General features: G+C 49.2%; 2 protein-coding genes and 19 non-coding genes across 21 annotated transcripts; 12 read left to right on the top strand and 9 right to left on the bottom strand.

The window, feature by feature from the left end:
* The first annotated feature begins 5,100 nt into the window (after positions 1-5,100).
* Positions 5,101-5,181, top strand: TRNAS-CGA (transfer RNA serine (anticodon CGA)). Its single transcript has one exon. It is a non-coding gene; the product is annotated as a tRNA-Ser (tRNA).
* Positions 5,182-7,046: 1,865 nt separating this feature from the next.
* Positions 7,047-7,119, top strand: TRNAR-ACG (transfer RNA arginine (anticodon ACG)). Its single transcript has one exon. It is a non-coding gene; the product is annotated as a tRNA-Arg (tRNA).
* A 6,135-nt stretch (positions 7,120-13,254) lies between these two features.
* TRNAL-UAA (transfer RNA leucine (anticodon UAA)) lies at positions 13,255-13,337 on the bottom strand. Its single transcript has one exon. It is a non-coding gene; the product is annotated as a tRNA-Leu (tRNA).
* A 5,316-nt stretch (positions 13,338-18,653) lies between these two features.
* On the top strand, positions 18,654-18,726 carry TRNAV-AAC (transfer RNA valine (anticodon AAC)). Its single transcript has one exon. It is a non-coding gene; the product is annotated as a tRNA-Val (tRNA).
* Positions 18,727-26,205: 7,479 nt separating this feature from the next.
* Positions 26,206-34,468, top strand: PRSS16 (serine protease 16). The gene is made up of 12 exons (XM_047103073.1): positions 26,206-26,278; positions 26,354-26,514; positions 27,252-27,351; positions 27,975-28,104; positions 29,351-29,474; positions 29,726-29,803; positions 29,894-29,941; positions 30,491-30,781; positions 31,357-31,498; positions 33,584-33,763; positions 33,841-33,986; positions 34,093-34,468. Exons 1-12 carry the CDS (start codon positions 26,206-26,208, stop codon positions 34,159-34,161), a joined length of 1,542 nt encoding a protein of 513 aa, XP_046959029.1. The 3' UTR covers positions 34,162-34,468.
* Positions 34,469-38,369: 3,901 nt separating this feature from the next.
* On the top strand, positions 38,370-38,443 carry TRNAI-AAU (transfer RNA isoleucine (anticodon AAU)). The gene has a single exon. It is a non-coding gene; the product is annotated as a tRNA-Ile (tRNA).
* Positions 38,444-38,752: 309 nt separating this feature from the next.
* Positions 38,753-38,826, top strand: TRNAI-AAU (transfer RNA isoleucine (anticodon AAU)). The gene has a single exon. It is a non-coding gene; the product is annotated as a tRNA-Ile (tRNA).
* Positions 38,827-43,453: 4,627 nt separating this feature from the next.
* Positions 43,454-43,526, bottom strand: TRNAV-UAC (transfer RNA valine (anticodon UAC)). The gene has a single exon. It is a non-coding gene; the product is annotated as a tRNA-Val (tRNA).
* Positions 43,527-48,587: 5,061 nt separating this feature from the next.
* On the top strand, positions 48,588-48,661 carry TRNAT-AGU (transfer RNA threonine (anticodon AGU)). Its single transcript has one exon. It is a non-coding gene; the product is annotated as a tRNA-Thr (tRNA).
* A 4,846-nt stretch (positions 48,662-53,507) lies between these two features.
* TRNAV-AAC (transfer RNA valine (anticodon AAC)) lies at positions 53,508-53,580 on the top strand. The gene has a single exon. It is a non-coding gene; the product is annotated as a tRNA-Val (tRNA).
* A 729-nt stretch (positions 53,581-54,309) lies between these two features.
* Positions 54,310-54,382, bottom strand: TRNAV-AAC (transfer RNA valine (anticodon AAC)). The gene has a single exon. It is a non-coding gene; the product is annotated as a tRNA-Val (tRNA).
* Positions 54,383-56,112: 1,730 nt separating this feature from the next.
* TRNAI-AAU (transfer RNA isoleucine (anticodon AAU)) lies at positions 56,113-56,186 on the top strand. The gene has a single exon. It is a non-coding gene; the product is annotated as a tRNA-Ile (tRNA).
* A 4,655-nt stretch (positions 56,187-60,841) lies between these two features.
* TRNAV-AAC (transfer RNA valine (anticodon AAC)) lies at positions 60,842-60,914 on the bottom strand. Its single transcript has one exon. It is a non-coding gene; the product is annotated as a tRNA-Val (tRNA).
* A 3,061-nt stretch (positions 60,915-63,975) lies between these two features.
* Positions 63,976-64,049, bottom strand: TRNAI-AAU (transfer RNA isoleucine (anticodon AAU)). The gene has a single exon. It is a non-coding gene; the product is annotated as a tRNA-Ile (tRNA).
* Positions 64,050-65,469: 1,420 nt separating this feature from the next.
* TRNAV-AAC (transfer RNA valine (anticodon AAC)) lies at positions 65,470-65,542 on the top strand. Its single transcript has one exon. It is a non-coding gene; the product is annotated as a tRNA-Val (tRNA).
* Positions 65,543-71,291: 5,749 nt separating this feature from the next.
* TRNAQ-CUG (transfer RNA glutamine (anticodon CUG)) lies at positions 71,292-71,363 on the top strand. The gene has a single exon. It is a non-coding gene; the product is annotated as a tRNA-Gln (tRNA).
* Positions 71,364-74,424: 3,061 nt separating this feature from the next.
* Positions 74,425-74,506, top strand: TRNAS-GCU (transfer RNA serine (anticodon GCU)). The gene has a single exon. It is a non-coding gene; the product is annotated as a tRNA-Ser (tRNA).
* A 2,795-nt stretch (positions 74,507-77,301) lies between these two features.
* Positions 77,302-77,373, bottom strand: TRNAM-CAU (transfer RNA methionine (anticodon CAU)). The gene has a single exon. It is a non-coding gene; the product is annotated as a tRNA-Met (tRNA).
* A 25,959-nt stretch (positions 77,374-103,332) lies between these two features.
* TRNAM-CAU (transfer RNA methionine (anticodon CAU)) lies at positions 103,333-103,404 on the bottom strand. The gene has a single exon. It is a non-coding gene; the product is annotated as a tRNA-Met (tRNA).
* A 4,916-nt stretch (positions 103,405-108,320) lies between these two features.
* On the bottom strand, positions 108,321-108,393 carry TRNAK-UUU (transfer RNA lysine (anticodon UUU)). The gene has a single exon. It is a non-coding gene; the product is annotated as a tRNA-Lys (tRNA).
* A 9,816-nt stretch (positions 108,394-118,209) lies between these two features.
* LOC124528414 (zinc finger protein 883-like) lies at positions 118,210-120,330 on the bottom strand. Its single transcript, XM_047102020.1, has one exon. It carries the CDS (start codon positions 119,995-119,997, stop codon positions 118,243-118,245), a length of 1,755 nt encoding a protein of 584 aa, XP_046957976.1. The 5' UTR covers positions 119,998-120,330; the 3' UTR covers positions 118,210-118,242.
* Between the last annotated feature and the right edge of the window lie 20,436 nt (positions 120,331-140,766).

A 140,766-nucleotide genomic window follows, 5' to 3' on the forward strand; every position in this document is an offset into this window, starting at 1 on the left:
AATTTGGTGATACGTGGGTCTGTGTGTGAGTCAGAGATTTTGCTAAAAATTAGAAATATCGAAGACTTGATTTTTTTTTCCTCTGGAATGAAATAAGCTTAGAAGGGGGAACCATCACATCTCTCAACCATATTTAGGGACGTTGTTCCCCACTTCCAGATTACAATCCCCTAGTAACTGGTAGAAGCTTCCTATCCCAACCTGAAGAAGGTCAGTGTCCTCTTGTCTGAGGTATTTGTAATGGCCTCTCTGAGCTCCTTGTCTTGCTAAGCTCGGCTGATACTCTCCCGGATCTGTCACGACCACCTCTCTCCTTTTCTGAGACCCCAGAGGGTCAAGTACAAAGTGTGACCCATGAGGAGGTGTGGCACACATCAAAATAACTGCATGATTTTCCCAGTTTATATTGACAGGACCCTGGCAGGTTTGAATGGGAATGGCTCTCGAGTGGACAGGATCAAGGTGGCAGGAAAATAAAGCTGCATCACACAAGCTCACCGACACAGTCTTACTTGGCACAGGTATCCAATTCAGTGTTTTAACTCAAGGGCCTGGGAGCAGCTCCAAATTTTCATTAATTAAAACATTATAATTCATACGTGATTAATGTATGGACCCAAAGTTAGGGTGAACCAACAGAATGAAATTGAAACATCAGTATTTCCTCCGAGTATGGAGAGCAAACCCAAGGCCTAAGAAGATTGAAATTCTAGAAGGAATTTGTCATGGGCTTCTCCGGGGGGAACTAACTTTCACCCCGGTTGTGAGAAGTAAGTTCATGAGGAGCGCCTCAGAATCCTTGAGTTGTTCTCGGGTGGCTTTTCCTCAGAGGCCAGAAATGACAGGGGGGCCTTGCTGACCCTGACCTGGAATCCCCACACGTAACAGAGATGACTGGAGCCCAGGGTGATAGGGGCCAAATGTCGGCAATAAACTGCCAAAGACTGGATGGGTGTTGTCACGAACTTGGTGGTGTCTCCTGAAAATCCACATGTTCTAGCCCTAACCCCTTATGTGACTGTGTTTGGAAGCAGGCATTTTAAGGCGGTAAATACGGTTAAGTGAGGTCATAGGGTGGGGTCCTCATCCAACTGGACTGGTGTCCTTGCTTGAAGACAAAGACACACTGGAAATCTCTCTCCAAGTGTGCACAGAGGAAAGGCCATCTACGGGCCTAGAGTTCCCCCCAGAAAGCAGTCCCGCACGCACGTAGACCTTGGACTTGGTTTGTATGAGCTCCCAGACGGGAGCTGGTTTTGAAGGCAGAGAAGTCCAGTGTCCCTTGAGAAACACCCCTGGCACATAGACAAAAATGTACACTCCTGTTCTTCCTCCGAGCCTTTCCTAAAAGGACCTGTGTCCACTTACCAAAGTGACTGTGCGTTAGGGAAGAGGAAGTGGAATTTTGGGGATTGCTAGAAAATGGCTCCGGGCTGGCATTGATTCCTAGAGATACAAAGCATCACGGCTGCCCACCGAGCAAGACAGGGACTCAGTGAAGCCTTGCTTCCCATCTGTCTCGCTGTGGGCATGGTGGGTCCCGAAACCTTCCCTGAACCCATTTCCCTAATTCCAGACGGTAACTTTAATATTACTTCCATGGCTCACGGAGTGAATGCTACGATGGCAGAAAAGGCCAAGTGGAAGCCACTAGAAACTCCTCTAACGATGACAACAGTGAAACAACAGCAGGGGTCACAGAGGTTAGTGCCAACATCGGGGACTAGAAAGCGACAGGGTAGAGACTCCCTCCGTCTCGCTATTCTGTGATTGTATCTGTATCTGTATCTGTATCTGTCGTCGTAGAAGAGAGGTCGCTCGTGCAGGGTGACAGAAGCTACTGTCAGTGTCGTCGAGTGGTTGTTCCCATTGCGCGTGCGATTCCAGACACCATTTCATCCGTGGAGAAATTTAACGCGGGCACCTAGTGTGCAGCTGCGGGCAGGGCTGGTGCTGTGTTCTCTGTGCCTAACCGTCGAACCCGCCGGAAGCAGTGGACTTTCCCCTGGCTCAGCCAGCAGCCACCCCCCCCCCCCGCCGTCTACCCCACCTCAGGGCATATCAACACTCCCATCCCGCGGCCTAAGTTAGGCACGGAGACCTTCACCTACATGACCATGCCCTAAAGTTGAAAGCTGATTCTTGTTTGACACATGGACATTTGAGACAAATGTATATTTTGCAAACTGACCACAAGGCGAACGGGTGTGCCTTTCCAGAACTGGCTCGGTCTTGTGGGTCTCCTTTGTGTCTCCAACCCAGTCGTAGTCCACTCGGGCTGCTGTAACAGAGGCACCATAGACTGGGTGGCTTAAACGACAAGCATGTATCTCTCGAAGTTCTGGAAGCTGGAAAGTCCCAGCTCAAGGCAGGAGCAGATTCTGAATCTGGTGAAGTTTTCTTCCTGGCTTCCTGGCTCATAGAGGACAGTCTTTCTCTGTGTCTACACCTGAAGGAATGGGTGAGCGAACTCTCCAGGGTCTCTTTTATAAGCACCTATTCCCATTCTTGAGGGCCCCACCCTCGTGACCCCATCACCTCCCAAGTCCCCACCCCCAGGTACCATCACCCTATTGGGGATTAGGGTTCAAGGCACCAATTTGGGAGGAACACGCATAGTCCACAGCAATCCCCCGAACACCCACTTCCTTTTCTGACTTCAAATAGGTTTGGTGCAGAGTAAGTTGATGCGAGCCTCCTGGGCACGGTGGCCAGTGACACGAGGGGTCACAGGTCAGACTAGGGTCACCGTCCACTCCTGGCCGCCTCAGTTTTCTTTCCTTTCTCTTGTGAAAAACATCTTTCTTCCTACATCATCCAAAGAAGTGATACTGAACCGTGACACTAAAACTGACGCTGAAACGAGTTACCAAAACATCTTGAGAGGAAGTCACCGTCCCACAGTGGTCTCGGCTGTCAGCTGAGGACCTTCAGAGGCATCAAAGGAGCCATCTTCTAAGATTTCTTTCCTTCTCCCCCTTCTTCCTGAAACTGAGAAAGGAAGTTGACTGAGCAGGACTCTGGCAAACTTTAAAATCAAAGATGCTTTAAAGAAAATTATGATAATTTACCAGTACGTTCTCTTCCAACTGTTTCCCAGTTCAGCAGCGTCTACACCGGCTCAGCTTCTCAGGGCTCTGGGCTGGGGAGTCAGTCCTGGAGGAGAGAGAATGAACGTCTCCTGGGGGATGTTGAGTTGGACAAGAACACGGCAGGTTCCCGGCGACACCGAGAGTCTGAGAAATTTGGAAATTAAACTCCCGGGGAGGAGACAGGAAGGAAGGGGTGAGCAGTGACAGCTTGTGGATGGGTCCTTTTTAACAAACAGCCTCCTTTCTCCGTTTTTTTCTGCAGGGACATCTGAATTCCTTGGCAGAGTAGGACTAGGGGAAAATCAAGATCTAGCTGAGAAAGAACCACAGACATTTCAAAAGACACTTGAATTTGTGGATGGATTCCACCGTGTTCGTCCCAAGACACCTTGAGCCTCCAAAGGGTTCTGCCAAAGGCCCTGAAAATTAAACCAATGAAACTGCCCCGTGGCCAGCCTTGGGTTGGTCCTGGGTCTGTTGCAGAGCTGTGAACTGGTTAAATGGCAAAGCTGGGGACAAAGACTGGAGATTGCCACTACACAGTTCCTCCACTCAGTGCTCTTTGCCACGAGAGGATTTCCCAGTGAAAACCACTCCTGGAAATTACGCTGTAAGGAGAACTACATGCAGGCCCAGACAGAAAATGCTCCTTTCTCTGCAAAAATAAAATACACGCACACGCACACACACACACGCACGCACACGCACCCTACAGATATTTGAAATTGTACTCCCAGACCCAAAGGAAGAAGTTCAAGCTACTTGAACTCTGTGAATTGGGAAAAAATAGTCCAAGGTTGCACCGTGGAGACAGGACTTCTCCACTTCTCCCGGAACACCTAGAGCAAATCAAGACCACTCCCCAGCGGGCCTGGAAAGCAGGGTGTGCACTCCAGGTGTCCGTGCCCCTAGGACACTTTCCAGAGCCCTCTTCCTGTGGCCCCAGCCTCCTCAACCCACTCGGAATGGCGATTGGCTCCCTCTGGTGCTCCTGATGAGGCCTCCCTCAGAGCCCTCGATTGATCGCTGAGTTCCAGAAGGGAAGGCCCACTCACCCTTCCAGAGGAGGCCCCTGGGAAAAACAATTCTGTCCCCCACCTCCTTGTTCGTAGTGTTTTCTTGAGCTTTTCATTTTTTTTAGTAGGTGCGTCAAAGCCTAAAGTGGCCTGTGGGCACCTCCTGCCTCCTGCCCATGAGCCCCTCAAATGACTACTGTCGTCCTGAGTCCACTCATTATCCTTGAGGGATGTGTCGTGTAAAATCTGTGTATGATCGAACACAAATAGATTTCCAATGGTAACACTGGATGCAGATTGCTCTGACCGTCACTTTTATGTTAAAATATGTGTTTGTACATAACGACCCTTCTCGTTTTCTTCGAAATATGCATAGCACTCCACTGTGGAGTTAGGCCATAATTTATCCAAATAAATAATTCTGAATAATTAGGGTTTTCCCCATCTTGTTATTACAATTAATGCCACAGAGAATAAACTGCGGCACAATATGGTCTGTCGTGTGTGCAAGTCTACGGGGTATATTTGTGGAAATGCTGGGCCCGAGGGTATGGGCGTTTGACATGTTGGTAAGATCCTGTCAGATTGCCCTCCGGGCAACAAGGCAGAGTATGTTCCATGGAGAGCACGATTAAATAGGAGGTTGGGCATGAATAATACAGCTCCCTAATTCACTTCCTACCAACTATGAATCCAACCGGGCAATCCATGAAGACTGTAGAAAAAGTCTGAAAATCAAGGATTCTTGCGATGCTGGAAGATCGCCCCCTCTCCAAGAGGTGAGATTTTGCAGCCTGGGGCCTGGCAGGATGGGGGTGAGGTGAAGGCGGCTGGGGGTGCTGAGTGGAGACGCCTGATGCAGGGGCTTGGGCGTGGTTTCCTGTCGCGTCCACTCAAAGGAAATAGGCCAAAGGCGCAGAAGCAACCGGACTGCAGCAGTCAGGGCCTTGCACGAACGTGTGTTTCTTTGTAGGCAGAGGCCCGTGTGCCAGGCTGTGATGGCCGAGTGGTTAAGGCGTTGGACTCGAAATCCAATGGGGTCTCCCGCGCAGGTTCAAATCCTGCTCACAGCGCTCTGCGGTGCTTTTTCTATCCAAGTTCTAGGAGGAAATTCTCACAAAGCACGGTCTTCTTAGCTTCTCATCTTACTCCACAAACTGAGAAGTAGGAGGGGAGCGAACTGAGAAGTAGGAGGGGAGCGGGGAGCGAACTGAGAAGTAGGAGGGGAGCGGGGAGCTTCCTATCCAGAGGGCTGTGTTGGTCCCCCCCACCTTGGCTTAGGCACCACTCGGGTGTTTGGGACCCTTACCTCCTCGTCCTCGTCTGAGCCGCTCAGCCCTGAATCTCTCCCTGGGTGCGGGCACCGCTTCCACGGACCCAGGAAGTGAAGCCTGAGGTTTAGCGCTCAGAAGAGCCACTTGCTTTGTAATGAGATTGGGAAATCCGAAGGCAGACCCCAGGGGCAAAGACAAACAGGAGATTTTGTTTTTAAAACTCTTGAATAAAAGTCCTTGTGCTGACAATAGAGATGTAGGTAACTTCCTTAAAGAGTTCTCAGGTATTTGAAAAAACGGAAGGGGAGGGGAGGGAAGGGGAGGGAAGTGGAGGGAAGGGGCCGGACCTAACGCAGGCCGGTGGGAAACACAAAGCTCTAGGATCAGAAATAGCCATGAGATTTGCAACTACGTGGATGGAACCGGAGGGTATTACGCTAAGTGAAATTAGTCAGTCAGAGAAAGACAAAAATCAGATGACTTCACTCCTATGAGGACTTTAAGAGACAGAACAGATGAAATAAGGGAAGGGAAACAAAAATAATATAAAAACAGGGAGGGGGACTAAACAGAAGAGACTCCTAAATATGGAGAACAAACTGAGGGTTCCGGGAGGGGTTGTGGGAGGGGGGATGGGCTAAATGGGGAAGGGGCACTAAGGCGTCTACTCCTGAAATCACTGTTGCACTAGATGCTAACTAATTTGGATGTGAATTCAAAAAAGAATGTAAAAATAATAAAAAATTTAAAAAAAGAAATGTCCATGAGTGTGTGTCAACTGCTCTCTAAAACATCGTCTAGAAACGAGGAAATCGAAGCAAAGAGAAAGTCACAACTGGGCCAAGGCAATGAACCCAGTGGGCCAGGAGTCTGCATAAAGGCACCCTGAGACCCCGGTGCCCATGCTTCTGGCTCTCAGGGGAGAGCACCACCCTCACTTAGAAATACTTTGGTATTTCCACGTGTCTATTTCGCCTGTATCGAGCCCTTTAATATACCTAGCTGTTTTATGTAATGGTATCCTTTCACTTTATAGCCGTAAACCCAAACGTCGAAGCTTTCTATGTGAATCTGGTTCTGAAAACACTTGCCTTTGTTGAATTCTGGCCGGCCTTTGGCCTAACTGGGGAGGGTGGGTGTTTCTGAATGTCTGTTCTCAGCATAGAGTCTGCAAATATCTCTCCGTCTTGAGTTACAGGTCTTCAGAGAGTGAGGTGGAAACATAGGATTCATCACTCAAATAAGGTATTTTATTCCACTTTTTCTCACGATATCAAAATTTTACATCATATGGCTCGCTATGACTGAGCCACACATAGCATCAGTGTTAAGCACGTAAAGAAAACGAGATGGCTGACGGAGCCATGAACCAGCTGCGTAAACTGACGGAACATGCACAAGTAGAAACAGGCAAGCACATAGATGGAAAAATGCAAACACCAGTCATCCTGTCACATACGTGATGCTTCGAGGCGGAAAACCCTTTCATACACGCAACTATTTTCCGGGGATGTAACTTATACAAGCGAACCACAAAGACCCCATCAGTCAGCTTTGCCGGAGTCCACAGGTCTTGCTTCAACTCACTTCTGCCCGCATCACGAAGCAACTGCCTGCTCGACGATTCCGATGAATGATGGATAATCGACACACGGCGGCCGAGGGGGCCAGTGGCGCAATGGATAACGCGTCTGACTACGGATCAGAAGATTCTAGGTTCGACTCCTGGCTGGCTCGTACCTCCTCTCTTTTTCCCTCCCTCCTTTTGGTAAGAATGTCTTTCTGTGTAAGTTCTTCAAGTGGGTAAGAGAAACAGATTTTTAGTCCTTTGGAAGGCACTTGCTCTGGTCTGGCTCTTGAGCTCACGTGGTGCTGCCACGCCACCCAAGTCTGAATGGATGCTGGAATTGTCTGTCCTCTCAACGTCCCTTTTCACCTGCTTCCTTTTGCTGATACTGAGAGAGCTGATACTGAGGATCTTTGGAAAGACAGCTCGAAGATCAAATAAGGAATATCATTCGACCATAAAAAGGAATGAGGTTCTGATACATGCTACACCCTGGATGAACCTCGAAGACATCATGCTAAGTGGAAAAAAGAAAAAAGAAAAGAAAAGAAAAAGCCAGACACAAAAGGCCCTAGGGTATGATTCCACTTCTGTTTAATGTCAAGAACAGGCACATTCAAAGAGCTAGTAGCTGCCAGGAGCTGGGGAACCGGGTGGAAAGGGACAGAATGTGATTGGGAGTGATGAGTATGTTTTGCAATTAGATCATGGCGATGGTTGCACAAGTCTGCCTATACTAAAAACCACTGAACTGTGCACTTTCATGTGAATTTTGTGGTATGTGAATTATACCTTAATTTTTAAAAACCAAAGAAGTGTCAAAAAATAAAAATTGGCCAGCATTTTCTTCACTAGGTTGTCCCCCACTTGGGCAAGGGCTCTGCCTCTTCGGGCTCTCTCTCTCCTGCACACTTTCTGTCCCTCGGTCCGCGGCCCGGAGGAAAGAGAAGGGACGTCAACCGGAGACATGTGGAACCGAGAAAGACGCGGCCGCGGACGGACGAAACCAGAGCCTCCCGTGGACCCTCAGTTCTGCGTTCTCCGCAAAGGTCCCCCCGCCCCGAACACGCACGAAAGCGACTGAGCCTCCTTGTCCCCGCCGCGCCCCGCGAGGTCACCCACGGCGCGGCCGCCTGGCCGCGGCAGGCTGAGACTGAGGAACTGTTTGCAGTCGCAGAGGGTCCGGGACGGACGAGAAGGGGGCCCGACGAGAGAGAGAGAGGGGAGGGGGTCGGACGAGAGAGAGGGGAGGGGGTCGGGAGCCGAGGGGGCGGCGGCCCTGGGCGGGGTCTCCCCGAACAGGTGCGCCTCCCTGAACACGGGCCCCCGCGCTCGACCCCGCAGCCGGGGCGGGGGGAGAGGCCGAAGCCCGGGCGGGGAAGGCGCAAACAAGCAGCGGGCACCTCGGCTTGCGGATATGCACGGATTTATGTCACAAAAACGCGGTGGCACGGTGTGCGCCGTCACGGGTGCTGGCGCGGAGAATGAACCTGCCACGCGTCCAGACCTCCTTCCATAGGTACACGGGCCGTCGGGCTGGAAGCGCATTACAAGGCGGGAAGGAGGGACGGATGGTCTAAGGGGTTGGGAGCCTCCAGAGTCGGTGCTCCTCAAAGTTTAGCGCGCAGGAAAGGCACGGAAGGGGGAAAACCCGGCTTTCTGCGTCTCGCTCCCCGGATTCCACGCCGGTTCCTGGGGTGCAGCCCGGGACCCGTCAGTGAGAGGTGCGCGCGCGACCGTCCCGCAGACCACACCTGCGGTGGCACCTGCTCTACCCGCTCTGTGCAGCCAACACCGACGGGGGACATCCATCCACCAGAGGTTGGAAAAAAGAAAAATAGAGCTTCTCCACGGAGGTGCAAATCCCCACTTCAGCTTTATTCCGCTGTGCTTTAACCAAGCTAATTAATTTCAGGGGAACCGATCGTTTCTCTCCTCAGTTTTCGTTTTCCTCAAGATTTTGTTCTAAACGTGTACATATCACCACAGGGTAAGGGTTCAGTCTCACGAGACTGTGTCACTTTAGATGTCAAAGGCGAGTTGTGGGCCCCAGGTTACCCACAACTCTGTCCAACTTGGCAACAAATTGGAGGGTCCCATGAGCGCCTCCCCATTATTTGCTAGCACAGTTCACAGAGCTCAGGGAAACACTTACACACGTCTAGCAGGTTATTAAAGGGTCTGATAAAGGATACGGTTGGGCAGGCACCTGTGGTCTGAGAGGATCTCAAGCACGGGAGTGCCTGTCCCTGGGGAGCTGGGGGGAGGTCACCCTCCCAGTACACTGAGGTACAAACTCAAGTGAGTTGAGTGAGTTGAGTTCACCAACCTAGAGCTCTCTGAATCTTACACTTCGGTGATTTTTATGGAGGCTTCATCATGTGGATGTGATTGATCACACACCCCATTTTCAGTCCTTTTCCCTTCTTAAGAGAATTGGGGGCAGGGCTGAGCATTCCCAGCTTCTAATCATGGCTTGGTCTTTCTGGTGACCCTCATCCGGGAGCCACCAGGAGCCCAGCCGGAGGCACCTCAGTAGGACCAAAGACACTCCTATCACCCAGGAAATTACAGGAAGGCCATGTCTCTCTAGCCAAATGATCAGGAAGAGAGCAGCCGAGCAAGACAGACAACTTTCAGACGGGAAAACTCTACTCCAGCAACACACCGCAGGAAACACTGTCCCAATACCCCCGCCCTCCCGTTCACCATCTGAAAGGACCCAGTGGACAGCTCAGACCCCCACCTTTGGCCAGCAAGGAAGGTGGTGTTGGAGAAGGCCAGGTGTAACTTGAGACCTTCACCCTTCCTTAGTAGGCAGTATCTAGGCCCGTTCTCTCCAATTCCTGCCTGACCAGAAGCTCAGAGCATTTGGTGGAGCTCTTAAAGGGGAAATTCATTTTCGGTTGATATGGCTGGGCCAGTTGGTTGGGAAACTCTTCCCCGTCAGCGTCCGTAAGCGGGCTGGGCAGCTTTTCAGAAACAAACCTTCTAGTGTGCTGCAGGATAGGGTAGTCCTGACTAGGAATCGGAGCCAAGATAAGATAGAATTCCATTGGTTGGTACCATGGAATACACCTTTCCAATTTGTTGGTGTCTTCCGGGCAGGTGAGCCTCTGTTTTTCTCAATGAAATTATCCTCCAGATGTCCTGCCACAGTCTGGAGGGGTAGTGCCCCCCCCCCCCGCCATATCTTGAAATTGAGGGAGAGGGTCTGCAGTTCTAAATTCCTTGCAAGTGACATTCAGCCAAATTCTATTCTCACTCTTACTTTCACTGTCTACATATTAATCCCTGCAGCTGCCAATTTTTTAAGTTTAGGAGGTCAGCTTTCACAAGAGAAGTTGTATTTTTATTCAGCTTTTCCCAATTCTGGCTTAAAACAAACCTTTCCTCGAGTATCTCGCCAGTCCTTCTGCCATTTGGTTTTCAAAACTTGGGTGCCACCCTTTACTTTCCTATGATTGTCCTTGTGTGTTTCTGCTGTAAAAAACACCCCCCTTTCTTTCTTTTTTTAGTGGATTTTTGGATAGAGAGACATCAAATGCTCATTTTTACCACGCCATCATTATAAGTAGATCTATCTCTGACTTACTGTGATTTCTTATCATGCTGAATTCGCAAAAGATCAGTACAATAATATCACAGGCAATGAATAGTATGGCGTCATTTATGTTCAGATTAAAATCCTAGAGGACTCGAGCTCTCACTTAACATGAATAGAGCTGGAAAGAGTGTTGCTCCTAACCTAACAACCGAAAATCTAGATCATGTAAAAAAAAAATTATAAGTTTCTGTGAATCCATGAAGAGCTGAGGTCTCAGAGCGACCAGATAGTATGCAATCTAAGGAAAACAGTTGCCTCCAGCAGAGATGGGACATGAGCACTGTCTCACCCAAAAGCAGTGGGATGAAGACGGGGCCTCCAGGCAAGAGGGTCAGAAAAGTCCAGCTAAAATTCATCATTTCGTAGTGAATTGCTGAAACCCAAGTGTTGGCCAGCAGGGGGCTGGGACCCCTGGGACCAGTGTTTGGATGGGCGGAGGTGGGGGGGGGGTTACCCACACTTCACCGAGCACTTTCGGGGGCAGGGCAAGAGCGCAGAGAAAGCCTCTGTCAGTAGTCCGGGCTTTTATTTTGACAACGGCAAAACTCCTAAACACTGACAGAGAAACAGCAAACACTGTTAGAAACTAAAGAAAACATCAAAGAATAAAAATCTCTGCCCCGGGGGAGTGTCAGAAAACCATACTGGGCCCAGAATACTAGAGAATGTCAGCTGCGGGGGGTGGGGCTGGGGGGTGGGGGGCGAGCAGGCTGACTGAGAAAGTCACACCCCAGAGCCCCAGGATCACAGAGCACAAGAAGACTGGGGCTCAAGCCTCCCACACGACCCCCTAGACCAGTGAGCGCTAGTTATCAAGAAACAGAAGTGTAGCGCTGGGGGAAGGCAAGAAACCCAAGGAGAGAAGCCCTCTCTGAAACTTGTACAGAGAAGGCATACAGCTGAGGGTCGAGCAAAAACATTGAAAAAGCAAGAAATTAAGCCTCGCCCCAAACCCAAAGAAGAGCCAAAAGAATCTGAAGCCGGTTGTGCTCTGATGGAAAATATAGCAACGATAAAATACAAACATATCTCAACTCCTGCTTCAATCTCAACCTCACACATTAATAGCCTAGTAGAAGGGACATATCGGTCTCCGGCTTAGATACTACTAACCTCACTGGCTACAGCCCTCACACTGTGTCCAGCAGCTAGTGAAAAATTATGAGACGCTCATAAAAGCGAGAAGAAACCATTCACTGTCAAGAGACAAAGCAGCAAAATGAGATTCAGATATGTCTCACATGATGAAACTGTCAGAAAGGGAATTTCAGGTACCCGTGGTTATTAGGTTAAAGGCTCCAGTGGAAAAATGGACCACGTACATTAGCAGATGAGAAATTTCAGTAGATTGTTGGAAACTAAAAGCCAAATAGATATGCTAAAAAAACTCGTAAAAAGCTACACACAGTAACAGAGATAAAGAATGCCTTTAATGTCTCCCCAGGAGACTCTGGCCTGAGGGGCAGTTGAAGGAAGGTCTGTAGAGTCTACCCAGCCTGAAACACCAAGAAAAAAAGACTGGGAAAAAAAGATCATTAAAGAGTTATTGATTAATGCCAAATAGTCTCATATATTTATTGTTGAAATCCCAGAAGGCAAAGAAAGAGAGGAAAAATAGAAAAAAATATTTGAAGAGATAAAGACTGAGTACTTTCCCAAGATAATGGAATTCATCCAACCCCGGCTCCAAGATCAGAGAACCCTAAGCATTTTATATTGGTTGGGGTGGGAGGGACTCTATTTACCTCATAGTCATACTGCTGAAAACAAACAAAAGAGAGAGCTGAAGGCGGTCAAAGAACGAAATACATATTACATATAGCTGAAAAAGATAAAAATTACAGCAGACTTCTCACCAGAAATTAAGTATGCCAGAGACAAGGGAATGACACTTGAAAGTGATGAGAGACAAAACAAACAAAACCCCAAAAGAACAGAAACTCTTGACCATGAATTCTCTATCACGCAAAAAATATTTTTCAACCATGAAGAAGACATTAAGGTCTGCCCAGACACACAAAATCTGAAGGGCGGATGACCAGCAGACCTGCGCAACAGGAGACGTCGGGAGAAGGAGGAATTCAGGGAGAAGGACTACGAGCCCAGAGACACAAGAAAGAGTGAATATCCAAGGAGGTGGCTACCCCGTGAAGAAGGTACGTATAAGGAATATTTTTTTCCCAATTCGAATCACTCTAAATACGATCGGCTGCATAAAGCAATGGTGCTGATGAGCTGTGGAGTGTACGGGAGAGCCAAGGCGCGGGACGGAGAACACACAACGGAGGAGAGAGGGGCCAGGAGCCCGCTGTTGCAAACTCGGAGCCACTCAAGAAGCAGCATGATGCCATTTGAAAAGTGGACCTGGGTTCATTGCAGCTGGGTGCAGGAAATCCCAGGGAAACCAGTCGAGGTTGTTTTCAAAGGCAAACAGGAAGGCCACAATGAAGATAAAATTGAATCACGTAGAGTGCTCCGAAGTGTCAAAGACAGGAAGAAAGATAAAGGAAAGGAACACCTAGAAAACAGGGTAACGAGACAGTGGATTTTAACACCAACATGTCAGCGATGACGTTACATGTAGCTTATCTGAATCCACTGATTAGAGTTTGTCAAGTTGGATAATAGAAACTCAGACCCAGCTGCAATACTGGACCGACTCCCCAGGAGGGAATTTTTATCTCGCATAAAGTATGCATACCGGGAGTGGGGTTCGAACCCACGCGGGCACACGCCCATTGGATCTTAAGTCCAACGCCTTAACCACTCGGCCATCCCGGTGGCACGTGCAAACTCTGATGTCAAAATTACTGAATTAGAATTAATTAGAATTGCTAATTCCTGGTAAGTTATGAATATACCTGGGAAATCTGTGACCAGGCTTTAACACGCCGAGAGGAAACAATTCCTTATAATGCTTCTTGGGGGTAAAAGAAAACTAATGAAAATGTTTCTTTTCAACAACTGTTACGTAATCACTAATTTGGACCATACATTACGGCGGGTGTTAGGGAAAGACTGAAATATGCCTGATCTCACGGACCTGCATCAAAATGAGAAATATTATGACATAAAAAACACAGGATGCTACAGGAATACTCATCAGATTCAACTCACTTTGTCACCACTTACGCTCAAGAGAAGACCCTTCTTTTAGTGGATTTGGAAAGAAAACCAAAGAGAACAGGAAGTGGAGTGAGAGTTGAGGAGAACGCAGCTGCGTGAACTATGTCTCTAACTCTACAAAGGTGGTATCTGTACTTTTCATTACTCATCAGAGAACACTGTTTTGCCTGCTGAATCTCAGCCCCCATTCCGAGCCCATTGAATCTAACTGTCCGGGTGAGGGTTTCAGGTCTGGAACCAGAGAAGAGTTAATATTGAGACAACCTACCCTTGGAGTAAGTTTAGAAAACCCTACCGCATACATATGGAGTTTGGAGTTTAATACGTGACATTGGTTCTAATACAGGAAGTGTTTTAACCGAGAGTTCCAACTCTCCACTGATGAAGTCTCTTTCCTGAGTACCTACTGTGCGCTAGGCACCGAGCCGGGTGCACGTAATACTAAGTCAGTAAGACACGGTCAGACACTTCAGGGAGTGGGCTGATGAAAAACTCATTGAAGCAGGTTTCAGATGGGGATTTGGGGGCTTGTCTTGAAAGTTTGTGAAGGCTTCCGGAATCAGAGATGAAATTAATCCTGATGTAGGGTCTGGAATAGAATTAATGTGCAAACATCATAAAACACCTATTGAGAGCCACCATAATAAATAAATACTCCTGTGCTATTTTGGTTACCTGGAGAGAGAACTGCAATATGAGAAGATTGTCAGCTGCACCACACAAGCATGAAAGGTCTAAGCACCGCCCTCCTCCGGCTTGAAACCACTGAGGCAGAAAGAGTCCAGCTTTTGCTGGCAATGCACAGAGCTCAACAAGTTCAAAACCATGTCCTGTATTGGCTGGTAAAGCCACGAGAAAGGAATGTGTCACTCATTTCATTGGTCCATCAGCTCAGAGCTCTGTCTCTGGCCTTTTAGATACTCTGTGCTAGCGAGCCAAGAGATGGCCTAGAAGCTTCTTGCCTTTGCCTGTTGAGGGAGATCCAGGCTGGGTCAATGCCAAGTCCATGCTTGGGTCAGAGCTGAACTGGGAAGAGTGAGTGGTGGGTGCAACAAAGGGCATGTCGGAGAAAGGAGTTCCCACACATATGCACACACAAGGGCTTTTATATTTTTCTATTATTGTGATTCTTTTTGTTGCCAATTTTTTAAATTGATGCAAAATTGACATATAACTTTATTTTCAGGTGTAAAATTTAATGGTTAAGTATTGTACATTGCAAAACGATAACCACAATAAGTCTAGGTAACGTCCATCACCATACAGTTACGATTCTCTTTCTCGTGATGAGAACTTTTGAAATGTACTTTCTTAGCAACTTGCAAACATGCAATACAGTATCGTTAACTGGAGTCACCGTGGTGTATCTTATATCCCCATGACTTATTTCTTTTATAACTGGAAATGTGTACTTTTTGCCCCCTTCACCCATTTTGCCCACCCCCCCCCACCCTCCACCTCCTAGCAACTGCCAATCTGTTCTCTGTATCTATGAACTCAAGTTTTTGTTTTTGTTTTTGCCTGTTGGTTTTAAGATTTCGCACATAAGTGAGGTCATGCAGTATTTGTCTTTCTCTGACTTATCTCACTTAGCATAATGCCCTCCAGATCCATTTGTGTTGTCTCAAAGGGCAAGATTTCGTTCCTCCTTTCAGCTGAACGATATTCCTCGTGTATATTTACCACGTTGTCTTCATCCGTTCACACACCGAGGGACACTTAGGCTGTGTCCCCATCCTGCCTATTGTAAACAATACCGCAGTGAACGTGGGATGCATCTATCTTTTCAAGTTAGTGTTTCTGTTTTCTTCTGATGAATACCCAGAAGGGGAATTGCTGGATGTCACGGTAGTTCTGAGGACCCTCCGTGCTGTTTTCCACAGGGGCTGCGCCAATTTACATTCCCACCAACGGTGCATGATGAGAGTTCTCTTTCCTCCACATCCTCACCAACACCTGTTATTTCTTATCTTTTTAATACTAACCATCCTAACAGGTGTGAGGTGATATCTCATTGTTTTTCATTTGTATTTCCCTGATGATGAGTGAGCACGTTCTCATGTGTCTGTTGGCCGTCTGGGTGTCTTCTCTGCAAAAATGTCCCTTCAGATCCTCTGCCCATTTTAAAATGGGATTGTTTGGTGTGTGTGTGTGCGTGTGTGTGTGTGTTTGTTTATTTTTTGCTATTAGTTGTACGAGTCCTTTATAATTTTTTGATACTAACCCCATATCAGATACGTGGTTTGCAAACATTTTCTCCCATTCCATAGGTTGCCTTTTTATTGACTGGTTGATGGTTTCCTTTGCTGTGCGGAAGATTTTGATCTGATGTAGTCCCACTTGTTTATCTTTGCTTTTGTTGCCGCGATTATTGTGATTCTTAACACAGAGTAGAATTGTCTGTAGAGTTTATAAAATACACTTAGCTAGAGAGTGTAAATACCTAAATGTGAGAGGTAAAAATTAATAGAAATGTATGTAGAAAAGTGTCTTTATGACCTGGAGGTCAGGGAGGACTTAAGGAAAAAAAACCGTAAAAGCGCCAACGGTTGGTATGGTTTACTTCATCCAAATCAAATGTTCAAGCGAAGGCCACAATGGGACAGTAAATGGACAGGTGTGACTAAAGTAAAAGATAACGGAGACATTTAAAAATGACAGCTTAGGGGCACCTGGGTGGCACAGTTGGTTAAGCGTCCGACTCTGGATCTCAGCTCAGGTCATGATCTCAGGGTTCCTGAGTTCAAGCCCTGCGTTGGGCTCTGTGCTGATGGCGCGGAGCCTGCTTGGGATTCTGCCGTTCCTTCTCTCTGCCCCTCTCCTGCTTGTACTCTCTCTCTCAGAATACATAAACTTTTAAATTTTTAAAAGTAAAACTGACAGCTTGCTCTATATTATGTAGTAAGAAGTCGTGGAAATCACCAAAATCAGACAGAAAATTCAACATGTGATGGGTTAAAAAAAAAGGAACAGGGTGCTCATCAAAGCCAAGATAAAGAAGAATCTGAAAAGATTAACAAAGATATTAAACAGTTAATATTGCTAGTAATGCATGCAAATGCAAAATAAAATGAGATCTGACCCTGCATATGTTAAGTGTGAAAAATCAGAAAACCGCATGTGTTCTTTACCGCAGGAACGAGGACAGAACAATCCTCGCGTCCTGCTGATGGAAGCTTGTGCTGGTGTAGCTATCCTTTGTGAGCTAAAGTTGGCAGCATCTGTATCTCCGTAGCTTCTACAATTGTCCCCCAAGTCAGTGCCCCTGGTTCTGTGTCCTGAGAGTATCTGCCAGTCGCAGGTGCTCAGGCTTTGTTGAAAATGCGTTTTCGGTGGCTCCTTATGGTAGCCAGAAAGAAATAAGGAAATGGAAAAGTCTGCCAGCTGCAGTCTCCCCTGCAGCCCAGTGGAGCAGACATCCCCTGGATGGGAAAGGCCGTAAAATAATAGCCTGGACTCTCTGTTATGAAATAAAAAAGCAGGACAAGGAATCAGCACTTGGTTTGTTTTGGGGCTTCTTCAGGCAAAGTACAGGTAACAGCCACTACATTAGGACACGAGGTCGTTGCCGAGGACAGGCACAAATGCAAGGAAGAGCAGGAAGCTGACAAAAAAAAAAAATTGGTTACAGCTAACAGGTCCAAGGACGGTCTAATCACAAGCCAAGTGAGGAGGGCATTCTAAGTGTTGAGGAGCCTTAAAAGCAGCTCATCTGGCATGTGTGAAAGGCCCATTCTTTAGAATACACTGGGAGGAAAGTTAGGCTTACAGGTCCGAAATTCCATTCTTGATTTTTACGTGGTCCTGCTTCATCATTCATTAATTCATCCCTCATCCACTCACTCATTCAAGGAACATCAACTGAACCCCTATTAGCAGCCAGGCGTTGTTGAACAGTTCGGAATAGAGCGGCGGGTACAAGAGACAAAACATCCTTTTCCTTGGGGAACTTACATTTCAGTTCTAAGCTGATTGAATATGTCTTTCTTTGATGAAAGCCATAACCATACTTAGGAGAACTTTTTATTAACATTCCTCAGGCTCGGTAAAAACCGCTGGATATGGTTCGCAAAGCTGAGCTAATTATGCATGAGGAAGCTGCCAATGTATGCACGAAACCAGAATAAATCCACAGTGGGAGAAATAGATCTACATATTAGCTCGCTGCTGATTAGTCCACGGATAATTTTCTTCTGCCTCGTGTTTACACTCTCCCAAGCCCATCCAGGCGATGTATTTCTTGTTGTACATCTTTGCACGGACGCTGCCCTGTCTTTTGTTTTCAAACCTGGGTAAAGTGTCTCATTCAGGAGTGTTTAAAGCGGGTGTCTAACAAAGCTCACCGCCAGGATCCCGACAGGCCTCCAGCGCGAAGGAAAAGCGCTCAGGTGGATGTCGTGTCTGATGGCATCTCGGTTCTCCAGGCCCCTCGGCTCCACAGAGCAAGGAGTCCGTGGGGCCGTTTGCCCCTTTGGCAACAGAGACGACGTCTGGTACCTGTCTCTCCTGGGTGGTCGGCGGAAGCGAGGCCACCCTGTCCCGGACCGATGGCTGCGCGGCGATGCCCCGCGGTTCAGACACAGCGCGGGCGTGCTGGCCACGTGGACGCCACCTGTGGCCGGAGACGAGCGTCCTCTCGCCAGGCGGCTCCGGCTCCTACAGGACACTGTTCAGTCGTGGAGAGGTGAAGGTCAGAGCGTCTTACAAGGTCAGAGGCAGGAGCCAACGGCAGATGAGGACACCCCCAGGAGTCGGCCCAGGATTTCCCCGCCAGGTGTCTGCAGAGTAGCTGGGCCCTGGGGTAACACCGGCCTGGCCCCGAATTGTCCAGTGCAGACGGCTGTGGGGTCAAAGAACTGGAAAGTGTGGAGTGGAAAACATTTGCCTCCACCCAGAGTACAGTCTCCAGGGAAGGCTAAATTTAAGGTTAAATTTAACTAATTCAGGAAAGTAAAGCTCCCGAGCCAGCGGGTTTCCGTAATGTAGTGGTTATCACGTTCGCCTAACACGCGAAAGGTCCCCGGTTCGAAACCGGGCGGAAACAGCGGCTTTGCCCCTTTTTTTTTCCCCCCAAGTTCTGTTCCAGAAATCGTCTACCTAAATTTACTCACATTTCCACCCAGTCTCAAATCTTTGTGCTCTCTTTGCAGCCCAGAACTTTTAATTACAAGAATTATATTAGAAACAAGCCCAGAGCTGAGCCTCGCTTCCTCTCCTTGTTCAACCAGACACTGTTGAATCCTCACCACCGGGGTGGGGGAAGATTCTGCGGGGCTGCGGGGGGAGGGGAGGGAGGCTGTCCAGCGCGGCGGGCGTCTGCATCCGCCTGGAGCAGAAACCGGAGGGGACAGGCCTGGGAGGGGAGTGTGGCTCGTCCACGCAAGGGGGGGATCAAGAAGTCCCCTGCAACCGCAGCAGGGCGCCCGGCGGAGAGGACTTCCAGGAGGCGGAGAGGGGGCAGCAAGGAGCGGACAGGTCAAGGGCGGCCTTGTTAGCCCGCTGTTTAAGGACTTCGGCCTTCACTCGGATAAAATAGGAAGGCGCCGGGTTTTAAGCATTGAAATGACTCTACACGACGTAAGTGTTTACAAGGACGCCTCTGCCAGATCTGTGGAGAATATTCTGCATGCAGAAGAGAATGGGAGACTACGGAGCCCCTGTCATCAGGCGGCTCATCAGAGCTAACTGTGGCTTGGACAGCGTGGTGGCTGTGGGGTTGCTGGGAAGTCGTTACGGTCTATACTTTAAAGGTAGAGCGAGAGAAATCCCTGAGGAAATGGATGGGAAGAGTGAGAAAAAAACAGAATCGGCGATGACCCTGAAGTTTTTTGCAGAACTGGAAGGACGGGCTTGCCCTTAACTGAAATGGGGGTGTCGGGAGGGAGCAGCGTGGATAGGGAAAACTTGGGAGTTCTGTTTTACGCATGCTAACTTGTATCTTTTATTGCTTTCAGACGAATTTAGTGATCCTTCACTTACATACAACACCCAGTGCTCATCCCAGCAAGTGCCCTCCTTAATGCCCCTTGCCCGCTTAGCCCACCCCCCACCCACCTCCCCTCCAGCAGCCCTCAGGTTGTTCTCTGTATTTAAAAGTCTCTTATGGTTTGTTTCCCTCTCTGTTTTTCTTATTTGTCCTTCCCTTCCCCTGTGTTCATCTGTTATGTTTCTCAAATTCCGCGTATGAGTGAAATCATATGATACTCATCTTTCCCTGACTTATTTCACTTAGCATAATACACTCTAGTTCCATCCCCATCATCGCAAATGGCAAGATTTCATTCTTTCTGATGGCTGAGCGATACTCCATTGTGTGTGTGTGTGTGTATATATATAAACACAGGAGTACAAAAAAATTTTGACAGTACAAAAAAATTCCTTTCCCTGAGGAGACTGAAGAATTTTCCAGAGTTCGATAATAGCAACAGGTCACAAGTAGATTTTGATTCCATCTTTCTCTTCTCTGTTATTTTCCCTTTTCAGGACAAAGATATATGAAGACTGGTTCTGGAACTATGCTAACATTTAAAATAGTTGAAGGAACCATGAGATGTCCACCTCTGAGTAATTTACTAGCAATCCACTAGCTGGCCACGTCTTCAGTCTCCTTGGATAGGTACCGCTCCACCATCAGCCCGCAATCACAAAAGTGCTACATGGTCTTGGAGGACGGCCATGTTTTGTCACATGTAATGCTGACGCTCAACTTCCAGGTCAGAGCTCTCAAAGGCAGCCAATCCGTGGGCTGGCACGTGACCTGTGAGGAGACCTATAACCTGATCCTCCATAAAAATCTCTGCCCCAAAATGATTCACGTATTTAGATAGGTCACGTATTTAGATGGATTTTTTAGGGGGGAGGAATCAGAACTGGAAAGAGCAAAACTAATGCCACAGACATAATAGATTCAAAGAGAAAATTACATTGATTTACTGAGTCACATTAATCCCTATTTGCCAGCATAGAGGTCAATGAACTACTGCCCTTGAATGACATCAAGATGATTAATCTAGACCCTCAATAGATCTTGCTAAATTAAGAGACCCTTCCAGCTAGAGTACACGTGATCGTACCCTAAAATCCTCTTTAGGTAATTTCCACTTCATCTAGCCCCTAGATATTAAAAGGAGGGAAAGGCGATGGAAGGAGTTAAGGTGAGGTTTTCTCCACCCCCTCTCTTCAAGCCTATGTCCTCTTTTCTTTAAACAAAGAACTTAATCCCTCATTTATTCAATCGATATGTATTGAACGCATATACTGTGTCATACACTATTCGTTACCGGGATAACACCTATGAACAAAATAGAAATCTCTTCCCTTTCTAGCAGCAGGATTACAGAAATTTTTTAAAAGCAAAGTTACATATAAAATGCAATACAATGTGACAATAAATGCTAAGGAAAAAAATTGAGAGAAGGACATTAGGGGTGAATTTTTATTTTCAAATTCTAAATGGACATTTGGGCAGAAAATCTGAAGGAAGAAAATGAATGATCCTTGGGGCTGTCTAGGTAAATTGATTCCGGACAGAGGATAGAGTGCCCACAGGGAGCCTGATATGGAATTTACCTTGTGTATTTAAGGAATACCAAGGAGGCTAGTTCTGCTGGAGTAAAATGAATGCTATTTTAATGTACACAACACTTATCTACTGCCACAAATCTACTGCTTAACAAACTATCCAAATTCAGTAGCCTAAAATAATTAGAATCTATTTATCTCACTAGCCTGTGGTTAACTAATATAGGTCAGGACTGACTAGACTGTTTAAGGTCCCAGCTGGGTTGACTCACATATCTGGTGAACAATAAACAATCAGACAATCTCCACACATCTCATAGTCTCCAGCATGCTAAACCCAGGCAAGTTCTCAAGGCAAAAACAACCAGGAAAAAATACTAAACAAATCCCTCCTGGAACTAAAAAGCAATTATAGCAAGGTTGTAGGATACAAGGTTAATATACGAAAGTCAATCGTTTTCCTACATACTAGCAATGAAAATTTGGAATTTGAAATTAAAAATACAATGTAATTTACATTTACACCCCCAAAATAAAATACTTAGGTACAATTCTAACAAAATGTGTACAAAGTCTATACGTGAAGAAAAGTACAAAAGCGCCTGGGTGGGTCAGTTGGTTACACGTCCAAGTCTTGATTTCAGTTCAGGTCATGATCCCAGGGTTGTGGGATTAAGCTCTGCATCAGGCTCTGTGTCAGGCTCTGTGCTGGGCAGGGAACCTGCTTAAGATTCTGTCTCTCCTTCTCCCTCTACCCCCTGACTTGTTCATATTCTCTCTCTCTCTCTCTCTCTCTCTCTCTCTCTCTTAAGGAAAAAAAAAAAACTATAAAACTTTGATGAAATAAATCAAAGACCTAAATAGATATTCCATGTTCATGGATAGAAAGACTTAACACTGACAAGATGTTAGTTTTTCCCAGCTTGATCTATAGATTCAACACAACCCCAATCAAACCCCCAGCAAATTGTTTTGGGATATTAACAAGTTGATTCTAAAGTTTATACGGAGAAGCGAAAGACCCAGAATTGTCAACACAATATTGAAAGAGAAGGATAAAGTTGGAGGACTGACACATACCTGACTTCAAGAAGTATGATAAAATCACAATAATCAAGACATCGTGTTATTGGCAAAAGAACAGATAAATGGGTAAGAATAAACAGAATAAAGCATACAGAAACAGACCCACACAAATTTAATCTGTTGATCCTTGACAAAGGAGCAAAAACAATACAATGGATAAAAGACAGCCTTTTCAACAAATAGTGCCGGAACAATTACATGTCCACATGCAAAAAAGAAAAAGAAAGAATCATAGACTTGAGTGTAAAACACAAAACTATAAAACTCCTAGAAGATAACATAGGAGAAAAAAATAAGCATATGAAAGATGGTCAACATTACATGTCGTCATGGAAATGCAAATAAAAACAACAATGCGACACCACCACGCACCTGTTGGGATGGCCAAAATCCAAAACACGGACGGCACCAAATGCTGGGGAGGGTGTGGGGCAACAGGAACTCTCACAACGTTGCTGGTGGGAATGCAACCACTTTGGAAGACAGTTTGGCAGTTTCTGGCAAAATTAAACATCCTCTTACCAACCAAACAATCCAGCAACCACATTCCTTGGTATTTACCCAAATCAGTTGAAAATGTACGCCTACACAAAAACCTGCACACAGATGTGGGTAGCAGCTTTATGCATAATTGCCAACCTTTGGAAACAAGATGTTCTCCAGGAGGTGAGTAGATAAGTAAACCATGGTATAGCCACACGATGGAATATTATACAGCACTGAAAAGAGATGAGCTATTGAGCAATGAAAAGATATATAGGAACCTTAAACGCATATTGCTAAATGAAAGAAGCCAGTCTGGAAAGGCCACACACTATATGATTCAACTCTGCGATATTTGCAAAAGGCAAAACTATAGAGACAGTAAAAAGATCGGAGGTTGTCAGGATTAGGAGGGATGGAGGGAGGAACAGGCAGAGCACAGAGGATTTTTAGGGCAGTGAAGCTATTCGGTATGATACTATAATGGTAGACATACATCACATATCTGCCAAAAGCTACAGAACGCCCAACAAGAGGGAGTCCAAATGCAAACTATGGACCTGGGATGATAATAATGTGTCACTGTAGGTTCAGCAGTTGTAGTAAATGTGCCATTCTGATTTGGGACATTGACAGTGCAGGCGGTTGTGTGTGTGGTGGGGTAGGGGGCATGTGAGAACTTCCCACTCAATTTTGCTGTGAACCTAAAACTGCTCTAAAAAATAAAGACTACTTAAAAGAAAAAAAAAAAAAACAGGAACCAAAACAAGCAAGCAGAAAGAGTAAAGGGCATATTCAAGAGCTTCTTTGTCAAGTTTGCTAACACTGCGTTGGCCAACATCGGCCACAGGGCTCGGCCAAAAGAAAGGGGGAAGGCACGACAAGGGCACACGAAGAACACCATGAATAAAGGGAGGGGAGAAGAGTTGGGGTTATTAATGCAATAAACCCACCACAGTAATGAATTATTTCTAGTTAATTTGATGCAAAAAGGTCAAAATAAAAATCGCCTTTTTTTTTTTAACCTGGTTATGTGCTCCACGTATTCTAGCTTCTCACTCTAACTCCATCACCACCCACGCCACGATCATGACCATCCCTGCCACTTACAGCATTCCTAAGCCCCCCCATGCCTCACGGTGTCCTTAACTCCACCTCTGCTAGTCATCTCGTCACTGTGTCCAAGATGGGTTGAGAGGCTCTGAGAAAAAATCGTTTTTATTATACATTACTTGGATATTAAAATAAACAAACAGATGGGACAGGAAGGAGGGAAGGGAGGGAGGAAGGAAGGAAGAAGAAATTTTGCTATTAGGTCGAAGTAAATGTTGAGAACATAAACTTATCACAAACTTAGGAAAAGACTGATCCGGGGCCCCTGGTGGGGCGGGGGGGGGGGGGGGGGGGCGGTGCTCAGTTAAGCACGTGACTCTCGATTGCCGCTCGGGTCATGATTTCACTGTTTGTGAGTTCGAGCCCCCTATCAGGCTGTGCGCTAACAGTGCCCAGCCTGGTTGGGGTTCTCTTTCTCTCCCTCCCTCTCCGCCCCTCCCCTACTCACGCAGGCACACACACTCATTCTCCCAAAATAAATAAACAAACTTCCAAAAAACACAGACTGATTATTCTGTAGCCAGGCCAGCAGCCACCAACTCAATCTATCAGCGATAACTGTTTTCAAGGCAATGAATCACTGTCAACCCCTGCCTTTGGAAGGTCAGCCAGTCAGACACGGGTTCGCTCCAACAAACAGGCCCCTGAGCGCCACCAACCAGTCTCTCCCAAACAGTCACGCTTCCACAGATCGTGTCCACAGATCCACAGATCCTCGTCCTCGCTTCCCTGAGCCCCTTCCCCCAAAACATCATCCACCCCTCAGCTCTCTCAGGGGCCGGTGCCTTACCAACCCAGCTCCCTCCCCAAATGAGTTTTGGCTCTGTGTTTCAAGAAGTGGGTGGTGGTTTCACCATCCTTTGAGAAAGCCCCTTCATCGAATCTCAAACACCTCAATTTCATTTTTTGCTGCGATTACATTTTTGATTCATTTTCCATTGCTGATATTCTTGCGTGTCGGATGCGGCGGTGTGGCCTTCACAACCATACGGTTTTGTCATAAGCAGTGACTCGGGTAGGCCTCGGTTCCTTTGTACCGTGTGTTAACCAGATTCGGCAAAGTACCGACACACTCTGATGGAAAAGTTTCATCCATTCACTCCACGAATATCTACCGAATGCCTGCTGTATGTTCAAAACTGTTGTTGGTCTTAGAGATCCAGAGAACAAAACAAAGCAAAACAAAACCTGTTTCCATGGAAGGAAATTCTGGTGGAAGCAAACTGGCAGCTTTTTAAAAAGGAAAGTACGCACTGTGTCTAACTTGATTTTTTAACAAGAAATGTCAACTTCAACAGTGTTGAGAGGCAGCGCAGAGAGGCGGGCACAATCAGGTACATGAAGCACAGAAGGGCCACGCAGAAAGGGACAAGGGCATGGGCACTCGGATGGTCACACGTCTCTCCAGCGCCAACCCCTGGCTTTGCGCCCTGGTTCTCTTCACTGAAATTTCCGTCTCAAGGCTTTAAGCCACTTTTTCTCAAGGTGCTGGTTTTTTTCCCCCCACCACCCCCCTTGGAAAGGGGGACAAAGAAGGTAGGTGTCTCTGCTGAGGATTTGGAAGTAAAGTCAACTTTAGTCTCAATTTTATGTTGGAGAGGCTGTTTCCAGCCCAAGAACGGGTGCCTTTCCTGGACCGTTTGGGGATCAAACCCACGACGTCGGGCTGTCGGCGCCACACTCTGCCCGCCGGAGCCAACCAGCCACCTGGCCAGACCTCCTTTTTACTTAAAAGGGTAAAAAGGGCGTTGACGTGCTTGTGTCTCCTTAAAAGTAAAGGAAATCCTTCTTCTTCTCCAAAGGAGGCTTTTTTAAGAGAGGTGAGACTGGGGGGCAGTGATAAGGTGATAAGACAGACGGGGAGACCAGGAAGCAGACAGGGTGAGACCTGGACAGAGAGTCACTCAAGTAGAGAAGACGACAGCGGGTGAGGGACGGAGGAACAAAGAGAGGGCAAGGTGGGGCAGCGGGGCGACCAAGGGGCTGAGGGAGGGGGCAGGGCGAGGTCCCTGCGTGGAGACCCAGAGACCAGAGGCCAGAACGCAGACTAAGGCATAGAGAGGGGGAGGCTGAGGGACGGCTGGAGGGAAAGTCACGGGACAGAGAGGGAAACTGGATACTCAGGCACCACACCCGCAGGCCCCGTGTACAGATGGCGTCCCTGCCCCGCTGTACTGGTTCTCACAGACGCCTGTCCCCGGAGAGGCATCTGGAAAGAAACCCGAGCTCCCACTGAAAGGCCACAACCTCAAAGTCCAGCCCCAGAACACGATAAAGGTCCTGAGTGGGCGGGGGAACAGAGCGCGGAGGAGCGGACAGCATGGCCGGCAGGCCTGGCCCCCCACGGCTGGGCCCTCTGCTCCTGCTCTCCCTCTGGGGGTCCTCGGCTCCGGGTAGGAAGAGGCCGCGGGTCAGGCAGGGGCTCCTGCGGGGGCCCGGCTGACTCCCTCCCCGTCTGTGTCCCACAGCCCCCCTCCTCAGGCGCCTGGCTGAGCACATTGAGCGGTTTCAGGAGGGCTCCGGCCCGGGCCTGGGTTTCGGCCCAAATGCATCGGTCCCCCCAAAACAAGGCTGGCTGGAGCAGCCACTGGACCCCTTCAACACATCCGACCAGCGATCTTTCCTGCAGGTGAGGCCGGGGGGCGGGGGGGCGGCTGACGCTTTCTTCCCCAGCTCTATCTGCCCTCAGTCTCTGTGTCTCTGGGCCCCACGGGCTCATCCTGTGCCCGCTGCCCGTGCCCCTGTGGCCTCCGGTCAGCCCCTCTGGTCCTTAGTGTGCCCTTGATCCCCGGGCCCCCCTTTCCTTCTTCAGCCTCCACTTCCCTTGTCCCTCAGGCGCCGTCTTTGACCCCCTTCTCCCTGTCCTTCGACCGAACAGCAAATCCACCACCAACATGTAGGGCTCAATACGTAGCAGAAACGGGGACCAGCTTTGGAAGCAGACCTACCTCCCGAGAGGAACTGGAAGGGATCTGATGGATGAACCCTTGCCCCATTTTTCACACCTCCTGTGTGCACAGTGTGTGCAGGTCAGCTCCCCCAGGCCCTGCTTCCGAATCGGTCTGCACCCGTCACTTATCCTCGGCTTAGCGTTTCCATATACAGCCAGGGCCCCCGCCGCTGGCCAGTGTCCTGGACCCTGGGGACACAAGGGTAAAAACGTCGATGAACTATCTGCTCCTACAGACCTTGCATTCTAGCTGAAGAGACTAACAGGAGAGAAAGGAACATAACTACACAAGCCGAGTTCACACACTACTAAGTATATAAAGGAAGACCCATAAGGGAGAGAGACCATGGCGAACTGGGAATACAGAACAGGTCAGAACTCTCAATCCTCATCTTCTTCTCCACCCCACCTCTCAGCGGTACTGGGTGAATGACCAACACTGGGCCAGCCGGCATGGACCCGTGTTCCTGCATCTGGGGGGCGAGGGCAGCCTCAGGCCTGGCTCAGTGACGAGAGGTAAGAAGCAAGGCTGGGAAGCTGGCGGGGGCCGGGAAGGGCGCCCCATGTTGTCGTGCGGTGAGGCGGGAGGGCTGTAACCCCCTGAAGAAGTTTTGGGGTGATGGTGAGGTTCGCGGGGTCCGGAACCCACGGCCAGGACAGAATTGTTGAAGACGTCTTTGGTGCAAAAAGGTGACTTTATTGAAGTGCGGGGACAGGACCCGTGGGCGGGGAGAACTGTACCGGGGTCGTGTAGAAGGGCTGGTTGTACGCCATGGACTTGGGGGAGGTGAAGTCAAAAGGGAAGTTTCCAAAGAGACTTTCACAAGCTCAAGACTTACCGGAGGCCCAGCTGTGGTCAAGCTAAGGTTGTTTCTCCCTCTGGCAAAGCATTAACATAAGACAGCAGGGACTTCCCGGACTTCAGGCTATTGATGGGGTTGCCTTTTGCTCCTAAACTGGTGGAGACTCTTATCAGTTCAGCCGTTTGGTTTTTTTCTCCTTTCCTGTTCTGGGGTAGCCTGGAGTGTCCAGGGACTAAGACACAGATCCCACCTTGAGGGTGGGGGTGCCCGGAGGCTGCACTCTGCCCTCAGGTGGCCCCGCGCTCCCTCATCACCCCAACCGGACACTCTTCACAGGGCACCCCGCAGCCCTGGCCCCAGCCTGGGGGGCCCTCGTGATAGGCCTGGAGCACAGATTTTATGGCCTGAGTATACCTGCCGGGGGCCTGGACGTGGCCCAGCTCCGCTTCCTGTCCAGCCGCCACGCGTGAGTGAGGGTGGGGGAGTGTTCGGGGTCATGGCGCCGAGGCCGTCTGTATCCGGGCACCTCTGCCTCTGGGTGGCTCTCCGCCACTGCCCAAGGTCGACCTCCCGGTCTCTGGTCCACGTTTCCTTCGCTCTTTCAGTGTCTTATTCTCTCTCTGTCTCTGGGTCCCTGTCCCTCCCTCTCTTTCTCTCCGGCCACATTTTCATCTCTTCCTGCGTCACTGCAGCTTCCCGGTCCAGACCAGCAGCATCTGGATGACACAGCCTCCCCACTGGTCTTCGGTTTCTGCCCTTGAGCCCGTCAGCGTATTGTACACACGAAGCTACAGTGACTGGTAGAGCATAGACCAGACCACCCTCTCCCAGCTCACATCTCCCAGGGTCTCCCATCTGCCTCACAGTCAAGTCAAAATCTTCACAGGGGCCACGAGGTCCTACTGGCTCTGGGTCCCCGTTACTTCTCTGGCCCCCACTTCCGCACACTCACTGGGCTCCAGCGACGCCCGCGTCCTTGCTGCTCTGAAGGCTTACAGGCACATTGCTGCCTTGAGCCTTTTTCTCTCTGCGGGGAGCGCCCCCCCCCCGTATTTGTATGGCTGTCTCCCTCACCTCCTTCCCTAGACGCTCTTCCCAGACCCCAGTGCGTCCCACCTGCTTTGCCGTCGGCCCCAGGACTTACCTCTCCTGGTCTCCGGCTGTGTCAGTCTCGGCCTTTCTCGGTCTCACTCTCGCCTCTGTCATCTCTATCTCCACCTCTGTCTCTGTGCCTCCCCGCTTCTCTGTCTCCCCACGTTTTCACAAGCTGTACGGGGTTCTAAGTGCCCTAGGAAGGCACTAACTGCAGCCTACTTCGGAAAGTCCGGGAAGACACGGAAACACCTAGAAAAGAGGATGTAGCCACATGGCAACATGTCCCTTTCTGACGGTGTCTCCTCTTCCTCCAGCGCCCCCAGCCCTCCCCGTATCCCCCAGGTTTCTGCCCGCGCTGCCTGGGAGACCCTTCCTCCCCCCTATAGCCCGCAGTGAGGAGGGTGGAGGCTTGGCGGCGGGGGGGGGGGGGTCCTCTGGCCCAGGTGCGCACTTGCTGAGATCAGGCTCACACACACCGGTGACAAGAGCCCTGGCTTCTGGCCAGACCCCCCCCCCGCCCCATTCGGGTCTCTGGACCCCCACCCGTGCAGAGGCGGGGGGTGCATCCTCGGGGATTCCCGGCGAGGAGGGCCCACCGACCTCCCCGCTGCCCCTAGGCTGGCTGACGTGGCCTCCGCCCGCCTCGCACTCGGCCGCCTCTTCAACGTCTCCTCCTCCAGCCCCTGGATCTGCTTTGGAGGCTCCTACGCCGGCTCCCTGGCCGCCTGGGCCCGGCTCAAGGTCCCCGGGACTCTCCGGGCGGGCTGGGGTGGGTCCCGGTCTCAGGCGGCAAGGGCACCCCCGCCCCCCAGGCGCCCCCCACACACTCCTGCCCCCCGCCGAAGGGCTTTCCGCAAGCTGTCGTCTCCAGGGTCCACGTGTAGAGGGGAGGGACTCGCCCCCGACCGCAGTGCAGGCGGTGACACGGGGGCGGCGGGGATGGGGTTCTAGGACCTGGGCCCCCCAGGCTGACGACGGCTGTCCTCCCTCAGTTCCCCCACCTCATCTTCGCCTCCGTCGCCTCCTCTGCTCCGGTGCGGGCCGTGCTGGATTTTTCCGAGTACAACGAGGTGAGGGCGGCGGGCGGCGGGTGCGGGGTGGGGGGGGGGGTCCTTGGTGCAGGGAGTCCCCTGAAACCTCCTCCCGCGCTCCCTCCACAGGTGGTGTCCCGAAGTCTGACGAGCGCGGCCGTCGGCGGCTCCCCGGAGGTAGCACGTGGGGCCAGTCCGCGGGGGTATGGGGACGGGAGAACTTGGAAGGGGGGGCAGAGAAAACCGGGGGAGCTGGCAAGGTGGCCGGGTCTGAGAGAGGACCGAGACCGGGAAGGTGGGCGGATTTGGGGACGTGGGATGGGGCGGGGCCCGGCGGGGTCGACCCTAACAGGAGGGCGAGGCTCTGCGGGGGGCGGGACCAAGGGGTGACGACCCTATCAGAAGGGCGAGACTCAGCGCGGGGCGGGGCCGCCTCATAAATGGGGCGAGGCTCAGCGTGGGGCGGGGCCCGGGGTGACGACCCTATCAGGAGAGCGAGGCTGGGCGCGGGGCGGGGCCTAAGGGGACAACCCTATCAGAGGGGCGAGGCTCCTCCAGGGGCGGGGCCCGGGGAGGTGGTCGGGAGGAGCACGGTCAGGGGGCGGGGCCTCGGGCGGGACCTCTGAGGAAGTGGGGCGCTGGGGGGAAGGACTCGGGGTCCTGGGCCGGTGAAGGCGAGGCCCGGGACCCCGAGTCCTCGCCAATGCGGCCCCTCGCTCCCCGCAGTGCCGGGCGGCGGCGGCCGCAGCCTTCGCGGACGTGGAGCGGCGGCTGCTCGCGGGCGGGGCGGCTCGCGCGGCGCTGCGGGCGGAGCTGGGCGCCTGCGCGCCCCTGGGTCGCGCGGAGGACCGGGCGGAGCTGCTGGGGGCGCTGCAGGCCCTGGTGGGGGGCGCCGCGCAGTACGACGCGCAGGCGGGAGCGCCGCTGAGCGTGCGGCGGCTGTGCGGGCTCCTCCTGCAAGGCGGGGGCAACCGCAGCCGCTCCGCGCCCTACCGCGGGCTCCGGCGGGCAGTGCAGGTGAGCGGCCTGGGAGAGTCCGCCGGCGGGGCGCCTGCTCCGCCGCGTGTCCTGCGGTGGGCGTGACCCCTTCTGACCTTGGTCTCCCGGTCTGTGAAGGGGGGTGACGCCTCAGGGCCGGGGGAGGTGCGGAGAAGCCGGTCAGGGGAAGCGCGCGCTCTGCAGGTGTTAGCGACTACGACCGGTCCCTATTTTGCGCTTCCTGTTCGGTCCACTCCCGGACCTGCAGCGGAGTCTAGCGCACAGCAGGTGCTCCGGTAGCGTTGACGGAAGAAAGAAGCCCTGGGGACATAGCGTCCCTAGAGACCGAGATTCCAGCCTCGGGATCCACGGCTAGAAACGGCTGTTCCAAGAGATGGTCACACGCCCAGGGTCTCACAGTCACCTAGTGCCTTCACCTCTAACCCACAGGGACCCAGGCACCCACTCGCCCTGACCCCCGACTCCCAGGAGAACTCTGTAGCTCTTCTGACCTCTGACCTTTGACTTGTAGGGACCTGTGTATGCTTTCAGGCCCTGGGCCCTGACTCTCAGGGACAGGAGTAATGTGTGTGTGTGTGTGTATTGTCCCCTAGGTCGTCATGCACAGCCTGGGCCAGAGGTGTCTAAGCTTTTCCCGAGCAGAGACAGTGGCACAGCTGAAGGTCACAGAGTCCCAAGTGTCCGGTGTGGGCGGCCGCCAGTGGTTGTACCAGACTTGTACTGAGTTCGGCTTCTGTGAGTGACCCGCCCACCCCTCACCCCTGAAACGTACATTCTGCACTGTGCCCGGACAGGCTGTCTCACACGTGGTCTGGACTTGTTTCCATTTCCATAGGACCCTGGCCACACTGCTGGGCCTGGTTTTACCCATAGGTGTGGGGCTGGAAGGTACATAGCTGTACTAGAGTGTGCCAGAATCCCTCACGCACACAGTCCTCACATGAGTGATATGTGTCCCTGTCCCAGGAGTGGCCCCACTCTCTCCCTAGTCACTGGCCTAGAAACCCTAGCACATTTTACATGCCTCCTTCCCTTTGTCCCATAGCCTGTCAGCCACTGAGTCCTGCCCACTCTTCATCCTGGACAGCCCTCCGGTTCACCCCAACCCCCTTTCTATTCCCAGCTCTGCCACCCTGGTAGAGGCCCCCATCCGCTCCTGCCTGGATCCCTGACCCCACCTCCTCTCTGGTCTCCAGGCCTTCATTTCACCCCTACAATCCACTTTCCTCACCGAGAGAAGCTTTTTCTAAATATGACCTTGTCCTTCCTCCCATGGCTTCTCAGTGACCCTTGGGCAGGGTTGCCACATACAATACAGGACGCCCAGTTACATGTGAATTTGAGAAAACTTTTTTTTTTTTAGTGTGTGTCCCAAATATTGCATGAGACATACTAAAAAAAGTATTTGTTACCTGAAATTCAAATTGAACTGGACATCCTGTAATTTCGTTTGCTAATCTGGGTCCTCTACTCCAGAGTTAAGTTCAAATCCTTTCCCATCTCCTGCAGGCAATGAAGATATGGTTTAAAGCAAAGCGTTCAAATTCCAGCTCTATTTCATAGCTATGTGATCTTGGGCAAATAACCTAAGCTCTCTCTCTGTGCCTTAGTTTCCACGTGTGTATAATGGGAATAACAGTAGTGCCTCTCATAAGGTTGTTTCCAGGATTAAAGGAGGTAATATCTGTAACATGCTAAGAATAACACTGGTAGGGGCGCCTGGGTGGCGCAGTCGGTTAAGCCTCCGACTTCAGCCAGGTCACGATCTCGCGGTCTGTGAGTTCGAGCCCCGCATCGGGCTCTGGGCTGATGGCTCAGAGCCTGGAGCCTGCTTCCGATTCTGTGTCTCCCTCTCTCTCTGCGCCTCCCCCATTCATGCTCTGTCTCTCTCTGTCCCAAAAATAAATAAACGTTGAAAAAAAAATTTAAAAAAAAAAAAAAAGAATAACACTGGTATACAGTGAGTTCTCCCTAAGTAGTAATTATTGTTACTTCTACAAGACTACACATTTCAACCCTCAAATACACCAGTTTTCCTAACACCTCAGGAACTTTGCACATACTGTTCACTTTGCTTGGATTACTCATCTTCCTCTCGTCACACAGTTTACTCATCTTCAAGTCTCAATACAAGATGCCCCCTCCTCAGGAAGCCTTACCTGATTGCTGGAGAGAGGTCCGCCTCCTGGCCTCCCCTACCACCCCCCTCAACTGCTCTGTGTTTTTTCTCATTAGCACTTTGCAATCTCATCCCACAGACCCGGTTGCCCATCTCCCCCTGTGCACTGCGAGCCCTGTGACAACAGAGCCTGGGACCGTCTTGTCTTGCGTTCCCAATACCGGTCACCATGTATGTGAGCATACAATAGGTGCTCCATGCCTGGTGAAGAAAGGAATGACTGAATGTGAGGCTAAGGGAGTTAGATTTAGCCTGGGGGCACTGGGGAGGTAAGGATTTTAAGCAAGGGAGACGTGGTCCAATTTGTGCTTTAAGTTCCTACGCTCCCTTGTCTCTCTGGACCTGTGCGCCTGCTCTCTCCCCTGTTCAGGCTGCTTTTTCTTTTCTGTCTTCCTCACTCCTGAAGGTTTTATCCCTGGCATGGGATAGCCTCTCATGCCAACTGGGATTCCTCCCACCCCAGGTCTTTTTCCCTCCCAGCCATGACCAGTCTGGGCTGTCACTGTGGGTGGGGTCTCTCTGACAGGATTGTGAGCTCACCGGAGGGAGGGTATGGGGCTGCTTGGGTCATCACCAGGGGAGACTCTATGGTGACGATTAAAGGCTGTATGCCCCACGCTTACAGATGTCTCCCCCCACAGATGTCACCTGTGAGGACCCCAGCTGCCCCTTCTCCCGGGTCCCGGCACTGCCCTCCCAGCTAGAGCTCTGCCAGCAGGTGTTCGGGCTCTCCACCTCCTCCGTAGCCCAGGCCGTGACCCAGACCAACTCCTACTACGGCGGCCAGACCCCGGGGGCCACCCAGGTGCTGTTCGTTAATGGTGAGCGTCCCTCGGCACCTGAGCCCCGGGTGGGCACCTAACCCCGGCGTGGCATGCCATCCTTCCTTTCTTTCCAGGGGACACAGACCCCTGGCACGCGCTAAGCGTAACACAAGCCTCGGGACCGTCGGCGTCGGCCCTTCTCATCCCCGGAGCCTCCCACTGCATGGACATGGCCCCCGAGAGGCCGTCAGACTCCCCCAGCCTCCGCCGGGGGCGCCAGGTAAGAGGGCGGCCGCGCTGGGTTAGTCGCATTCGTTTGCGCGTTAATTTGCCTGCCCCTGCCCTCCACTGCCGGAGTCTGACTTCCAGAATTGTCCCCTCCCCAGAGCATCTCCCAGCAGCTGCAGACCTGGCTCGGGCCGGCACAGCGGAGCCAGGCCAGGGGTGGGGACTGAGGGCCCGGACCCTCGCCACTCCCTGCGCGGCCACCTCCTTCCCGGACGTGTCCTCTGGACGGGAGAACGGAGCTTGTTTGGAAAGAGGGGATTGCCAGGAATCGGGCTTCAGCTTCTGATCCGCACACAGACTCGTTGCTGCAGACCTCTCACTCCCGAGAGTGGATGGCAGGATAAGTGGAGGAGTAATCTTGTCGTGCATCTTGGTATCTTCTTTTCTTTTGTAGGGAGCATTTTATTCATTGTTTCGTGGCTATCTCTTTTATTGTGTAAAGTATCTTAACGTAAACCTCTTTGTGTAACATAATTCGGGAACGATCTCCCACTGACTTATTTTTTGTCCTACTCTCAAAAGCACAGCAACCTTGGTAGGTTCTTCGGGTCCCAAAGGGACAGGGAGTCAGCTTCCATCTCGGTCTGTTCGGGCTGCGATAACAGAACCCTGTGGATTGGGTGGCTTATAAACGACAGATATTGATATTTATCTCACGAGGTTCTGGACACTGGGAAGCGTGACATCAGGGCACCGGAAAATCAGGTGTCTGGGGAGACCTCGCTTCCGGGTTCTCACTCAGCCGGCTTCTCTCTGGGGCGGGGGAGGGGCAGAGAGCGGGAGAGAGAAGCCCAAGCAGGCTTCACATCAGCTCGTCAGCTCGGAGCTGGACCCCGGGGCCAACCTCACCACCAGGAGGTCATGACTTGAGCCGAAATCAAGAGTCAGGGCACTTAACTTGACGTTGCCGGCCGGGCGCCCCAAGGAATATCGGTATTTTAAGTCAGATGTCAAATGTGCTGCAGCTCAAATTCTGCTCGGCTCCTGGGCTGGGTGCCCTGCTGAGCGAGCCCCTCCCTCCCCGCTCAGGCCCTGTCCCTGCTTCTCACTGCCCCCTCTTCCTCAGGCTCTTGCTTTCTCCTGGTCTCTGTCTCTGTCTGTCTCCCAGCCGGTCTCCTGTTTCTCTGAATATCCTCATTTCCATCTGTCTGTGGGTCATTCTGTCCCCCCGTTTATTTCTGTGCTGCAGTCTGTGTCTGTGGTGTCCTGTCTCTCAGTCAGTGTCCCTCTTCGCCGCCTCTCTAGGTTGTCTGCCCCGGCTAGCTCCCCAGCGGCCGGTGTCTGCCTTTCCTCCTCCGTCTCTGCCTCAGTTTCCCTCTCGTCAGATTCTCCCTGTCTCTCCTCGCTGCCTTCTCTGTCTCTGAGACCTTTTCGGTTTCTCCCCTGCCATTTAATCTTTGTGCTTCTGTCTCCGGCTCTTAATCTCCTTCCCAGCCCTTCCCTCACCGCCGTTTCCCACAGTTCCACACCTGCAGCTTCCCGCCCTGGGGGTCTAGGGCCCTGGTCCAGCCTTCACGATAGGGGAGCCCCAGGCTCTGGGGGAGGTGCGCCCACCCTCAGGGGTGTCTGCTGAGCCTTGGTTCACTCGGAGCGCGGCCTTGGGAACAGGAAGTAGCGAGTCAGGGAGGCAAGTGCCGCTGGGGGGCTGGGGAGGGCAGGGGGAGACAAGTCGGGATGAGGTTTGGGGTTGGTAAGAGAAGCCACAAGCCCGCAGTCCTGTGAGGAAGTCCCTGCTCGCCTGTCTGGACTCTGAACCCTGAGTCCTGACTGTCCCCGCTGACCCCCCTAACCCCAGCTCCGTTCACCGGGTCCTCCCTGTGGGGACAGCCCCAAGCTGAGGCCTAGCGTGTATGTTTACACGAGCTCCGAGGCCTGACACATGGAGGGTGCTCGGTGCCCGTGGGGGATGAAAGAACCAGGTCTAACGTCAGCGCTTCCCATGCTTTGCCGGATGCAGCTGCTCGCACTCTCTTCTGCAAACGTCTTCTCAGCCTGCCGTCTGAATGGACCTGGCTTTGGTGCCCGGCTCCCTTCTCGAGCATTCTCAGAGCTCCCCCAGCGGTGAGTGCGGCACCAGGCTGAGCTGCCCTTGTGCCGAGATCCTCGTTCCCTCTGGGCACGGGTCTGCGGCGGCCCGCGCACCAGGCTGGGCCACCTCAGTTGACTCGGCTGAGACTCTGAGACTGCCGGGCGAACAGCAGTACTGTCTGTGTGGGTCTGTATTAGGGAAGGATGGAGAATTCTGAGGTACTCTCCCTTCCTGGTGTCCTTGGCCCATACTTGGCCCCTACTACCCCTTCTCTATCTGCAAACCACGATGATTCTTGCAAAAGGTAAATCAGGTCACCTCTGCTTAAAAGCCTCCTCGCTTCCCATTAGAACTAGAATAAGGTTGGAATTCTTCCCCCGGGGCTACGAGGCCCTTCGGCCTTTGGCTTTTGACTCTTTGCACTCAACTCCCACTACTCCCCACACTGCAGGCCAACCACTTGGCCTCCTCGTTTGCTTCAGATCTAAAGCTGATTCCTACTTCAAGTCCTCGCATTTGCTGTTCCCTCTGCCAGGAGGTGGTTCCCTTCAATGACCTTAAAATGACTGACTCCTTCTTAACATTCAGGCTCCACTCCAATGTCACCTCCAGGAGGCCTTTCCTGACTGCCTCTGTGTCCCAGTCACTCCCTGTCACATTACCTGTTTTACGTGCTTCCCAGCCACAAGCACCACCTGAAATTACCTTGTTTTATTTTCTTTCTAATTCGGCCCCCTCTGTACTAGAATGCGCTGTCCCTGAGCCAGGGGACGGTGCTCTCCTGGTAAACACACCCCTGTGAGTTCTGCGTTTCACAACCTGTGCCGTTTTCACCCGAACTTGGTTCTCCAGAAGCTCAGCGGTCTACCAGATCAAAGATCGCAAAGCACTTCTCAGGACCAGGAGGGCTGGTAAATTTGTGGTCCACCCACCTGTGACTTTGATTTACCGGTTATGCGCTATATCCTAGAAAACACTTGAATTCGAATGAGGATAAACAGTTCCGAGGAATGTAGAAACACTGCATTCTGAGGGTCCCTGGTTTGTGCCACACACACTCCCCCAGGAAGCGGGACCCAGTGGGGCTTCTCACCTTCTCTGGGGGTTTGTGGGCTGGCGCGGGTGCAGCATGACCTTATCCCAGGGCGCGAGCTCCGGGGGCACGTGAAAATGCCTGTTCTATGGCGCCCTCACCAGAAGAGACTCTCAGCTTCACACAAATCTCTCACGCTGAGTCTAGAGAAGACCAAAGGTGAAGGACTAGTACCACCTGATCAAAAGATTTCCTACTAAGCTGCAATAATGAAGACGATGTGGTTTGGGCATTGCATGTAGATAAACAGATCAACGGGGCAGGACGGAGTCCAGAAGCAGACACACACACACACACACACACACACACACACACGCGCGCGCGCGCGCGCGATCAATTAATTTTCTACAATGATGCCTAGGCCAATCAGTTGAGGAAGTCTTTAAAACAAATAATCCTGGAACAACTGGATAAACTACAGACCTTCTCTCAATCTCTTTTGCAAGCTTCTTTGCAACTTGGTATCCGAATGGGTCTGGGTTTGGTGCCGGACTACTTTCTCTTCCCAAGCATTCTCTGAGCTGCAGAGCGTGGGGGAAAAGATTAACCTCACCCCTATCTCATACCATACTCAAAAATTAATACAAGTGGAGGTAAGGCTAAAGCTATAAAATAGAAAAATCACTTATGACCTTGTAGTAGGCAAATATTTCTTAGGGAGGAAAGCATAGCATAAAATACATTAAAAGGAGCAAACTGACATTATCAAAAGGATACATTGGCATTATCAAAATTTAAAACTTCTCATAAAAAAACTCATTATAAAACATCACTAAGAAATGGAAAGGGAAGGAAAAGACTGAAGGGAAACACGCACACTACGTACGTCCGACCAAGGATCTGCGTCCAGATTGAAGAACTGGAAATCAATTTCAGGAAGACAAGGCTGCGACACGTGGGTGGGAGAAAGGAAGCCCCCCGGGCGGCTTTGGTCTGAATCCTCTCGGGTCAGAACCAGGATCTGAGAAAGACTCGCGACAGGAGGGTTCGTCCATTCAAGCCACGAGTTAACCTTCTCTGCTTTTCCCATCTCCGCGGTGGGGGAGAGCGAAATGGGAAGAAGGCGGGACTTTTTTTAAAAAACTGTCCGTCTTTGGCATTTTTTTGTTTTGTCCTCTCCTCCCTTTCCTCCTCCCCTCCTCCCCTCCCTCTCCTCTCTCCCCTCCCCCTTCCTCCCTCTCCTCCAACTTGAAGAACCGGTGTCCAGGATTTTTGTTTACATCTTCACAATAGAGGCCGCCCTTCCGTCGGGTGGCCGGTTAGCTCAGTTGGTTAGAGCGTGGTGCTAATAACGCCAAGGTCGCGGGTTCGATCCCCGTACGGGCCAGGCAGATACCGTTTTACCGTCGCTGCGCGCGCAGTTCCCCTACCCGACCCTGGTGGACCCGACTGCTGAAGTCAAACACTTGCGTGGAGCTGTGGGACCTTCATGTCTTGTTATTATGATTTTAAGAAGTAACAAACGAAAGCTAGAATAGAAAGTGTTTTTAAAAGACATTGAACAAAGGAGCGGGTACATTTAGGCGAGGCGGGGCCAGGATGAGAGAGAATTCCTTGGTTTGTGTTGGAAAAAAAAAAACTGAATTGGTTTTGGCTTATGTAACACGTCCCGCAGACCGAGAGGTCCTTCCTCGGTGGCCGGTTAGCTCAGCTGGTTAGAGCGTGGTGCTAATAACGCCAAGGTCGCGGGTTCGAACCCCGTACTGGCCACAAGGGGGCGGCTTTTTGTTACATTTAAACACCGGAGTCCGTCAGTCTAAGACTCATCCCCAGCCCTCAACCAATGCGGAATTTAGAGAATTTGAACACGGTTCTCTGACTTCCCTGCTTTAGTAGGTCCTTGTTTGATTTCTGTCCACAAAGGTCAGCAGGGACCTGGAAAAAGAAAAAAATTACCTTTGTGCGATTTTTTTTTTTCCATTGGGAAACTGATTCTTGCCAACGGAAACTGGCCTGTTTGGATTATTTCCAACTGGGAAGAAATTGTAAGACCACCCGCACTTTGTGCACGTCCACACTTGGGGCTTCACTAGTTGAATGAGAGATGAAACGAGATGTCTGAAGCTATATGGGAAGCAGGCTCCTATTAATATCGACACAGGAGGAAAGAAAGGCAGCTTCGTTGTAAACATTCGGACAGCGGGCTCACCGTTAAAACGTTACTTTGGGGGTAAAAATATGTTCACGTGTTCCAAAGTTAGAAAATATTAAAAGGTACAGTGAAAAGTCTCCTCCCGCCCCTGTCATGCACCCAGTAGTGATTTCCAACTTCTATAGGAGACCCCTTAGGTATTCTTTCCACTTCCCTTTGCACAAGCAAATATTTACATAAACTCTTGTTTTCTCTTCTTCCCCTAAGAGTCAGCACATGCGCTCAATTTGCCTTCTTCACTTAGCTATATAAGGTGGTATCTTTATCTTATCAGCGTTTTGAGAGCTTTCAAGCAACACTTTCAATACTGTGCCTTTGGCAAAATGAAAGCGTAGTTTCAAAAAAGTTGGCATATTCAGCAAAGTTGAACCTGAAACGTTCTAACCTTTTGTATCACTGTTGGAGGCAAGGCACACAGGGAGGCAGCTTGGGGAAACTTGAGAACAGGTGGAAATGTTCAAGCAAAGCACTTTCTGCCCGACCCCTAAAGAAAATTGTGCATTATTAACAAATTTGTTTAAATCGCTCCACTCTTCAGAATGCAATAATTAGCCGCTATTCCGTGTCTGGTAAATGCTGGAGACGTATGACTATGTGAAAAAAGCAGAATTCGAAACGGTGTGTGTAAGATTCCGATCCTTCCATTTTAAAACAAGCTTTATTATGGGATAATTTACGTACAATAAAATGCACCCATTTTAAGTGTAGAATTTGATAAGCTTATTATCAGTGTCAGAACAAAGCTGTTATCTCTCAAGCTACACGTTAGCCCTACGCTACAATTTAACCGTTACAATCCCCCAAACCTCCTCTGTGCTTTGTGGTAGTTAGAAGAATGTCCCCCCAAAGATGTCCACCTCCTAATCCCTGAGGTCTATGAATATATTATTTTGCAAAAGGGACTTTGCACATGTGACTAAGGATCTTAAAATGAAGTGATTTTCCTGAATTATCTAGATGGGGTCCAATGTCATCACAAGGGCCCTTCTAAGAGGGGTCAGGGTCACAGAAGGAGATGTGACATAGAAATAGAGGTTGAAGAGGTGCAGTGCTGTTAGCCAAGGAATGCCAGCAGCATCTAGAAGTTGGACAAAGCAAGGAAACAAAATTCCCTCTAGAGCTTACCAAGCCATGCAGTACCGCTGACCCATATTGGACTGACCTCCAGGACAGGAGGAAAGTAAGTGTATGTTGTTTTCAAGCACTGAATTTGTGGTAATTTGTTACAATCACAATAGGAAACTTACATACCCCTTCTACTCCGTTATACCCCCATCCCAGCCCCGGGCGACTATAGATGTTCTTTCTATCATGATGGCTTTGCCTTGTCCAGAATTTCTTATAAACCATGTAGTACGTAGTCTCATGTTCCCGGCTTCCTTTGCTCAGCCCGATATCTTTGAGATTCGTCCATGTTGCTGCATGTATCAGTCGCTTGTTCCATTTTCTTGCTGAATTGTACTCCCTGTACAGACATATCACCGTCTGTTTTCCATTCACATGTGAATAGACTTTTTCATATGAAGATTAATGTCACAAGTCTTTGTGTGGACGTATGTTGTATTAGTCAGGGTTCTCCAGAAAAGAGAGAGAGAGAGAGAGAGAGAGAGAGAGAGAGAGAGAGAGAGAGAGATCTTAAAGAACTGGCGCAGGCAGTTGTGAGGGTCAGGCAAGCCCACATCTGCGGGGTAGATCAGCAGAGTGGAGACGCAGGAAAGATCTGAGGTTAAAGCTCCAGCCTAAAGGCAAGGTGCTCAGGTGGTTAAGTGCCTGACTCTTGCTTTTGGCTCAGGTCAGGATCTCACAATTCACGGGTTCAAGACCCACATGGGGCTCTGTACTGGCAGCGTAGGGCCTGCTTGGGACTCTCTCTCTCTCTCTCTCTCTCTCTCTCTCTCTCTCCCTCTGTCTCTGCCCCTCCCCCTCTCGTGCAAGCACACACTCTCTGTCTCTCTCTCTCAAAACAAATAAATTAAAAAAAATTTTTTACAGTGTACTGGCAGAATTCCCCCTTCCTCAGGAGAGAAAGGTCTTTCTTTTTTCAAGGCCTTCAACTGATTGGATGAGGCCACTCACGTTATGAAGGGTAATTCGCTTTACTCAAAACCTACTGGTTAAATGTTAATCTCATCCAAGAAACATCTTCGCAGCAACACCTAAACTAGTATTTGGCCAAATATCTGAATACTGTGGCCTAGCCTTGTTGACACGTAAAATTACCCAGCAATGGTTTCATTTCTTTTGGGGTAAATACCTAGGAGTAGAATTGCTGGGTCATTTGGTCAATGTCTGTTTGACTTTATAAGAAGCTACCAAATATTCTCCAAAATGGTAAGGCCATTTTACTTTCCAATTAATACTTTGTGAGAGCTCCATTTGTTCCAGACTTCTCCAACATTTGGTATTGCCAGACTTTTAAATTTTAGACAGCCGATTTGAAACATTTAAATAGACTTAAAGTATTATCTCCTTGTGGTACTAATTGGCATTCTCCATAACTAATAATGAGTTAGTTCAACCGACTGAGCCACCCAGACACCCCTGATATTTCTTTTCTCATTTAAGAAGTTTCTTGTGACACCTACGATGGTTTGAATTTTTGTTGTAACAGTTACCCCCATCTATTTACCCTTACATAACTTGTTTTTCCCCCAATCTGGTCCTGGACTTCTTCTGTCACAGAAACTTCCTGGATTATAAATTTAATTATTATGACATTTTATTGACGCTTTTTCTTTTTGTTTTAATTTTTTGTATTTCTGACTTCGTGTGATTTTTTTCAAATCCAAAAAAATGCTTATTTGAGGATGCCTGATTCAATTTTGAGAGCTGTGTTACAGTTTTCTTCTGCTTTTTCACTTTTGGAGGAATTTTCATCAGCTAAAATATTTTGCCTTGGCGTTTTCTTATAGTAGCTTTGCATAAATAAAGCTCATTCAGATATTGTGGGAAGAGACTTGGGATCGTTTACAGGATTCCTAGTTCAAGGCCATCCTCTTCTATCCCTACATAAAAATACAGTATCTTTAATAGATGTCTTTGGGGAGAGGGCTGGGGGTCCACTGGGAAAGAGTTCTGTGTCTTCCGATTTTTATGTTTCCCTTGGTCTTGGGGGATTCTGAATCCCCCCCTTCCTTCTTTTTTCCTTTACCAGCTACTCTCTGCGGAGGGCTTCTCCTCACTTTCTTCTCCCCCAGAAGTTTCTGCTGCTGCTACCGTCTCAGGACTGGCGTGCGTGCCCAGGTTCCTTCACAGTGTTTTAAGCTGAAATTTCTATTTGAGAGGAGGAGAATTTTAGCTGAATGTTGGGATCTCAGTTCCCATTTTCTTACTTCTAGATGGCTTTTCTGGAGCTCCTTCCATTCTCCACAGAGAGTCGCCTTTGGGAGCTCTTGAAAGGCAGATCTGCTTGACGTGGGTGTTTTTAGTTCTCCTTTACAGGGAACTTGAAGTCTGTCTTCTAGTTGGGGAGAAGGTATGGCTTTAATGTTGTGTGCGTGTGTTGTAATACGTGGAGAAATTCAGATCTGGGCGATTGGTATTATCCTCAGGTTTTAGATTACCACCAAAATGAGGAGACATTTAAAAATCACATAGTGCTTTAAAAAAAATAAATAAGTGTGTTTTCCATTGTATTTAATAGTGCCAAATTTTCCCACGTGGGTGCTGTAGCAACTCTCTGCCCTCTAGAGCGTGAAAGTTCATGTTTCCTTACAAAACCACAAAACAACATCTGACCTGCTGTCCTTCAAATCTGCTTCTGTGGGAAACTGCACATGTCTAATTGCATGAAAACTGGAGCCTTCCCATTTCTGGCATCCAGCACTTGGGTTTCCTTTAATACACTGCTCAAACCTGCTAAAGTAGATGTTGTTTCTGCAATTTTAAATCCTTAACATTGTAACTAGGATGGAATTAAAATAATAATCTTTCCAGTCAGGCCCTGGCTGTGCACTCATTTAAAATATTCCACATTTGCTGCTGATGGTTTTCCCCCAACCATCACGAAAGCCAGGGAAATCTTCTGTGCAAGCCAGCGTGGCCCCACACTGCACAGCCCAGTTGGGCGAGTGTCCAGAAGGGGAAACTGAGAGCACAACCCACTGGGTTCTTGGCTATCTAAGTGTCTGGAAGGAAAAGAGGAACCTTCCAAACCTCTCCTGAATGGAAGCCAAGGTAAGTTTGTGGTTCCACTGGGAATCGAACCCAGGGTCTTCTGCGTGTAAGGCAGATGTGCTAACCACTACACCATGGAACCTGAGGGCAACCTATCTCCCCAGGTGCTCTTACTAGAATCAAGGTAAGAAAAGAAGACCAAAATTAGGTATAGATTGTTATTATGATTGAGAACGAAGTCCTGTGAACTTGGCCCAGGGAGCATGTATGGGACAGATGAACTTTACATACACAAGTTTGAAAGTCTTAATGAATACTGTCACCTGAAAATATAGTATGAAAATGACTTCAAATGTTCGGAGACACCCTCCATTTTTCTATCCTCCTGGGACACTCTTAGTCTGGTCAACATTTATTGTTTTTCTGCCCATATTTATTGAGAGCTTACTATGCTCCAGACACTTTTCAAGGCTCTGGGATACAGCAGTAAATACAAAGGTAAAAAAAAAAATATATCCTTCTTGAGATGACACTAAAAAAGTGCATTTATATTGCATGGAAACTATCCTTGAATTCAGCAGCAGCCGCACGAACTCCTTCTCTGCCCCTTGTCCTGAAACTCCTGCATGTTTCAATAGGCAAGATCAAAAACCACATCCATTAAGATCAGCATCAACCCCACCATTAATATCTAGTGTTACTGTGAAATCAGCTTAGAACTTGCAGACCTTGGAAAAGGGTCGTGAGGTTGTTTATATGCCTTGTCCCCGCGAATGGCAAGTTCGCGGCCTTGACGTGGCTGGAGTATGTGTGCTGCTGGCTTATTTCTTTGTGCCCCCACATGTCCGTGCATGGAAGGAAAAGTTCTCAGACACGGAGACTGAGTGGACGTGCGGGGCTGCCTCTGTGAGAGAGAGAGAGAGAGAGAGAGAGAGAGCGCAGCAGCCGTGGCCCGCACATAGCCTTTATTTCATCTTTCATTAGATGTGAGCATCAAAGAATATCAGAGCAAAGAAAGAGCACACAGGATCTTTAGACATGAGCCAGACACACGTCTGGTGGCGACGTGAAGGCACGAAGGAGCGCGTGTGGTTTCCAGGAATGTCAGCGAGTTACAGCAGGTGTTGTATCTAAACTGTCCTCTGCGGGACTGTGGGGCTCTGTATCTCACGCGTTCGACAGCCTGGAGACCAGAACAGTGCTGACATTTCGGCCGGTACCCCGATCCCCCCTCCAGGACTTACAATACACGCTCTAGAAATACCTCCACACTCCCCCAGGCAGCAGGACGAGCCTGAGCCGGTAGCAAAAGATGTGATGAAGTCCTTGAAGCTGTTCCAAATACATATCACGTTCCAGTACATGCTAGGTGTCAAGGCACCCATGTTACAAAAGTAAGAGTAAATTGCAGAGGTGTGTGAGCCAGCCAGACACTTGTCATAGAAAGGAGAGAGTAGCTCTTTTTAGGTGAAAGTCTAGGAAAGAAAGACCATGGAGGTTTTAATGAATTCGGTGGAAGCAACTTCCAAAATGGAGGCAACTTGAACTTCAGATGCTGCAGTGAGAAAGATGAATTTTGGAAGACCAGACAGCCTCCACCCAGGCCGGGACCAAGAGCACCCGTAATATCCTAGCGACAATCCCCACATCCCTGAAAGTGTAACGGTTTGTAAAATGTACGAAGGAGAAAATACAGTGCCTTATTTCAGTACTCCAATTTATTTAGAAACTAAGAACGGATTGAAAAGGAGGATGAAACGTGTGTAAAATACTGAATTTCAAATAGTTAAGATACACTTTATACCCACATCTCCTACCAATCCTTTTTACATTGGGCTACTGCAAACATACTTAAGAGTTAAGATAACTTACAAAGCGCTTGATGTCCCTATTCAAATTGTTTGCTTTTTGTATACAATAATATCAGGACTTCTTAAATGATGGCATTTTCCCTTTCTGTACCAGGGGTTCCTTTGTGTGTTCATGTGAGAAACGGTTTCTCTACTGCTCTTATCGTTTATCATAAAATTTCAATATTTAATATAAATCAGTTAAAGCAGTTCTGTTCAAGTGAGCCCTATAGCTCAAGACATTTCTGAAAAAAACCATTAAATATAACTAGTTTCTGTGTAGGCTGGAAGGTTGAGTTTCTATTGAGGGTTCTTACTTATTTTTTATGTGCATCTAAACATTTCCAATGTTATTTACCAGTGTTGCATCCACACGACTCCTGAAACAGAATGCTAAGGGCGCCAATGACAGTCACAGCAAAGTTTGTTGCTACGAGAGGCAAGGCCGACCGATCGGGACCGACACTTTTGATCAGAGTGCGGCCTCGAACAGCCGGGGTACAGAGTTTTTATAGCCGACCACATCGTCTTATCATCACCTGGGAACAGAACAAAGAAATAGTTCCCAGATGAGGTGGAAACAGTTCCCGGATGGGGTGATTATTTTAGACTTTCTGCCATTAAGTCGCAACCAGTTGATCTCCTTGACCCTGCCTCTGGCCCACTTTTCTTTGAACTTTTGTTCCCTTAATTGGTGAAGCCTAATTTACAAGAGTATGAAGTGTAATTTACAAGAGTAAAGCAAGGCTGTTATCTCTTAACCTTCAGTGTCAGCACGAAGCTGTTATCTCTCAAGCTCTAGCTTAGCCCTACACTACAATTTAACCCTTACACGAGTTGTAAATATATTAGTGCCTTTGGTGCCTATTATATGCAAAAATGCAGTGAGGGAAGTTTACTAATGCAATTGGCTTGGTCCCTCTGTTTGCAGTATAGTTTGAGAGAGAGAGAAACACACAGGATAAAAAAAAGAGAAACATGTAGGATAGAATATCGTGATAGTGGATTGTTATTTAGTCTACCATATTAAAAAACATGTTTTCTCCCACACATGTAATCGTCCTCTGAGGGTGTGCTATTTCTAACCTCTGCTACAGTTTCTTGCATGCTGGATTTATTGCTTGTTTACTTTCTCGAATGATAGAATAACATACGATATCTTCGCAGTATTTTATCTGTTTAAATTGATAGAATACCAAAAAGTAAATGAATCAACTTGGCAGTCACCATTAGGAGTTAAAAACTATAAGTCTTAGGATTCATTCACATCCTCAGGGATATGACAAATCAAATTTAGGTGAAAGTGCAGAGATCAACCAACTGCAACATGGTATTTCACAAGCTCGAAAGGAGACAGACACGAAGATATATCCAAAAGCAAAAAGACCTTAGCGGAATGACATCCATCCTATCATACATAAAAATGTTCTAAAGGATAACATCACTGGCTCTTTATTATGAAAAAATAAAGGAATGTACGTCTTGGAAACTGAGCACAAGATGAATTGGTCTGAGTCCCCGAATCACACACTTGAGCACCTCATGTCTGTCTGTGTCTCTAAACCAATCACATCTTCCTGGACCACAGATGCTTGCTAATGAGAAAGGCGTTTTGAAGGTGTTTCCTGGAGAAGGTTGAGGGACGCAGTGAGTATCTCGTCTAAAAATCAACCCAGACTTTCGAGATTCAACCACGGGCTGGCTTGCTCTTGTCCTTTTAGCAAGTGTCTTTCTTCCTCCACGATTTAGGCGAGCAGAGAATGACTCGGAGAGAAATTGGCTCCGCTGTTCCCTCGTCTCTCCTGATGTTGACCACACTACACAGTGGAAGTAAGGTTCGTACACAAGACAAAGCCTCCCTAATCCAATCATCCCCCACTTTCTGGTCGTACAGGAAGACAACCAGCACCTAATTCCACCTGTGTCGAGAAAGCGGTTACGTTTATCTCAATACGAAGAGAGAGAGAGGAGGTGGAATTTCCTGACTATTCTACGTCAAGTATGGGCTGTTATTTACATTTACGAGTGGTCGATTACACCCTCCCTGTGGATTTACAGGCGGCAGCTACCAGGGAGCAGGGCTGGGACTCCCTGTAGGTCTGGCATATCAGATTTGTCTTCTCCCTCTCCGGCAACACCAGACTCTGGACTCTGCTGGTTTTAAGCCTCAACCCTCAGTTTCCCAGTTCCCCCGTGTCACTCTTTTCCATTTTATTTGCACTTCCCGCCGCCAGGCAGTGCTGCAAAATTGTCACCTGAACTTCCTCTTTGCAGGACCAGGCCTGGAGGTCGCCTTCACTGATCTTTTGGGGCTTTTCCTTACCGCCTGTCCTCTTCCAGCTAAGGGCTTTCTGCACCACCACCACCTGCCCTCCCCACCCCCACCCCTGCCTGGATGTCGCGGGCGGGGCCGAGCAGCCAGGGCCCAGTGACTCTGCTCCCAACCAAGGGCTGAGGAATTATTTCTAGAAGTTTGTGGGATTGTATTATAGATCCGTGTGTTTAACTGGCGCGTGTCACAGCGCACTCCCCCAGCGTTGTCCCAAGGATAGAAACGATCTCAAGGATTTGTCCAGCTCCAGTTTCTTGGGATGAGAACATATGCCTTTTCCCGGGTAATGTTTAGTATCCGTTTTTCGGAAAGAAGGGGATCGCTATCAACTTTAAAGAGGAAAAAGGAGGGTGAGAGTAAGAAGACGTCTATGCAATATTGCTTGGAGGGAAAGTGTAAGAAAATAATACGCCAGTAAAGTTCTAATGTGTTTTGATACTCATATATAATTTCTTTTTTATTTTTTTCCAAGTTTCTACTTAAATTCCAGTTAGCATGCCAGGGGTGGAATTTAAGAAGCGTGGTGTATTTTTAATGCCTCCCATGTGCCACGGCAGAATGCCACTCTCCGCAAATACGGAACATAGTTGCACGTGGGATAAACGGCCACCGCTGAGCGACAAAGGGAAGAAAACCGCCAGCGCCTGAGCGCCAGCATTTCGCCAAGTGATTCACTTCAGGAAAGCCTTGGGTCGGCGCGGCTGAGAGGCACCATTGTCCCCCGTGTGGCAGAGTCCAAGCTGAACCCACCTTCCATACCAAGCAGTTGTGAAGACTCCGGGAAGCGCGACCGTCTGGCTGCCTACTGCAACGGTCCAGTGGCTGAGGAAGTTTTTATTCCTGGTGCAGCGTATCGACACTGCTGTGCACCTTTCGGGAGAAAGTAAGAAAACGTGATAAAGATCCTGAGAATTAGTTTGGATGCGCTTTTGTTGGGCAAACATTCTGGAGAACCACACTGGTCAGACCAGACAGTGACATCACCCTCAAATTACATACAAAGGAGACTGCCCTCGCTGTGGGCTCCGTGGCTTAGCTGGTCAAAGCGCCTGTCTAGTAAACAGGAGATCCTGGGTTCGACTCCCAGCGGGGCCTTTCCACACGAGCTTTTGTGATTTAGTAGCTGAGAAGTGGACAGAATTTGAATTCACATCCCTGAAGCACCAGAGGTAGAAGGGACAGCATTAGGGGAAGACTCTTCTTTAAAAACAAAAACACACTTCTCCCAACAGGACAGTGATAGAAATGCCGAAATATCTGTGCTGAGAGCGGAGAAACTCAGATCTTGTTCTACGACTATGTCCTGGGCACGGGATTGCCTAGGAAAAGTGGGGTTTGCCCCTTGGTCTTCTTTTGCCACTTTAGACCAAACCTCAGGCACTCACCACTTAGGTTATACACGATCTCTGTGACTGTCTTCGTCATTTTCGCCCCCTAGAATCTTTCCCAACCAGGACGTTGTAAACAGCTGTTTTTCTTGACTGGCTCCTTGAATGGCCATTTCCCCCTCCCCCATCCCCAGTTTTGCATCAGATCGCTCTCTGGCCCACCGAATAGTGAATCGTGTGTTGGACCAGAGCCATGCTTCTCAAACCTTGGCGAGGACATGAATTACCTGGCGTTCCATTAAAATGAAATATTTAATTCACCGCATCTTGGGTGGGGCTTGAAATCCAGCATTCATACAAGTCTCTGGTGACTGATGTCTATGCCACTGTTACAAGGACCCTATTTGGTTTAGAAAGGCTAGTGACTTAGTGATCTAGCTTCAGTGGTTGTGGCTTTTGCCCCCCGCCCAAGGTAAAATTGCTATACAATACCGGATAACTTTCAAGCGCACATTATAATTAGACATCTGTATGTACTACAAAGTGATCACGGCCAAAATCCTAGTTCCCTTTCATTACCATACAATTGACCCTCTTCTTCCATTCTGCCCGCTCTCGAATCCCCTTTCCCCCCTGGTAACCACGAGCCTGCTCTCTGCCTCTATGAGTTTCTTTTTATATTGTTTTGTTTGTTCATTCGTGTTGTTTCTTAGACTCTCACATATGAGCGAGATCATACAGTATTCGTCTTTCTCCGACTTCTTTCCCGTAAGTGTAATATCCTCGAGGTCCATCCATGTTGTCAAAAATGGCAAGATTTCATTCTCCTTTACGGTTCAATACTGTTCCACTGTATATATACCACATTTTCCCCATCCATTCACCTATTGACGAACGCTCAGGTTGTTTCTGTGTCTTGCTTATTGGAAATCATGCTGCAACAGAGGCGCCTGGGTGGCTCAGTCGGTTAAGCGTCTCACAGTCCGTGAGTCCGTGAGTTCAAGAGTCCGTGAGTTGGAGAGTTGGAGAGTTGGAAAGTTCGAGAGTTGGAGAGTTCAAGAGTTCGAGCCACACAGGCTCCAGATTCTGTGTCTCCCTCTCTCTCTCTGCCCCTCCCCTGTTCATGATCTGTCTCTCTCTGTCTCAAAAATAAATAAAAACATTTTTCAAAAATAGGAAAAAAATCATGCTGCAATGCATGTAAGAGCGTATACATTTTTTCCAAGTAGTGTCTTCATAGTCTTTGGGTAAGTACCCAGAAGTAGAATAGCCAGATCCTACGGAAGATCTATTCTGATTTCTTTTTTTTTTTTTTTTAATTTTTTTTTTTTCAACGTTTATTTTTGGGACAGAGAGAGACAGAGCATGAACGGGGGAGGGGCAGAGAGAGAGGGAGACACAGAATCGGAAACAGGTTCCAGGCTCCGAGCCATCAGCCCAGAGCCCGACGCGGGGCTCGAACTCACGGACCGCGAGATCGCGAGATCCCGCAAGATCGCGAGATCGTGACCTGGCTGAAGTCGGACGCTTAACCGACTGCGCCACCCAGGCGCCCCGATCTATTCTGATTTCTTTAGGAATCTTCATCCTGATGTCCAGAGTGGCTGCACCAATTTCCTTTCTCACCAACAGTGTATGAGGGACCCCTTTTCTCCACGTTCTCTCCGACACTTGTTATCGCTTGCCTTTTTGATAACAATTCCTCTAACGGGTGTGAGGTGATATCTCATTTGCTTTTAATTTGCGTTGCCAGTAGTCACGTTGAACATCTTTTCACGTACCTGTTGGCCATCCGTATAACTTCTTTAGAAAAATATCTATTCAGATCACCTGCCCATCTTTTAATCAGGTCGTTTTCTTATTGTTGAGTTGTGTGAGTTCTTTATATGTTTGGGGTATTAACGCTTTATCAAATAGATGATTTGCAAATATCTTCTTCCATTCAGGAAGTTGTCTTCATTTTAACGGATGGTTTCCTTCGCAGTGCAAAAGCTTTTTGGTTGGATGTAGTCCCATTTGTTTATTTTTGCTTGTTTCCCTTGCGTGTGGAGTTGAATCCACAGACACATAGACAGCTAAGACTGATGTCAGGGAACCTACTGCCTGTGTTTTCTTCCAGATGATCTACCCACATTCTTTTGCACGAGGCTGTCCAGTTTTCCCAGCACCTCAGTCGTTGTGGTTTTGAGTTCTGTTTTTTTTTTATATGTTTATAACTATTTTCCACACCCATTAGTAAACCTGGAGTTGTCTACTCATTTGCCTTTCATCCAATCCAGTTCAAAAGAAATGAAAGAAAGGAACGAGGGAAAAACTCTAATATAAATTAGTGTAAATCAGTTAACGTTGTAACTGTTTTCTCCTTTTAATGTGTTAAGGGACTGTGGAATATACCAGAAATTTTGGAAGGAGGAGTAATATGATTGTATCTGAAAGAGGAGAGGATAAAAAAGAATGGCAAAGCACACAAGATTCCCTTTTTTTAAAAAAAAAAGCTGGAGGCAACTGCTTTTTAAAAATGCTTTTTAAGGAATCTACTCCTGAAATCAGTGTTGCACTATATGCTAACTAATTTGGATGTAAATTTAAAAAATAAAATAAAAAAGTGCTTTTAAATCTGAAAACTCTTGGTGCACTTACTAGCTAGATAACTCTAAAAAAATAATACAGCTGGAAAAAAAACTTTAAACCCCAACACTTGAGATTTTCTTGTTTATCTGCTCTATTTCTTCTACATTCTAAAAAACACTTTTAAAGTTTTTATCATACTCCATAAGTGCCATGCTCCCCACTCTTGGTAATGTGCACAACATTTCTCAAACAATCAGTTTCATTTCCTTCGTTTCTTGCTTCTCCCCCTAAAGATCTAACGGGCTGACGTCTCCTTTTGTGAGCCATTTGGAAGGAATGTTATGTCTCAGAAGACTTATTCTGTAGATCTCTTGTAGTGGAATATGACTTCTGTTAGAAATAAAAATAATAAACAGTGCTATGAAACTCTGCTGGGAGAGGTGAGTAAATATAATACAGGAGAATGTTTGTTCTCTACAATTCGATCCCAAATAAGACCTGGAAATTCATCAATATGTCATATCTTTAACTGAAATCCTTTCTCTACCAACTCAAGTTAATGAGTGCTCATTACTCCTGGGTCCCATGGCATGTGCCCTGGCCCGGGACCTACCAGGCTGCCCCTAATGCCGATCCCCCCTCCCCACCCCCAGGCCTCATTTCACCTCTGCTCCACCAATGTATTTCTTTTCATCTATCAAGTCTCAGATCGGTGATCACTTCTTCTGACAGTCTTTCCTAATCATTAGGAGTTGCAAAATTGTCTCATTTGTATGCATCTGTGAAAAAGCATGAGCATTTACCTCTGTAGTTTTATTTGGCAATTTTAAAAATAAACTGGGGGGGGGCAGGGGGGCTCAGTCCGTTTAGTTTTCAACTTTGGCTCAGGCCATGATCTTGGAGTTGGTGACCTTGAGGCCTGCATCCAGCTCTGTGCTGACAGCTCGGGGCCTGGAGCCTGCTTCCGATTCTGTGTCTCCCTCTCTCTCTGCCCCTCTCCCCCCTTCTTTCTCTGTCTCTGTCGCTCTTTTTCTGTCTCAAAAATAAACACTAAAAAATAAAATAACTTATTTTGTGCAATCATATTATAATAATCAGTGCACATGCCCTTTGTTTCCCCAGGCTTGTCCGATTTTTCAGGACACCTGGTACCTCCGGAGCCTAGGTCAGGATTGGGCACCTTGTGGGCTGCTCATTAATTCCTTTAAAATAAATATCTAATCAACTTATTTTTCAAAAAAATGAACCAGAAGTAATGCTGTCCACTCGATGTCAGAAGAAAAAGTAAGCCTGAAGATCCTGCCCTCTAGGAAATACTGCCTCGCTTCTGTTTCCGGCAGCACTGAGACCCGTCCGAGTTTGGGTTACGGGAGGGGTTTTCCAGCTTTGCCGTTTCTGACCGATGCAGTCACGGCGCGGTCCTGCCGCGAACTTCTTACGATGGGTTTGAAGACTGATCATTTTGCAACGAGCACCTTCCAGTCCCAGACACGTGCTGGGAAGGGGGAAAGAGTGACGGACGTCAGGGTACACGAGGAGGAAAACAAACTCGCTCGGCAGACTGACACGGTCCCTGAGCACTGGCACCCAGAGCGGAAGCGGGGACACGAAGTCCAGTCACAGGGACGCCCAAAAGACTCCCCTTGTGACCCCGCCCGGCAGTAAACTGGGACGGTCCCCCACCCGCGCTAGGCGGAGTTTCCAGCATGGCCCGGCAGGTCTGGGGGTCCCCAGCTTTTCCAGGTCAGAAGAGAAGCGGACCCCAAGCACCCCCCCACCCCCACCCCCACCCCCGGGAACCCCTGCCTGCAGCCTGGGAAGGAATTTGGACTCTGGGTTTCAGTTATGCGTGGTTACGAGTTACGGAGTTTTCTGTATTGTTATTTTAACAACAAAAAGTGTAAGAGAAAGAGAGTCATCGTGAGTGAGGATACGTACAAAGAAAAATCATTCAAAGTTACCGGATTTGGGGGCACCCAGAAAATGGGAGTACGTTCCATAAGACATTCTAGAAGGATTTTAGAAACAGCTCCGCCAGGCCGGTTTCCGTAGTGTAGTGGTTATCACGTTCGCCTAACACGCGAAAGGTCCCCGGTTCGAAACCGGGCGGAAACAGCCGCTCGCTCGCTTTTTCGCACTTTACCCAGTGCTCCCAGTGCCTGAGACCCTGCGCCCTGCCCGGGGCCCCACACGAACACACACCTTTGCCACCCGCCCCAACGCCACCAGCGCGGACCCTTGCGTCCCCAAAGGCTTTCTGACAACACGCGCCCTCCTGGACCCCCCACCCCCGCTTCCCTTCAACATCACATCCCTCTCCCACGGGCTGCACCCCAAGACCTCTCAGGTCCCTGCGCATAAGCCGCGTCCCACCCCGTAGTGGGCACCCTCCGCGCGGGGGCCCGTGCCTCCTCTGTCTTCACGCAGCCTTTTCACGAAAACCTGCTCTGGTTTTACCAACAGCATCACCTTCCTGTGACGCTAAGTGCCGCGTCCCGTCCGGGAATCGCCTGCCTTCCTCGGAGGCACCAGGAGTTCCCCGCACGACCTTGCGTCCACCTACTGCTTCCGCCTGGGCCGCGAGCACAGGGCTGACCCGGGGACAGGCAGGGGCCGGTGCGCAGAAGTGACCCGCTGCAGCAAATGTGACCACGGGGAAACCGTCGGGAACCAAGGGCGATGCTCCCCGGACGCCGTCCATTTCCCACATCGTGTCCTCGCCGGACGCGGTCCCTGCACCTGGCGTCCGGGCCCTGTGTGCGGAGCAGGGGGCACCGGAGCGGATCCGGGTGCTGGGTGGCGCTGGGAAGCACTGCGTAAAGCGAGAAAAAGCGAGTCGACGGCTGTTTCCGCCCGGTTTCGAACCGGGGACCTTTCGCGTGTTAGGCGAACGTGATAACCACTACACTACGGAAACCACGCCGCACCCCGCTCGCCTCCTCCGCGATGGAGACTAGCCGGTCTCTGGGTCTCCCGGCTTTGTTCCCACTGGAGGCCTCTTTCCTTCCGGGAAATAGCAACCTTATTCCGCCTCTCTCTTGACTAAAAGCAAGAACCTTCGAGGCAGTGAATCGCTCCAAGGAAACACCGTCTAGGGGAAGAACGCCTTTCCAGATGCAGGACAGAAAGTGCAGGGGTCTGGCGGGTGTCGGAAAATTCCTCCATCGGGGGGGGGGGGGTCCTGCTTACGTTTGCCTGACCTCAGAGGGCTCCGTGACCTGCATCTCCTGGGTGCCAGACACGGGTCCTGGCCGGGATACTGACCCGGATCCGGTGGACTGACTCTGGAAGGGGCCCGTTGCGTGCGGCCCCGCTTGACCCACAGAAGCTGAGGCCCGAGAGGGGGGTGTGCCCACCTGCGTGCCGGGCGGAGTGGGGACGGCCGTGGGGGCCAGACCGTGCGACGTTGCCTGGCGGGGCTCGGTGCCCACGACGCCACCGGCCCGGCGCGGCGGGGACATGCCACGGGCTCCTGCTACGCACTGGGCGCGCTCGGGTCCCATACCCGCCGCCGTCGCTAATCCAACAGCGGGAGGGCCGCGCTCACAAACTGCGCCCCCACGCCTCAGGGGACTGCCAGTGACCTTTGGGAGGGGGACCGGAGCCCCATCTCCACGGCTCGGCAGGGCCCAGAGCTGGAAGGGGACGCGCCCCCTCACACCTGTGCGTACGAAACGCCCTCTCATGGTGACGGTCATGGCGTTTCCCTAGGGACCGGGGATCGTTTTACTGTGGGTGGTGGCTATCCAGTGTCCCCGCTATTTGCTGCGAAGGCTACCCTTCCCCTCGTCGACTTGCCTGGCACCGTTGTTGACAATCAGCTGGCGATGCGTGCCCGGTGTTATTCTAGACTCTCGGTTATGTTCTGTGGGTTTGCACACCTATCCTTTTGCCGGGTCCTCAGTCTCGGTTTCTGTGTCGTGACAGTCTCCCATCAAGAAGAGAAATCCTCCAAGTCGGGTCCTCTTTTTGCAAAATGATGTTTCCTTCTGGCGTCTTTTGCGTTTCCAGGCGGATTTGAAAGACTGGCGTTTCCATGTCAGCGGGGCAGGGGGAAGACGCTTCCCCGGATTCTGAGCGGGATTAGGGTGACTGTGGGGCTGCTGTCATTTCACCCGATGCTCGTCCCTGAGCGCAGGACGCTTCCCCGTGTGCGCCGATCCGCCCTGATTCCCCCTCTTCCCCGCGGTGTGCTGCCCGCTCCGCGTGTGCGCAGAGCACTTTCGCCGCCCGAGAAGAGCACAGCCTTCCAGAAGGTCCCTGAGGAGCGAAAAGGCACCTGTCCCCTGCGAGTAGGAGCGGAGTCCTCGGGGCCCTGCGGAGACCTGCTGTGCTCTGATCGCAGAGCTTGGGGAAGCCTTGCGTTTGCCGCAGGTGTTTTCCGAAAGCAGGGAAACGGGACGCCCCGCCCCGCCCCTTCCCAGCCCGGTTTCTGTGCGTCTTTTCGGGTGGGACGTTAGGATTTGGGGGAGACGAGATTTGCTAGTGGGTGCGGATCACGTGTGCCGGAAGGGGACTTTTTCTTTCAGTGTTTCTTTTGTGGAAAATTGAGTGGAATGAGAAAACTATGAAAACGTGGTTTTCCAGGAAGAGCTACCGCAGGAGCAGAGGCGGAAAGATTGAGGGACAGGCCCAGGGTGCGGGTGTGGCCGGTTAGCTCAGTTGGTTAGAGCGTGGTGCTAATAACGCCAAGGTCGCGGGTTCGATCCCCGTACGGGCCAGTGGTTCCTTTTACCTCCTAACCCCCTGAGTTCAGGGTTACCTCTGCTCCCCCAAGTCTTACACTTTGGAGGTGTGAAGGATCACTGTCAACCACATTTCCCCGCTGGTCGGTTCGTAGAGCATAAAACGATCACAGGGTCAGGGTCATGAGCTCACCCACTACCTTGGGCAGGGGATTCATTAAAGAAGAGGAAATCAGTTGGATTTATTATAACTTAAAAAAAAACAACGGTGTTTCTTATTACTAGCGGAACTTATTTTGTGCATGGTATATTCATTCTGTCATTTTACAATTCATTCTTTTGCCCAAAACCTTGCCCTTTGCCCATCTTCAGCCTTTACAACAATTTGCAGCCGGGAAGTAGCGTTTCCAACTCTTTTTATGGAATTTCCAAGATACTCAATTTCCCCCCCCCCCCACACTTACTTGCTCCGAAGTATTTCATTTCCCCAATATTCGTTGAAGCTGATTTCTAGAATCTGTAAGACAGCACTAAGCGATATTGGGACATGTGTGGACATCTTTGCTGTCATCACGACTGGCTGGCTCTTCCGGCATTGAGGAAGTGAGCCCACGGGTGCCACGCATCCTGAAATCTGCTGGAGAGCCCACAGATCGTCCTAAGCTCCGCTAGACTTGCAAATGTCCTTCTAGACTTTCTGTAACTAAAAATGCTTTCCTTCCCTGAGCCTAAAACGAACTCTCTGTGCATGTAAATGCAAACATTTTCCCTGCTTTCCATGTATTCCACTTATAAAGTGAGGGTCCATTGACTTTTGTTTCACCTGCTGAGACGTGCTTATGTTAGAAAATCGTGTCACTGAGAGCAGTTCACTTGGTTCTGGGTCACGAGTGAAACCTGCCTGTGTCATGGTACTGAGTCTAGGTCCAAGTGTACCCAGGGCACGTATCCCCACCGGGTGTAAAGTCCGTGTTCCACGGCTGTTTATTGAATGAATGAGTCCTCACTACACAGTGCTGCCGCCCATGCTTTCCTTCTGCCATCTGATAGGTGCAAAGAAGGGATACTCAGGAGTGTTTCATTATTTACAGTTCTCTAATGAGTCCGTCTAAGTCTCTTGGCATACATATAGGACATTTGAATTTTCTTTTCTGTGCACCGTGTGTTGATAGCCACACACAGGGGTATTCGTCTTTTTCTTACCGATTTGCAGGCGCTCGTTAAATATGAGGACCATTGTCATTTGTCTATGATGTGAAGCAAAAACATCCTAATTTGTCATTTGCCTTTTGACTCCCCTTGTGACTGATTCTGTCTTGCACAAAAATGCTCATGTTTGTAGTTACAATGCTCAGATTTGAGGTTTTAGTTTCCGCGTTTGCACTTTACCACCGTAACAACTTTTCCCTATGTGTTCTTGTGGAAAGTTCACATTTCCGTATTTACATTTAAATCTGTGACCCACCGTGGTAAATGTGCCTATTTAACAGGAGCTGTGTGATTCCTGCGCAGGGATCCCCTTGGCATCCCCGCCCTGTGGGCTACACGCCTCCCCCACTGTCGCGACCGGTGCGACAAACACCGAGGTCAGGGTCCTGAGGGTAGGGGAATGCAAGAAAAAAGGAGAGAAGAGAAAGTTTGGGAACAGGAGGGTCCCCTGGGCTGATGGCCCAAGTGACGGCTTTATTGTTGCTATACACAATCTTTTATAACCAGACTCTTATGGGTTAGGTCATTCTAAGAATAAACAGGTTTCACATAATCGGCTGCCAACCAAAACATTTAGTTCTGTGTTTCTTGTGCATTTTCTAGACGGGTCACAAGACCTTGTTGATAAGATTGCTAGCAAAACACAGTTCCCATGTTTGTTTCTATCTGACTCGGGGTAGAAAAAGGGAGGTAGCATTACTGCCAACACCTGCAGACCACAGGCTTCAGGAATTAACTCTCTCAGCCTTGACAAGGCTTTCGTATGCCCTTGAAAGTGGGGGAATGGGAGGGGGAACCACCGGGTTGGCTTGAGTCAACAGGGAACGTTGCTCGACCCGGTCTCAGCCTGGCACCGGGGCCCGGCCCCCCACACCCCACCATTGCTTCTCCCACTGATACGAAATGCTGTCCTATGTGGAAATCCTTGCTCATTTCCACATTTAAGTAGCAGTGATCTGGTTCCTTTGAGAGTAAAGGAGCACGGAACCTGGATTCCTACAAATAGGAGTTTGAATTCTGTGGTTTTCCCTTTATCTCCCAACGTTCTCCTTTCTGAAAGGGAGACACTCCCTAACTCAAACCCCTGCACGAACAGTAACTATCAGCTGGTTTGCAGGTATAAATCCCTTTCCCTGTGGCAGAAAGTACTCCTTTCCTTTAGAAACTCTCTTTATTTGCCAAGTTTCTTGTCCTCATCCAGTAGCATCGTCCTGTTTCTTTAATATTTTAATCGTTCATTCCTGATATGTCTAACTACATGGAATCTCACCTCATTAGCGCACATATGAACCAAATGCTTGACTTTAAGTCTCTTCAATGAAAGCAACAGATTTTCACCAGTGAAGCTTCTGTGGCATCCTGGGCCCAGGGTGTCTCTTGTTCCTTCAACAGATTCCAAGTCTGAGATTTTTCTCAGGTTCAGAAACAGGGGAAAGTTTGTGATTGTTACCGGTGTAATCACCCTCAGTATCTGGCGTATCATCTCGTTTCCTTTGCGGACACAACCTGAGATTAACTGTGCCCACAAGTCTCTGTGAGGCAGGTGCTTGGCTGGGGCCCTGCCTTTGCTGCTTATCGTATTTCGTGTCACCAGGAGGCTTCAGGCAGTGAAACTCTGTTAGCGGCTTCTGTTGCTGTGATGTCCTCTCATCCCCGTTGTTAGCAGAGTCTAGTTTTGTAAGAGCCTCTCTGACCCTCAGCGCCCCCCCCCCCGCAGAGAAGAGCTGAACAGAGAGAAATTCCATGTAGCTTTTTATGTGCTGCTCTAAAAAAAATTGCCTACGATGAGATCGTGAAGATTTCTCCCATTATTTTTTTAAAGTGTATCTATTTATTCTGAAAGGGAGACGATCCCAAGCAGGCTCCAGACGTCAGCACAGAGTCCCGTGGGGGGCTCGATCCCACAAACCATGAGAGTGTGACCTGAGCTGAAATCAAGAGTCGGACACTCAACCAACCGAGCCCCCCAGGCGCCCTCTCAGATTATTTTCATGGGAAAGTTCTCTCATTTTCCCTTTGGGATCACCGTGCACCCCTCAGTCCCACGGCCTGGGGTGAAAGCACCCCACACTCAGCTCCCCTCCCGGATCTGCAGGGTCAACCCGCCCTCTCCCTACACCCCCCCCCCGCCCCCGGCCCCGCTCCCCAGCGCTGTCCCTGCAAACGCGGGGCTCTGGGAGCTCAGAGGTGAGCGATCCGTTCCCTGAATGTGGAAGCGCCCGGCCCGGCCCTCAGCCCAGTACAGACGCTGGGACCCGCGTGTCGCGGTTTTTCTTCTCCATAAAAAAAAAAAGTCTGTGACCAAACACACCAACAACCTGCCATGAGGCCGCGTCCCGGTCTCCTGTGTCACCGCGGGAAAGCTCACTCGCGGCGTCGCGAGTCCCGCAGCGGAGCGGGCGCCGGGTCCCCGGCAGGGCCGCCCAGGAGCAGGTGCGGTGGCGGACACCTGCGGGCGCGCGTCCCGCTTCCCAAGGCCGTGTCCGCGTGTCCCGCGGCCTTCTGTCCGTCCCACTCCCGGAACCCCGCCTCAGCGCCCTCCCTTCCCCGGCCAGGACCGCGCGGTGCCTCAGGGGGCCGTCTGCGGAGCCGCCTCCGGCTGGTGGCCGCGCGTGGCCGCCCCGCCGGGAAGCAGGGGCCGCGGGCAGCGGGGGCGGCTCGGCAGGTGCGGCGGGTGCAGGGCGCGCGGACAGCAGCGGAACCGCAGGCGGACCGGGTCCCGGGGGCGCAGGTGCACCTGGAGGGGGGCTGGGGGGTGGGAGGGGCGAGAGGCAGGATGGAGGCGGAAGGTGCGCATGGTCTCCGCACCCCGAGTCCGCTCCGGTGCCCCCGCTCCGCACACAGAGCCCGGACGCCAGGTGCAGGGACCGCGTCCGGCGAGGACACGATGTGGGAAATGGACGGCGTCCGGGGAGCATCGCCCTTGGTTCCCGACGGTTTCCCCGTGGTCACATTTGCTGCAGCGGGTCACTTCTGCGCACCGGCCCCTGCCTGTCCCCGGGTCAGCCCTGTGCCCGCGGCCCAGGCGGAAGCAGTAGGTGGACGCAAGGTCGTGCGGGGAACTCCTGGTGCCTCCGAGGAAGGCAGGCGATTCCCGGACGGGACGCGGCACTTAGCGTCACAGGAAGGTGATGCTGTTGGTAAAACCAGAGCAGGTTTTCGTGAAAAGGCTGCGTGAAGACAGAGGAGGCACGGGCCCCCGCGCGGAGGGTGCCCACTACGGGGTGGGACGCGGCTTATCCGCAGGGACCTGAGAGGTCTTGGGGTGCAGCCCGTGGGAGAGGGATGTGATGTTGAAGGGAAGCGGGGGTGGGGGGTCCAGGAGGGCGCGTGTTGTCAGAAAGCCTTTGGGGACGCAAGGGTCCGCGCTGGTGGCGTTGGGGCGGGTGGCAAAGGTGTGTGTTCGTGTGGGGCCCCGGGCAGGGCGCAGGGTCTCAGGCACTGGGAGCACTGGGTAAAGTGCGAAAAAGCAAGCGGGCAGCTGTTTCCGCCCGGTTTCGAACCGGGGACCTTTCGCGTGTTAGGCGAACGTGATAACCACTACACTACGGAAACCACGCCGCACCCCGCTCGCCTCCTCCGCGATGGAGACTAGCCGGTCTCTGGGTCTCCCGGCTTTGTTCCCACTGGAGGCCTCTTTCCTTCCGGGAAATAGCAACCTTATTCCGCCTCTCTCTTGACTAAAAGCAAGAACCTTCGAGGCAGTGAATCGCTCCAAGGAAACACCGTCTAGGGGAAGAACGCCTTTCCAGATGCAGGACAGAAAGTGCAGGCCGCCTCGGGGTCTGGCGGGTGTCGGAAAATTCCTCCATGGGGGGGGGGGTCCTGCTTACGTTTGCCTGACCTCAGAGGGCTCCGTGACCTGCATCTCCTGGGTGCCAGACACGGGTCCTGGCCGGGATACTGACCCGGATCCGGTGGACTGACTCTGGAAGGGGCCCGTTGCGTGCGGGCCCCGCTTGACCCACAGAAGCTGAGGCCCGAGAGGGGGTGTGCCCACCTGCGTGCCGGGAGGAGTGGGGACGGCCGTGGGGGCCAGACCGTGCGACGTTGCCTGGCGGGGCTCGGTGCCCACGACGCCACCGGCCCGGCGCGGCGGGGACATGTCACGGGCTCCTGCTACGCACTGGGCGCGCTCGGGTCCCATACCCGCCGCCGTCGCTAATCCAACAGCGGGAGGGCCGCGCTCACAAACTGCGCCCCCACGCCTCAGGGGACTGCCAGTGACCTTTGGGAGGGGGACCGGAGCCCCATCTCCACGGCTCGGCAGGGCCCAGAGCTGGAAGGGGACGCGCCCCCTCACACCTGTGCGTACGAAACGCCCTCTCATGGTGACGGTCATGGCGTTTCCCTAGGGACCGGGGATCGTTTTACTGTGGGTGGTGGCTATCCAGTGTCCCCGCTATTTGCTGCGAAGGCTACCCTTCCCCTCGTCGACTTGCCTGGCACCGTTGTTGACAATCAGCTGGCGATGCGTGCCCGGTGTTATTCTAGTGCAACTGTCAACTGCAGCGAGACCTTTGGAGCTGAGCTGGCCAATTAGTTCAGCTGGTTAGAGCGCGGTGCTAATAACACCAAGGTCGCCTGACCACCTGAGTTCAATGCTACCTGCAAAGATTTGGTTCCGCTCTCCTAAGTTTTGCACTTGAAGGAGTTCTAAAGGATCGCTGTTGCCAGGGTTCCCTGCTGGCTCAGTTAGCTCCTAGCGCCTATGGCTATGCATGAGCTCAAGCCCCACCTTGGGCAGAGGCTTCGTTAAGGAAAAAAAAAAAATCAAATGGATTTATTATAACTTTTTTTTATTTTTATTTTTAAAATTTTTAAATGTGTATTTTTGAGAGAGAGAGAGAGAGAGAGAGCACAAGCAGGGGAGGGGCAGAGAGAGACACACAGAAACTGAAGCAGGCTCCAAGGCTCTGAGCTGTCAGCACAGAGCCTGACACGGGGCTTGAACTCACAATCTGACATCATGACCTGAGTTGCCCTCACGAACTGTGACATCATGACCTGAGCCGAAGTCAGACGCTTAACTGACTGAGCCACCCAGGCACCCCGATTTATTGTAACTTTTTAAGAAACAATGGTGTTTGTTCCTTCTGTAATTGTAGAACCTGTCTTGTTCATGGTACATTCATTCTATTATTTTACAATCAATTCTCTTGCCCAAAACCTTACCCTTTAACCTTTCCATCTTTAGCCTTTACAACGATTTTCAGTCTGGGAATAACCTTCCTAACTCCTTCTATGAAGTTTCCAAGATACTCATTTTATTCGTGCTTACTTGCTACAAAGCATTTCATTTCCCTCTTGTTCGTTGTAAGTGGTTTCTAGGATGTGTAAGACAGCACTAAGGGACATTGCGGAAATGTGGGCACATTTTGATTGTCATCACAACTGGCTGTCTTCTCTGGCATTTAGTAAGTGAGGCCAGGGGTGCTACCCATCCTGAAATCTGCTGGAGAGCCCACAGATGTCCTAAGCTCCACTAGACTTGCAAATGTCCTTCTAGATTTTTTGTTGGTGTTGTTTCTTTGTTTATTTGTAATTTAGATCCAAGGTAGTTGACATATACTGTAATAGTGGTGTCAGGAGTAGAGTTGAGTGATTCATCACTTACATGTAAGACCCAGTGCTCATCCCAACAAGTGCCCTCCTCAATGCCCATCACCCTTGTAGCCCATCCCCCCACCTCCCACCAGAAACCCTCAGTTTGTTCTCTGTATTTAAGAGTCTCTTATGGTTTGCCTCCCTCTCTGTTTTTATTTCGTTTCCTTCCTTCCAGACTCTTTTGTAAGTAAAAATACTTTCCTTGCTTGAGCCTAGAACTGAACACTCCTCGCAAAGTGGAAACCCCAGAAACTAAAAACTTGAAAATGTTGATAATTATAACTACAAACATGACCATTCTTTTGCAAGGGAAATTAATCATAAGGGGAGTCAAAAGGCAAATGACAAATTAGAATGTTTTTGTTTCACATCAAAGACAAATGACGAATGGTCCTCATAATTAAAAAGATCCTACAAATGGGTAAAGAAACAAACAAACAAACAAAACCCCCAAATACCCCTGTATGTGGCTATCAACACACAGTTGATAACACACAGTGCTGTCTTACAAATTCTAGAAATAACTTGCCATGAAAAGGGGGGAAATGAAATGCTTTTCACCAGGTAAGTGTGAATAAAATGAGTATCTTGGCAATTCCATAAAAGGAGTTGGAAAGGCTCCTTCCAGGCTGAAAATCCTTGTAAAGGCTGAAGACGGGAAGGTTAAAGGGCAAGGTTTTAGGGAAGGGAATTGATTGCAAAATAATAGAATGAATATACCATGGACAAAACTGGTTTCACAATTACGTAATGAAGAAATGCCGTGGATTGTGGATTTGTGTAAATCATGGTAAGACTAGTTGGTTTTTTTGTTTTGTTTTGCTCTGTTACAGAACACTGACCAAATTGGGGCAGGAACTCATGATCCCATGAGGAAGAGTCACATGTGCTACCAAGTGAGGCAGCAGGAACCCTGGTGGCAGGGATTCTTTAGAATGACTTCGAGTGCAAACTTGGGGGAAAAACCACATCTTTGTAGATGGCGTTGAACTCCTGGTAAAAAGAGACGTGGCCAGTACGGGGCTCGAACCCGCGACCTTGGCGTTATTAGCACCACGCTCTAACCAGCTGAGCTAACCGGCCAGGTCGGCTTTCGGGGACTCCGCGTTTCGGGACTCCACCCTAGGACTCCGCTCCTACTCGCAGGGGGCAGGTGCCTTTTCGCTCCTCAGGGACCTTCTGGAAGGCTGTGCTCTCCTCGGGCGGCGAAAGTGCTCTGCGCACACGCGGAGCGGGCAGCACACCGCGGGGAAGAGGGGGGATCAGGGCGGAAGCGTCCTGCGCTCAGGGACGAGCATCACGTGAAATGACAACAGCCCCACAGTCACCCTAATCCCGCTCAGAATCCCGGGGAAGCGTCTTCCCCCTCCCCGCCGACATGGAAAAGCCAGTCTTTCAAATCCGCCTGGAAACGCAAAAGACGCCAGAAGGAAACATCATTTTGCAAAAAGAGGACCCGACTTGGAGGATTTCTCTTCTTGATGGGAGACTGTCACGACACAGAAACCGAGACTGAGGACCCGGCAAAAGGATAGGTGTGCAAACCCACAGAACATAACCGAGAGTCTAGAATAACACCGGGCACGCATCGCCAGCTGATTGTCAACAACGGTGCCAGGCAAGTCGACGAGGGGAAGGGTAGCCTTCGCAGCAAATAGCGGGGACACTGGATAGCCACCACCCACAGTAAAACGATCCCCGGTCCCTAGGGAAACGCCATGACCGTCACCATGAGAGGGCGTTTCGTACGCACAGGTGTGAGGGGGCGCGTCCCCTTCCAGCTCTGGGCCCTGCCGAGCCGTGGAGATGGGGCTCCGGTCCCCCTCCCAAAGGTCACTGGCAGTCCCCTGAGGCGTGGGGGCGCAGTTTGTGAGCGCGGCCCTCCCGCTGTTGGATTAGCGACGGCGGCGGGTATGGGACCCGAGCGCGCCCAGTGCGTAGCAGGAGCCCGTGACATGTCCCCGCCGCGCCGGGCCGGTGGCGTCGTGGGCACCGAGCCCCGCCAGGCAACGTCGCACGGTCTGGCCCCCACGGCCGTCCCCACTCCTCCCGGCACGCAGGTGGGCACACCCCCTCTCGGGCCTCAGCTTCTGTGGGTCAAGCGGGGCCGCACGCAACGGGCCCCTTCCAGAGTCAGTCCACCGGATCCGGGTCAGTATCCCGGCCCGGACCCGTGTCTGGCCCCAGGAGATGCAGGTCACGGAGCCCTCTGAGGTCAGGCAAACGTAAGCAGGACCCCCCCCCCGATGGAGGAATTTTCCGACACCCGCCAGACCCCGAGGCGGCCTGCACTTTCTGTCCTGCATCTGGAAAGGCGTTCTTCCCCTAGACGGTGTTTCCTTGGAGCGATTCACTGCCTCGAAGGTTCTTGCTTTTAGTCAAGAGAGAGGCGGAATAAGGTTGCTATTTCCCGGAAGGAAAGAGGCCTCCAGTGGGAACAAAGCCGGGAGACCCAGAGACCGGCTAGTCTCCATCGCGGAGGAGGCGAGCGGGGTGCGGCGTGGTTTCCGTAGTGTAGTGGTTATCACGTTCGCCTAACACGCGAAAGGTCCCCGGTTCGAAACCGGGCGGAAACAGGAAAGTCTCCCGGGGAGTGTTACTTTTGAGGTTTCCCTGGAGCTGTGCTGGGGGCACAAGACCCCCCCTCCAAGGGGCCCTCCCTGGAGCCTGCAGCGCTGGGGGCCTCTCTCTTGGGGGGGATCGGTCTCCCCTCCTTCCCAAGCGCCCCCACCCCCTGCCCCAGGACTTCTCAGAGCTAAGGCCCCCAGTTAACGTATTTATTGCCAGATCAATATATCCAGATATCGGGTGAATTTTGAGGAGGAGAGTGAGGGAGAGACAGAAGAGCGGAGGTGTCGGGGGTGCAGATGGGGCCGACAGGAATCACAGGAATCGGCGGGGACATCTCAGGGGCGCGCGGCCCACTCAGGCCGGCGCTCCACTCACCAGGTCCCCAGGAATATCTCAGGGACTTGGACCTCAGGCTGATCCGATGCCCGCCTGGCCCCGGGGAGGGGGTGCTGCCAGACTTGGGGGCAGTCTGTGTGGCACAAGGCCCTGGCCAGGCCCTTCCTTCCAGCGCCACCTGGTGCATTCAGCTTGGGTGGGAGCAGCGCGTGTGGCACTTGGAGCCGGAACGCTGGTGGCGCATGTGGGACAGGGTTAGGGTGTTGCCCTGCACGCGTGTGCACCGGGGCCCTGCGGGACCTTTGCCCAGGACTCAACGTCCAGCTGGGCGGAGGTCCCTGGGCTCAGGCCTGGACCGTTCCTGTGGGGGGAGGGGCCCCACGTGGGACCTCCCAAGTGGGGTCATTTGCTGCATTTGGAAGTGAGGACGTGTGGGAGAGGCTTAATAGTGACTTGGTTGTGTTAGTCTCATATTTTCCCCAAGACTATGAGCCGCGCCCAACAGGCTTCCTTTGCAAGTGGCTGATCGGGTCAGGGGTTTGCTCCTGTGGGTTCGAAGCCCACATACAGAGTTCACGTTTGGCTGGTGTTCCCCTCAGCAAGAACGTTTGTTTTGTTGGTGCCCGAGCTGGACTTATAAGAATGTAAATCGATTTAAAACATTAGGAGACATCTTCAGGCTGTTTATGTATTGTTCTGCCTCTGAGACCTCAAAACCGGCCCTTTGGGCTTCAGGCCTAAAAATAAAGTGGCTCGGTTTGGGGTGTTAAGTAGGTTTTCCAAAGGATCTCACACACTTCCGGCAGGCATCCTGGAATATCGCTGAAAGACAGCAGTGTGGGGGGCAGACCTTTGGATGGGGGACCTGGTCATCCACGTCACCCGGATATCAGCATAGACGTGAACTCACGTACAGCGACTAACGGTTCGGCTGCCTGGTCAGAGTGGGCACCGAGTAGAAGATCGCTGTCACATGATAACTTCCACCAGCTTGCCTACACCCAGAAGCAGGGAACAGCTCAGGAGCCAGGATGATTCTGCAGGTTTTGTCTGCCAGCCTCAGTAATCAGAACCCTGGCGGGCTAATCGGTCACAGAAACGGAGTAGCCTAGTGGCAGGAATGGGCCCATAACATGGGGTGCCACTAATCAAGGCTGATCGAGTCGCCGCTACAGCCACACCCTGAGCCTGCCAACCGGAAGAGCGATGCGGGGTCCTTGACACAGCGCCTCTCTAGAGGAAAGTGACTTGCCTCTTATTAACTTAGCCAGGAAAACGGGACACCCAGATCCTGGAGAAGTTACTGGCGGCATGAACTCATTTCGTGGAGGCAGTGGCTCTGAGCGGCCAGGGTGGTGCACTGGACGTGAGGGGCGACCAGAGCCCCCGGACCCACCCTGTCTGACGCCAGGCGCTCCTCAATCCAGGACACCTCTCAAAAGTCGTCGCAACTAACATCTCTCCTAAAATCAGGATGATTGAACAGCCTCACATTGTACTTGAAGCAAAGCCAACTTCCTCAGATCTCCTCCAAGGTCCTGTGCATTCTAACCCTGCATTTCTCTCCATCTCATCGCCGTTCTTCTCCTTCTTGCTTGTGCTCTGGCCGCATCGTGCTCTCCACCTGACCCCCCCCTCTTCCCGTCGGGTGTCCCTGCAGTCTCAGTAAGCCCCCACGGACCCCTGAGTTTAGAGCTGCACCCTACTCCCCACGCCACAGTCCCCCACCCAGCCCCGATCTCTCCATCGCATTTAACAGCTCCTTGTACATTATGTAATTGTCATCACCCTCTTCATCAACGAAAGGACTCTGATATAGACACGTAAACTACATGGGCTCTGCCCACCTGCTGTCTCCTCTTTTGTCTCGTCTCCCACTCTCCCCACCAGTCTTCGTCCCCAGACACACTGGCGTGTCTCAGGCTTTCTCTCCTCAGGTGGTTTTGCCCACGAGGTTCTTTCCGGTGTGTGAAAAAAGGAAGCCACCGCCGGCGCCTTCTCCCGCCTCTCACTCAGCCCCTTCCTGTCTGCTTCTCCCACATTCTCTTTGTCAAACCACTAACTGCACCTCCAAAGTCTCGTCTACCTGAGATAAGATGACATTTCTGAATTACACGCGCCCCCACTGTGAATTCTTCCACCTCTTCACTGACGGTCTGGTTTTGCCTCAGTTGTGTAGCATGCCGCCGGGGACTCAGAAAGACAGAGCAGCTTCGGGGCACCTGGGTGGCTCAGTGGGTTGAGTGTCCGACTCAGGTCATGATCTCATGGGTTCGTGAGTTTGAGCCCTGCCCCTTCCCCCACCCCCACTGGCTTTCTCTCAAAATAAATAAACTTTTATTTTTTTTTAAAAAAAAGGAGTAAGAAATGTGGCCAGGATTCTATTTATGTGTCCTCAATTCAGTTAAAGGAAACAAACACATTCTGGGGCAGCCCTCTGAAGCATAATGGGACAATGTCTATCAAAATTATCAGAGCACACATTCTTTGACATATTTTCTATATGTGTGCGGGACATCATGACGTGAGATATGGTGTATGTTCGTAGATAGGAGCAGTGTTTGCCACAGCAGTTTGTGGGGAAATTTTAATTGTCGATTAAACTGTGGTACATCCCATATAACTGAAGACTACCGCGGTTTAAAAGAGGAAGAAAACCACTTTCCTGTTTTGATCACAAAAATACCTTCTAAATAAAAAATAAAGCAACACACACATACACACACGCACACACAACCTGGATAAAATGCCATATCTATCAAGAGAAAAGAGAAAATATTTGTCCGGGCAGAGAGAGAGGGAGACAGAGAGAATCCCAAGCAGGCTCCGCACCGTCAGCACAAAACCCAACTCGGGGCCCAATCCCAGGAACGGTGAGATCATGACCTGAGCGGAAATCAAGTCAGACACTTAACCGACTAAGGCACCCTGGCGCCCCATTAGCCAATGATCTTTAAATGACCTTCCTTGTAAAGTCACCTTGAACTTGTACAGACACTGTTATCAGAAGGAGTCATTTGCGCACTATTTGGTTTTGGAAGTCTCGAGAGAATAAGGGCGTCCTAGGTGACTATTTGGTATAAATATTTAGCCACTAATTAAATTAGACCTTATTATATTTATTATACAAATATTATCTTGGTTGTCCTAAAATACCCAGATAAGAAACCGTATGTTCACTGTTTCAAGTAGTTGATTTTCTAATTTATTTAGAGAAAATCTGATTTACCATTTTTACGACCTGCTGGGAGAATCACTTCACATATCTGATTTTGTAAATCAATTTCCTTGACCCATCTGTACAGGGCAAACATCTACTTAGGAACATCTGCCCTGCCCCTGACCACCCTGCAAATTGCTTTTCTTTCCTCTGAAGTCCCAGACCCCTGCCCCCTTGTTAGTTCTGGATGCCGGAGGCGACTCGGGCAGACTGTCTTCGAAATTTCTAGGTCTGTGTGGATTCCTCCTATTAAATTTGATTTTTGCCCGTTAATGTGTCACAGGTCAATCTGATTCTTAGTTCAGCAAGGACCTTGATGGGCCAGGAATTCACACCCACCCAGACATCTGACTCGCACCCATTTTCCAGAGCCCGGAAGGGGCGTGTTGGAAGCCCGGAGTCCAGCTGGGTCCCTGTGGCTCTCCCTCACTCCTCCACCTCACCTCCTACCTCTGTCAACTGAAGTTTTCACCCGCCTGTCCCCTGCCCGCCTGGAACACAATGGGGGAGCCTCCTCCTGACCCACCCCGGCCATGACATCCTGCTGAGAACTCTTCAGGGGACCCGGCTGGGCAGGCAGGGGGGTGGGGGTGGGGGCCGTGGTGGAGACAAGGGGGGGGCAGGACCCCGGGAGAGGTGGGGCCGGAGGACCACGAGGGGCGAGTCCCCCGCTGCGCCAAGCAGGCCAGGGGACAGAGCGGGGACAGCACCGGCTTCAGACTCTGGGCAGGGGCCCGTCAGGGGTCAAATGCCACAGAGGGAAGGGACCCCCCTGTCACAAACTGTCCGAGGTCGAGTTTACAGAATTAACTTTCCACGCGTCTCATCAGTGATTGTCCGCGAGTGAATTTCTTGTCACGGCCCACGACCCCGCGCGGTGCCCAAGAGGGACCGGGGCTGGGGCGGAGGCGCTCTTTCCGTTCCGCAGGGCAAAGGCCAGACTTGATTTCGAAGGCAGAGAGCATGATTGCTTTGGGCCCGAGACGGAAGCTCCCGGCGTGTCCGCGTCTCCGCTCGCTCAGGCGTTGGGCGGGAGCCGCTCCCATCCCACGGCGGCCGGTCCCACCGCCCGGCGGGGCCACAGCCTCTCCAGACTTCGGGACGCGGCCGCACGCAGTTCCCACCCCCCGGGGCTCAGGCCTTCCCAGCCTCCCACAGAAGAAACGCGGATGGGACCGGGGGTCGAAGGTTCCATGTGGAGAAAAACCCAGCCGCGGACGGTCAGTGTCAGAGATCCCGGGCGCGGGGCGGGGCGCGGCAGGTGCGCGCGTCGGGCCGGTCCTGGCCTAACCCGGAATCCGCCCGGTGGGCTCTCTGGGAAGGGAGTGGGGCCAGGAGAACCCCAGGAATAGCAGCCCTGTCTGTACTCTGACTCCACTAAGGAAACTGCCCCAAAGTCCTTCACGGAACGTGTGCTGGGAATCCCCGCGCTCGGAGCCGGCGAAAGGCCCCCGGGGCGGCTCAGGTGCCGAGACGCGCCGTCCTCGCGTGTGGACCCGCACGGCGGGGGCTCGGGCCGCCCGGGGTCGTCCTCCAGGCCGTTTGCGGGTCCCTCCTGCTCACTTGTCCCGAGCGGAGCGCCCAGCAGGAGGCCGGGGGCCGGGGGGTGCCATGCGCCGGTCCTCCCTCCCCACCACAGGTGCCCCAGGGTCGCAGGGACCCTCCTCCCGTCCGGTCCCCAGTCCCTCCCCACACACACACACACAGGTGCCCCAGGGCTGCAGGGACCCTCCTCCCGTCCCGTCCCCGGTCCCCCGCGCAAGGGCAGGGCCCGCAGAAGGAAATCAGCCTTGATAAGCGGAGTGAAGGACCGCAGGCCTCGGCCTCAGGTGTCCCCACCTCCCAGGGCGCGTGTGAGCCTCACGTGAGGTAACAATACAAACACCTGTCACAAAACCTGAACCTCGGTGACGGCTCCGCCCGGGTCACGACCTCACCTGTGCTCCTATTTAGGGGCCCGGAGCACCCCGTTCTGGAACCGCTTGGGGGGAATACGCAGGTAAAAGGGGGAGAGGGTTCGTGAGGTTTGGAAGCCGGTGTTTTCCAGTAAGACCCTGGGGTAGGAGGTGTGCGACAGGTGACAGTCCACGACTCCATCCCGGAGGAGGAAAAGCAAGGTGTTCCCTCCTTCCCATCAACTGGATTTAAGGAAGGAGAAGTAGGTCATCCAAGTCTTTAGGGAAGTGATTCAGGAGGTGGGTCCCATGGTGTAATGGTCAGCACTCTGGACTCTGAATCCAGCGATCCGAGTTCAAATCTCGGTGGGACCTTGCGTGGCTCTTTTTCCAACTTCTGGCTCCTCCTTTCCCCAAGCCAAACCTTTTGCAAAGGAACCCCTGTGCCCAAACTTACTCCTGGCATTCCTTCCTGTACTGAGCCCCTGTCTGCAGTCACCAGTATTGGGAACAAAAAGAATGCCCTCTGCCCTCCTAGGTTGTTTAGCTGAATTAAGGATTAAAGTCACATGAGACATATTAAAAGGAGAAACTCAAATTTAATTTCAAACTTCAGGGAACCCAAACAGACATGAGATTCCAAAGACAGCAAAACAAGCTGTCTGTATATGTTATTCAGAACTAAGTAGAGAGGGGTCCCTGGAAGGGAAGGGCGATAAAAAAGAATGTTTGGTGGACAGTGTTTGTAGGGCCACTCAGAAGCAAGGGGACAAAGAGAGAACTTTGGGCCTTCCCGGGGTCCTCCTCTCTGTCTACTGCCCCTGGTTCAAAGTATGACGTAATTCTATGCTGATAGCTTTCTTCCTGCTGCAGGATCTTTTAGGCAGTTGTGTGTGTGTGGGGGGGGGGGTGTCAGTTTCTTCCTGAGTTTTCTGGGCCTTGATTGTCTTCAGCTCAAAATAATCTGCAAGCCCAAGTGACACATTTTGGAGTGGCCTGCCCTTGGCCCCTGCACTTGCCAAAGGCTAGCTTAATGCCTGGGGTGCACAGCTGGTTGTGGGGAGGAGGGCAGGGGAAGGAGAAATCTCTCCAGGAAATGCGCAAGGAAACCTCCCAAACCTTGCTGGAACTGGAAGTTTCTAGAGAAGATCTGCAAACGGAGACACGAGGAAAGATGGCCTGTGAGAGGAGCAAGAGAAAACCTGGTGATAGTCGTGGACCCAGAAAGTCAGGATGGAAATTGACAAAAGGATGTACCCTAAGCTATGGGCGCAGGTGGTCGAGCAAACTGTCCTCAGACAAGACCATGAGAACCGCAGCCCTAATTCAGAGGTCTGGGTCGGTAGATCCGATCCGATCCGCGATAGTCAATACTCGGTAGACGTGAGGCTTCGAGTTTGCACGAGCAAGCTTTACACGTTCGGGGAAGGGGAAATGAGCTGATTCAGAGACTTCTCCCCCAGGATAGCGTGTTTACTCCGCGGGCCTCGACTGTTCTGGATGTGGGTTCCCTGAGGACTTGGCCTGGAGCCGCCCCCAGCCCTCTCTGCTGTTGCCGGTCCGGCCCTCAGATCTGGGAGCCCCTTGTGCACCAAGAGCAGGTGACCAAAGTCAGTCTTCTGTGACCGTCCCCAGTGACCTCAAGGAGATCTCCAACGCAGAAAAAAGAGAAAACCAGTCAAGCGCAGGCACGCAAACAATATTTTTGAACAACCAGACAGGACAGAAACATATGTATTAAGATTAACTATGGGCTTTTTAAGTAGTGATGTGGAAATCCGCACATCTTAATTGTTACAACCGAACAGACTATCTTGCGAGTGCAAGGGATTGGAGCTCGGCGGCGATCAATCAAGTTTCCCTCCCCTTCCTGCCTACGACCCCTTGTGAGCTGACCAGCTTCGCAGCAGCTCTCAGAGCGGTCTGAACCAGTCTCCCTGGCTATAGTCCTCGTGGAGATGACGAATAAAACACTGACTAACCTACTTTGAAGTTGGCTTTTCCCCCCAGGGGACAGATTGTTGTGCAGGTTGGAAAAGTGCGGCTGCTCTGGGAACTGCTGGGGCCCTTTCTGTTTGGAAGGAGGCTCTGATGGAAGAGGAGAGCAGGGCGAAAAGCCGGATGTGGTCAGAAAAAAGCAGCTCCAGTGTCAGTGAAGATCGGAGAATGCATGCCACCGAGGCCAGAGGGCTGGAGATCGGGACACAGAGAAACACTTTCCTAAAATGTCCCTTCCCGACCACGCACCTGCTCCTGATGGATGTGAGCCGTCCCTGCTTCCACATCCCCTTGCAAATCAGGCCGGTCTATTTCCTTTTATGCGACAGACTTCTGCGGCCTGTGACCTCGGGGGTAAAAATATCCCCACTGACAAGAAAGGACAATCGGAAATACTGGCGTCTCCGACATTCTGGAAGTATTGTCGGTAAGCAGGACAGGGGGCGGTGTCTCAGTTGCATATTTTATACGATTTCTTGGAGAAGGAGGTGACAAATTTCGCATCTACTTCAGAGTAACATCACACTAAACGAAAGGGAACAGACATGTATCACGGAAAGTTGGCGCTTTAATTCTTTTTACTTATTCAGACTCATAAGAAAATCCTCCTTCAGTTTTGTCAAAGAAAAGAGATAACCACATTTTGTAAAAGTTATTTGTACATGGTTGCAAGTCCCTTCTTTGCTAGCGCTTTTATTCACTGCTATCATGTATTTATTAAATTCAGTGACAGGAAATGTATTAAAGAGTCTACTTTAAATAATGCACCTTAAGTAATCATAAAAGCACACTTTCATAAAAGCACACTTATTCAAAAGCACAAACTAGGGGTCTTTTTGCTGTTAACCTCCACCGAAGTCTTCTTATTCAAGTCGTCAGTTTTCCTCTGTGGACACATGACCTGATGGGGAAAAATATTCCTGGCCCTTTCACTAAAGAACGCATTTCCAATGCAATGCTGCTTCACATATGTAATAATCTACCTGTCAAACTTATCTATGTAGATCTTGTTGTGTGAAATGAAATGCAAAGCTAATTCAGGTCGGCAGAAGATAGATTTATTGTCCCTGGAAATAAGTAAAAAATAGACTTCAATTTATGCTCCCTGTTGCATAGCGGCAGGATAGGGTCTTCGAGCGCAAAATACATATCTGGAATATGTATTGATGAAATACAATTGATGAAATATGAAATAAAATTCTGGAAGGCAAGTGTGAGTACTGAGGAAGGAAGACAATTGAGGCTGGAGGCCCCGGCGGGCTAAGATGCGATTAACAAAACGGGGAAGGCTACCTGGAGGAAGGCGGAAAGGACTAGAGGTAGGAAGTCCCTGCCACGACTGTGATTTGAAAAACAACGCCACAGCTCGGGGTCACAGAGCAAAGCTTGGCCAAAAGTAAGACGTTAAAGAGGTACCTAAAGGGCTTGCCGCTCGTGGGACGAGGTGGCCGAGTGGTTAAGGCGATGGACTGCTAATCCATTGTGCTCTGCACGCGTGGGTTCGAATCCCACCCTCGTCGGTCCTGGCTGTCGGGAGCGCGCGGTGTGAGTTTTGCACTCCTCACCTTGGTGTGCGACGTTCCGCCTTCACACCCTCCGTCCCCTTCCGACGGCGGTTTCCTTGCCTTCTTGCACGGCGGGGGGAGGGCGAGTGCTCCCTTTTAGAGCGCCGCCTGCTGCTTGCGCCCCCTTCCGCGGTCGCGGAGCTGGGGACTCAGGCACAGCATCCCTGTGGCGCACAGTCCTTGGCCCCAGTCACGTCGGGGCTCAAATCGCAGAACCAAAGCAGCCGAGGCTTCGGTCCGACGCCGGCTTCCCCTCCTGGGAACAGTTTACAACTCTGTTCACCGCCTCCTTCGTTCCTCAAGCCGCAGGAATCCTTACCTTTCCTTGTTTCTCGTCACAGCCCGGCGCTTGGGAACCTCCCGTCTCGAATTCGCTTCAAAATGCTGATGGGCGGTGGGCGGGTCAGAGCAGAAACGACCTCCACAAAACACTGCTAATGGTTTAAGGTGGTTGGTGGGCATTTGCGTGTATATTACACAGTTCCTGTTACTTTTTCAAACGGCCATAACAAGGGTCTTAAACTTTTCACTTGGAAATAACTTCGATCTTAAAGAAAATTGGTAAGAATAAGAATAGAACAAAACCCACCTCTATACCTTTTATTGGGATTCACCTATTAACATTTTGTCCCATTTCCTCCCTCTGTCTCCCTCCCTGCCTCTCTGATTCAGTCTCCATGTTCGGTCTATCTCCATTTCTCCCTATTTTTTTTTTTTTTCCAGAACCACGGAAGAGTAAATTGTATGTTTCATGGCCTTTTGCTTTTAAATACTTAAGTAGATATTTCCTAAAACTAAGGATGTTCTTTATGTATAACGACAGTATATGTATCCGTTCAGTGTATTTAACAATGATACTGTTTTTAAAATCTCTCACCTGTATTTCAATTTTGTCTACTGGCCCAGTAATGCCCCTTAGAGCATCCCCTCCCCCAGTACAGATTAGGTATTGTATCATTTGTCCAAAAACATGTTTTTTACTTCAATTCCAGTTAGTTAAGTTCAGTTGTCCATCTTTAATCTAAAACATCATCGCAGCCTCTCTTGGTATGTCATGATATTGACATTTTTTAAGAATACAGTAGCTGCTCACTTTGTTGTTTGTTTTGTTGTTCTTTAAGAAAATTTCTTACATTTTAAAATTTTTAAATTTTTAAAAATTTTTACATTAAAATTTTTTTCTTTTAAGAAGTTTCTTAAATTTCTTTTTATATAAATTCTCGGTGGCGGGTCAGGTCATGATCTCAGGGTTCGTGAAAGTGCGGAGCCTGTTTAGGATTCTCTATCTCCTTCTCTCTCTGATCCTCCCCAACTCGCTCTATCTCTCAAAATAAATACATAGGCTTCAAAAACATTTTTTTTAAAAAAGAGCTTTTACTGAACCTGCTGGGTTTTGATAGATTTTTTGCATACATACATATAAATTTTTATTGATATGAAATTCACATTACAATTCACCATGTAACCATTTCAAAATCTATAATTCAGTGACTTTTAGTTCATTCACAAGGTTGTGTAACCATCACCACTATCAGGTTCTAGAACATTCCTTTTTTTTTTTTTTTTGGATCTTCTGTGATTGTTTATTTAGTTTTGACTTTTTTTTTTTTTAATTTACATCCAAGTAAGTTAGCATATAGTACAACAATGATTTCAGGGGTAGTTGATTGCTTTATAAGTCAAAATAATCTTCATGCCAAAGTGGCCCACCTTGGGGGAGCCTGCCTGCCCTTGGCCCACCAAAGTTACCCCTCAGATTTAGCATGCATTAATAATTCTTACCTGAACCCATCTTTACTAAGGCGGTTGCAAAATGATGGAACTTCGGCTCCAACACTGTCTGCACGTTCTGTGACAAGTCAGGGCGCACACCTTTAAATGCAAAGGATCAAAGCTGTGCCTCCTCCTCCCCCCTGCCCTGGTCCCTTCGGCCCCCCTCACCTTACTTCTATTTTTCCATAGGATTTCCTCTTCATTTTCATTATTTAAGGTCCTTGTTGTTACAGGAATTTCTATTTTCTTGTTATAATGTAGAGACTCACTAAAGAGTGCTTTACTTACAAAATTTTCCTTATAAACACATTTTTGCAAATACCTTAATGGCTTCCATTTTCCCCCTGAATTTGTCCATGGGATCCTGATGCACACACTTTTTTACTTTAATGCATTCCTTCCATTTTCTTCTACCATTTCACATGTAACTTCTTTGCATCTGTTCCATAAAATCTGATGCATAAAATCCTACAAATGGCGTCTTTGTGATTATTACAACACGCGTTGCTTTAGCGAAGGATTCCCGAAACATTCCCATTAACTTGACCTAAATGTGATAAACCGTGCACAGGGCTGCATAAAGAAGTGAGGAGCAGGACACTGATGCCCAAGTAAAATGCAATATAGTCATTGGGCAGAAGTCAATGAAAATGTTTTTCCTTCAAGTGTAAAAGAAAATAGAAAACTATAACCGGAGACAAGCATGTATTCTGAAAGATATAATGCTCATCCACCGGAAATGAAAGGTAAATTTGTCACCTCTTCCCAAGTAAGAAGGGTGAGGTTTGCATCTCTTTTGAAATGAGACGGGCAGCTTTTGCAAAAAGAAAAAAGAAAGAAAAGAAAGGAAAATACCCATTTGTAGAAATTAGGTAAAGGGTGAAAAAACATTGCAGGAGTTGTAAAGAACAACAACAACAAAAAAGAGATGCCTTTAATTCTACCTTTCCCCTCTTAAGGTGGGAAAGGAGGAACCCTAGCAGAGGATGGTTTCGATCCATCGACCTCTGGGTTATGGGCCCAGCACGCTCCCGCTGCGCCACTCTGCTAGCTGCGACACCCACTCACCTATTTGCTCCCTAAGAACATGATCAGGTATCGCATTTCCTTGTATAGGTAAATTGTGATTTTGTTTATAAGATACAATCCTACTCGGGAATAAAAACAATATTTTTTTGTGAATTTTATCATACATATAACGACACAATTCAATCTCAGAAACATCACGCTGGGCAAAAAAAATGCCACACAAGATGATGTACTATAGGATTCTACTTATGTGAAGTTCAAGAGCAAACGAAACTATCTGGTGACAGAAATCAGAAGAGGGATTAGCTTGTAGGATGCAGCACCGACGGGCAAGGTGGCAAGAGACAACCGTCTGGAGTAAGGGGAATGTTCTCCGCCTTGATGCGAATGGTGGTCACACGGGATGCACTCAAGATCTATGCATTTTACTGCATGTAAAATATACTTCAATAAACTGCTGAAAACACGGAGGGGACCACAGAGATGTAATAACCAAAAGGGAAGAGAGGGAGGGAGAGCGAGAGAAGAGAAAGGAAAAGAAAGAAGGAAAGAAGGAAGCAGGGAGGAAGGGAAAGTGGGAGAGAGAGCAAAGAAAAAGAAGTACTTTCTATGTATACTTCAGGGAGCTAAGGCAATAGTGGCCCCCAAAGCTTCCCAAAATAAGGTGTGGAGCCACGAAGAGCTCCCTGGGAGCAGGAGAAGATCCCCAACACTCGTTGGGGAAGCGCCTGAGCCAGGCCTCCAGCAGCCAGGACGCGGTCAGCGCAGAAGGTCGCTTTGGCGAACCCTGGCGGCCGCCTCACGCCCTCTAGCGCGCGGGCAAGATGGCGGCCGCCTCACACACTCGCGCGCGGGCAAGATGGCGGCCGCCTCACACCCTCCCCTGCCCCCCAAGCGCGGGCAAGAAGGGCCGCTTGAGGAAAAGCTGCTCCTATAGATTTGAGCGCATTCTCCTCAAGGAGGGAAAGAAAATTGACTTCTAAAGTGTTCCTTCCAGGGCTGCATTTCCTTCATATCAGTTCTAAGAGTGTATCAAGAAAGACCAAAACTAAAACATGGATATTAGTTTTCTAGAAGCACATTCTCAGACAGGTAGAAATCACGTCCTTTCACCCAGTTACAGATTTTTCAAGACTTCTGTGTACACACAACAGGCTTAGGTTTTCTCCACGTTGCCCGCAAGGTCACAGTTCCACCGGCACTAGGCAATCTAGAAGCTTCACGGTGGTTGCTCCGCTGGGGAGGCGGTCTTGTGTCCCTGTGAGGAAGAACGGTGTCCTCAGAGGCTCTGGAAAGCTGCCCCTGAAGGCGGGGGCCTCTCTAAGACCTGGCCGACTGGTTCTGTGAGGAAGGCCAAACAAACACAATCTGTGTGGCGCTTTATGGTGGAGGCCGGAGAAAGTACTGAGGAGAGAAGGGGCCCCTCACACGGCCACCCTCCTCCTCATGCTCTCCTCTGTGACCCAGCCCAGTGTGATGTGAGTAGAAAGCATCCATCTGCCACAGGAGAATGCTCAGCAAAACTGAGCGGTCTGCCCGTCTCCGGCCACACCCGTAACGACAACATCAGCGTGGGTCAAATGCCCTTCTCTCTCCTTAATAGGAAACGTATTTGTATTTTTTTTTTTGGAACAGTCTAGAAGGCTTTAAAATGAGAACCCGAAAATCTTGTCTTCTACACTCGGTGCACACACGTCTCACCCCAACCAGGGTAGTCTGCTTGAGCAGAAATCTCATTTAGATGGCAAAAGAAAAACAAAAAAGGAGAAATTACAACCATAGTGAAAATGTAGATTTCTCGAGAATAGGGCACAGGCTTGCGCGTAGTGTGAGGAAAACATGGAGCCTCTGAAGATGCCAGAGGCTACCCTCCTGCGTTTGCTGTAGCATGAAACATGCAGAAATATATTAAAAAGATGTTAAAACATGTATATACAATAAATATGTAAAATAAACTAATCTTTACTTCAACACATCCTTTTCGAGTGCCTTCTATTGAACGGACCATGCCCACCCACCCCCGGCCTCGTGGGGCTTTCTTTTGTCTTTCATTTTCCATGACCTTGACCTGTAGGATACTGGTGTCGTGGGTGGAAAGGAAGTGGCCAGCGAAACCGGTGTGGCGAAACAGCTCTTAACGTGATGCCCACGATCCCTCCCTCCTGATGCCCACGCCCTTGTGCGATCTCTTCTATGGCAAAGGCGACGGGAGGTACGTGGTTACATGTATGCGATGACGGGATTAGTTACAGGACATGGTATCACCCATTTACTTGCTGGGACCTAATCCTGTTGCCTCCTCTGCTCACACACCCTACCTCCTGGTTGGTGCTCACTGCCAGCTACCGAGTTCGAACTCACATCCTTAACGGTGGTAGCTGGTGCCTTCGCAACCTCCCACATCTGGGGGAGGGGGCCCCAGTCCGTCCCCCGTTTGATTCCTCCCTCACATGACAGCCACAGCAGTCAAACCCAAACTTGTCTCTTTCTTGCTTAAAATCTCTCCCCTGTTCTCCGCCGTGTTTAGGACCCGGTCCACACCGCGTGCCCACCTACCTGCCTGCTTCTCCCCGGCCGTGCCCGGAGGCCTCCCAGGTGATCCTCCCTGCAGGTGATCCCAACACACATCCACTGTGTCTCCCAGACCGGCCTGTGCACGTGCTCGGTCTTTGGCCCCGCGACGCCCTTTTCTACTTGGTGCTCGGAACACCCGAAGGCAGAATGCGAGTCGAAGTGTTCAGCTACCGTGTCAAGGGCAGCAGACAAAATCCTACACGTTCCTCTTGCGCCCACCCCCCACCCCCCCACGTATGATGGCAATCTTGGGTCAGGCGATGCCTTTAAAAGTCGCGACAGCATGGATATTTAGAGCCAGACATCCCCGCAGCGGAGTTCTGGCTCTGATGATCTGAGAGAGAGGAGTGAGCACGGACTTTGAAGCCGTGAGGCTTCAAATCCCAAATCTAGCCCTTTACTAACTGGGTGCGCTCGGGCCCCATCTCTACTGCCGGGAGTTTAACAGTCATTCCTGTGTCAGAAGCTTATTTCAAAATTTTATTTGCGTGTCATCAACCGGTTTAAGATTCTTTTTCCCCCTGGGCCTCTTCCAAGGGATCCATAAGGCAGGAGATAGACGGAGCGCGGGCGTCATTGTCGCCTCCTTTCGTGGGCTCACTAGTGCTGAGGACTGTGTTCCTTCTTACTCCCCTTGGTTAGGGAACAGAGGTCTGCCGGGTATCTGCTGTTCTCCCTTGCTTCTCAGGTGCTAGAGGCTTCCTGCCCCTGCCTGTCCCCTCCGGGAGAGATGTGCGGGTGGAGCGGTGACTTCGCCAGGTAGAAATTAAAAGAAAAAAAAAATGAAGTGTAGACTTCGGTTCCCTAACTTGGGCGGTTCTGGCTCCCGCCGCAAGGATCGTGACCTTTAATGGGGGGAGAGAAGTCATCCCTTCACGTCAAAACACTGCGGTGAATTCAGGAACCAACACGCGCAGCCCTTAAGTGGGGCGGCGCGCCCCCCACCGTCGGCCAGGTCCCGGAGACCTTTTCACGCGTGCTCTGGCTCTACCCACGTGGCACCGTCCCTACAGGCCATCCCTCCTCCAAACCCAGCTCAAAGCAGGAAATGCGCGGAGCCACGAGCGCGCGTCTCCGCGCGGACGCGCCAGAGAGCGCCCGGCCTGGAAGGAGACTGGCCCGGGGCTTTCCTTTTCTGGAATGAGGAGTGGCCGCTGGGATCGGAGGGACTGAGTCTTGACTTGCCAAGCTCTTAGGGGCTAAATGGGCGGAGAAAGGGACGGGGAAGAGCCTCGGACACCGCTCCTGGGCAGAGACTGGAACAGCTTGGGGTGGGGGGGAAAGGGGTACAGCAAGAGAAGCCCATCTCGGTGCCCTTGAGGGTTGGTCAGTCAAGGAAAATTACGGCAGATTTCATCAAGTTCGATTCAAGGTCACGTTATATCAAAAGCTCCTCCGGGACTCATCGAAGCACAAAGCAACGCCAAGTCAGGGTAGGCGTTCCTGGGGCACCAGAGAAAGGGCACTGCTTCTTAGGGCCAACTAGAAGCTGGCTAGGACTTAGAGAGCATCTGCCCCTCCCCCTAAGGATGCCGGGAGTGTGGGCTGTGCTCCCTTCCCCCCCCCCACCTGTCTGTTCCCAAGGAGAGAGCCCGAGGCAGGGTCCTGACTGCGCTCCCACCTGACACGGAGAGGAGTGGGCAAGAAGGAGAGTTTCTTCAACTCCAGAGGTTTGGTTCCACCCGGTTTCATTCCGCTGTTACCACGAGGTACTTGGTCCTCTGATTTCTTCTAGATGATGGATCAGGGTGAGTATGTGGAAGCTCCAGCCTTAGATCTGGGATATGTTTGCTTTAGAGAATTGGAGGGCACCGAGCCCGTCACAATACGGAGGCCCAGACCAGGGGACGGGGGGGGCACCGGCTACTTCTTGTGGGCGTGATGCCTTCGGGAATGCCCCTGTTCCCGACTCTTTGGGGTTTTTGATTTTGCTCCAGTGGAAAAGGAAGAGGCCGATGGTCTGAAAGGTCCTCTCCCAACGGAACTGCGGGCGGGTGGAGAGGCCATCCCAAAGCCAAGGCCGCTGCTCCTGGTAAGGGGCCCAGGGACAGGGGTGCTCTGAGCAAAGGGGGCTATGCCGGGGCCCCCAAACGTAGTCTTTCTTGCCGAGGTGTTGGTCCTCCCCAAGGCCAAAGGCTTGCTCTGGCCGGCCAGGCCCCGGGTGTTCTGGCTCCGGCCTTTCCCAAAGGGCGTGAGGGCGGCGCCCGTGGTCCCACTTCGCAGTGCTGCGGTGCCGAACGCTCCAGAGTCGGAGCTCCTGTCCGGGGCGGGCACACTGACCCCGGACTCCCCGCAGTCCATAGGGGTCACCAATCCCCCGAAGGCAAAAGGCCGGGGGGCCGTGCTGCCGAACACGGAGTCCGCGGCCCCGCTCCGGCGGGTCTGGGCCGCAGCTCCAAAGCCGGCTGCGCCGGTTTGGCCGAAGGGAGACCCCGCCGGAGCGCTGCCCAAGTTTGGCGGGACGCCGCCGGAGGGGGCGGAGGGGACGCGACAGAGGGAGGCGGAGGGCGTCAGACCCCCAGAGGCCGACCGCGCGGTCTTACCGAAGGCTGGCCCAGCCGGGGTCGGGGCGGGGGCTGCCGTTGCCCACGTCCCCGGACCGAAAGGACTAGTGACACTCGGGCCCGGCGGGGCCGGGGGTGCCCCCTGCTCCTGCCCATCTGGAGCCCCAAGTGCCGGCTGGAGAGGGGCTCCGGGGAGAGGTGGGAAGGGGGGCCTTGGGCCCGCCCCCGAGGGCGCGGGGAGTGCGGAGCCGAGGCCGGAGGCTCGGGCCGTTAATGCCGACCGGCTCCCGGCCGCGGGCGCAGAGGCTGGCAGAGGCGGGCCCCGCAGATCGGCAGAGCTCTTACGAGGGGGCATCTGCGCAGCGCCGGAAAGAACCTGGCTGAAGATGGTGACCGTGTGCACGGCAGGGACGGGGGCACGCGGGTGTGGGGGGAAGACGAAGCTTGTGGCTTGGGAGAAGCAGGCCCTGAAGGCACAGGAGGCCCCGAGAAGGAACGCGCGGCAGGCAGGGGCGCCGTCAGCCTGGTCCGCGGCACCGCTGACACTCGCCGCGCCGATGTCCACGGGGGGCGGGAAAGGAGAGTCTTGGCACGCGCGGGCCGGGGTGGCGGACACGACCAGGGCGGTAGCCTTGAGCTGGCTGCGGAGGAGATGGGGGGGAGCAGGGGGAGCGGGGGGCGAGGTGTGCTGGGGAGAGGAAGGAGCGAGCCCGGGCCCGGCTTGACGCGGTCCTCCGCGGCCAGAGATGGGCCCGAAGGTAGGGGCCAAGAGACCCGGGGCTGAAGGTGCCGAGGCGGTGGCCGAAGTGCTGGGACGTAAGGAGTCTCCGATCTCGCCGTTGGGCGGGAGCCCCGAAGTGGGGTGTGGCGTGGGGGGGGGGGCAGAAGCCGCCGCAGGAGGCGCAGGTGCGGGGGGGGAGGGGAGCCCGGCCGCCCAGAAAGGCCGCCCTTTGCACGGCGGGCGGTGCGGGGGTGAGGGCCGGCCGCTCCGGGGGCGCGGCGGTCCCGCCGGCCTGAGCCGCGGGGGGGGGGGGGGGGGGGCCTGGTGGCGTCCGAGGCTGGCGACGGGGCGGAAGCAGGGCTCAGACGGAGCCAGGTGGCTGCGGACTCGGAGTCAGAAGAGGGGCGCGGAAGGGGCTCTGGCTGCGAGCAGCCGCGTGAGGGCAGCGGGCTGGCTTCCTTCAGGGGCGAGAGCGCCGCGGGGACCGCCCGGCCGGGGGACGGTGGCGAGGCCGCCGGAGGCTCCCGCGTCTCTGCGAAGCTTCCCGCCCGCGGATCCGCGTCCTGGGTTCGAGCCGTGCCTGCACCGGGCGGACCGGGAGACGCGGCAGGCTGAGCGGCGGGGCCCGGCTCGGGGACACAGCGTGTGGGGACCCCGGTCCCGTCCTCTCGGGCTGTACTGCTCCACCGGAGCCCGACTTCGTGCCCCGAGGCCTGGTCCTCGTCAGGGTCCGCGTCGCCGAGCCCGGGAGGAGGTGGACCCGGGGTCCCGGGGCTGCGCGGCGGCCGCGGAGGCCCCTGACGCTGCGGCTCAGAGCCGCCGGACGCCGCCCGGGACCTGGCCGGTGGCGGTGGCCCTGGAGACGGAGACCGGCGACCCTTTCCTTTCTTTCTCACCGGCCGTTCTGGGGGCTGCAGGGCCGCACCGGGCGCCCTTCGCTTCCCGGGCGCGCCGAGCGGTCTGGACGAGCTGTAAGAGCTGCTGATGGCGTTTCTCGGGGAGCGCGGGGGGCCCCCCGAGTGCGCGCGGGCCTCGGGGCTCCGGGAGGGGCAGCCGGGGCCCCCGCTCGCGCTGCGGTCCGGGCCCAGGGAGTCCGGGCTTCTCCTCAGCGGCCCCGGCCGGGGCTCGAAAGACGCGAGGACCCCGTTTCTCAGCAGGGGCCGAAATGCGGACGGCCTGGGGTCCGGGCTCCGCCTGGCGGCCTGCAGGCCCCCGGGACGGGGCGGGTCTTCCCAGCCCGCCCTCCCCTTCGCGCACCCCCGGAGCGCCCGCAGCACCGTCTCCTTTGCGCAGGGGTCCGGGGGCTTCTCGGAGGCCGGGGGCCCAGCGGAGCGGATCGCGCGCGCGGGCCAGGGCTCGGGGGGCGCGATCCTCACGGTGACCGGGCTCCGCCGCGCCCGCGGGTGCCGGAGGGACCAGACGCTGCGCCTGAAGTAGCTGTCCCACCAGTCCGACGGCAGCGGCCCCACGATGGCGTTGCGGGGCCTCTTCACGGGGAAGCGCCTCCAGGCCTCGTCGACGGGGCCCGCGGGGTCCCGGCCGGGCGGCCTCCGGGGGGGGCCGGTGCCGCGGCGCGGGGTGGGCGCGGTGGACGCGCTGCACCTGCTCGGCGGCGTGCGCGCGCGCCCGGGCCGGGGACGACGGCGGGGACCCCGGCCTGCCCAGGTAGCCGCCCATGCGGAGCGACGCGGCGGCCGGGCCACCGGGCGGGTTTCGGTTCCCGAGGTCGGAGTCGGCGTTCGCCGCGTTCCCCCGACGGTTGGGACCCTGGCGCGAGGAAAGGGCGAGGCTCTCGGGGCGCTCGCCCGCCCGCAGGCCCGGCGCCCGGAGGGAAGGGAGGAGGGGACCCCGGGCCGCGCGCCCCGCCGGGGACGGTGCGGCCCGAGCGCACCGAGGCTCGAGCAGCCGGAGTCCAGGGGGCGCGGGATCGGGGTGCGCGGGGACCGCCCTGGAGGCCGCGCTGGCGATCCGCGAGGCGGTTCCCACCTTCCCCTTTCCCGCCGCCCTCACCCTCTCGCCGCCAGTGACCAGCCACCTCCCGGGCCCGTCCTATGTCTCCCCGCCGCCCCGCCGAATCCGAATCCCGGTCGCCCTCCAGGCGTCGGCGGGAAGGCAGGAGGGGATGGAGAGGGACCCAGCGCCTGGAGGGCTCTGGGCGCGGCCGCGAGTCCGGGGCGCAGCCTTCTGTCCCCGCAGGAGCGGGTCGGGAGGCGAGAGGGTAGTGACAGGTTGGAGGGAACGCTCTCCTCCCGGGTGCCCAACAGTCTCCCTTCCTGAGCCCTTCGTGACTGTCTGTGGATGAATCTACCCCTGAAGTCTCCCCTGCCCACGACCTCAGTGCCCCCGGGAAAGAATTCTCCACGTTGCCTTAAGTTAAAAGTACAAGGTTCTGAACAGAGGACTCCTGGACAAGGGAAGGGGGAGGGGTCCTGTGCCACCGAGTCAAGGCCGGGCTGCTCTCGGCCCCTGTGCTGGGCGCCCAGAGTCCTGGAGGGTTCCAGATCAGCACTTTCATAAGGGTTTATGCGCTGCCGACCTCTCTAGGCTCCATCCGGAACCAGATGTCAGAGGCGCCTTTTCACAGACGGAGAGACCAGAGTCAGCCCAGGCTCCCCACCCCAGCGTTCAAGTGAGCCGCGGTTACTTCTCGAAGTTCCCGGCTCATGGCCCCAGGAGGCAGAGGGGATGGTGGGGAGAGCCCCCAGCAGGAGGTCAGCCTCGGAGGAGTGGAGCCGGGGAGGGACCGGACTGAGAGGACCTTGAGACTGGGCTCTGGGTCTGGGTTCAGGGGGCGGGCCGGGCAAGTGATGGGACTCTGGAGGGCCGACAACAGAGCGCAGATCCCTGGGCCTAGGACGGGGTGGGTCTGTGCGAGGACTCTTTACGAGAAAGTAAACATAGGAATAACCCGAATGTCCAAAAATGGGACTTAGTTAAATAAATTATGGTACAGCTATAAAATAGAACAACAACGTTAAGTCAGACCTTTATGTATCCACGTGTAACTATGTCCATGATACATAAGGTTCTTTTAATCTCATATAATTTTAAATACTGGGCTTTCTGGGTGTGAAAGTGTGGCTATATATTTTTAATGTTTATTTATTTTGAGAGACAGAGACAGAGACAGAGATCTTGAGTGGAGGAGGGGCAGAGAGAGGGAGACACGGAAACCAAAGCAGGCTCCAGGCTCTGAGCTGTCAGCAGAGAGCCCGACCGGGGCTCAAACCCACCGACTGGTGAGATCATGACCTGAGCCGAACGCTAAGGGACTGAGCCACCCGGTAGATTTTTAGATAAAGATGTGCTCAGAGAGGAAGGGAGGATATTGACTAAACTATTAACATAATGGTCATCTCTGGGGTGGTAAGAGAGTGGCTTTGGAAGGGATTCTTTTTGGTTTTCCTGCCCTGTTTCAAATTTCCAACAAGATTACATCTCATAAATAATCAAACGATCTCCATTTTCAAAGAGAAAGGCTAAAAAGGAAAAAAAAAGTTACAAAGAAGATGTATTTGAACTCAGTGTCTGGGGCCAGGAGATGAGCGGGGGGGGGGGGGGGGCATCGGAAGAGTCAGGAATCCAGTCAAAGGGAAGTGGACTGTGATCCTTGACAACAGCCTGGCTGAGGCGCAGGGAGAATGAGAGGGGAGAATAGAAGACCACTTGGAACATTCCTGTGTGCACGATGGCGTGACAGTATAACTGAGTTAGAGGTCCGTGCCAGGTAAGGAGACAGAAAGCGTCACAACTCTTGGTGCTGAAAGAAAAAATGGATCAGCTGCATTGCATTAAAATTAAAAAAAAAAACACCTTCTGCTCTGCACAATACTGTTAAGGGAATGAAAAGACAAGCTGCAGACTGAGAGAAAATATTTGCAAAACATATCTGCCGGAAGACTCGTCTCTAAAATATACCTAGAACTGTTAGAACTCGCAATGAGTGTTTCAAAACCCAGTTTCAAAAGGGACAAAGGACCTGAACAGAGAACTCCCCGTGGAAGGTATACAGATGGCCGACAGACGTGGCAAGAAGTGCTTGGCATTGGACGTCATTAGGGAATCGCAAATTCAAGCATCAGTGAGATACCAAGGCGCACGTATCGGAATGGCTAAAATCCAGGACACTGGCAACACCAAAAGTTGGTGGGGATGTGGGTCGACGGGAACTCTCACTTTTTGCTGGTGGAAATGCAAACCGGGCAATAGCCACTTTGCAAGACACGTGGGAAGTTTCTTACAAGAGAAAACATTGTCTTACCGTGCCGTCCAGCAACCACACTGCTAGGTATTTACCTAAAGGAGCTGAAAAGTTTTGTCCATGCAAAAACCTGCACATGAATGTTGGTAGAAGCTTTATCTCTACTTGTCAGGAATTGGAAGCAGCCAAGGAGTACTTCGCTAGAGGAATACACCGTGGCACATTCCTACAGTGGAATAGTATTCAGCACCAGACGGAAATGAACTGTCAAGTCACGAAAAAGACACGGAGGAACCTTAAGGCTGTATTGCTACGCAAACAAAACCAGTCTGAGAAGGTGCTGTTTGATTCCCGCTCTATTACATTCTGGAAAACACAAACCTATCGAGAGTAAAAAGATCGGTGGTTTCGAGAAGTGGGGAAATCGGTGGGGCACAGGGGACTTAATTCTGCGTGAAACCACATCGGTGGTCACAAAATGTTGTGTATTTGGCAAAACCCATAGACTGTAGGACAAAAGAGTGAACCCGAATGGAAACTGTACTTTAGTTAATAATAATGTACCAATATTGATTCACCAGTAGTAACCAATGTACCACACCAAGAAGATGTGGATGGGAGGGGAATCGGGAGTGGAAGTAGGGGGAGGAGAGAGTGTAAGGAAACTTTCGGTACTTTCTCTTCCATTTTTCTGCAAACCTAAAACTGTTCTTAAAGATATAAAGTCTGCTAATTTTAAAAATTAAAATGGGGGCGCCTGGGGGGCCTCAGTCGGTTTAGCCTCCGACACTTGACTTCAGCTCAGGTCTGATCTCGCGGTTCATGGGTTGGTGAGTTCGAGCCCTGTGTGGGGCTCTTCCGCTGGCTGACGGTGTGGAGCCTGCTTGGGTCTCTCTCTCTCTCTCTCTCTCTCTCTGTCTCTCTCTGTCTCTCTCTGTCTCTCTCTGTCTCTGTCTCTCTCTCTCTCTCTCTCGCTGCCCCTCCCTGCTTGTGCTCTCTTTCTGTCAAAAATAAATAAATCATTTATTAAAAAAATGAAATTTGCAATGTCTTGGCGCTTGGACTCCATGCCTCAGTCCTCTTAAAACCGCCTTATGATTTACTTAACACAATAGGTAAATCACAGGTGCGTCGCTGTTTTGTTGTTTAAGCAAGTAAGGCAGGCATTCAGCACATTGTCAGTTACGCGGGAAATTAAGGCAATGGTTGACAGGTCTCGTCGGCGAAATTGACAAGCCAAGGTTTAGCGCGGCTCACTTTACCTGTCTGCCCTTGTGCCGGATCCCCTTCCCCGGGATCTGGGGCCAGGGCCTTGGGGTGAACTGAAATTCGTTCCGGGAGAGAGAGACGGGAGGGGTGCGGCCTAGGAGGATGGGGTGGTGGGTCAGGGCCGCTTCCAGAGTGAGGGTGATAGAGACCAAGGCAGACCTGGGGAGAGGGAGGGTGCAGGGGGCCGGGACGGGTGTGGGGGTGGGGAGGGGCAGGCCCTGCGGGCAAGAGTTGCTGGAGAGTAAGGCAGGTTGGGGCAGAAAGCACCGTGGGGCCGGCGCGGCGGCGGCTCAGGCTCTGACCTCTGACGGAAAGATTCTTCTAAAAGGAGTGCCAGTTTCTGTATAGAGAATGATGCTACTTATATTTTAAAAAAACGTTTATATGTGTTTCTGGGGGGCGGGGGGGTGCCCATTCGTGGACTCAGGCCGTGAGAACGTGGCAGCTTCAGTTCCTGTCTCCCGGGACGGTATTGCCAGGAAGCCAGGGTGCCGGACCGAAAAGGAAGCCTCGTGACGCAGGCTGCAGCCGAGGGGGACGCGCGTGCGACAGATGTGGGAGATGGGGGGAGGACAGGCCGGAGGAGGGGGCCCAGGTCCCTCAGGAGAGGTTGGGGGCCCACGAGGCCGTGCTCCCCGAGGCTCTAGGATGGGGCTGGTTTGGGGGGTGCGGGAAACACCCCCAGGGGCTGGAAGAGGCAGGTGCTCCCGGAACCTACTGCGGGAGTGAGAGTGCGCCGCTGGGCCGGTGCCCACGGCAGCGGGGAACCCGCGGACCGAGAAGTCCCCGTTCCCGCCCCCAGGCTTCCAGCCCCTCGGGGTCCCGCTGGCGCCGCCGCCGAAGGAGTCGAGGACGGTTTGCTGCCCCGGCTCCGCCTGACGAGCAGGCGAGGACGCGCTGGGCACACCACGTGTCTGGCCACGCCTAGATTTGTGGCGCGTCTATAAACAACCGCAAAAGAATGGTGAACACACACTAGCAACGCCTCTGGGTGGAAAGGTGGCATCGAGGAGGAGCGATCTGAAGCTTTAAAGCTCCAGGCAGGCTCTGATTTCTCAAGCTGTGTTGTGCAAATCGGTGTATTCGTTTTACTCTATATATTGCATCTGGGGGCTTTGTTTTGTAAGTTTAAATGCAGGTTAGTTAACACATCATGTAATAATGATTTCAGAAATAGAATTTAGTGATTCGTCACTTACAACAGCCAGTGCCCACCCCAGCAAGTGCCCCCCTCGATGCCCATCACCCATCTAGCGCCTCCCCCCCCCCCCAGCAACCCTCAGTTTGTTCTCCGTATTTATGAGTCTCTTACGGTCTGCCTCCCTCTCTGCTTTTATCGTATTTTTCCTTCCCTTCCCCCATGTTCATCCGTTGTGTTGCTCAAATTCCACACATGAGTGAAATCGTATGCTAATTGTCTTTGTCTGGCTGACTTATTTCTATATATTGCATTTTTGAATGGGTATGTGGTTTTATGCAGTCTACTTTCCACACTGGAATATGGTGTATCCGGGTCCATCTTATGCGGTTGAAAGCAATTAAGGTACAGTAAAAAAAAAAAATTTTTTTTTAAATCTTAAGTCATCTTGTATGTACCCACTAACAGAGGGAGTAGGGATTCTATTAAAGTTTGGGGGTTTAGCTCCTTGGACAGAACACGGCGTTTCAGATCGCTTTCTAAGAAAACTTCAGAGCTATGAACCCACGCTGAACGTTTTGCTCTCACGGCAGCGTCCGAAGGGGGAAAAACTTCTCTGGGACGCTGCAGGAAGGCCCGCGTGAAAGCCGCGTGGCAGTTCCCTCTGGCAGCCGGCTGAAGTTCGGAAGTGACCCACCTCCCCGGCGGAGCCCCGCAGCCCCGGGGAACCCAACGGAAGGTTCCACGCACCGTGGGCGTTGACGACAGCACGTGGGCCCAGGTGTTGGCGGGGCGATTGTAAGTAACGCGTCCACGCGACGTGCGGGGGCGGGGGGGGCGTGGCCTCCGGGAGAGCGAGCCGAGCAGGGCACGCCCGGCAGAGGGCGCTCGCGGAGGGCGGCGGGGGCCGAGGGGCGGGGCCTTCGCTTGAAGCGGCGCCGCGGTGCGGCCTCCCGGCGCAGCGTGGGGAGCCTCGGCCTGCGATCGCGGGCCCCGGAAGCTTCCTTCGGCGAGGATTCCGCGAAGCCTCCCGCTCTGAGAACGTGAGGGGGGTTTGCAGATTCCTGCAGGCGTTTCCTGTTCTCCCTTAGCGCCCGCTTCGCGGGGACAGAAGGGCCCTGCGTTGCTCCAGCGCCTTCCCGGTCGTCTTCTCGAACCCCCTCCTGTTTTCCCACCGGAAGGCCCCGCGCTGTCTCTCTGGCCACCAAACACGACTCTTCGTCTTTTTGTTTTCTCTTCATCCCCCCGCTCCCTTCCCTTCTGCCTCTTTTCCTCGTCTGCTCCTTCTGTCCCCGAGCAGCGCTCGGCAGGACGGATCCAGGAGGCGGACTAGTCGCCTGGCATCGGCTCAGTCCCCGCGGCATCTTCGCCGGGTGGCCCTGGCCGAGACTCTCTGCCTGTCCTCGTCTGTAAAGTAGGAGCGGTCCCCGTGCGGCCCTCGGAGGAGTTTGTGAGAATAAACTAAAGTGAGCCTCTGTGAAGCATTAGAACGCGGCTTTACGCGTAGTAAGCGCTGAACAAGTGTTTATCGAATACGTAAGTCGTCTTCTCTTACCTTTATGGTAAACTTCCTGCGTTCAAGGCCATCTCAGCGTCTTTTTCCACGTTCACGTTGCTTTTAACATTCCTCCCACATTTTAAATACATTTTCGCATTGATTATTTTGCTTCTGCTTTAGTTAATTCCGTTCGTGACATCCCTCTACTGTTTTTTTGTTTTTTTAATTCCTCCCCTCTTCCTTCTCTGTATTTCATACAGGAAGCGACTTTCTTAAAAGGTCCAATTCCCAGGAGGCGGTTAAGCATCTGACTCTGAATCTCAGCTCTTGGTCTCGCTGTGTGGGTTGGGGCTCCGCGCTGCGCTGGGCGTGGAGACTGCTTAAAATAAACACAAAAGACAAAATATCCGAGTCCCAATCCCCTTTGCTGGGTAACCTCTTGTCTTCTGTTATAACTTCTCTTGCTTTTTTTTTTTTTCTGCCTTATATTTTATTCATCGTTATCACAGTCCCTTTCTTTCGCATTTAAGATGCTTTGCATACGTTCCAGACGTTCTACATATTTTCTTTATGCTTTTTGCAGCCACTTATGTACCAAGCTCTTCTCCTTTTTCCTGGGACTCACTCTCTATCGTTCTGCAAGTGGCTTTTGATTTTCTCTGATTTCACCAGTGGACGTGTGTAGCTTTTATTCCTGTTTCTCCCGGGAGCCTTTCAAAATGTCTTTACATATAGCTCTTCAAAGTCTAGCATTCTCCTTTCATCTCATGTTGCAGCCCCGTGGAGCATCGGTACTCTCGTTACCATAGCAACTGTCTCTTGTCTTCCACTTTGCTGCTGCTGGTTGACACATTTCATTTTTATTTTCTCTTTCTTCATTCTTAGTCCTCTTTCCACGGATCCCCTTAATTTCTTCTTTCCCTTCTTTATTTTTGCTCATCCTCTTATTAAATGTGTTCTCTTGGGGTTTTTTTTCCATTATTTTTTAATCCTTATATGTCGATCAAGATTTCCAGTATTGTTTTAATAATGCCTTTAATTATTCTTTTAGCTTTTAATATCTGTACGTATACAGTTGTCTAGAAACCCAGGCATTCTTTTTTTTTTTTTTTATCCATTATCTTTGCGCCTTGCCTGTTTGCTTAATCTTTTCTTTGTTTCTGGGGCTTCTCTTTAATGTTTTAGGCCTTCTCGATGCAAACCTCGTGCTGGTTTACACACCTCCACTTTCGCCTTGTTGTGATCACTGTATTTTCTTCTTCCTCAGCTTGTCTTTGTAGGATTGGCCAGGGTTCACCAGAGAAACGGAACAAAGGGCATCTGGAGAGGGTGACACAGAGAGAGAAATTTTAGGGAACTGGCTCACCCCGCGGTGGGGACTGACAAGTCCCAGTTCTGCAGGGGGAGCCGCTGGGCTGGAGCCGCAGGGAAGAGTTGTCACAGTTCCAGTCCAAAGGCAGTCTGGGGCAGAATTTTGTTACTGATTGGATGACACCCACCGCATTCTGTAGGGAGGGTATCCCGATTTGCCCCAAATCTACTGATTTAAATATTAGTCTCACCTAAAAAATACCTTCAAGTAATATCCAGACTGGTGCTTGACCAAATTAATACCTGGACACAGGTCGCTTCGACAAGTCAACACCTCAAATTAACCGCCCCCCCCTCCCCTTCCAAGCTCTCTCCCTGTGAACGTTCCTCTTCAGTCTCCTCCTTCTCGGGGCTCAGGACCCGTCCTCTGCTTGTCCCCTCTGCCCTCGCTTTCTCCAGAGCAGCTTTGCATAGTGTGCCTTTCTAAACGCTTTCGACAGACGCCACCCAGAATGGCACCCCAACCGGAGGGGGCGCTTGCAAAACCAAGGTGGCTGAGCCATTCCCTCCCAGAGCCACCAAGCAGGTCGCGACACAAAACGACAAACTCGAAGCACACTGTCTGCATTGCACACACCCCCTCCCCTTCCCTCCGACAAGCCACACCACGACCACAGCCTGCCGTCTCCACGGTCATGGAACCGGACGGTGGGCGGACAGACGCCCGTTCCTGTGAGTTTTCTCGTTCGTCGCAGAGTTCCAGAACAGTTGCTTCTGTTCCTTGTGGCCGGCTTATTGGTTGCTCCCGTGGAGGGAGGGATTCTGGGAGCCCCTACTCTGGCACTTTCTTGGCGTCCTGTGTGTTCACCGGTCAAGGACGTTTCTTGCAGGCACGTTATAATTGGCTCTTGCTTTTTTTTTTTTTTTATTTTTTTATCCTGCCTGATAACATGCAGCTTTTAATTTGTTTTTCTCCCCCGACACGCCCCTTTTTGACCACGTCCCGACGGAGTTTTTTAATGTTTATTTATGTTGAGAGAGAGAAAGAGAGGCAGCACGAGTGGGGGAGGGGCAGAGAGACAGGAGATTCCAGGCAGGCTCCCCGCTGTGAGCCCAGTGCCCGGCGTGGGGCTCAAACTCACCAAACCACGAGGTCATGACCTGAGCGGAGATCGAGATCGGATGCTTAACCCAAGCGCCCCAATAGCCTGATTAATTTTGAGCAAGAATGTGATGCCATCAGACAGGATGTAATTATTTTCCACATAATAAATATGTTGAGGGGCGCCTGGGTGTCTCAGTCGGTTAGGCATCCGACTTCGGCTCAGGTCATGATCTCGCGGTCTGTGAGTTCGAGCCCCACATGGGGCTCTGTGCTGACGGCTCAGAGCCTGGAGCCTGTTTCCGAGTCTGTGTCTCCCTCTCTCTCTGCCCCTCCCCCGTTCATGCTCTGTCTCTCCCTGTCTCAAAAATAAATAAAAACGTTAAAAAAATTTAAAATAAATATGTTGAATGGCAAAGTCAAGCAAGAAAATTGAACTAATCGTAAATGCACCACAGAACACCAGAAAAGAGATTTTCAAGTCATGAGTTAAAAAGTAAGTTTGGGGGGGTGCCTGGGTGGCTCAGTCCGTTAAGCCTTCGGCTCGGGTCATGATCTCGTGATTTACCCGTTCGAGCCCCGAGTCGGGCTGTGTGCTGACAGCTCGGAGCCTGGAGCCTGCTTCGGATTCTGTGTCTCCCTCTCTCTCTGCCCCTACCCCCTCACGCTCTGTCTCTCTCTCCTTCAAAAATAAACATAAAAAAAAAACTTAAAAAAAAAGTTTGGAAGAACGAGCCAGGAAAGGAGGGATATAGTGCTTATTTGTAGGAAATAGAATTAGTATGACATTTCTTCCCCCTATGAAGGGGGAGTTGTAAAAAAATATTTAAATGATGCCACTTTCAGCTCTAAACTCAATTAATGCTCCTGCCTGAGAGAGGAGAAACAAATTTGGAGTGTAAAATCGTGAGTAGCGTTTGGCAAATGTGTATGCGGTCAGTAGTTCTGGAATTCAGGAGGAAGGTCTTGGCCAGAAACCATCACTCGGATAGCAATGAGTCGTTGCAAGTTCCTACATGTTACAGGATTGTCCAAACTCCTTGAGACCCTCCGCGTGTAGTTTCTTTTGCTTTAGATGTTGAAGATACATATTTTTGAAGATTTCATTTTTGAGGAATCTCTACATCCTGCGTGGGGCTTGAACCCACAACCCCAAGATCGAGTCCTACGCTCCACCGACTGAGCCCGCGTGCTGGGCATTGAGGATGGTTAAGTTGAGGTTGAAATCGTGGGAGTGAATGGGATTGCTAGGAAAGAGCACGGAGTGAGGGCAGAACCCACGAGAAACGCGGAGGTGCAGGGATCGGAAAACAGGGCTGCGGGGGGAAAGGTCAGAAAGGGAAGCTGAGTGAGAAATGGGACAGCAGAAGACGAGGAGCAGCAAGGATGTGGGAGCGGTCGGTGGTGACCAGCCGTTCGGTCTTCTGCCAAGAGTTTCACATATACCTTGTGAAGAAAAGGAGAGGTCTACAATTTCTAGGTCAGTGTCAGGAGAAGGGCTGTTTGTTAATTAAACGACAGAGACTTTGTCGTTTCTGTTGGGTGGCTGGAAAGCGAATTTGTCTGGTACCTTGATGAATACAGCTGATCCCTTTACCCACCTCCGTGGGACCCTCACGGCATCTGTAAACGTGAGAAATGTGTTCTCTAAGCAAAGGGAATTTGTCGTAACAAGCAAAATTAGCATTTTAACCGCAGAAACTACTCAGGAGTTTTAACTGTGTGGTCTAAATATGTTTTACGATTCGTAACGCAGCAGCGTGCGGTAATTATTCTGAAAAGTGAATTCTATACATGTACTACCATTTTTTTAAGTTTTTAAAAAAATGTTTATTTATTTTTGAGAGAGAGAGAGAGAGAGAGAGAGAGAGAGAGCGGGGGAGGGGCAGAGAGAGGGAGACACAGAATCCGAAGCAGGCTCCAGGCTCCGAGCTGTCAGCACAGAGCCGGACGCGGGGCTCGAACCCACCAACCGTGAGATCACGACCTGAGCTGACATCCAGAGTCAGACGTCCAACCGACTGAGCCACCCAGATGCCCCACCTGTACTACTGTTGTCCATAAAAGGGACAAAATATTTAAAATTAAAGGTTAGAATTAAAAAAAAAAACAATATTGGAATTTGAAGAAAAATTGCCTTTTGTTATATTCTACATTGTCCTTATTTTTCTTCCTTTCTTTCTTTCTTTTTTGCTTTTTGCAGAATTGTCTTTAAAGTAGAACAGACCCCTCCTGGAAAATGGCCTAGAACAAGGATCAAGGTGTGCACGCGAAGCTGAACTGGTCCATACAGGGAACCGCTCCTCCAGGAGTGTGAACGGGGCGTGACACCGAGCCTCTGGAGACGGCACAGATGTGCTATCCCCCGCGACTGCTGTCATACTGGAAATAGATTTATGTGACCCTTTAAGTGACGCTGCCTCCGTCAAACAATCATGCAAGTTTTCTTTTCAACTGACGTAATTTGGGGGGTTTTCATTACCTTTCAAACTGGCATTGGGCGCCTGGGGGACTTCCTGCTCTTTGTTGTATATCTGCACGTCGCATTCATTCGACCTCATCAGAAAAAGCCCTTAGATGCGATTCTCGTTCATCTAACTTTGGCTGATGTGACAACAGCCACCTTCAGGGGCGTCCCGTATATAACGTCCCCCTTCGGAGTCAGGGATGTTTTGGAGGCTGTCCAAAACATTTGTAAAGCTGTGCTGTGCATTCCCAGAGTGACGCGGGGTGTTTGTATACGTGCTGCTTCTCTCCTGAGCAGTTTTCAGGCCCTTGTCATCCGCCCTGCTCGCTCCAGGTGGGCATGGCTCAAGTCCAAGATCTACGCACAAATCCTGCCCCTGTTGGTTTACTCCTGGGCCAGCAAGGTGCTAATCAACACGTGGGTCATCATAAGCACTGTGGTCACAGGCAACTCCGCTGGGGTCGGACCCGTATATTCCCCGAAGTTCTGTAAAACAAGGCGGTTCGCGTACCATCAGGCAATGTTGTTGCGAACTGTCATGTTTATGCAAGATTTCTTCTTTTTGTTCCTCATGATTTGGACCAGTTTCTACATGGTGACCGTCCTGTTCAGGCACCACAAGACGGCCCTGCGGATTCACGGTACCAGCCTCTCGCCACGATCTTTTCTCCCGAAACAAAAGCCACCCACGTCGCCTTCTTGCTAGTAAGCTGCTTTGTTTTCTTTTACGGGGCTAACACGTGTCTTTCCATTTATATGGGCTCTTTCTACGAGAAACACCTGATGCCGGAGAGGGAGAGCATCACTAGTTTTCTCTCATCTTGTTACCCAATGGTCTGTGCTTTGATGTTGATTAAATATGATAATAGGGTTTCCAGATATGCCTGTGCCTTTTCAAATATGATCATTTTCCCTTGCTCACAACTGGGATTTCTACTGCATCTAAAAAATACTGATAAAAGTTGTTTTAATTGCAAGAGAACACGGTGTCAGAATTGGTATGATTTTAAAAGTTTACCTATGTCAAGGAGCGCCTGAGTGGCTCAGTGGGTTAAGCATCTGACTTTGGCTCAGGTCATGGTCTCATGGTTCATGAGTTCGATCCCTGTGTCGTGCTCTGTGCTGACAGCTCAGAGCCTGGAGCCTGCTTTGGATTCTGTGTCACCCTCTGTCTGCCTCTCGCATTGCCTCAAAAATAAGCAAACGTTAAAAAACATTTTAATAAAAAAGTTTATTTATATTGAGAGAGAGAGAGCAAGCAGGGGAGGGGCGCAGAGAAAGGGAGGGAGAGAGAGAGTCCCAAGCAGGCTCTGTACTGTCAGTGTGGAGCCCGACTCAGGACTCCATCCCACAGGGCTCGATCCCACAAACAGTGAGATCATGACCTGAGCTGAAACCAAGAGTCCAACGCTTAACCAAGCCACCCAGGCGCCCCTAGAATTATTATGAGTATTAGACAGCAGTCTTGATTACATCTAGGTAAAAAATTTGAGAAATATGAATCCATTCGATTCAATCTACGAAAATCTCTTCAAGAATAAAAGAGCACATTGTGGATGAATACGTACAATATAACGTACATATAAATTCTAAAAACGTGGAAAATTATATCGATAAAAAATTACAATGCAGTAAAAATAAAGAAATGTAATTAATGGTAGAAATCAAATTCAAGAGAGTGTTACCTTTTTTTAAAATTTTTTTTGATGTTTTTATTTATTTTTGAGACAGAGAGAGACAGAGCATGAATGGGGGAGGGGCAGAGAGAGAGGGAGACACAGAATCGGAAACAGGCTCCAGACTCTGAGCTGTCAGCACAGAGCCCGACACGGGGCTCGAACTCACGAGCTGTGAGATCATGACCTGAGCTGAAGTCAGACGCCCAACTGACTGAGCCGCCCCGGTGCCCCCAAGAGAGTGTTATCTTTAAGGGGTTTGGTAGAAGATGCAAAAAGTTGGGAACCACATTTTCATTTGTAATATTTTGTTTCTAGATTGGGTTATGTATCTATTATTAACATTTGTATGTGCCCAAGATGTCCTATAAATACATTTTTAAATAAGCAGATTAGTTCTCATTTTCATACTGTCTTGTAAATCATTTATTTGCACACATTTTGCATTAGATTTATAGAGTTGGTTAGATTTATGATTTCCAGAAGAAATCATGGAACAGATTTCTAGTTCCACGTGTAGTATATCCTCTCACTGAATATTCCTAATCTAAATGACATTAAATTTAAAATTTTTCCTAAAATTATAAAATACTTTATAAGCTAGTAGGAACTGAAAAGCTAACCTCCAAGAAAGAAAATCATTTCTGGGCATAACTGACTAGCTTTTCATCAACTCTCCCACTAAGGATTATTAGAACAGGGTGAGAGGAATGTACGTATATTATATATATAGTTACACACGCACACATCCCCATATAATATTATATGTATAGTTACATACACACGCCCCCATATATATTATATTATATATATAGTTACACACACATGCACCTCCCATATACATTATGTACATAGTTACATATACACACACCCCCATATGTATTATATTATATATATGTATATATATGTGTGTGTGTGTATATATATATATATATATATATAGTTACATACACACACATAGGGTGTGCGTGTGTGTGTATGTGACTTGAAGCCATTAGAGACATAAATCTTACCAAAGTGGGCAGACCTCTATTCAGAAAGCACAGAGAATCAGTATTGTAAAATTGTAGTCCTCCTTAAAATGATTGGTTATAAACTCAATGCAATTACAATTAAAAGACAGTATTGTGAAAATTGACAAGCTCATTCTATACTTGGAATGGAAATGTAAAATCCAATACTCTGTTGAAAAAAAAACAAAATGAAGATGTACACAGACAGATATCAAGGCTTATCCAATGCCATGGTAGGACAGTATGCTAAAAATAGACCAGTGCAACCAGTGTCCAGAAACAGAACCAAACATTTGTAGACACAATTTATGAAAAAGATTGCACTATATAGCAGTGGGGGAATGAATGGTTTTTCAATAAACAATACTGAAAAAATAAATCCTGTCTTTATATCACATAAACAAAAATCAATACCGTATCAATCTTAGACTTAAATATGAAGGGTGAAATGAAGCTTCTAGAAGCTAACATAAAGGGATATCTTCACGAGCATGGAGTAGGCAAAGATTCCGTAAACAGAAAACTGAGTGGCACGCCCATAAAGGAAAATATTGATATTCTGGGTTAAATTGAAATTAGGAAATTCTCTAAGTCAAAAGACGTCGTGGGGCGCCTGGGTGGCGCAGTCGGTTAAGCGTCCGACTTCAGCCAGGTCACGATCTCGCCTTCCGTGAGTTCGAGCCCCGCGTCGGGCTCTGGGCTGATGGCTCGGAGCCTGGAGCCTGTTTCCGATTCTGTGTCTCCCTCTCTCTCTGCCCCTCCCCCGTTCATGCTCTGTCTCTCTCTGTCCCAAAAATAAATAAACGTTGAAAAAAAAAAAAAAAGACGTCGTTAAGAGAGTTGATAGCCAAACTGTAATGTGGGAAACGATATTTCCAGCACATCTGACTGACACAAGTCTTTTATCCACAATACGTAAACAACACCCACAAATCAATAATAAACGTACAGACAACCCGGTAGAAAAAGCACAAAAATTTGAAAAGGCTTTTTAGCAAAATAAAAGTACACAGAAAGCCCCTAAGCGTATTAAAATATGCTTGGCTTCATTATTAATCAAGGCAATGCAAATTAAGATGTTTGAGTTGCAGCCATACAGCTAGCAGAATGGCAAAATCAAAGAGTGTAAATTGTTACAACTTTGGAAGTCTGTGGGGCAACATTTTACAGTGTTGGACCTGTCAACGAATCTCATTGATCCAACATTCCGCCTCTGTATATAGACTCAGACCCCGACATATACAAAAATGTTCCTTTTTTTGGTTTTTTACTTGTAGTCGTCCCAAATAGATAAGTTGTGTAATATACGTACGATGGAATACTTCCCTCCCATGAAAATGAAGACGCTATGGCTACATTCAATAGCATAGATTACTTTACAGGCGTAATTGAATTAAAAAAGCCAGACACAAAGGAGCATAGACAAGAGGACTCGACTGACATATATTTTAAGGACAGTGGAAACTCAACTTTGGTGTTAGAAGTTAGAGCGGTGGTTACTTTTTGGAGGAAAGTGCCTGACAGGTGGCCTCGCGGTCGTCTCTGAGGTGCTGGTAATATTGTATTTCTTGATCCAGAGGCACCTGGCTGACTCCGCTGGTGGAGTGTGTGACGCTTGACCTCAGGGTCGTGAGTTTGAGCCCCACGTTGGACGTGGAACCTGCTTTAAAAAAAAAATGTTGTTTCTTGATCTAGATGGCGGTTGCTCGCGGGTTTTCTGCGTGAAAATTTATTTACCGCCATCCATGTGAATTGTGTGATTTAAAGTATTATAAGCCAATTCTTTAAAAGCTTAAGGACTGTTATGAATCGATACATATGTTACAAATCCGTTCTTTGAGAGTTCATTTTAGAAAATGAAAATGATAAAACGTTGCAGAGACCTAAGGGACATGTGAAAATGGAATCTAAAAGGAAAAACACAGAGCAGGAGAGCACTTAGGGCGCCACGTTGCTTCTGCTTTTAAGGCTCTTACTCCTGGAGGCAAAATTGCATTTCTATTTTGGCAGCTTCTAAACTGAGGCAAGGAGACGTCATTGGGATCTGCTGCAAATAGAGGATCACTCTGTGTTATCGCACGTCCCTCCTGGTACACGTTCACCTAACCATGACCTAGAAACAAAACTCAGCCCCCACTCCCAGTGAACTGCAGGAACAACGGTCTTGTCGCTCTGGGAGCTGTGGAGTGGAAGAGATGGAAACCATCCTCACTACTAAGAAGTCAAAGCCCCAGAGCGGGCCTCTGAGCGGACAGGCCTCCTAGATGCAGTTCCCGAGTAGTTCAGGGAGCCGCAAGCCGCAAACAGAGTTTGAGGTTTGTATTACTGATCTATTACTGGAACAATTCCACATTTAGTGGTTGAAACAATCAACAAGCACGTGTCTCCTGAGGTCTGCGGGTCGGAAGTTCAGGAGTGTCCTTTCTGGGTGGTTGCAGCTCACGGTCCCTCCTAAGGTTGCCGACAAGATGCCAGCTAGACCTCCAGCCATCTTACGGCGTGACTCTGGCAGGAGGGTCCCGTGCCAGACTCTCCCAAGGGTACTGGTCGGGGGACTCGCTTCCTCCCCACGTGGGCCTCTTCCTGGGGCTGCTCAGGACATGGCACCTGGCTTCCCCGAGAGCCACAACCACCTCTGTGTTTGGCCACAAAAGACCAACCCTGAAACGATGGTGTAGGAGCTATACAAGGGCAAGAATATTAAGAGGTAAAGATCATCGGGGTCATCTTAGAGGCTGCCTCCAGAGTCTGGCCTCTGGCCAGTGATCTACGACACTCGCTTATGCAAAACACACTCGCCAGGTCCCGAGAGGCCCCAGAGGTCCCAGAATTTAGCCTTTAAATCAAATCCATGGGTATGAAGTCCCTTGGGCACGGTACCTTGAACATACTCCTTCAGGTACAAAGAAAGGAACGTTGCGCCTCAAAGGAGAAAATACTCTCTTACTTGGAGGAGGCTTTGGACCTTTGACTCTAGAATTAAAAGTCTCTGGCTCTACCAAGCAAGCCCCATAGGCCCCCAGGAAGTAGCTTTTATTCATATACAGAAATGGTTTCAGCAAATATCGCTGCTATTGATGAGTATTGTAAATACGTTCTTGGACTCAGGGAAGACTGTTGAAGAAACGGGTTCAAGTCCATGGGACCAATTCACGGAGCAGAAGTGTATTCAGGTATCCTGAGCGCTACGCCGTAGTCACTGGTGAGCTGTTCTACGTTGTTTGTACCGTGTCTGAGAAGCCATTCCGGTTTACGTAGAAGGAAGTAGATAGCATCGACACAACAACCCTTGCTTATTGACATAGAGTTTGTAAGGGTGAGACTCAAAAGTGGAACCAACTGATTGTCTTTGGAATGTAGTTAGTAACACTTATCATGGTCACTGGTCTTCTCTGGATGACCAAGAAAAAACAAAACTAACGACAAAGTAGGAGAAGGGGAAAGCAATCAGTAGAGAGCAATGGTTGGAATTATTACGTTTTGCCAAATATTTATTGATGTAAAAAAAAAAAATGAAGCATCCAGGGAAGGGAATGTCCTGGCAAATGTGACCCTGCTTTGTGCCCTGAACTTCACTAGTTAGGGGACGATTTTACCTTCTAAACTATCTTTTGCCAATTCGGAACACCCTCATGTACTTTTTAAACAAATACCTAACGTTTTTCATCAGATATGCGTGAAGACTGTAATGACTGGCATATCGTAAACTTTTCACTGTTTTTTGAAGTCTGGCATCACACTCCTTTATCACATTAAATGGAATCTAAAAACCATAGTGATTGACTACCGGCCAAAATCCCTTTAAAAAATAGAAAAACATGCCCTTCTATGAAGGGAAATTTTACATTCGATTCTCTTTCTCCTTGAATGAGTTTATGCAGATTTTATGTATATTTATGTATGTTTTCTGTATATAAAAGATTTTTGCCTATAATGTATACATTATGCAGATTTTATGTATATAATGTATATTTCCTTAAAGTCCTCCTTTGCTCATGCTGTTACACTAGCCTGCACTAAATGTAAGTATAAATATCACAATCTGCAACTTTGCTGTTTGATAGGACCACACGTCTGTATCATAATGAATTCTTTTGGTTTGAGTTATATTTGCATTTATGCAATGCAATCAAAACATCACCGGTAGATGTTAGCACATTTGGAAATCCCTTTGCTGGAAGATATGGCGGAAGTAAATATGGAGTTTGTCACCTTCTCCATGAAATCTCGGAGCATATGTAAGACCACCTTAACTGAAGGATTATTTCCCATTGTTCTTTTGCTGGACACCCTGGATGGAAGGAATTTCACCCTTCCGGGAACTTGAGCTGGGTGGAAGTTTGAGAATTGCCTACTTGGAGAAGGCATGTTTTCAAAGGAAGTTGGGAACGAAGAATCCAGATTCGAGGAGGGTATGGAAGATCTGGAAACTGGCTTAGGTGTTTGGGCTCATTGTCTAATTTAGTAAAACTCTGCTGCACGAGGAGGCACGTGTAAAAGGCTCGTAGCAGAGGATGGTTTCGATCCATCGACCTCTGGGTTATGGGCCCAGCACGCTTCCGCTGCGCCACTCTGCTCCTCCCGTTTATCCCTCTGTTAATATGACAAACATCACCTTGTCGGAGCTGAGCTAGCTAGCTAGCTAGCTATTTTTTTCTATCTCCTTCCCTTGGAAAGGATTGTCACCCTCCTCTCCGCGTGTGGGAGATCCGCTCTCCCCCGACCAGGCGGCCAAGGGCTCCGACCTCCGGACCGCGCTTGTCCAACCAGCCCAAGAGTGTGCAAGCTCGGGATTCCCCGCCCCCCCCCCCCCCCCCCACCCCTTAACTCGATTTACTTTCCAGGAGCCGCTCTTCGCTCAGAGAGCCGCGGGGGAAAAGTGCGCTCGCTGAGCAACTGCGTGCGGCCTTTTCGGCGCGATCCGAGTCATCGCGATCCGAGTCGTCGCGGAGCGGACCCGCCGCCGTCAGAGGAGTCGTGCCACCGCCGCGCGGGCTTCCCCTCCAGAAGGCTCGCAGACCGTCGCGAGGAGCAAAAGGAGCTTTTCTGTCTGTGCTGCAAGGAAGCAGACTGTCCCGGGGACGGCGCGCCGGGAACAGAGGGGACCCACCCTGCGCGGTGCTCCCGGGCTTGCACGGGGGCCACAGTCTCCGCTGGATCCCGTCGGGAGCCGTTTTCACACGCACGCGCGCACTCAGACTCACACACGCACTCACACACGTGCATGCACTCACGCGCGCACTCACGCACTCACACGCGCACAGTCACACTCACACACGCCGTCGGAAATAAAAAACGAGACACCGATAGAGACAGGAGCTGCATTCCCTTGGCTCCGATCAGAACAGAGCTTTGGGCACGTCCCGGAACAACCGCCCTGGCTCGTCGCTGCCCCCGCGAGGCCGCCAGGCCCGAGGGCGCGTCCCGATCGCTGAGAACCTCGGATCCTCGCTGATGGAAACTTCGGGACGACGGGCGTGAACGAGCTCGCGGGGCCGCCGCTCGCTTGCTGCAGGTATTCGTCTCCCCTTCGCCCCACGCCCGTCCGCAGGGACACTGGAGGGGCGGCCTCTGCACGCTTGCTCCGGTGCCAGAGTCGGGGCGCGCGCGGCCCGTCCCGGGGCAGAGCGGGGGCGCGCACGGCCCTTCCGGGGACAGAGCGGGGGCGCGCGCGGCCCGTCCGGGGCAGAGCGGGGGCGCGCACGGCCCTTCCGGGGGCAGAGTCGGGGCGCGCGCGGCCCGTCCCGGGGCAGAGAGGGGGCGCGCACGGCCCTTCCGGGGACAGAGCGGGGGCGCGCGCGGCCCGTCCCGGGGCAGAGAGGGGGCGCGCACGGCCCTTCCGGGGACAGAGCGGGGGCGCGCGCGGCCCGTCCCGGGGCAGAGCGGGGGCGCTCACGGCCCTTCCGGGGACAGAGCGGGGGCGCGCGCGGCCCTCCCCGGAGCAGAGCGCGGGCGCACAGCGTTCAAACTTTCGGACTGCATCCCCCCGAGTCAGAAATACATGTTAAACCACAACTCAGTACAGTATGCAAACAATCTGTCTACTGGTTTATCTATCTTTCAATCGAGAGAGAAAGAGAGAAAGGAAGAGAAACCAAATTCCATCACACAATATTTTACTACATGGGGTTTATTCTGATAGTTCCCACTCCCATGATAGTCTATTTCATTTATTAAGATACCAGTCTTGGCCTTTTCTTCGCTGTTGATTTCACACTTCTGAGACACATAGTAGATTGAAAAACACTGGCACCTGTATAATGGTAATAAAAAATGGCTCTGTCCCCCTGGAGTCAAACAATGGAGTGGAAGACAGTGCCCTTTTCATTTGGAGGGGACCAGTAGTCAAAGAGTTAGGGAAAAGGTTCTGGTTCCAGCAGCTTTTCCGTTTGGTATTACACAGTAAACAAGTGAACTTTGTCAGGGTCTATACTCCAGATGCCTCCCTGTACGTGTGTCCCTGTGGCAGGTGAAGGGATAGTACACGGGCCACACTGTCCTCTGAGTCAGCTTTCCCACCTCTGTCCTACATTTGAGAGGCGGTTTCTGTCCCCTCATCTGTGGAAGCATTCTTGCCTCTTAGGGCATATTCCGCTGGGGTTTTTCGCTGTTTTACCGACCGTATCCAACATATTGTTCTGATGGTCCCCTCTACCTGGAGAATTCTTACTTCTGATCTCTATAGGATTTGCTCCCGGCCTTTGTTCACATGGCAGGACCCATGAATCCAAAGGCTTTGGAGAGATTCAGCCTGCCCTCCGTTTTCTGTGAATACCTCGAAGAGCTGTTTGTTTGTTTGTTTGTTTTTACTGCTGAGTTGTATTCCATGGAATAGATGGACCACAGTGTGTTTACCCAGCCACCTCCTGGGAAACGTTTGGGTGGTTTCCCAGTTTGGGCTATTACAAACAAAGCTGCTCTGAGTAAGAATGTAGGGGTTTTGTGTGGACATAAGTTCTCGTTGTCCTGGGATAACTGCCCAGGAGTGGAATTGCTGGAGTGCATACAGTGTTGTGTGTAGCCTTTTGAAAGAGACGACCAAACTGCTTTCCAGAGCGGCTGCACCACTTTCCCTTCCCATCAGCCATGGGTGACAGACCCGGTTTCTGTGCCCCCTGGCCAGTCCTAAGCAGGGTCACACAACTAAACTGTGTTATTGTAACTCTTCTGAGGGGTGCGCGGTGACACCTCATCATGAACTCACATTTCCTAAATGACTGGTGATATTGAACATCTTTTCCCAGGCCATTTGTATATCCTCTTTGGTAAAATGTCTCTTCGTGTCTTGTGCCCACCTTCATTTATTTATTTATTTCTTAGGTAGGCTCCACACCCAGCGTGGGGCTTGAACACAAGCCCCTGGGATCAAGTGTCAGATGCTCTATCCACTGAGTCAGCCAGGCATCCAGGTTGATTGTTGTTTTAATGTTGGGTTTTGAGAATTCTTCACATAGTCTAGCTAGGAGTCTTTTGCCAGATATGTGGTTTGCAAATATTTTCTCCCAACTGTAACTTGCCTGTTTATCCTCTTAAGAGGGTCCTTTCCAGAGCAAAAACTTTTAATTTGATGAAATTCAATGAGTCACATTTGTCTTTTATGGATGTGTTTTTGGTGTCATGTCTAAAGCTCTGCAAGCCTGAGGTCCTCCAGATTTTATTTTTTTCTAAAAGTTTTACATTTTTATGGTTTTTTTTAACTTATTTTTGAGACAGAGAGAAACAGAGTGTGGGGGGCGGGGAGGGGCAGAGAGAGGGAGACAGAATCCGAAGCAGGCTCCAGGCTCCGAGCTGTTAGCACAGAGCCCGTTGCAGGGCTCGAACCCACAAACCGCGAGATCATGACCTGAGCCCAGGTCAGACACTCAACCGACTGAGCCACCCAGGCGCCCCTTGTATTTTACTTATCATTTCCAATTACTTTTTTAATAAGGTGTGAGGTTTAGGTTGAGGTTTGTGCTTTTTTGCCTATGGATATCAAATTCGTTCACCACCATTTTTTTTTTTTTTGAGAAGACCAAGACTTTCCTTCCTCTTCTAAATTGCTTTTGCACTTTTGTCAAAAATCACTTAGCTGTACTTGTATGTGGCGATCTATGGGTTCTCTACTGTTTCTTTGACTTACACGTCTGTCTGCCAATGATGTACGGTCTCTTACTGTGGCTGTAAAATAAGTCTGGAAATAAGGAGATTGATTTCTTCCACTTTATTTCTCTTTTTCTCAGAATTGTTTTAGTTATTCTAACTCATTTGCCTTGCCATATACATTGTAGAATAGTCGTGTTCGTGTCTACAAAAATCTCACCCGGATTTTGGTAGGAATTCTGTTAAACCTGTATCTAACTTTGACAAGACTTGACGTCTTTGGGTCTTCCAATCAAATGAACACAGAATATTTCTCCATTTATTTAGATCTTTGATTTGTTTCAACAGCATTTTGTAGTTTTGTGTTTTTCCGCATGTACATATCCAGGTAGATTTGAAGCTAAGTTATTTTTTTAAGTACCATTTAAATGGTACTGTATTTTAGTTCTGGTGCCCACATGCTTATTGCTAATGTATAGAAATACGATGGATTTTTGTATTCTGATCTTGTATTCTGTGACTTTGCTGAACATACTTATTAGTTCTAGGACGTTTGTGTTTGTTTTGAGTTTCCTTAGGATTTCCTGTGGAACCATCATAACATCTTCAAGTGGAATGGGAAGTACAATCTGTAGGCAGAGAGGGAGGGGGAAGTGTGTATTTCTGGAGAAAAATGTAATCCACTGAGCAATCAACAGCACCATCAACCCGCACTTTGCCAAAATTGTAGAAATGAACAAAATGCACTTTTGCAAAATGCAAAGTGTCCTGGTGTTTCTGGGTCGGATAAGTATGTCACCTAAGACCATACTGCAGTATCGGACGAGTAACTCCACACCGTTTTTGTTTATCATTAGAATGTGACATGGGCGCCTGGGTGACTCAGTCAGTTAAGCACCTGGCTCTTGAGCTCAACTCAGGTCTTGATCTTGGGGTCATGAGTCCCAAGCCCCGTGTTGGGCTCCGTGCTGAGCGTGAAGCCTACTTAAAAAAAAAAAAGAAAAAACAAAGTGACGTCAGGGGGGCTTGGCAGAGACTCTCCTCACCTGCCAAGGGGCTCAGTTGTGAGCACAAAGGACAGAAAATCTGAAGGTCCTGGATTTTGACATGGTGAACACCTTACTCCGTAAATATGGTTTCCAGTTCCTTTTCTAAAACACCCAAGTCTAGAGGGATAGTTTTCTTACACTCCATGGACTTTTGAACATTTTGTACTGTGTTCCTGGGAAATCTATTAAAAAGTGCTAAAGTTGTCTTCTGCTTGCAATAGAATAAATAGCAAACCTTGGCTACTGGGTAAGGTTTTACTTGGGACAGGTAAAAGTCATCCAACTTGAACCCAAGCTTAACCTTCTCTGAAGGACAAAAACCTAGAGAACCTTCAGACCCCTAGGGAAAGCAAGGGCCATACTGCCTGGACAGGGAGTTGAACCCTGGACCCTCAGATTAAAAGTCTGATGCTCTGCCAACTGAGCTACCCAGGCTCTTGGAGCACAGCTCTGTCTAGATGCATAAATAAGATCGAAACTACTTCGGCTCAACAGTGTGGTCGATTCATTCTTGCATTCAGGAAAGGCAGCTGAACATGCGTTTAATCTCTATAGTCAGTTCACTCAGCACTTGTTTATGTTTTCTGTAGGTAGAGAAGGAATGTACATCTAGAAAACAACAGAGAAGGAATATACATCCAGAAAACAATCCTTATTTGAGTACAGTTGTAGAAGGGGAAGATAAACAAAAGCAACCGATTGTTTCCAGTAAATATTTATGGAATGCTTAGTGAAATCTTTAACCCCTTATTTACGGGGCACCGAGAAATAACCAAAAAGGATACAAAGAGGAACAAAGAAACAATAAAAATATAAATAACTAACAAAGAACAAGAGAAGAAATGTGAAAAGCAACCAGGGGAGAACGATGGTAAGAATCTGCGAAATTTGGGAACATCTGCCAATTTTTTTTTCTTGCTGTAAGAAAAAAATGAGTCATTAAAAAGGAAGAGAAATGTCGTGGTGACTGTGAGTGGCCCTACTTTGTACCCTGGGCTGGTGTTCTTAACCCCTGAAAGAATGTTGGCAATTTAGTATTCCCTGTTACATTTTTTTCAGTGGACATGTAACATTTTTCTTCACATGTTTAAATTCTTCCAAAGGGTGTTGTGACTTGTATCAAAGAAATCTAAAAGGTAACTTAATACTTAGCCACATGCCTCGGGGCACCTGAGCGGCTCAGTTGGTTAAGTGGCAGAGTTGAGGTCAGGTCCTGATCTCACAGGATGTATGTTCAAGCCCCGCAAGGGGTTCCGTGCTGGCAGCGGGACCTGCTTTGGATTCTCTCTCTTGCTCTCTGCCACTCCTTGCTTGCGCTGTCTCTCTCACAGATAATTAAATAAACATTAAAAATATACTTAGCGATATCCCTTGTGAGAGAGAGACCCCTTCTTTAATCTTCCGTGGAAGAGTTTACTTGGATCCTTTATCCCCTTGAATTCGTTATTTCCACTTCATGTCTCCCATGGAACTTTATCCCAATACTGTCATTTTGTATTTGGTCTTTCTTGATCTTCCTACCATACGCTTCTAGGAACCAAAGACAGGTATAAGCATTGAAATCTGATGTTATTTCCTGCGACCCCAGATCTGTGTTAAAAACACTTCCTGTGGGTTGTGTTCTATTTGCACCTGCCTTAGTGGGAGATGTAATGGATGTGCATGTGGAATTCGTTACCCCCTCCCCCTCATCGCCCCCCAAAGAAATCGTGGAAGAGACCCAGTCCTGCAGCAGGAGAGTGTGACAGCGAGGCTGGAGCGCACGGGGACAGTGACCTTCCTGTTGTCTCATGTCCTCCCTTGCTTCTCCGCTTTGCAGGCGCGGTCACCCTGGAACTCCTTCCCCTTTCCCCATTTGCCAGCCCCTGCTTGTGCTTTGGATCTCCGTTCAGACACCACCCATCACCTCCTTCTGGAAGCTTTTGCGGACGCCTCAAGACTGGCTTTGCAGCTCCCGGAATGCACCCAGGATTCCTGGGGTTATTTCCGTGTCATTAACAGCACTTGTTACATGATGTGGTATCACTCCGTGGTTTGTCCCTTCCCGGGGCATGGCCATGTTCGGGGCCCAGTCCTCAAATGCCGCGTATGTGCAAATGCCTCTTTTCATCTCGGACTCTGCCTTCTAACTCCAGCTTCACAGATGCAATCGTTTCCTGCACAGGTATTTTACACTTGCCGCCGTCCGAAACTGGACTCCTGCCCCCCCTCCCCAGTCTGGCTCCTCACCCGTCTTCGCCAACTATAACCCGTCTGTGCGGTGCTGTCCCACTGGAACGCCCATCTTCCCTTGCCTGCCGCCGAGATTTGTGCAACAGACTCGTCACTGGTCTCCTGTTTCAATTTTCCTTGCCTTCTTCCTGTCTACACAGAATGAGGGCAGAACTCTCCAGGGGCTCCCCTCTCGTTCGGATAAAAGCCCAGCTGCTTCCAGTGACCTCCCTCCCCTCCCCGTCTTCTCCAGCCACAGCGCCTCCTGCTGGTGCTCAGACAGGCACGAACCACGCCTGCTCCGGGCTCAGGCCTTCGCCCTTGCTGTGTGCTCTGCCCCGAAAGCTCTTTCTTCCCAAAGATGCGCCTAACTCGTTTCCTCCTGTCCTTCAGGCCTTTGCTCAAATAGCACTTGCTCAGTGAAATCTTACCTGCTCAACGTACGTAAAATTTCAAACCACTTTTTAAAATTTTTTTTAACATTTATTCATTTTTTGAGAGACAGAGAGGGACAGAGCATGAGCAGGAAAGGAGCAGAGAAAGGGAGACACAGCATCCGAAGCGGGGTCCAGGCTCTGTGCTGTCAGCACGGAGCCCGACACGGGGCTCGAACTCACAAACTGGGAGATCATGACCTGAGCCGAAGTTGGACGCTCAACCGCCTGAGCCCCCCAGGCGCCCCTCAAACCACTTTTTAAAAGTTGTCCCCATCATCTTCCTGCTTTATTTCTTATAAGTGCATATACTACATACTTTTTTCACTCATTTGTCTGAATTTCCCATTAGCATGCGAATTCCACGGGACAGAGACTTTTGCCCATTTTGTTGACAGCCATCGTCCCGGGGTCCAGAGGAACGCATGTCCTCTGCGGCTACACCTTAATAATCCGTTAAGTGCGTGTTGAACGAATGGCCTACCAGCCACATAGGAAGCACGCAGTAAACAAATTTCCTGCAGGAGGACGTGTGAACGCGTTTCAAGAGTTTAAGACCGAAAGAGGACACGGATGGTCTTTTCCTCGGCAGAATGTTCTAGGCTCTGCTTACATGGCTCCTGGTCGTGTGTCTCAACCTGAGTTGCCGACCGTGGGTCTTCTGTCTAATCACGTGGCCTGACCGCGCTGGCCGGTGCTGGTGCAGGAGCCACAGATTGTGGTGGGACTTCACACCTGGGACTTCCTGTCTGCACACGTCGTCTCCGTGGTCATTAGTTCTCCCCCTTTCCAAACCTTTAGGTCGCCAAGGAATAAACCCTGACTCCTGAGCCGCTTATTTTTTTATTTTTGAAAGAGAGAGAGAGAGAGAGCGCGCACGAGTGGAGGAGGGGCGGGGGAGGGCGGGACAGAGGATCCAAAGGGGGCTCCACGCTGACAGCTGTGAACCCGACGCGGGGCTCAAACTCATGAACCGCGAGATCATGACCTGAGTCGAAGTTGGACACTCAACCCACTGAGCCACCCAGGCGCGCCATGGGCCTTGCTTTTGATACTTCAAACTACGTTTTGCAAACTGTGGGCATTACAGTAACTGCGTGGTTACATTCTTAATACATTTCACCACGTGCACATGTTAATTTTGTCTCCTTTTGAAACTTACATAAGTATAATGTACTAAATGTTTCCTTTGTGTCTTCCTTTCACAGTATTATGTTTGTAAGGTTCATCCGTATCGTTCTCTGTAGCTCTGATCTGTTGTCAGCTGCTGAATAGTGTTGGACACTGTTTATTGGCGTTGGTGCAAATGTCCACTCGGGTTGTTTTCAATTGTGGCTCTACAAACAACACTACTGTGAAAATTCGGATACTCGTCTCCTGCTGTATGTGTGCACGTGTTTCTCCCGGGGAAACGTCTAGGATAACGCGGTATGTGTATCTTCAACTGACGAAAGTCCAGCTGTCTCCCACGGTATTTGTGTCAGTTTAGACTCTGAATAGTAGTGATTGAAGCTATTACTTCACATCCTTGCCAATAATTAGTATTTCTTGTCTTTCTAATTTTAGCAATTCTGGCGGAAGATCAGTAGCATCATGATTGCAGGATTAATTTGCCTTTTCTTAAGTTTCTAATAAGGTTGATTGCTGTAGTTGTTTTAAAGTATGTGCACAAATTCTTTGGCAGTCTGTCCGGTCCGCAGAAGGTGGTCCAAATTCCCTCTCCTTGACCGGGGGCCCTGGTGACTCATCTCTAACTGAGTGAGGCAGAAGGGACACTGGTGACATCTCAGGCTAAACATCTGCCTGGCTCCCTCTCTCTCTGGGAGTCACAGACTTCATAGTCCTAGAGGCTCTTTCTGAATTCTGAGTTTTCACGCTAGTCCTCTGTAGGTTACTTACGTCACAAACATCCCCTCCCATTTTGTGAGTTAGGTTCATTCTTTCGTAGTGCATTTTGATGAACAAATTCTTCATTTCACTTATTCTTAAAATAATTTGTAAATTTGTGGGGCGCCTGGGTGGCGCAGTCGATTAAGCGTCCGACTTCAGCCAGGTCACGATCTCGCCGTCCGTGAGTTCAAGCCCCGCGTCGGGCTCTGGGCTGATGGCTCAGAGCCTGGAGCCTGTTTCTGATTCTGTGTCTCCCTCTCTCTCTGCCCCTCCCCCGTTCATGCTCTGTCTCTCTCTGTCCCAAAAATAAATAAACGTTAAAAAAAATAATTAAAAAAAATAATTTGTAAATTTAATCTCGTTAAGTCAATCCACTTTTCCTATGTTTATTTTTTTAAAAATTTTTTAATGTTTATTATTTTTGAGGGAGAGGCAGAGTGCGAGCGGGGGAGGGGCAGAGAGAGAGAAGGAGACACAGAACTTGAAGCAGTCTCCAGGCTCCAAGCTGTCATCACAGAGCCCGACGAGGGGCTCAAACCCATGAACTATGAGATCATGATCTGAGTCGAAGTCGGACGCTTAACTGACTGAGCCACCCAGGCGCCCCCACTTTTCCTATATTTAGTGCTGTTGTGTCTTATTCCTTATTCTTGTCCAAAAGTCCCCAGTGTGTATTTTTTATCTTCTCTTCTAAATGCGTTATAGTTTTGTCTTTTACATTGCAGCATTGATGCACCTGGAATTAGCTCTTAGGTATGGTGTATATTTTTCTCATACAGATATGTAATTATGCCAGCACAATTTCCTCTCCGTACTCCTCTGCATCCCATTTGTTAAATACAGAATGTGCTCCTCTTTTGTTCCATTGATCCACTTGTCCATCCTTGCACGGACACCACGCTGTGTGCCTTCATGAGGTTTTAGAGGGAGGGTTTTTGTTTTTTTTTTCATTGAAGAAAAATTGGCATATAACATTAGTAGCAGGTGCACTACATAATAGCTTGGTATTTGTATACAATAGGAAGGTATCACCATACAAGTGATGCCCTCCACCCATCTTCCAGCCCCCTTCCCCTCGACAACTACCAGTCTGCTTTCTGTATCTGTGAGTTTTGTTTTGTGTGTTCATTTGCTTTGTGTTTTAGAAAGCACATGAAGCGAGATCAGACAGCACTTCTCTGACTTGGTTCCCTCCACCCGCGTGGAGCGTGGCCCAGGGCTGAGCGAGGGGCTCCCGGGAGCCCAGGTGATGCAGGCCAGGGGCGCTGGGGACCCGCACTGGGGGCGGCAGTGTTCCCCTGTGCCCCTGAAGTAGTGAGATGGTGCTCACCAGCACCTCCATCATCTGGAGACAGTCCCAACTGCTCCCTGCCCCTCCGGCAGCCACCGTGAGATTAGCAGTGATCTCCTTTACAAGGAATCCAGGCAGCTCTGGAGGAGTCAGCCCGGGGACCTTGAAAACGAGGGCATCTCAGGCCCCAGAGCCCCTGGGGCCCCCGGACAGAAGCGCCTCTTGCTCCCCAAGCCAGATGTTCTAGGGGTGTCCCCACCCAGCACCGGTCCCCAGGTTCAGGGGTGCCTCCGGTGGGACACACACCCCTCCCTGCTCAGGGAGAAACCCCCGCCCTCGAGGCCCCTCCTGTCGTGTGTCTGCTCCCCAGAGGTGGGGGTCTTGGGTGAAACCGCATCTCCCCTCCCCTGCCCACCCGCCTTGGCCTTTTCCTCCCTTGCTGTGGAGGGCTCTGCTCAGCTGGATTTCAGGTCTCTTTCGGCCGTATCGCTGTGGTTTCCAGATAGGCTGGAGGAAAACCAGTGCTCCAGTTTCTCGGACAGACTTGTGCGAAGAGCGCACGAGCACACGCCAACACAGACCTTCACCCGGCTTGAAACCCATTTGAGATATCCTTGGTCACGTGCCTGCTTTGGGGGTGCCTGTACTTGGCTTGGTGCTCAGCTCTGGGCGCATCGCGTGGCGAGAAAGGCCTTATAGTAAACGTTAATGCATTTAGAAATCAGCTGAATTTCCCCTTGCGGATGGGGAGCACGGCCTGCCCCTCCTGAGAGCGCCTGGCCTGTGCAGACCGGTCTCCCTGCTTCCCCTGTTCCCCAGCGGCCCTAGGGGACCACCTGCCAGCCTGCCCTCCAGACTGAACTCCTGGGCCCTGCGTTATGAAGCCAGGGCGTTTCTACTGCAATGTCAGCGACAAGGAGCACAACCGCTCTGAGATCACAGCTGGCTGTTTATTACCATTCTCCTCTTGAGAACGACACATGACTTTGCTCCTTCTCCTTCTGCAGGACATGAGGTCACAGCGGTGGGGTTTGGGAATGGTGCTGGGGTCCAGAGCCCACGGCCAAGAGAGAATTCTTGAGGTGTCCTCAGGGCAAAAAGGTGGTTTTATTAAAGCTTGGGGACAGGACATGTGGGCAGGAAGAGCTGTCCCAGGACCATGAGCAGAGACGATTATATACCATGGGGTTGGGGGAGGTAAAGTCACGGGGAGGTTTCCAGCGGGACTTTCATACCTACAGAAGACTCGCAGGATGCAGGAGAGCCAGCTATCCTCAAGCCAAGGTTATCTTCCCCTCTAGCAAAGCATTAGCATTGACAGTGGGAGCTCCTGGAGGAATGTTGTACTCTGTCTTTGCCTGAGTGTTTGCTAAAGGGCTGCAGGTTCTGAGGAAAGTTGATTTTACCTGCCATTTCCTCCTGCCTCTGTTCCCATATCACTATGGCCCGTTTACGGTCAATGGGATATGAGTAATATAATGCACAAAACTTCCAGATTAGGTCGCACTCCTAGTGGGAGAGAGATGTCCTTTCACTTCTGCCGTCTTGAAGAGGGAGAAGATGCCTGGATGTCAAGGCCAAGGCACACAGCGAGGATGGTGGGGCAACGAGACTGAAAGCCTGTGTTCCTGCCATCTTGGAGTTCCCATCCCCAGGGAGCCCCCGTGCTCATGTGCATAATCTGTGTGCCACCACTGGTCTGGGTCTGTTATGAGAGTCACCCCTAATCCTAACAAATGCAAACTCTCTGAATACTGAGCCAAACCTGGTTGCTAAGGGGTTGATAAAGGAAATCATCTAGGTATAACACATATAATGCATGCTTCCTCAGTCAACGGTAAACAGCACCTTCCTTTCCTGAGTCACGGCACCTGCTTCCCTCCTGCGGTGCTCCCGAGCACTGCCCTCAGTCAGCTCCCCTACAGCACCCTCCCTCCCTCCGTCAGTGCTCCCAGGGTGACCACCCTCCCTCTCTCAATGGTCCCACAGTACCTGCCTTCCCTCTGACAATGCTCCCATGGTGCCCTTCATCCTTCCTTCAGTGAGTGCTCCCACAGCACCACCCTCCCTCTGTCAGTGCTCCCATGGCATCCATCCTCCCTCAGTCAGTGCTCCCACAGGGCCCGCCCTCTCTCCGTCAATGCTCCCACAGCATCGACCTTTCCTCGGTGAGTGCTCCCACAGGGCCCGCCATCCCTCCATCAGTGCTCCCATGGTACCTGCCCTTCTTTAGTCAGTGGTAAACAGCACCTTCCCTTCCTCAGTCAATGAAGATTATTGAACATCTACTATATTTCCACTTTGACTTAGTTTCTGTGAAGGTTTAAAACTAAGGTATAGAACCTACTTTCCATATTCCTACTGAGCATCAAGGAACCACTAGATACTAAAAAGTCCATGTGAATAAATGTTACAGAAATGCAAAGAAAAAAGAGATGAGTGCTGATCACCATCATCACCATCATCATCACCAGCATCACTGTCATCACCATCATCACTATCACCACCATCATCACTGTCATCACCACTGTCATCACCACCATCATCACGCCATCATCATCACCATCATCATCACCATCACCATCATCACCATCACCACCATCACCACCATCAGCACCATCATCATCACCATCACCACCATCATCACCATCATCATCACCATCACCACCATCATCACCACCACCATCACCACCATCACCACCATCAGCACCATCATCATCACCATCACCACCATCAGCACCATCACCACCATCACCATCATCATCACCATCACCACCACCATCATCACCATCATCATCACCAGCATCACTGTCATCACCATCATCACTATCCCCACCATCATCACCACCACCATCACCACCATCAGCACCATCCTCATCACCATCACCACCATCATCACCATCATCACCATCACCACCACCACCATCGTCATCACCATCATCATCACCATTATCACCACCACCACCCAACAGTGTGTGTGTGCCAGGCCATAAGATGAAGCTTGAAAGAGACAGGGCTGAGGAAGGTAAACAAGAAGGGTATACTGAGTGCAGTTAGCACATGGTCAGAGTGTTGGGAAGCAGGAGAGAAAGTGAGAACCGCCTGGCTGAAATGTGTCTCCGTGGGAAAGTGATGTTTGCTGCAGGAGGAAACAGGCTGAGACAGCAACAACAAAAATGCCACAAAACAGCTTTATGACAGTCTTAAACTTGTGCTCAGAGTTTTTAAATCCATTGCATAATTTGCTAAAGTAGTCTCCTATTCCAAAACCGTTAAATTTGCTTAGTTATCAAATTCCTTTTAAAAATTGTTTCTTTGGGGCGCCTGGGTGGCGCAGCCGGTTAAGCGTCCGACTTCAGCCAGGTCACGATCTCGCGGTCCGTGAGTTCGAGCCCCGCGTCAGGCTCTGGGCTGATGGCTCAGAGCCTGGAGCCTGTTTCCGATTCTGTGTCTCCCTCTCTCTCTGCCCCTCCCCCATTCATGCTCTGTCTCTCTCTGTCCCAAAATAAATAAACGTTGAAAAAAAAAAATTAAAAAAAAAATTAAAAAAAAATAAAAAAAAAAATAAAAATTGTTTCTTTGATTATAAAACAATGCACAGGCATCACAGAAAATCTGGAAAAAAATTAACTGGTCAACTTAGTATCACAGGCTTCTGAAATAAATCTTCATATTTTCAGGCTATTATCTCTGTAATCATAGGAAAAAGACCAGAGACCAACAGACTCTCCTAGATCAACATTCATTTTCATTCACGCGGCCTTTACATATTTAGGTGGAAATGGCAAATACACTTTCCAATTTCATCTGTTCTTAGAAATCTGCTCGAGACTTTAGAACTGCTTTCCAGTTCCTTTTCACTTGGGACATGATAGCAACCAATTGAACTTAATAGAGAAAATTTATATTGCACCATTAAGTTTGGGTGGATTCTAGGTAACCCAGCCTTTACCAATAATTTGATTCATTCTTTTTGAGGTTTTATCCAACACCATATTCTTAATCAAGAAAAGATCCCAACCTTCCTACTGCAATAATTAACAGAATTCATATTACTTTATCTCTTAATTTCCTTGAATAGTCATAGTATGTTTAATTTTGGAGGACCCATGGTAATAAATAGTGTGTAGGCCATATCTTTACTGAATCCATAATGATGACCACATCCTCACAATGTAAATCAGAACTGTTGTAGAATAAATAGGTCACAATTTAAGAATCACCTCTGTAAAAGCCCACATTGGTAATAAATAAAATAAATGTGTATCTTAAAGATCAGTTAGTCAGACCTTCAAATTTTTCAGGTGAGTAAATTAAGGTTTAAAGAGGTAAAGTGACTTACCCTAAAGTAAGTAATGCACTCAGTTAGTAATAGAGCTGAGATTAGAACCCAGGACCTCTAAAACCCATAAATGCGCTCTTCCCACTAAGCCATGTGGCCACTCTAATTGACAGTTTTCATGATCCTTCTGTTTCCCTGGTCTCCACAGCAGCCAGACTCTCAAGGCATTCAGAGGATTTCTCTCCAGTATAAGATTTTTCGTGTTGAACAGAGGAGTTTTGCTTAACGGTTTTCCTACAGGCAGTATGTATATTTGCTTTCTCGGCACTGTGAATTTTCTGGTGTTTTGTAAGATACGTGCTCTGGCTAAAGGCTTTTCCACATTCATTACATTTGTAGAGCTTCTCTTCAGTATGAGTCTTCTGATGTTTTTTAAGGTCTGTCCCCCGGCTGAAGGCTCTGCCACATTCACTGCATGCATAAGGCTTCTCTCCAGTATGAATGATTTGATGTTGAATGAGGCCTGAGCAGTAACTAAAGGCTTTTCCACATTCACTACATGTATAGGATTTTTCACTAGAATGAGTTTTCTGGTGATTTCTGAGGTTTGTACTCTGACTGAAGGCTTTTCCACACACGTTACACTTATAGGGTTTCTCTCCAGTGTGAGTTCTCTGATGTTGAATAAGTGCTGACCTATCACTAAAGGCTTTTCCGCAGTCATTGCATTTATAGGGCTTCTCTCCAGTATGAATTCTCTTATGTTGAATAAGAGCTGAGCAGAAACTGAAAGCTTTCCCACAATCGTTACATTCATAGGGCTTCTCACCAGTGTGAGTTCTCTGATGCTGAATATGCCCCGAGCGGTCACTGAAAGCTTTCCCACATTCATTACATCTGTAGGGTTTTTCTCCAGTGTGAACTCTCATGTGTTGCGTAAGGAATGAACTCTGGGCAAAAGTTTTCTCACACTCATGACATTTATATGGTTTATCTCCTGTGTGACTTCTCTGATGTTGAGTAAGGTATGTGCTTCTGCTAAAGGTTTTTCCACATTCCTTACATTCATAGGGTTTCTCCCCAGTATGAGTTCTTTGATGGCGAGTGAGAGCTGAGTAGTTACCAAAGGCTTTCCCACATTCACGACACTCATAGGGCTTCTCCCCAGTGTGAATCCTTTGATGCTGGATAAGGGCTGAACAGTCACTAAAGGCATTCCCACATTCACTGCACCTGTATGGTTTCTCTCCAGTATGTGTTCTCTGGTGTTGAATCAGGTCGGAGCAGTAGCTGAAAGCTTTCCCACAGTCATTACATTCATGAGGTTTCTCCCCAGTGTGAATGATATGATGTCGAATAAGAGCGGAGTGATCACTGAAGGCTTTTCCACAGGCATTACATTCATAGGGCTTTTCTCCTGTATGAATTCTTTGATGTTGAGTAAGATGTGCACTCTGACTGAAGGTTTTACCACATTCACTGCATTCGTAAGGTTTCTCTCCAGTATGAATTCTCTGATGTAGAGTAAGATGCGTGCTCTGGCTAAAAGCCTTTCCACATTCAAGACATTTATAGGGTTTCTCACCAGTGTGAATTCTTTGATGCTGAGTAAGGTATGTGCTACGACTAAACGTCTTACCGCATTCAGTGCACTCATAAGGTCTCTCCCCACTATGAATTCTCTGATGTTGAATAAGGACTGAACAATAACTGAAGGCCTTCCCACATTCATTGCATTTGTAGGGCTTTTCCCCTGTGTGAGTCTTCTGATGGTTTGTCAGGTGGGAACTCTGGTTAAATCCCTTTCCGCATTTGTTACATCTGTAGGCTCGCTCTCCAGTATGCGTTCTCTCATGTTGAATAAGAGTGGTGTGGTCTCTTAAGGCTTTCCCGCATCCACTACATCCACTACAGACAAGGTCTCTTTCCATCACACTCCCTTTGTATAATTAAGTCTGAGTTTTGTTGGAAGATTTTCCCACGTGTAGCATGTTCACGAACACACCGTTCTACAGGCTCACACTGCTCCGAAACTATTGGATTGTACAGTGACAGCTTTTCCAAATTCATTAGCTTCTATACCTCTTTCTTGGGCAGGAATTTCCATGCAGGTGACTTTATCTCGTCCCAGATGTGCTGATTCTTAAACTGTTCTCTGGGTCTCCGGGTACCTCCCAACACAGACTTTATCTTTGTAAGTTCTTCCGTGTTTATTCCTCGGGATGGAATTTCTTTGAAAATGTCCTGCTGCTGTAGTGTTGACTTCTCGGCTTCAGGTCCAGACTCGCCATCTGCAAGACATGAAAGTCCAAAGCTGGAATATAAGAAGCTGCTCTGTGAGGAATGGGGTAATGAAGCTGTAAACACTGAGATCATACAACAGGGGGATGTAAATATTACCTGCTCTCTGGGGAGGAAATGCTAGTGGTGTGAAGGGGTTGGAGCTAAATGAAAGTGACCGAAGGGAATGGAGCAAACACGGTCAGGTGAGAAGGTGGTTCAGGAAAAGTCTAAACTGAAGAGATTACAAAAAAGAAGAACATGAAGATGAGGAGGTATTAGGAAAGGAGAACTGTGATCAAAGAGAAATGGCTTCTAGGGAGTCTTCTGTGAGAAAAGTACTTAATCAGCATTGAAACTATTATCCTAAAGCCCATTAAGAGCTCTTTAAATGTCTCTTTAAAAAACCTTTTCTTTTGGGGCGCCTGGGTGGCTCCGTCAGTGAAGTGTCCGGCTTTAGCTCAGGTCATGATCTCACGATTCGTGGGTTTGAGCCCCGTGTCGGGCTCTGTGCTGACGGCTGGGAGCCTGGAGCCTGCTTCCGATTCTGTGTCTCCCTCTCTCTCTGCCCCTCCCCTACTCACACTCTATCTCTCTCTCTCAAAAATGAATAAACGTTAAAAAAAAGAAAACTTTTCTTTTTGAGCCTGATGTTGGGTGCAGAGATTACATAAAAAGAAAAGCTTAAAAACAACAACAACAAAAACATTTCTTTTAAATTTGTTTTTTTGACTTACACAAAACAATACTTTTACCTAATTCCCCTTTGGTGAATAACTGCTACTGACATTACTGTTTTACATTTAATGTAAGAAGAGGGAAAGAGAAGGAAAATTTGAATAGGGAGAAATCTACTCTTTTGCAATGAAAAATAATTCTCATGGCTTTCCAAGGACAACGTATTTCTTTTTTACTCTCAGTCATGGACAGAAAGACCAGAAACACTATGAATAGAAGACAAACAAGAGAGATGACCCTTCATCTTCTATGTTAGCGTGTCTAGAAGTAGTCTTTAATTATGGGTTCACGCTTAAGACCGAGTTACCGATGTGCTGGTTGAAAGTTAAGTGCTTGTGTGTAAGGACATGATAAATGATGGGTTTCATCGCAGGACTGCTGGGCACGGACTTGGCTGTTTCATTAGACGACCCCCAAGTGTTAGCACCTATGCAGTCTTTTACTTTGGGCTGGTAAGGTTCCCCAGAAGGGATAGTAAACAGTAGATTTGTTCACTTAAACATCCGTTTTCAGTGATCACGGCATATCACAGGCAAGCATTAAACACAAGGAATTAGTGGTCTTATTAACTGTATTCCCAACATTCAACGTTCATTCCTCATGTAACCCATCATTCCTTCTCCTGCCCCCAAACTCTTTCTTTCCTTCCTGATTTTGCCCACCTAAATCTTGACCATATTTTAGAGCCCCACTCAAATTACATAAGCCCCATGACAGTCTTAACTCCCATTTTCCAGATCTCCCACAATATTTACTGTACTGTTTCAACTTCTAATTTCAATACCTAAAAGCCATGCCTTTTGTTGTTTACCCCTTATCTGATGTGCACATATTTGTGTCTCCAGAGTTACTGTTTCTTGTCTTGGGGGGAAAGAAACTTGGAAGACTCTTTTGGCTGTGGAGCTAACAGTTATTGAATTTATTCCGAGCTGACCCACAATATTGACATAGTTAATTCTCCTAAAAACCCTGTGAGGTGGAAAACAGGATCTTACTTTAAGGGAGGTTCAGGGTGCTGAAGTCACTTGCCTCAAGTTACACGTAAGCCAGAATTCCAGAGTTGAATCTTAATCTCTGCTGCCCTAGGGAGCTGCCTGATGGAGCAGAGGATAATGGGTAAAGACACAGAAAATCCAGAGCTTTAATCCCACTTTTCTACGACTATCTGTGTGACATCGGGGGAAGCCCTCCCATCTGGCCTCTTTCCAGTCCTCAATACCACTTACGGTGTGAACTTTTTCCAAATACTTAAATTCTTCTCATACTTTCGAGATGGAGGTCCTTCGTGAGCTGACCCATCACCAGTCAGCCTCGCCATTTGTCACTCTCACACACACCCTACACTCCAGCCACCCTGTGTCCACTTCCTAGCACTTATCAAGTCTCTCACGTCTCCCTGCACTTGATCTGTTGTCCAGAACTGCCCTTGAACCACCTACTGTTTGCTATGCCGATTCCTGCTCATTCTTCAGGATTCAGTCCTAACGTCACCTGTTCTAGGCTCCTTATCTATGTTCTCTTAGCCTCTGTCATCATAAAATAATTGTTCCTACAAATAATAACAGCTAATATTTAACAAGTGCTTATGCTTTGAACAGTCACTGTTCTAAGTACTTTACATGTATTTAATCACTTATCCTTTACTGGAACTCCATGGGTAGAAGCTATTTTTGTCTCCATTTTACGAGTGAGGGAAGGGGCATAACAAACCCATAAAGCCCTGTGCACCGACCTCTAGCCACGTGTGGCTGCTGGACACCAGAAACATGGTCACACCAAACTGAGCTGTACTCTGTGTAAAATACACACCAGATTTTGAAGATTAAAAAAAAAAAAAAGGAAAATGTCCCATTAATAACTTTTTATATTGATTACGTGTTAAGTTTTACACACACGGGATTCAAAAAAAGATATCCTTAAAGTTAATTCTACTTGTTTCTCATTACTTTTCTTAAACATGACTACTAGGACATTTTTTAAATGACACATGTGGTTTGCATTATATTTCTACTGGTCATGTTGGCTTAGAGAGTTTAGGGCATTTGTGCAAAGGCTGCACAGCTAGTAAGTGGCAGAGCCAGGATTAAAGCCAGCCCCAGAGCCCCTTCTTCACCACTGCTCCCATGCTGTGTCCGCACTACTCCATCACAGCACCCACCAGTGTTTTCACTGGACGTTGAGCTTCCGGAGGTCACGGACTAAAGTCTTTAACCTCCGAGCCCTCAACTCCTGGCATGGTTTTTGGCGCACAGACTATGCCTGACGAATGCTTGGTGAGCGGACAAATGCTGGTGGTTTTCTTAGGAAAACGTCCCAATGACAGCCGTTTTCAAAGATAAGTCCGGCCAGGTGTGTGTGTGGGCGTGTTTGTTTGTTGTTGTCCTTTTTTGGCAACCAAGCCCTAGAAATTACTTAAAGCTAAAGGTGAGTTAAAGCCATTACCCTAATATTTGGAGCAGTACATGTTTGAGAGCATCTACTGCATAAACGCTAAGAGGGATTTTCAGCCCGTAAGCCAAAACAACCACTGCAGAACAACTTTTCGCAGATACCCGTTAAGAGGCACAAACAGAAACCACTGAAGGAACCCACGGACGAGTCAGAAAGTCAGGCGAACTGGAGCTCTGCGCTGTCACGCACAGCATGAGAAGGTGGGTTCGTGAAGGACAGCGGACTCAATAGATACAAGGAGGCTAAGGAAATCGGACTCTTCTGAAAGAAAAGGAGTAACGCTCTTTGTAAGTACACGGAGTACGGTGGGGAGAGACAGCCAACTCGTAGAATACACAGACACGGCGGGCGCGCTGGACTCCTGACACTGGGAATTTAAAACTACTGTAATTAATAAGCTAAATGGTCGAATGGAGAAGGTAGACAGCAGGCAAGAGCAGATGGGCAGTGTAAGCACAACCAGAAAGACATGCTAGAGATTTAAAACACAACCAGCAGAAACGAAGAGTGCCTTCGAAGAACTCACTAGCAGACTGGACACCGCTGACAAGACCGTCTCCAAGAGAATGCAGCAACGGGACCCCCAAAACCTAAAAAGCAAAAAGCATAAAGTCTGAAAAAAAAAACCAGAACAGACCCTTGGGATCCCTGTCCCAGGTATCTCTTCGTCTGGCTGTTCATCTGTAACCTTTATCGCGTCCTTGACAATCCACTAAATGGTCAACCTAAGCGTTTCCCTGGGTCCTGTGCGCTGTCCTGGCAAATGATCTAATCCAAGGAGGGAGGTCATGGGACCCTCTGACTTGTAGCCAAGTCAGACAGGGGTCGCGGGCAATCCGGGGACCCGCTACTTGCCACCGGCATCTGAAGTGGGGGGGCCGTCCTGTGAGACTGAGCACGTACCCCCTGGGGTCCTCGCTAGCTCTGATTAGGGTCAGAACTGAACTGGACACCCAGCTGGTGTCACAGAGAATTGCACATTTTACCATTATAATAATGCCTCCTGATTATCTTTCTCCTTCCAAGTATCTTTAGGATACCTCTGCTTTTGGTGCTCGCTTCGACGGCACATATACTCGGATACCTCTGTTTTGGAATAAATGACCTTTATTCTTTCAACCAATATTTATTGAACCCGCTGCTCAGTACTGACAATACAGAGCTTAACAAAACATGGTACCTGATCGCACAGAGCTGAGTGTCCAGGAGATAAATAACTAAACAGTCACACAAACAAATATGTAACTATAGTTGTGACGGGCGTCATAGAGAAGAGTCGTGTGAGGCCATGAGCGTCTTTAATAAGGCGATCTGACCTGGTCGGGGTTTCGGCGGGGTTTACTTGAAGAGACGATGCTGGACCAAATCCCGAGGGATCAGTAGGCGTCACCGGGGCGACAAGATAAAGAAAAGCGCCCCGAGCAGAGGAAGCAGCAGCTGCTGCGAAGGCAGCATCACTCCAGGGGACCCGTGAGGGTGACACGCTGAAGGGGGCCGCGTGCACGGAGCAGACCAGGTGTATGAACGAACGGGGGGTGGGGGGTGGGTGGAGAATGCCACTGCAGGGGGAGAGGCCAGCTCTGGGAGGTCACGGCCCGGGCAAGAGCGTACGGTCTTCAACCTGACAGCAGGAAGAAGCCATCTCAGAGGAGGGGACAGAAGATGACAAAAGCAGATCTGGGTGCTAGAAGGGCTCTCTCTCTGACAGGGAGTAGGGAGGTGGAAAGGCCAGAACGGACACGAAACAGTACTGTGTGGATGCTGCAGAAATCTAGGCGAGATGAGAACGCGGATTAGAGAGAAAGTGAGCAGAGACAGAAAGAAGGGACACATTGGCAATACGTGTAGGAGGCAACGTTGACAGGGCGTGGTGACAAGCCGGACACGCGGGCGAGACAGAAGGGGCTGTAACGGTGCACTTCTGGGTCTCTGGCTAACGTGACTGGGAGATGGGCCTCTTTTTTTTTTTTTTTTAATTTTTTTTAACGTTTATTTATTTTTGAGACAGAGAGAGAGAGACAGAGCATGAACGGGGGAGGGTCAGAGAGAGGGAGACACAGAATCTGAAACGGCTCCAGGCTCTGAGCGGTCAGCACAGAGCCCGACGCGGGGCTCGAACTCACGGACCACGAGATCTTGACCTAAGCCGAAGTCGGCCGCCCAACTGACTGAGCCACCCAGGCGCCCCGAGATGGGCCTCTTTACCATGACAAGGCACACTGACAGACGACCAAGCGTGTCTTTTGGATTTTTTTTCCCCTGATTGTTGCCGAAGCGATTAAGTTCTTCAGGATGAAGGAAAATGACACCAGATGGAAATTCTGATCCCCACAAAGAAATTTAAAGTATTAGAAATGGTAAATATCTGGGTAAATTAAAATGTAAGAGCTTGCTTTTATCCAATTTTTTATCATACATACGACTATGTAAAGGAAAAATTATAACACTGCCTAGTAAAATTCGTAACATATGTACAGGTAATACATGAGCCAGCTAGAACAAAAGAATGGAGTGTGGTAATTGGACCTATGTGGTTGTAAGGTTTCCACATTTTTACGGGAAGTGAAATGTTAATGCTAAGAAGACTGAAGAATTAAGGATGTATATTGTAATCCCTAGAGGAACTGCTAAAAATAATAATGAAAAGGAGCACAGCTCCTTTTTAGCACAGCTAAAAAGCTAATAGGAAAACTTAAAACAAATATTTAAAAGTATTTAAATGGTCCACAAAACAGAAGAAAAGGAAACTCAAGGGAAAACAAAGGGATGAACAATGGTGAGACAAACCCAAACGTACCAGTAATTACAGTAAATTCAAATAGTCGAAACCAGAGGTTGACAAATTATGGCCTGAGGGCCAATCTGGCCGATACCGGTTTCTGAAAATAAAGTTTTACTGGATCATAGCTGCACCCATTCATTTACACACCATCTACCGTGGTTTCTCTCTCTCTTTTTTTTTTTTTTTAACGTTTATTTATTTTTGAGACAGAGAGAGACAGAGCATGAATGGGGGAGGGTCAGAGAGAGAGACACACAGAATCTGAAACAGGCTCCGGGCTCTGAGCTGTCAGCACAGAGCCCAACGCGGGGCTCCAACTCACGGACCGCAAGATCATGACCTGAGCCGAAGTCGGCCGCCCACCCGACTGAGCCACCCAGGCGCCCCCCCCCCCCCCCCCGCGGCTTTCTCTTTATTGGCAGAGTTGAGTGAATGGCCCACCAAGGCTGAAGTATTTACCATTTGGCTCTTAAAGAAAAACATCTGTCTAATCCTCCTCTAAGCTCTCTGATTAAAAGGCAGAGATCAAGATAGAGAAGACAAACTATATACTTTCTACAAGAGACATTACTTCCTATGTGAAGTCATAGATCAAGGGTAAATGGATAGAGACAGATTTATTATGCAAACTGTAAGAAGGCTGGATGGCTATATTGTCAGATAATAACAGATTTCAAGATAGAATATTGTCAGAGCTGAAGAGGGACGTTTCTTCATGTTCAACAGCCATCTCTCAACAATTGACCACATGCACTTTAAAAAACAGTAAGGACACAGAAGATCTGAATGACATTGCCAGACTCCTTGACCTGTTTGCTATTTAGTACACAACATCTGACGACTGCTGAATCCACACTTTAAGTCCCCAGGGACATTCACTAGGACAGACCAGATGCCAGGCCAGAACAATTCTCAGTAGGTTTAAACAGATGGGAATCAGCAGCCGAGCTGGGACTTGCCCTTCTAGCCACAATGAACTTCTAGCTACGGTGAAATAACAAGAAGCAGGTTTATCCTCCTGCCTGGAACAACCAAGAAATATATGAACAATGACAAAACTTGAGGTGACAATATGGATTTCGACAGAGGACAAAATATATAAAACAATGGTAAGATACCAGACATCCAGTAATAAAGGTGACCCCTGCCCTGGTGTGGTAGGCAGCCTATGAAATGACCCTCAATGACCCGGGACCCATTCCCAGCCTTGTGTAATTCCCTTCTCTTGAGTAACATGTGTCAACCAATAAAATATTGCAACACTGAGGGAATGATGAGGTTACTAAAGAATGTTATTTCCATCCTGGTAGTGGACTCTTTCTCTTGCTGACTCTGAAGAGGCTGAAACACTGGAGGTCTGTGTGGCACGGAACCGAAGGTGGCCTCCATCCACGAGCCGACAAGAAGCTAAGTTCCTCGGTCCAAGAACTCAACAAACCGAATCCTACCAACAACCACTTAAGTAAGTTAGGAAGTGAATCTTTCCCCACTTGAGCCTTCGGATAAGATCTCAGACCTCGCTGATGCCTTGATTGCAGCCCTTGCAAAAGACCGTGAAGTAGAGGATCCAGTTAAGCCATGTTCCATTCCTGACCCTGGGATAATAATGCATGCTGTTTTAAGCCTGCAAAGTGTCGGGGGTGACTTGTTATATAGCAAGAGATAACTAATCTCTCCAACTGCCTGCCTGCAGAGTTTCCAGACTGTAGCATAAGGTTAGGGAATCCATATGTAAGAACTGAACAGGGGGAGTGCGGAGTCTGGGGAGGCCCATGTGGCCGGAGTTTGCTGAACAGAGTAGTGGGAAAAGAGACTTGTAGAGAGAACTCTGGAGATCTTCAGAGGGCCCCCCTTGAGTATATAGCAAGGTGTACATCACCATATGCATGTGAGGAAACTACTCGAGGCCAGGAAAAGAACTATTTAAAAGTATTAGAGGTAACGGTGCACAGAGCTCACACAGGGCCCATTTTGACAGCCAAACTAGGAAATTGCACGATACACGAAATACTGCATTGAATCCACAGAACGGTCATCTTAGCATGAGGAAAAAATTAGCCCTAGGCTGAGAACTGCTTCGATCCCACTTAACAGATCTTAAAAGCAAGACCTGGAAGGATCAAATTGTTTCCAAGTATCCCAGATAAAAGCTCAGAAATGCCTTTAGGAACACAAAACTACCTAGCACTCAAAAAGAAAAATTTATAATGCCCGGCATCCAAACAAAGATCACTAGAGGAAAAAAAAAGAATAAAATTACAACCCACAATGAAAAAGAATCAGTCAAATGAATAATCTGAATGAACAGAGGTGAGAATTACAATTAATACAGCTACAGTCCACGTGTCCAAATAAGTAGAGAGCAGTGGAGGAAATTTAAAAAAAAGGTTCAAACAGAATTTCTAGAAATAAAAAACTAATGATCAAGATGAAAAATGCACTGATGGGTCAATGGCAAAGTAGACACTGCAAACATAAAGGTTAGTGAACTTCAGATAGCAACAGAAACATTCCAAAAATAAATAGATAATTTTTTTTTAAAGAATGAACAGCGTATCAGTGAGGTGGGGGGCAAATTTAAACAGACTAATATTTGTGCACTTGAAATCTACAGACTGGGGGAGTGGGGCAGAAAAAGTATGTCAGGAAATAGTGGCTGAAAACTGTACAAATCTGATGAAAACTACAGACCCGCAGACCCAAGAAGTTCAACAAACTCTAAGCTCAGAAACATGGAGAAAACTAAACCAATGCATATAATAATCAATTTAGTCAAAACCAGTGATAAAGAGAAAATCTTAAAAATCAGCCAGAGAGAAAAAAGACACATTGCATACAGAAGAACACAGACAACACGTCAGAAACCATGCGATCAAGAGGACGATGGAGGAACTTCTTTAAAAGTTCCTTACAAACAGAAAACTACCTGTCACCTTAGAAGTGTATATACAGAGGAAATGCCTTTCAAAAATGAAAGTAAAATAAAGGCATTTTTCAGATGTAAGAAGACTGAGATCATTCACAATATATTTTCTGAGAAAAATGGAATTAGCAACCAGTCACAATAAGATATCCAGAAAAATCGCCATATAATTAGAAATTAAACAGTGCTAAATCAATTATTCAAGAAATTATTATTTTTTAAATTTTTTAAGAAGTGTATTTATTTGGCAAGAGAGAGAGCAAGTGCATGTGTAGGCACAAGCAGGGGAGGGACAGGGAGGAGGAGAGAGAATCCCAAGTAGGCTCCGCGCCATCAGCATAGAGCCCGATGTGGGGATCGAACTCGCAAACTGCGAGATCATGACCTGAGTGGAGATCAGGAGTCAGGTGCTTAACAGACTGTGCCACCCAGGAGCCCCTTTATTTATCTTCTTATAAAGTTATAAGAAATGTAAGAAAATATTTTGAACATAATGATAACATACGTAACAAATCAAAATTTGTGAGCTATAGCTATAGAAGCACTGAGTAGAACTGTCCACAATAACTTCGGAAATGAGGAAAACTTTCTGTCCCTGGGCTGTCAAATACAGCAGTGGCCATAAGGATTTGAAATATGGCTAGTACAAGTAAGGAGGTGAGCGCTTAATTTCATTTCATTTTAATTAATTTAACTTTAAATAGCCACCTATGGCTAGGGGGTTCTTCAATCGGGACAATACAGTTCTAGATCTTGATTTTGGTAGACGTTTCACAACCATAAACAATTGTTAAAACTCAAACCATTCAAATAAAATTGATGAAGACAATTGTATGTAAATACACCTCAAAGCTGGGCAAAAAATAGGAAGGGTACAGTTGCAAAGGTGTATAAACTATGAAGAGGGAGAAGGGAAAATTAAAGGTCTTGAAAATGTAGGATGGATGGGATCCAAGGCGCAGACAGAAGGGCAGACAGCCCTCTACTAACATGGGAGGGATAAAGAATGTGATGACACAGATCTGGGCAGATTTATGTTGGTTTCAGGAGGGTGAAAGGGGTCTCAGCCGAGAGACTGTATTTTCCTTGCCATCTGTGAAGAAAATAGAGTGGTTCAAGGTTTGAGGAGACCAGAACTGAAATCTTCCTTACAACCACAGAGTTTTGTTTCTGTTTTCAGTGATTACTTTGTTTTCAATGATTTTTCTATAAAGGCAACTACCATTGAAATCAAGGTACTTTGTTCTGAGTTTTTACTAAGATTCGGTCAGTTTTTTGGTTTTTTTGTTTTTTTTTTTTTTGAGCCTGAGTTGCAGTGCGTTCCTTTTTCTTTCTCCTTTATTCTAAAGTTAGGGCATTATATAGCCTTAAGAATTATGTACGTTAGTTTTACCCATTTCATAAATTTCATTTCAGGATAGAAATGAGGGCATTCCACAATACTTGTAATAAAAAAGGGCCTGCTGAGTCTGAAAAAGTGGAGAACCACGGATACGCTGGGTCATTTAACCTCACAGCAACTCCCTGATAAAGTTACTCAAAAAAGTTAAGTAACTGGTCTCAGGTCACCACACAATCAATAAATCTCAAACCAGCATTCAAATTCAGACCGGTTTGCTTTTCAAAACCAGGCTGAATGAAAACTTATGTTCACAGAAAAACCTGTACCTGAACATTTAGAGCAGCATAATTCATAATTACCAGAACCGGGAAACAATCTAAATGTTCTTTAACAGGTAAGCAGATGAAAAACAAACAAACTACGGTCAATCTATTTAGTGGAATATTACTGAGCGGTACGGAACTCACACAAGACAAACGAGTCTCCAAGGCCTGGTGCTGAGTGACAGAAGCCAGCCCCAGGAGGTTATACAGAGTCAGATTCCATCTCTAGGACGTTCTGGAAAAGACAAAAGGAGAGAGATGGGGCACGGTCTGCGGCTACCGGCGGTTAGCAGTGGGGGGCAGGGGTGACCACGATAAAGGCAGCAGTGGGGGCAGGGGTGACCACGATAAAGGCAGGTGCGTGGAGTGCATCCTGCCGGTGCTGGTGGCTGCACCTGTCCGTACAGCTGTGAGATCGGCACGCCCCCCTGCGGTACGGTGACTTTGAAACTGATCAAACCAGGCCTTCTTCCTTGAACCGCGAAGGATAAAAGGCCGGCGTGGGAGGAGGGGTCCCGGGGAGCGACACCGGAGGGGCTTTGCTAGGGGCTCCACACAGATCCCACCTGTCTCCCCACCTTCAGGAAGAGCTCCTCCCCTCGTGCTCTCTGAGCCCCCGGGGAAGCGACAGGACAGTCGTGTCCCCACGTCCCGGCTCCACCTCACCCCCACACCCCGCCCGGCCGAGGTCTCACCTCTCCCGGCGGGGCCTCTCGCAGGCTGCCTCCCGGCGCTACCGCAGCTCTGCTCCCTCAATGGCTCGGGGGGGGGGGGTGGGGAGGGGGCGAGTCCCCTCCGCTCCTCCCTGCGGGACCCCCAGGCCGCGCGTGGGACCACCAGGGCCGCTAGGGCCGGGCTCCGAGGCCCGGAGGCCGCCTCACCCGGGAGACCGAGACCCTCGAAGACACCGCGCAGATCCGGGCCCGGGGGGGTGGGCGTGCCGAACCCCGACCCCGCCCCTCTCGAGGGCCACAGCCGGCGCAGGTGAAAAGGCGACCCCCCGCCCCTTCCGAAAGGGCAAGGCCCTGCGAAACTTCGGGGCCTGCAAGACCTGACCCACCAGTCCCGAGCCAGGGGCACCGACTACCAGGTCCCCGTCCCAAAGGAACTACGCCTGAGCAGCTCTCGGCTCCACAGGACCCGCTCTTTCTCCGCAAACACTTCCCAGCCACGTCTGCGGCTGCGCGGACTCGACTGGGCGGAGGGGGGCGGGTCTGCAGACGTCCACGTGACCCTAACTGGGCGGGGTCTGGGCGTGGCCGCTGGAGAGCCGGGCTTGTCTGGGAGAACGTTCGGTGTACAGTCCTGGTCTGGTCGGTGCGGCACAGCCTCGGGGAGTGGGGTTTTCGTGAGTAACTCGCGTGCAATTTAGTTCCTCGGTTTTACAGCACTGACTCTGCTCTCGTAAGCGAAGGAGAAAGGAAGCTTCCTGCTATCTTCTCTCGACATACATTGAACCACTAAAATCCCAGAGCCACAGGAAAATCAGATTCCATAGCAACAGGCAATGATTATTAAACGCATACTGTGTGCCAGGCACTCTTCTCCGCGCTTTGTATGTATTATCTCGTTTGAGAAAGCGAAGTCAGCTCTGCCATTAACCAGACTCAGATGACACGGATAGAGCCTGCTGCAAAGTTAACAGCAAATATTTCTCCCCAACTGGTCATACATATTGCAGTTGTGAAATTTCACAGAGGTTTTTTTTTTTTAATCTTTATTTATTTTTGAGAGAGACAGCGTGTGAGCAGGGAGGAGCAGAGAGAGAGGGAGATACAGAATCGGAGCTGTCAGCACAGAGCCTGATGTGGGGCTTGAACTGTGAGATCAGGACCCGAGGTGAAGTTGGAGGCTTAACCGACTGAGCCACCCAGGCGCACAATGATCCTCTTTAAAGATTTCCTACGTTCTTACTAATGGCATGCCCACCTTTGCCTTGCTACTCCCACTTTTTTTTTTTTTTTAAGAAAAAACTAGTGAGAAATCTTTGCTAAAATCAGAGACCGTCAGAAACTATTTGACATCGTTCTCAGGATAAATCAACATCCCACTCTTGCCAGGGGAATTCGAGCCATTTTCAACAGAAGCAATCTCTATTTCCAAACCGGGTGCAGAGCTTCAGATACAGCATTTTCACACACAACATGTCACGTTTATGTTAACTTGGAGATTTCTAAAACAACAGGCTTGCGTCTATTTTTTAATCCAGACCGAACTTACATTGAGCCCATCAAAAAAAAAAAATGCTGCTTTATTTAATTTTACCTAAAATTTACTCTTCCTCGAAATCCTACAATAACCCTGCTTCATTCTTTGTGAGATGGTCCACGTTTCTACTGGTAAGGGTCTACCTTGTTGCAGCGAATGAATAAACCGAATTTTGTTGGACTATACATTTATTCCTGGTAGTCCTTATCAGATGTGTTTTAGCACATTTCACCTCAAAACATAAGCTCCAACAGAGACTGGCACATTGTAGATAATCAAATAATTTTTGAATAAATGATTGATGTCATTATTAACCTCATTTTACAGATGAGAAAATGGTCTCAGAGAGGTTAAATACCTTGCCCAAGGTCACCCATGATTTGGCTACAGGAGCTCACTTTTTTTTTTTTTTTACAGTTCACATTCTTAATTGTTGCGCTGTGTGCCCTAATGCTCACCCAAGATAGGTCGTGCTTAAAATTTCACAACTAGCAAATGTCCAAACTGGGATTAGAGTCCATGTCTAATCCCAGTCCAATTATTCTCCTACTCTATCTACTGTGGGGTGTGTGTGTGTGTGTGTGTGTGTGTGTGTGAGAGAGAGAGAGAGAGAGAGAGAGAGAGATGTATACTCTAGCTCATCTGCCGCCTGACTTTGGATAGACACCGATATTTTTACCAATGACAATATCTCCAAGATCCAAACACTGTCATATTTCAGATGGAAAGTCTCAGATTCCATCCCTCAGTAAGGTATAGCCTTGATGTTGCTTGTTCATTCTAACTGTGAAGGAGGTGAGTGAAAGGGCCCAGCACTGAGAAGCACCTCGGTGGCTGTAAGAAGTCAGTAATGAGCAGAGAAGAACACCTCCTGGTGCTGAACAAGTGTCATCTCCAAAAACGTCTTGTTCCTCCATCAGTGGATGAGCCTGAAAAGACAACCATCAATGGATTCGTCTGATCGTCTCTCTACATTTCTTGAGTCTCATATCCTTACATCTAATCAAGCCTCCGAGAATGGGCGGGATTCTGAGACCCCTCAGTGTGAGGCACTCTCTCTCAGTAGATGACACAAGGAACATCTGAAAGAAATTAGGGACAGTTAAGAGAGTCAAACACAGCTCAGAATTATCTAGAACGTCATTGCTCCCAAATGAAAAATTGCCATGAAGATTCAAATAAAGCAAAATTGGAAAAACAAAAGCAATTCTATCTGGAAAAATTAAAAACTACAAAAGCATTGTCAGCATAAACTGGGAAAGATGAAGGCTCATGACCTTCAATAAGGCCGCAGAACATGGCAATGCATATACATACAAGTGTGTATTGTGTGTGTGGAGGGAAATTGATGGGGCTGAGCTTGACTCTGGATCCTACAGTCTTGTAAATCTAAATAAAGAGCTCATTTTACAAACTTCTCAAGAACGTGTGCATGTTTTAAAGAAAAAAAAATCACATGATCTGAAAGAGAAATAATAGAAATCAATGGGCTGTTCACATAACATTCTTTTCAAATATTTATTGAGAGTATTTTTAAATATACAGGTGAACGATGTGACAAATGTATACACTTGAGTAAGCACCACCCCCCATCATGATCCAGAACACTTCTGTGTCTCCAGAAGGTTCCCTGTGTTCCCTTGCAGGCAGGATCCCTCTATAGAACATTTTAATGATTTCCCATAGAATATATGAAACCAGAAAAATTTTTTTTAACGTTTATTTATTTTTGAGACAGAGAGAGACAGAGCATGAACGGGGGAGGGTCAGAGAGAGGGAGACACAGAATCCAAAGCGGGCTCCAGGCTCTGAGCTGTCAGCACAGAGCCCGACGCGGGGCTCAAACTCACGGACCGCGAGATCGTGACCTGAGCCGAAGTCGGCCGCTCAACCGACTGAGCCACCCAGGCGCCCCGAAACCAGAAAATTTTTATTAACATATTTGGATCATTGATTCTATAATACAAATTTATATGCTATTTTGTTAGAAGCTATGTCTCTTGGCATTTGTTAACCAACTTTAACTGATTTTGCCAACGAAAAATAACATTATTGACTCTTACGTATTCCAACTACCCCAAATGCCAGCTGCTAGAGTTGTACCAAAATAACCATCATCTCATTACCTCATCAATGAATGGATTAAATTGAAGTTAATGGGGGGTGCCTGGGTGGCTCAGTCGGTGGAGCGTGCAACTCTTGACCTCAGAGCTGTAGGTTCAAGCCGCACATTGGGTATAGAGATTACTTATTTTTTTTTTATTTTTTTTAATGTTTATTTCTGAGACAGACAGAGACAGAGCATGAGTGGGGAAGGGGCAGAGAGAGAGGGAGACACAGAATCCGAAGCAGGCTCCAGGCTCCCAGCTGTCAGCACAGAGCCCGACGTGGGGCCTGAAATCACAAAGCATGAGATCATGACCCGAGCCCAAGTCGGTCGCTCAACCAACTGAGCCACCCAGGCGCCCCGGGTATAGAGATTACTTTAAAAAATAGAGCATTTTAAAAATGAGAGCGGGCAGAGGAATTATTGAAAATATTGAAATGAACAGGATGTTGATTTAATATGTTCATTTAAAACTTTTATCTATTTATTTAAAAGTGTATGGCCCAGGGGTGCCTGGGTGGCTCAGTCGGTTAAGCATCCAACTTTTGATTTCAGCTCATGATCTCATGGTTCAAATTCAAGGCCCACGTCGGGCTCTGTGCTGGCAACGTGGAGCCTGCTTGGGATTCTGTCTCTTTCTCCCTCTCTCTCTGCCCCTCCCCCACTCACACTGTTTCTGTCTCTCTGAAAATTAATAAACTTTAAAAAATAAAATCAAATAAAATATATGGCCCCAGGAACTTCAGTTAGGTAGAATCAATAGATATTGTTTACTTTATACGTTTTTCCCCCCATAAATATTAACTGATCCTCTCAATGGGACAGGCACTGTGCTAAGTACCAGAACACAGAAGCGTGGACTCTATCAAATATGACGTGGTCTGTGTATTAATTTAAAAAATAAAAGTGCAACCTAAGAAATGCCTAGAGCATTGTTTTGCCACCCACCGTATGTATACATACACACACAGGCCAATGTCCCTGATGAATATAGATGCAAAAATTGTCAACGAAATGTTAACAAACCAAATTCAACACTACATTAAAAGGATCATACACCATGATCAAATGGGACTTTTCCCTGGGATGCAAGGATGGTTTAACACACACAAATCAATAAACCGCATTAATAGGATGAAAGACAAAAATCGTGTTATGATCTCAACAGATGCAGAAAAAGCATCAGACGAAACTCAACATGTTTTCATGATAGAAAACACTCACATCGGGCCTAAGATGAACACACCTCAACATAATAAAGGCTGTATATGAGAAACACGCAGCCAACATCGTACTTGATGGTGGAAGGTTGAAAGCTTTCCCTCTGACATCAGGAACAAGGCAAGAGTGTCCCCTCTCACCATTCTTTTCAACATAGTACTGGAAGTTCTATCCAGTTAGGCAAGAAAATGAAACAAAAGGCATCCAAATCAGAAAGGAAGAAGGAAAACCGTCTGTTTGTTGATGATATGATCTTGTATACAGAAAAAATGTCAAACACTCCCAAAAAATGGCTGGAATGGGAGCACCTGGGTGGCTCAATCAGTGAAAAGTCTGACTCTTGATCTCAGCTCAGGTCTTGATCTCAGGGCTGTGAGTTCAAGCACTGCGCTGGGCTCCACGCTGGGCACCTACTTAAAAAAATTGAAGTTAATGGAAGTTTAACTTGTATTTTCCATTTCATGTTATTGAATCCTAGCCTAAAGATTAGACAAATAACTTGTATACATTGCCATTATTTCTGTTGTCAATGTATGGCTGTATTATAACTGTTGCCATATAATTTAGGGTATATTTTAAATTGTATTTGAATTTACACTGTTTAATAACAGCCAACTAAAACTAAATAGAAGTTTGGGGAGAGATGAGGGAATCAAGTTTCACAATTCATCATGTTTAGGTCATTTCTGGTTTCTTTCTCAGATGCTGTGGGTATCTCAAGGGAACTCAGATTTACTATCATTGTACCTTCTGACCTGAGGCCCAATCTCTTAAAATGATGTGACCTTATTAAAATATGGATAATTAGGATTCATTCATGAAGCATGATGACATGGTACTTTTTTTTTTTTATTTTTTTTTCAACGTTTATTTTTTAATTTTGGGGACAGAGACAGAGCATGAATGGGGGAGGGGCAGAGAGAGAGGGAGACACAGAATCGGAAACAGGCTCCAGGCTCTGAGCCATCAGCCCAGAGCCTGACGCGGGGCTCGAACTCCCGGACCGCGAGATCGTGACCTGGCTGAAGTCGGACGCTTAGCCGACTGCGCCACCCAGGCGCCCCGACATGGTACTTTTTAAACCAAGTGCCAAGTAATAAGAAATAGGCTCAGAGATAACTAACTGTGTGTCTTTCCTAATCTTCTACTGCTTTACTAGTATGTTCAAAGGAGAGAAGATAGTCTTCAAAAAGTACATGCCTAGATCCTAAAGAATTTATTCTTATAAGACACACCTTGAAAATCACTCTCTTCCCATGTTGTCTTTCCGTCTTAGATAAGATCTTGTGGTGTTGGAGATGAGGAAGTGAAGAGAAGCATAGTGATGAATGGATGGCTCTGTGTTGGGGATGAGGAAGTGAAGCATAGTGGAATGAATGGCTCTGTTTAGGGGTTCAGCCATTTAAAAGATGTCCCTTTGCTTCTTCAGGTCCCCTGGAATTGTCTCTGTCACGGCTGGGAAGACTTATGTGATAGATACTTGGATTCCCGGCTTCTCTGAATAGAACTTGTGGAAATAGAATTTGGGGTGACCTTCTCAATAAAAAAAATTTTCTTAATTTTTATTTGGATGCTTCTGTTTCCATTTGGGGCACTCTTTTTTTTTAAATTTTTTATTCAAGTATACCTGGCATATGATGTTCTATTAGTTTCAGGGATACAACATAGTAATTCAATAATTCTATACACTGCACAATGCTCACCATGATAAGAGTAGTTACCAGCTGTCACCATACAACGTTATTACAAGATTTTTCTACTATACTCCCTATGTTGTACTTTTCATCCCTGTGACATATTTGTTCTATAAGGGAATTTCTTTTTTTTTTTTTTTAATTTCAGAAAGCCTCCGAAGATGAGAGCATAAAAAATCTGGCCAAAAATGTATTAATGAATGATGTAAGTATTTAAATGGAGTCTCTCTATAAAACACTGATAGAAAGCTGAAATATCAGAACTACACAGTACCCGTCCTCAAATATCTTACAAAATTTATTTGGTAGTTTCTTGCTCACAACGCTAACTTGATCACCTTTCATGAAATATCAAGTCTTACTTAAACTTTCCTTGTTTTACCAGTGAAATCTTTGATCTCTGGTGATGACTGACATTTACGTAAAGTCATTAATATATTCATCACATTCACAGAATTTCTAGGTAGTGTGAGTTATCGGATGCTTAAAGGAATTTAACTCTGGCTGAAGGCTTTCTCAGACTGACTATGTCCATAGGGTCTTTGTGGAGTGTGTGGTCTTTTGATGTTTGATGAGACTTGTGCTCTGGGTAAAGATTTTGCTACATTCACCACATTCGTAAGGTTTCTTTCCAGGATGAGTTGTCTGATGTGTGGTAAGATTTGAACTCCGGCCAATGGCTTTCCCACACTGGCTACATTCATAGGGTCTCTTTCCAGTGTTTTTTTTTTTCTGATGTTTGGCAAGATTTGAGCTCTGGCTAAAAGCCTTCCCCCATTATGTTCATAAAGGTTCTTTCCAGTGTGGATTACTTGATGTAAGGCAAGGTGTGAACTCTGGCGCTTGGCTCTCTCACACTCATTACACCCGTAGGGTTTTCCTCCAGTGTGTATTTGCCAATGCTGAATCAGAACTGACTGGTTTTAAAAGGCTTTCTCAGATTCATTACACTCACAGGGTTTCTCTTCAGTGTGTATTCTTCTGTTTAATAAGTGTTTAATGAGCCAGGGCTGAAGGACTTTTCATACTCATATGATTTCTCACCAGTATGAGTTCTCTGATGTTTAATAAGAGAAGAATTCTAGCTGAAAGTTTTTACACAATCATTGCATTTAAAGGATTTCTCTCCACTGTGGATTTTCTGATGCTGAGTAAAGGTTAGATTGTCACTGAAGACTTTCTGACTATTACATTCAGAAGATTTCTCTCTAAAATGAGATGATGAATGATGAGTCTTTAGATGACTATTAAGAAAATAATCATAACTGAACAATTTCCCACATTCCTTAGATTTGCATGGCTTCTCAACGCTGTATATTTGATGAGGTCTTGCTTTCTGTTTGAATATATCTTCAGTCTTATCACATTTATATGGTCTCTCCCTCCTATAGGAATTTTTTGTTGTGTAGTAAGAAATGGTTTTGCAAACTTTGTATTTGCCTGGCCCTCTCTTAGAGGAGTATTTTCTTGCTAGCAAACGACATTTGATCCGATACTCTTTGCTGCTCTCCCTGCTGGCTCTACAACCTATTCTTACATTCCAAATCTTCTCCCAAGTTTAGGTCTTAAGGACTATCTTTTGTGGGTCTTTCCATTATTGCCCCCAAGGCTAAATCTTCTTCAAAAACATCTTGGTTTTCAATAGACCCCTTGGTCTCTAGACTATTTTCTCAACCTGAAGAAAATTTTAAAGATTCATGCCTTTTGTGCTGAGTGAAAAGAAACTGGTAAAGATGAAGGGATGTCATGAAATTAAATATGTTCACAGATATATATGGCTCTTACACTCTGAAACATGTCTTTGCATTTGATAGAACTCAGGGATGGGAAAGGAGAAAAGGTACGTTGGGACAAGAATGGTAGGAAAGGGGAGCACATCAATCTATATACAGAATTCAAAATGTGAGAGAAGGGAAGTGATCTGGTGGGAAGCATCATCAGAAATTAGTGACATATAAGACACACACACACACACACACACACACACGCACATTTCAAGTTAGTGTTTTCCTCTTCTTCAGATCAATATTCAGCAGGGGAACTGCTGAATCATAAAGTAGTTCTATTTTTAACTTTTTGAGGAGCCTCCATACTGTTTTCCACAGTGGATACACCAATTTACATTCCCATCAACAGTACGTGAGGGTTTGCTTTCCTTCACATCCTTACTAACATTTGTTATTTCTTTTCATTTTTTGGTACTAGCCATTCTAACGGATGTAAGGTGATAATCTCATTGTGGTTTAGATTTGCATTTCCCTGATGATGAGTGATGTTGAGCATCTTTTCATGTACCTGTTTCTTTGGAAACAGGAAAATGCCTTTGGAAAAATGCCTATTCAGATCTTCTGCCCATGTTTTAGTTGGGGTGTTTGGCTTGTTTGTTGTTGTTGTTGCTTACTTGCATGTGGTTTTTGTTCTTTTTTTCCTCTTGAGTTGCACGAATCCGTCATATATTTTGGGTAACAGCCTCTTACTACTTAAATGATTCGCATTTTTTTCCTCCCATTTAGTAGGTTGTCTTTTCATTTTGTTGGTGGTTTCCTTTGCTGTGTAGAAGCATGTTAGTTTGATGTAGAGCCACTTGTTTATTCTTGCTTTTGTTGCTTTTGCTTTTGGTGTCAGATCCAA

This window comes from Lynx rufus, unplaced genomic scaffold, assembly GCF_022079265.1.
Source record: "Lynx rufus isolate CCGP_SWC_20201006 ecotype Redwood Valley unplaced genomic scaffold, mLynRuf1.p SCAF_6, whole genome shotgun sequence".
NCBI classification, from domain to species: Eukaryota; Metazoa; Chordata; class Mammalia; order Carnivora; family Felidae; genus Lynx; species Lynx rufus.

Excerpts from the sequence above, each read along its gene's own strand:
- PRSS16 (XM_047103073.1), top strand. The coding sequence starts at position 26,206 with ATGGCCGGCAGGCCTGGCCCCCCACGGCTGGGCCCTCTGCTCCTGCTC. Across the intron at positions 27,352-27,974 it reads GCCTGGCTCAGTGACGAGAG|GGCACCCCGCAGCCCTGGCC; the intron begins GTAAGAAGCAAG and ends CACTCTTCACAG. Across the intron at positions 29,942-30,490 it reads CCGTCGGCGGCTCCCCGGAG|TGCCGGGCGGCGGCGGCCGC; the intron begins GTAGCACGTGGG and ends CGCTCCCCGCAG.
- LOC124528414 (XM_047102020.1), bottom strand. The coding sequence starts at position 119,997 with ATGGAAAGAGACCTTGTCTGTAGTGGATGTAGTGGATGCGGGAAAGCC.